This window comes from Macaca fascicularis, chromosome 10 (assembly GCF_037993035.2).
Source record: "Macaca fascicularis isolate 582-1 chromosome 10, T2T-MFA8v1.1".
Lineage (NCBI taxonomy): Eukaryota > Metazoa > Chordata > Mammalia > Primates > Cercopithecidae > Macaca > Macaca fascicularis.
In genome coordinates, this window is record NC_088384.1 from 99,742,633 (window position 1) to 99,884,492 (window position 141,860).

Genomic DNA, 141,860 nt, shown 5'->3' on the forward strand with positions numbered 1-141,860 from the left:
TAATCCTATAACTACCTACAAAGTAGGTACCAGCATAGTGATTAAGAGCATAGACTCTAGAACCAGACAGGCCAGGTTTGAATCCCTGCTCTGCCATTTACTAGCAGTGTGACCTTGGGGAAGTCTGTGCCTCAGTTTCCCCATCTGCTAAAAGAGGATAATCCCAGTATCTACCTCATAGAGTTGTTACGAGGATTAAATGAGTTACAATTTATAAACAGAATAGTGGCTGGTAAAAACTATCTAAAACTTTGATAAATCTAATTTTTCCAGGTGAGAAAACTGAGGCACAGAAGAGTTAGGTAATTGGCTGAGCATGATGGCTTATGCCTGTAATCTCAGCACTTTGGGTGGCTGAGTCGGGTGGATCACCTGAGATCACGAGTTCAAGACCAGCCTGGCCAACATGATGAAAACCTGTCTCTACAAAAATACAAAATTTAGCTAGGCATGGTGGCATGCTCCTGTAGTCCTAGCTACTCGAGAGGCTGAGGTGGGAGAATCATTTGAACCCAGGAAGGGGGTTGCAGTGAGCCGAGATCATGCCTCTGCACTCCAGCCTGGGCAATAAAGCGAGACTGGGTCTAAAAAAAAAAAGTTAGGTCATTTGCCTAAGATACTGCAACGAATGGTGGAGCTGGGACTCAAACCCCAGGAAGTTTGGCTGTAGAGGCTGTGCTTTCAATGAAGTGGGCATGTCCATACTGATTACTTTATAAGGGGAGTGGGCAGGGGAAACCCTGAATTAAGTGATGTGGAAGTTTCTAGCACTTAAGATGTGAGTTAGTCTTCCTTCTTCTGTGGTAAGTGATGTTTACAGCAGCTGGTGGCTGGACTGTCCCCAGGTGGCCAGCAGCTTCTGGAAGGGGGCTCTGAAGCCTGAACAGGGGCTAAAAGGCTGGGGTTTGGTGTGGTCTCTTCAGCGTCCTATCTCAGAGCTCATTTATCTTCCTCTCAGCACTGCTCCCAGGAAGTCCAGTGTGGCTTGATCCTTGGTACTTGGTAAATGTCAATCTAAAATAGAAAACCTTTGCTAAATCTCAAGGAGAGACAGTCTCACTGTCTGTGGCCCAGGCTGGAGTGCAGTGGATCACGAGGGCTTGAGCCCTCGAACTCCTTGGCTCAAGCAATCTTCCTCCCTCTGCCTCCCAAGTAGCTGGGATTACAGGCACTCACCACCATGCCCAGGTAATTTCTTAATTTTTTTAGAGACAGGGTCTCGCTGTGATCCCCAGACTGGTCTCGAACTTTTGGACTGAATCAATTCTCCCCCCTCGGCTTCCCAAAGTGCTAGGATTACTGGCGTGAGCCACTATGTCTGGCCTAATCTCTGGGAGTTTAAACCCGAGGTAAACTGAATTCAGTTAAAAAAAACCTTTGCCTGGGGCTTCTTATGTCAGGTCTTCTACTGGGTCCTGGAGATAATGGGGTGCATTGAGAGGTCATCTGGACCTCAGGATGCTCCCAGTTCAAAGGGGGAAATGCAGAAGTCTACAGGCAGATTGTGGGCAGTGGACCCGAAATTAAATAAGAATCAGCCACCTGGGAGGGGCAGGAAGTGTTCCTGCCCTTGGTAATGGCTCAGGCAAAGGCAAAGACACCATTTCTTTTGGCCAGGGCTGGGTGGTGGTCTGGCAGATCAGATAAATCTGATTGTGGAGTAAGGAATTTACCTTGAGGGAGAGGAGGACGGTTTTTAATTCTGGAAAAGTAAAAGTCAGGTTTGCATTTAGGGAGAGTCATTCTTGTCCGGGGCTAATGCCTGTAATCCCAGCACTCTGGGAGGACAAAGCGGCAGGATCCCTTGAACCTAGGAGTTTCCAGATCAGCCTAGGCAACATAGCAAGACCCCCTTCTCTTAAAAAAAAAAAAAAAGAAAAAGAAAAAGAAAAAGCGCGGTGGCTCACTCCTGTAATCCCAGCACTTTGGGAGGCCGAGGCGGGAGGATCACGAGGTCAGGAGATCCAGACCATCCTGGCCAACATGGTGAAACCCCGTCTCTACTAAAATACCAAAAAAACAAAACGAACAAACAAAGAAACCGGGCGTAGTGGCGCGCGCCTGTAGTTCCAGCTACTTGGGAGGCTGAGGCAGGGGAATCACTTTAACCTGGGAGGTGGAGGTTGCAGCGAGCCAAGATCGCGCCACTGCACTCGAGCCTGGCAACAGAGCGAGACTCCGTCTCAAAAAAAAAAAAAAAAAAAAAAAAAAAAATTCAGCCTGGTGTGGTGGCGAGTGCTGGTTTTAGCTACTCGAGAGGCTGAGGTGGGAGGATCGGTTGAGCCTAGGAGGTAGAGGTTGCAGTGAGCTATGATCGCGAAACTGCACTCCAGCCTGGGCGATAGAGCAAGACCCTGCCTCTAAGAAAATAAACAACAAAAACTAAAGTCTATTAAGGAGGGTCTCTCGGAGGCAGGAGAGGAAGCAGGGAGAGGCACAGGTAGGGTGAGGGGCCGCTTTAGCGTGGGGCGGTAGGGACGCAGGAGTGGCTTGGATTAGCGTGGGGGATTCCGCCCTGGCGCTTTCCCTGGCTGGCTCTCCTATGCTCGCGCCTCATTCCCCTTGCTTGGTCTTCGCTATGTGGGCTACTCCTGGGCCGCCACGGACTGACACCTGAGCCAGGCCTCAGTCACATCACGGCCCGCTCCGTAACTCCGAAGTGGCGGCCGCTAGCCCGGTCCTGCAGCCGGCCCTGGAGGGTTTGGGCAGGTGCCGCCCCGCAGGCCCCGCCCCGCCGGCTCCGCCCCTCCCAAAGGCCCCTCCCCCGTCGCCCGCGCGCCAGGCCCGGGCGGCGCCTACGCGCTTGGCGGGAGATAGAAAAGTGCTTCAACCCGCGCCGGCAGCGGCTGCAGTTCCTGCGAGCTGGGAGCGCGGGACCTGCTGACACGCTGACGCCTCCTAGCGCGGCCCGGGGCCCGGAGCGACCGGAGCAGCCTGGGTCCTGACCCCGGCCCGGCTCCCGCTCCGGGCTCAGCCGGCGGGCGGGCGAGCGCGGCGCGGTCCGGGCCGGGGGGATGTCTCGGCGGACGCGCTGGTGAGACAAGTCGGGCGGGCAGAGGTCCCCTCCCCCTCCCTTTAATTCACCCCTCCCCCACCCAGCTCCCCCAGACCCTCCCCAGGCTCCCTCCAAGCTAGGGGTGTGTGTGTGTGTGTTGGGGGCGGGGTGTTTCCGCGGAAATGCTGCGTCCTGGGCCCTCTGAGGCAGGGGCGCGCGTAAAGCTGGGGGGCTCTTGGGAGTCCCTGCGGCTACCCGGGCCTGCTGGGCCTCGGAGCTGGGACGGGCGGGTCTCCTGGGACCCGGGCCAAGCCCTGCATGATGTCATTTTGTCTCCCGCCTAATTGCGGGATGGGGGTGGGCCGGCCGGTGTCAGCTGGCAGGGCCTTCGCCGGGGAGGAAGGCGACCCCTGGGAGCGAGAGGGAGTCACCAGAGTCCCAGCCAGCGGGAGGCCGAGCCTGGGAGGCACTTGTTCCAGCCTAGTTTTGGGTCAACTTGGTGGGTGGGCTTTGCTCCTCAACATTCCGGGGAGCACAGAGACCCCCAAGCCCTCTCCCCCGGACTGAGAAGGGTGCTGAGTTGGGGGCTCTTTTGTCTCTCCCACCTGGGTTCCGCGCCCCAGCTTGGTTCGGTTTGAGACCTCTCTTCCTGTTCCCACGAGGAGTTTTGGGCAGCTGGGGTTGAAGGTGCGGGGGAGAGAGTCCCTGGGGCAAAGGCAGGAACTGCGGTCTCCATTTTACTTATTTCCCCAAAGACTTAAGTGGCAGAGCCGAGCCCGGATCCCGGAGCCAGGTCTGTGGCTCCAGATTCCTCTCTTACACCTGTGCGCCTGGGGCCTCAGCTCCAGGCTTTTCAGCCTGCCTGGGAGACAGGACAGTGGGGTCCTGACCTCTACCCTGCCTGGATCCCTGCAGCTCAGATAACCTTCGGTCCCTCTTTTTTTTTTTTTGAGACGCGGTCTCCTTCTGTCGCCCAGGCTGGAGTGCAGTGGCGCGAGATCTTGGCTCTCACTGCAACCTCCTCCTAGGTTCAAGCGATTCTCCTGCCTCAGCCTCCCAGGTAGCTGGGACTACAGGCGTGTGCCACCACACCGGGCTAATTTCTTGTATTTTTGGTAGAAACAGGGTTTCACCATGTTAGCCAGGGTGGTCTCGATCTCCTGACCTTGTGTTCCGCCCGTTTCGGCCTCCCAAAGTGCTGGGATTACAGGCGTGAGCCACCGCGCCCAGCCAACCTTCGGTCCCTCTTTAGACGATAGCCTCATCTAAAGATGAAGCCTTCCATCCCTCTAGATTTTTGCCCTTTCAGGCTGAGGATAGGGATATGAGCACAGGGACTATGTTCCTCAGGCCCCATTTTCCCAGGGGCAGCACCACTGTCCAGGAAGTTTTTTGTTCGGGCACCTATCAGACCCTGCCCTGGTTTTTTTTTTTTTTTTCTTTGAGAGACAGGGTCTCGCTCTGCGGTCCAGGCTGGAGTGCTGTGGTGCAATCGTAGGTCACTGCAGCCTCGATCTCCCACCTCAGCCATCTGGGACTGCAGGCTGAGTAGCTGGGACTGCGGGCACGCGCTGCCACAACTGGCTAATTGTTTTGTTTATTTATTTAGGAGACAGACTCTCGCTCTGTCGCCCAGGCTGGAGGTCAGTGGCACAATCTTGGCTCACTGCAACCTCTGCCTCCTGGGTTCGAGGAATTCTGTCTCAGCCTCCCGAGTAGCTGGGACTATGGGTGAACGCGGCCATGCCTGGCTAATTTTTTGGATTTTTAGTAGAGACAGGTTTCACTATGTTGCTCAGGCAATCCGCCCACCTTGGCCTCAAAAGTGCTAGGATTAGTGCGGGTGGTGGGGGGGCGGTGGCCTGGCGTCGTGTCTCACCTCACTGTGTTACCCAGGCTGGTCTCGAACTCCTGGCTTCCAGGGATTCTCCTCCCTTGGTGTGAGCCACCTTGCCTGGCCCTATCCTGACTGTTCATTCCAGAAGTGACTGCCCCTAGACCACCCTCAGGTCCTCAGCTACTTCTCCCCTGAGGGGCTCAGTGGAGGAACCCCTCCCATGTGAAGGGTGGCAGCTCCACAGCCCTCAGCCCTTTTCCTGGCCATTTGCTGTAACTCTCCTCTGCCCTAGTGCCCCACTTCCCACTTTGTCTCTGACTCACCCCAGTCCTGGAGCAGAGCCCAGCACCTTGAAGGGTAAAAGGTAGGGTATGTTGGACCAAAATGTGGTTTCCACCACTAACTGGCCTCTGCTTTTTCAGCCGGGATTAGGATATGAGGACTTGCAGGTGTCTGGAGTTAGGAAGGTCCAGAACTTGGCAAGTGGCCTGACCCCTCTGAGCCTCAATTTCCGCATCTTTTAAGTGGGGATAATGAGAATGTGGGTGAAGTTGATGGCCAGCACATGTGGTAAAGTATATCAGCTCACAAATCTCCCAGCTGTCTGAGATGCTGACCCTATCTAACAGCATTGGAGGCTGGGTGTGGTGGCTTACGCCTGTAGTCCCAGCACTTTGGGAGGCCAAGAGTTCCAAGACCAGCTTGACCAACATGGTGAAACGCCTCATCTCTACCAAAAATACAAAAATTAGCCGGGTGTGGTGGTAGGTGCCTGTAATCACAGCTACTCAGGGGGCTGAGGCAGGAGAATTCGCTTGAATCCAGGAGGTGGAGGTTGCAGTGAGTCGAGATCATGCCACTGCACTCCAACCTGGGAACAAAGCGAGACTCTGTCTCAAAAAAAAAAAAATAAAAAATAAAAATAAACAGCATTGGAACATGAGGGAGTGTCCATGCAGATATCCTTTCATCCTTGAAAGAATATTTGCTGACCTTCTGTTAGAAGCCAGGCCTTCTTTGTGCTGGACGCTGGAGAAGCAAAGATGGTTTCTGTCACAAGCTGTCTGGGGTCAGTTGATTTTGAAGCCAGCTTCATTCTGTTATTAGTATCTTCTGGATTTTTGCCTTCTGTATTGCAATGGTGGAGGACCCATGAGCTGGGTCAGGAATGAATTCCAGATCCTTCTGTATTGCTGGCTGTAGACACTGTCCCTTTCCTGTTTCTGAAAATTTTTTTCTTTTGAAACTGGGTCTTGCCTGGCCTAAAACATTTAATTAGTATTTCTTATTGACTAATAGGCAGCAACTTTGCACATTTTTTCATTCATTTGTGTATTCAGTCAGTCCCTGGGCAAACATTTAAGACCTTTTGGTGATAAACCCTGGGATACCGAGGTGGAGCTGACCTTTGTAGATGATGTAGAGGAGAGAGGCAGTTGCAGTGTAAGGGCCTGAGACATGTGCTGTGGAAGTATAGGAGTGACTCTAGGAAGCAATGGTGAGCTCTGGAAAACAAGGAGAAGATAATGTGAAGAGCATAGTAAGCTGCCTTTTATTTGGTCACAAGACCGAGACTTGCCTTGTTTGGAAACCTGTAAGCTTTTTCCAGTTTGCAAATGTCTGACCTAGCAACTTACCTGACCAACGTGACTTGATGCAGGTCCTGTCGGGTGGAGTTGGGGAAAGATTACTAACTTTCCTCAAGCACCTGACATCTCTGGAGGTGGATCCTATATGATTTCCTTTTTTTTTTTTTTTTTTTTTTGAGACGGAGTCTTGCTCTGTCACCCAGGCTGGAGTGCAGTGGCCGGATCTCAGCTCACTGCAAGCTCCGCCTCCCGGGTTTACGCCATTCTCCTGCCTCAGCCTCCCGAGTAGCTGGGACTACAGGCGCCCGCCACCGCGCCCGGCTAGTTTTTTGTATTTTTAGTAGAGACGGGGTTTCACCGTGTTAGCCAGAATGGTCTCAATCTCCTGACCTCGTGATCCGCCCGCCTTGGCCTCCCAAAGTGCTGGGATTACAGGCTTGAGCCACCGCGCCCGGCCTTTTTTTTTTTTTTTTTTTTTTTTTTTTTTGAGACGGAGTCTCCCTCTGTTGCCCAGGCTGTAGTGCAGTGGCAGGGTCTCGACTCACTGCAACCTCTGCCTGCTGGGTTCAAGCAGTTCTCCTGCCTCAGCTTCCCGAGTAGCTGGGACTGCAGGTACACGCCACCATGCCCAGCTAATTTTTGTGTTTTTGTATTTTTTTTTTTTTTTTTTTTTTTTGAGGTGGAGTCTCGCTCTGTTGCCCAGGCTGGAGTATGGTAGCACGATCTCTGATCTCCACTCACTGTGACCTCTGCCTCCTGGGTTCAAGCAATTCTGCCTCAGCCTCTGAGTAGCTGGGATTACAGGCGCATGCCACCACACCCAGCCAATTTGTTTTGTATTTTTACAAAAAATTACAAAATTGTAATTTTGCCATGTTGGCCAGACTGGTCTCGAACCCCTGACCTTGTGATCCGCCTACCTTGGCCTCCCAAAGTACTGGGATTACAGACGTGAGCCACCGTGCCCGTTTTTTTGGGCTGATTTCCAGTTTTTTTTTTTTTTTTTGAGACGGAGTTTTGCTCTTGTTGCCCAGGCTAGAGTGCAATGACTCGATCTTGGCTCACCGCAACCTCCGCCACCCAGGTTCAAGTGATTCTCCTGCCTCAGCCTCCTGAGTAGCTGGGATTACAGGCATGCGCCACCACACCAATCTAATTTTGTGTTTTTAGTAGAGATGGGATTTCTCCATGTTGGTCAGGCTAGTCTTGAACTCCCAACCTCAGGTGATCTGCCTGCCTTGGCCTCCCAAAGTGCTGAGATTACAGGTGTGAGCCACTGTACGTGGCCCGATTTCCATTTTTGTAACTACTAAACTGGATAAATATGAGAATTTTTTGGAGCAACTGGGAAGATTGCCTGGTAGAGTAAAAACACTCAGAACTCAAAGCAGCTCGTACTGTTTTTTTTTTCCCCCCGCTACAGCCATGTTAGAAGATATTGTACACTGGGCCGGGCGTGGTGGCTTACGCCTGTAATCCCAGCACTTTGGGAGGCTGAGGCGGGTAGATCATGAGGTCAGGAGTTCAAGAGCAGCCTGACCAAGATGGTGAAACCCTGTCTTTGTTAAAATGCAAAAAAAAAATTAGCCTGGCGTGGTGGCAGGTGCCTGTAATCCCAAGCTACTCGGGAAGCTGAGGCAGAATTGCCTGAACCTGGGGGGAGGAGGTTGCAGTGAGCTGAGATGCCATTTCACTCTAGCCTGGGCGACAGAGTGAAACTCCCTCTCAAAAAAACAAAAAACAGGATACTGTACGCTGATATTTCTCTCCATTAAGCCTGTGTGTAGGCAAGGATTGAAAAGGGATTTGCAAAAATGGACGTAAGCTGGACACGGTGGTGCACACCTGTAATCCCAGTTACTTTGGAGGCTGAGGCAGGAGGATCGCTTGAGCCCAGGAATTCAAGACCAGTATGGGCAACATACTGAGACCCTGTCATTACAAAAAAAAAAAAAAAAAAAAATCCACACATGAAAAAACAACTTGGCCAGTCATGGTGGCTGAGGCCAGTAGTCTCAGCACTTTGGGAGGCCAAGATGGGAAGATTGCTTAAGTCCAGGAGTTCCAGATGAGCCCGGGCAACATAGTGAGATGTTTCTACAAAAAAATACAAAATAGCCAGGCATGGTGTCATGTGCTAGTAGTCCCAGGTACTTGGGAGGCTGAGGAGGGAGGATTGCTTGAGCCTAGGAGTTGGAGGCTGCATTAAGCTATGATTATGCCACTATATTCCAGTCTGAAAGACAGAGCCAGACTCTCCCTAAAAGAAGAAAAACAACAAATGGACATAATAAATTTAGAATTTTTTTCCCAAATAACTAATATCTCTTAAAATCCTGGTGCCTGATAACTTACTTCATCAACTTTATTCCTTAAAATATCCATGTGGGTTTGTTACTGAAAGGGAAAAGTGATAGTCTGATTTTAAACATAATATTCTTTTTTTTTTTTTTGAGACAGAGTCTTGCTCTGTCGCCCAGGCTGGAGTGCAGTGGCGCGATCTCGGCTCACTGCAAGCTCCGCCTCCCGGGTTCACGCCATTCTCCTGCCTCAGCCTCCCGAGTAGCTGGGACTACAGGCGCCCACAACCGCGCCCGGCTAATTTTTTTTGTATTTTTAGTAGAGACGGGGTTTCACCGTGGTCTCGATCTCCTGACCTTGTGATCCGCCCGCCTCGGCCTCCCAAAGTGCTGGGATTACAGGCGTGAGCCACCGCGCCCGGCTTAAACATAATATTCTTGGTGAAATCTTAACTTTCTTTTTCCTTTTTGCCTTTCTTTTTTTTTTTTTTTTTTTGAGACAGAGTCTTGCTTCGTTGCCCAGGCTGGGTGCAGTGGCGTGATCTTGGCTCACTGCAACCTTCACCTTCTGGATTGAAGCAATTCTCCTGCCTCAGCCTCCTGAGTAGCTGGGATTACAGGCATGCACCACTGTGCCCAGCTAACATTTGTATTTTTAGTAGAGATGGGGTTTCACCGTGTTTCATCAGGCTGGTCTTGAACTCCTGACCTCAAGCAGTCCACCCCACCTTAGCCTCCCAAAGTGCTGGGATTACAGGTTTGAGCCACTGTGCCTGACCTGTTTTTCTTACAGCTTTTGAAATCACTAGGGCATTCCTGAAGATTAAAAAGAAGAAAGTAGCTCTTAACCTATTTCATTAAAGAATTTAAAAAGCGGTGAGGTCAGATGTGGTGGCTCATGCCTCTAGTCCTAGCACTTTGGGAGGCTGAGGTGGGAGGATCGCTTGAGCCCAGGAGTCCAAAACCACCCTGGGCAATATGGTGAGACCCTGTCTCTACAAAAAGTACAAAAGTTAGCCGGACATGGTGGCATGCCCCTGTAGTCCCAGCTACTTAGGAGGCTGGGGCGGGGGGATCATTTGAGTCCAGGAGTTCAAGGCTGCAGTGAGCTGTGATCATGCCACACTGAATTCTAGCCCAGTGGCAGAGTGAGACCCTGTCTCAAAATAAAAATAAGTGAAGCAGAAGTGCCTATGTCTTAAAAAGAAGAAAAAGTAAAAGCTCTCTCCCCCAGACCTTTCCCTAGGGTGGGCTGGTTGCTGCCTACACGCTCTCCATTATGTAAAACATACGGACACACCATCCTTGACCTTTGGCCTGCTTTCCCCATAGCGAGGATCTGGATGAGCTGCACTACCAGGACACAGATTCAGATGTGCCGGAGCAGAGGGATAGCAAGTGCAAGGTCAAATGGACCCATGAGGAGGTGAGTCCATGGGGAGCAGAGGATTGATGGCAGCTGGGGGCTGTCCAGAGGAGCTGAGCCTGGAGTCCTGATGTCCCATCAGATGGGATGAAGAGGAGGAGTGGGTGAAGGAAGGGATGGGTCCTCTGATTGACCTCATGCTTCTACTCAGAGCATTCTGGGGGACTCTCAATTCTGAGGACTCAGCGGGTGGGAAGGGGATGTGTGTCCCAGACCTCAGGGCCCATTGTGTCTCCTGAGCAGCTGGCATGTTCTATGTCATGGACGTTGATTGTGCTTTTTGCCTTTTGAGTGCTAGGAGGTTCGGCCAAGTCTGTAACTCCCCCTTTCTTTCTTGTTTTCTTTTTTTGAGACGGAGTTTCGCTCTTGTCACCCAGGCTAGAGGGCAGTGGCGTAATCTTAGCTCACTGCAACCTCTGCCTCCCGGGTTCAAGCGATTGTCCTGCCTCAGCCTCCTGAGAAGGTATGATTACAGGTGTGAGCCACCACATCCAGCTATTTTTTTTTGAGACAGAGTCTTGCTCTGTCACCCAGGCTGGAGTGCAGTGGCATGATCTTGGCTCACTGCAACCTCTGCATCCTGGGTTCAAGCAATTCTCCTGCCTCAGCCTCCCGAGTAGCTGGGATTACGGGCATGTGCCACCACACCTCGCTAACTTTTTTTTGTATTTTTAGTAGATACGGGGTTTCACCATCCTGGCCAGGCTCGTGACCTCGTGATCTGCACCTCAACCTCCCAAAGTGCTGGGATTACAGGCGTGAGCCACTGTGCCCAGCCTTAATTTTTGTATTTTTAGTAGAGACGGAGTTTCACCTTGTTGGCCAGGCTAACGTTGAACTCCTGACCTCAGGTGATCCACCCGCCTCGGCCTCCCAAAGTGCTGGGATTACAGGTGTGAGCCACCGCACTGTGCCAACTCCCACTTTCTTTTTCTAAAAAAATGAACTGTATTGAACCTTCTGACATCAAGCCCTGAACTGGTTTCCTTCTAGCTCCGTCTTTTTATTTTCTAGTAAACGTGATGGAAATATAATTTATATGTAATCATATGCAATCAAATGCCCTGTTTTTTTTTCATTTTTGAGACAGGGTTTTTGCTCTGTTGCTCAGACTGGAGTGCCGTACTAGCATGGCTCACTGTAGCCTCAACTTTCTGGGCTCAAGCAATCCTCCCTCCTCAGCCTCCTGAGTAGCTGGGACCACAGACATGCGCCACCACGCCTGGCTAATTTTTGTATTTTTTGTAGAGATAGGGTCTTGCCATGTTGCCCAGGCTAGTCTCAAACTTTTAGGCTCAAGCAGTTCTCCCACCTCAGCCTTCCAAAGTGCTAGGATTATAGGTATGAGCTACTGTGCCTGGCCAAATGCCCCTCGTTATGGTGAACAGTTTGATCAGTTTTTTTTTTTTTTTTTTTTTTTTTTTTGAGATGGAGCCTCTGTCTCCCAGGCTGGAGTGCAATGGCGTGATCTCTGCTCGCTGCAACCTCCGCTTCCTGGGTTCAAGCAATTCTCTGGCCTGAGCCTCCCGAGTCGCTAGGATTACAGGCACCCGCCATCATGCCCAGCTAATTCTTGTATTTTTGTAGCAATGGGGTTTTACCATGTTAACCAGGCTAGTCTTGAATTCCTGACCTCAAGCAATGCACCCACCTTGGCCTCCCAAAGTGCTGGGATTACAGGTGTGAGCCACTGCGGCCAGCCAGTTTGATCACTTTTGACAAATGCACATACCAATGTAAGCTCCACCCTGATTATCCCAAGAAGTCCTTGTGGCCCTTTATGGTCAGGCTTCCCCAGCTCCAGGCAATTGCTGATTGATTTGTTTTGCCTGTTTTTTTGGGGGGGGTGTGTGTGTGTGTTAACTTTAGGTTCAGGGGTATATGTGCAGGTCTATTATATAGGTAAATTGCATGTCATGGGAGTTTGATGTACAGGTTATTTTGTTACCTGTAGGTAATAAGCATGGTACCCAATAGGTAGTTTTTTGTTTTTTTTTTTTTTTTTTAAGACAGTCTCTGTTGCCCAGGCTGGAGTGCAGTAGCGTGATCTCAGATCACTGCCACCTCCGCCTCCTGGGTTCAAGCGATTCTCCTACCTCAGCCTCTCAGGTAGCTGGGATTACAGGCACATGCCACCACACCTGGCAAATTTTTATATTTTTAGTAGGGACAGAGTTTCACCATGTTCACCAGGCTTGTCTTGAACTCCTGACCTCAGATGATCTTCCCACTTCAGACTCTTAAAGTGCTGGGATTACAGGCGTGAGCCACTGCACCCAGCCCCAATAGGTAGTTTTTTGATCCTCATCCTCCTCCCACCCTCCACCCTCAAGTAGGCCCTGGTGTCCTTGTTCCTTTCTTCGTGTCCATGTGTATTCAGTGTTTGGCTCTTACTTATAGGTGAGAATATGTGGTATTTGGTTTTCTCTTCCTGTGTTTGCTTAGGATAATGTGTTTTGCCTGTTCTTGAATCTTCTGTACATGAAATCGTACGGTTGCATTCTTTGCATCTGGCTTTTGTTCAGCATAGTGTTGGGTGATTCAGTAACTTGTCCTTTTCTATCACTGGATAGTATTCCGCTGTATGGGGGTATATATAGCACACAGCGTTTCACCTGTTGATGGATGTTTGGATCGTTTCCGGTTTTTGGCTATTGTGTATAGTGCTACCATGAAGATTCTTGCATAAGTCTTTTTGCAAATACATGTTTTCCTTTCTTTTGGGAAGATAGTTAGGTATGGTCATGAGGTAGGTGTTTGTTTAGTTTTACAGAAACTGCCTTTTTCTTAATTGATTGTACCGTTTTAGACTCCTACTGGCCTTTTTATTTTACCTTATTTGTTCTTAGTGTCTTCAGTTCTTCAGTGTTTTTTGTTTTGTTTTCAACCCATAGGTAACATCATAGATGTCCTTAATTTTAGGTTTGGGTTTTTTTTTTTTTTTTTTTGAGACAGGGTCTTGCTCTGTCGCCCAGGCTGGAGCTGGGACTACAGGCGCCTGCCACCACGCCCAGCTAATTTTTTGTATTTTTCGAAGAGACGGGGTTTCACCATGTTAGCCAGGATGGTCTCGATCTCCTGACCTCGTGGTCCGCCCGCCTCGCCCTCCCAAAGTGCTGGGATTACAGGTGTGAGCCACCATGCCCGGCCTGATTTTTTGTTTTTAAATAGAGAAGAGGGTCTTGCTATGTTGCCCAGGCTGGTCTCCTGGGCTCAAGCAATCTTCCTGCCTTGGCCTCCCAAAGTGTTGGGATTATAGGCAGGAGCCACCATCACTAGCTTGTTTTGTTTTTTCTAAAACTTGCTGTGTGAGTGGTAAAACCCTTTTTAATCATGAAAGATGTTTTTCCAGATGTGTGCTTAGCAAACCTTTTCTGCTCATCCTGTTGTGGACCAGGGACTATATTTGGCTCTTGTGGGTTTAGAAGAATAAACAAGGCCAAGTTTCTACCCCAGAGCAGCTTTCTCCCTGGGATGGAGAGATAAGACCGTGCGCAAGTCCCTGGAATGTGCTGTGGTCATCCGCGGCACCAGTAGGATCAGTGTCTGTTGGTGCTCATTGTTACAGCTCTGGGCACCTGATAATTGTAGGATGAGTGGATGGTGAGTACCTTTAGAAGGAGATATTACTGCTGCCTGACGAGGTTAAGGAAACTTATATGGAAAAAGTGACCTTCGAGCTAAGGATGAGGATTTGGAAATTTAATAGTGAGGGAAGACCTACAGTGTGCAAATGTTGGGTAAGTCAGATCAGAAAAGGGGCTGTAGGTGGAGAAAAGCCAGTACAGGAGGCCAGTTTGGTTGGAGGGAAGGGTCCTTGAAGGTGTGGAGAAGTGGTTGACGGAGACGAAAGAATACATTGGGGCTGATTCCTCGAGGGCCTTGAGTGTTAGGCTTAGAAGCTGTAGGATTGTTCAGCTCTCAATGCAAAGCCAGGTTAGCTTCGTTTTTGGTTTGTTTTTTCTAAGTCTGAACTGGACAAAGATGGAAGGTTTCTAATGCAGGAGTGATGTGAATGTAGCCGGGCTTCAGGGGAGCTCATCTGCTGTGTGGGGAATCGATAAGACAGATGGGTGGCCTGGCGCAGTGGCTCACGCCTATAATCCCAGCACTTTGGGAGGCTGAGGCAGGTGGATCACCTGAGGCTAGGAGTTCAAGACCAGCCTGGCCAACACGTCAGAGCCCTGTCTCTACTAAAAATACAGAAACTTAGCCGGATATGGTGGTGGGTGCCTGTAATCCCAGCAACTTGGGAGGCTGAGGCAGGAGAATCTGTTGAACCCAGGAGGCGGAAGTTGCAGTGAGCTGAGATCGCGCCATTGCACTCCAGCCTGGGCAACAAGAACAAAACTCTGTCTCAAAAAAAAAAAAAAAAAAAGAGATATAGAGCACAGGCTGGGGCTGAGAGACCAGTGCTGAGGGAGTGGGAGAGGGCGCTGTGCCAGGCAGGCAAGAGGTGGCTGTGGAGAGGGCAGTGTGGGGATGGAGCTGACCATGTCAGAGAGTCCCAGGGCAGGTGGAAAGAGTGTAAGTTTGGAAACGATAGTATCCAGGTCAGTTGTCAGGGAGGGTGGTGGTGCCAGAGATGGACTGGGGAACACGGGAGGAAGCAGGTGTGAGCCTGGCCAGGGCAGGGAGGGGGCATGGTTTGGGTAGGGAAGGGTGTCCTGGACTGGCCACAGGTGGACATGTGAGTGTAGGCCTGGGCTGGCTCACCCAGAGAATTTACGGTGACTTTGCCCAGCCTGTGCTGGTTCTGGCCGAGCTGTAGTTGAGGGCTTTGATTCCTGTGGTGAGCTGCATTGTGACCAATTTTTCTGTCTAGGAGCATGTATGCATATATACACATATAAATTTGTATGTGTGACAAAACCATCTCTCTTTAAATTTATCCCCTTTTTCCTCCCCCTTAAATCTACCCCTTAACCATCTTTAACTTTGTAGTTCAGTGGTGTTAAGTATTTTCAGATTGTTTTGCAAAAGATCTCTAAAACTTTTTCATCTTTGAAATTGGAAATGAGGCTGAGTTTGGTGGTTTATGCCTTTAAACCAAGCACTGTGGGAGGCCGAAGCAGGAGGATTGCCTGAGTCCGGGAGTCCTAGACCAGCTGGGGAAACATAGCAAGGCCCTGTCATTAAAAACAAAACAAAAAAAAATACCCACCAACTTGGTGGGTCATGGTGGCTCAGGCCTGTAATCCCAGCACTTTGGGAGCCCGAGGGAGGAGATTGCTTGAGGCAGTCTAGACCAGCCTGAGGAATATGCAAGATCCTGTCTCTCCAAAAAAAAACCCAGAAATTAGCCAGGCATGGTGGTGTGTGTCTGTGGTCCCACCTACTTGGGAGGCTGAGGTGGAAGGATCACTTAAGCCCATGAGGTTGAGGATGCGGTGGGCTCTGTTTGCACCACTGCACTCTAGCTTGGGTGACCAAGCGAGACCCTGTCTTTAAAAAAAAAGACGGAAAACTGAAACTAATTAAACATGAATTCACTCTCCTCCCACCCTCCAGCCCTTGGCAGCTATTTTTCTACTCTGTTTCTGTGATTTTGACTATTTAATTTATTTATTTTATTTTTTCAAGACAGAGTCTTGCTCTGTCGCCCAGGCTGCAGTGCAATGGCGTGATCTCTGCTCACTGCAACCTCCACTTCCCGGGTTCAAGCGATTCTCCTGCTACAGCCTCCCGAGTAGCTGGGATTACAGGCGCCTGCCACCAGGCCAGGCTAATTTTTGTGTTTTTAGTAGAAACGAGCTTTCACCATGTTGGCCAGGCTGGTCTCAAACTCCTGACCTCAGGTGATCCACCTGCCTCGGCCTTCCAAAGTGTTGGGATTAAAGGCCTGAGCCACGGCACCCGGCCTGATTTTGACTATTTTAGATGCTTCGTGTGAGTGGAATCCTGAGTATTTGCCGTGTCTGGCTATTTGACTTAGCAGTGTCCTCAGCTTTCATCCATGCTGTAGCATGCGTCAGAATTCCCTTGACTGAGTAATACCCATTGTTTATATGCATGACATTTTCTTTCTTTTGTCTTTTGTCTGAGACGGAGTCTCACTCTTGATTTGTTGCCCAGGCTGGAGTGCAGTGGCATGATCTTGGCTCACTGCAACCTCCGCCTCCTGGGTTGAAGCAATTCTTCTGCCTCAGCCTCCCGAGTAGCTGGGATTACAGGCTCCTGCCACCACACCCGGCTAATTTTTGTATTTTTAATAGAGATGGGGTTTCGCCATATTGGCTAGGCTGGTCTCGAACTTCTGACCTCATGATCTACCTGCCTTGGCTTCCCAAAGTGCTGGGATTACAGGTGTGTGCCACCATGCCTGGCTTGACATTTTCTTTATATATTAATCGATTTAACTGAGGAAAATTTTATATACAATTAACTACAACCATTTGTAGTACAACTGAATGGAACCACCAGCACAGCTGGGCTATAGAACATTTCCATTGTCCCCAAGACATTTCTTGCCCCCCTTTGCTATTCATCCCTCTCCACCACTGGCCTCAGACAACCACTTTTTGTCCCTGTAGCTTAGTTTACATTTTCTCGAATTTCATATGCATGGAATCATACGGTGTGTACCCTTTTGTGTCTGGCTTCTTTCACGCATCATAGTGACACTGAGATTCATATTATCGCATGAATTGGTAGTTCATTTTGGGAGGCTATTTTGATAGATACTAGCCTGTCTTCTAACTACTCTTGTTTTTGCCCAGGCCTCCTGCTTCTAGTGCTAAATCACTGTCACCTCTGGCCTGAGTGCCGTAATGACTTCCTTACATCCGCTCTGCTCCCTTCCAGTCCCTTTCCCACCCTGTAGCAGGCAAAGAGAACTTTATAAAAAGCAGGTTTGACTGTGACCACCCACTGTTCAAACACATCAGTGGTTTTGCATGATAGATGGTTGAACTGATGCTGCAAATGATCTGGCTCCTATGGTTCCCTCCAAAATCATCTTGCATCTGTCTTGCTTCCTCCATCCTAGCTGTTCTGCATTTCCTTGGAACCTGTCCCTTAGCATCCCGGAGTAGGCAGTCACCACATACCTCTCCATATCTCCCAGCAGGGAGTGGCTTTACTTTTGTTCCTGTGAGCCTTTGATTGGCAGCTGGCTCCCTCCTGTAAGATCGGGGCAGCTCTGTTGCTGCCTGCTGCTGCAGCTGTAGTGCCTGGCACTTAGTAGGTATTCACCTCATGACGGAATGAATGAACGAGACTGTTCCTTTTAGATTGGGCTTCGTCACAGGCAGCCCTGAGGTTTTCTGCACGTATGTGTGCTGAGCCCCTGTCTTTCTGGTGTTGGCAGGACGAGCAGCTGAGGGCCCTGGTGAGGCAGTTTGGACAGCAGGACTGGAAGTTCCTGGCCAGCCACTTCCCTGTGAGTACAGTCCCTCTGTGGCCCTCCCTTGGGACAAGGACTCTGAGAGAACAGTGTGCCTGGGTCTGACTTTGCCAAGGAGAGGAAAAGGGGAGTTCCTTACTAAGCCCCTCAAAACAAAACCAAATAAAACAGGGCAAATGAACGTTTGTAGGATCTTTCTTCCTAAACTGGCATTCAGGGCACACTGATGTAAACATCTCCCAGCTCCTCAGCATGCCTGCTGGTCTTCAGGCTCTGAGACATTTGCAGCATGTGGTGCATATTTGCATATCTTCCTGTAAGTCAGGAGTGAACAGGTGTTCTGTTTCTCAACAGTGAAACTGAAACTGAGGGGAAGTGATGCTTTCAGCAGGTTTTATGGTGAGGCCCCCACAGGGCTGGTGGGTGCTACCACATTCGATTAGAGCCTCCCGATGATGAGGGGATTCCCCTTAGGACCTCCTTCTCAGGCGCTCCCACCCCTGACCCACAGGTGTCTGGGAGGGAGGGGGTGTGGCAGGAGCTGCCATATGTCTTACTGCCTGGGCTGCTCAGAAAGCAAGTCACCAGATCCCTTCCTGCCGCATTTCCTCATCTCCCCCTCTTCTTTTTTTTTGTTTGAGACGGAGTCTCGCTCTGTCGCCCAGGCTGGAGTGCAGTGGCCGGATCTCAGCTCACTGCAAGCTCCGCCTCGTGGGTTCACGCCATTCTCCTGCCTCAGCCTCCTGAGTAGCTGGGACTATAAGCGCCCGCCACCTCGCCCAGCTAGTTTTTTGTATTTTTTAGTAGAGACGGGGTTTCACTGTGTTAGCCAGGATGGTCTCGATCTCCTGACCTCGTGATCCGCCCGTCTCGGCCTCCCAAAGTACTGGGATTACAGGTGTGAGCCACCGCGCCCGGCCTCATCTCCCCCTCTTCTGTGTAATCTGAACTCTTCAGGGAATAAAAATGCTCTCCTAGAAAAAAGCAGGGGTCCCTGACATACAAAGAGTTAAAGACTTGTAATGGTGGCCTCTTGCGTTTGGTTGGTAGGGGGTGGCTTCCCACGGGGGACCGAGTTTGCCCTCTCGTGTAGCAAAGGGAAACTGTCCATGTTCCGGCATGTGGGCGTGCAGTGTGTGGTGGCTGCATGGAACAGGATACACCTACCCAAGGTGTGCCTAGTCCCAGGCCATAGGCCCCTGAACCTAGTACTTAACCAGGCTCCCAGCCCGAGGTCCCAGAAGTTCTCACAGATTGGTTTGTTCTTCTGTTCTTTTCCCAGAACCGCACTGACCAGCAATGCCAGTACAGGTGGCTGAGAGTTTTGAACCCAGACCTTGTTAAGGGGCCATGGACCAAAGAGGAAGACCAGAAGGTAACTGCTTGGACAGTGCCTTGTACACAGTGGGCCTTCACCCACCAGTGAACCTGAGGACTGTGAGATTGCCTTGTGTTGGGGTTAGGGTGTCAAGCTGAGCATTGGGTATGAGTTGTCTACCAGCCAGTCTGATACTCTTATGCTGCCCTGGCTGCAGCCCTGAGATTCCAAGTTTCGGAGTGTCTCCAGACTTCCCCACTCATGGTCCGAGGGCTGTTGGGCTGATTACTCAGCTTCTCTTGTTCTGCCCATGGAGGGGAACAGCAGCAGTGCGGCATTGTCATGAGAGTTAAGCAGGTGATGTTTGTAGGGGGCTTGCAGGTCCTGTACATGGTGAGCTCTCAGCAAATGGCAGCTGCTGCTATCCCTGATTTAATGATGATTGCACCCTGTGACCTTCACAGGGCAAGCATAGATGCCTTCTTTTGATCGCCATAGCAGTCCTGCGAAGTGGGCAGAAGTTGTTAGTCCCATTTTATAGATGGTGAGAGCAGGGCTCAGAGAGGCTGGGGATGTCCCCAACCTAGAAGAGGCAGTAAGTGCCATGACTGCCCTGGTATACCTTGGGAGTTCCCTCATCTCTTCTCCTTGATACCACCCCAGAGGATGCCATTCTACCGAGGCAGGCGTGGCTCATGGGAAAGAGGGAGATGAAGGGAACTAGGCTTTTTTTTTTTTTTTTTTTTTTTTTTATGGAGTCTCGCTTTGTTGCCCAGGCTGGAGTGCAGTGGCACAATCTTAGCTCACTGCATCCTCCGCCTCCTGGGTTCAAGCGATTCTTCCGCCTCAGCCTCCTGATTAGCTGGGATTACAGGCACGTGCAAGTACGCCTGCCTAATTTTTTTGTTATTTTTAGTAGAGATGGGGTTTCACCATGTTGGTCAGGCTGCTCTCGAAATCCTGACCTCGTGATCCACCCACCTCGGCTTCCCAAAGTGTTAGAATTACAGGCGTGAGCCACCGCGCCCAGCCTGGAACTAGATATTTTTAAATTGATTTTTTTTGAGACAGGTTTTACTCTGTTGCACTGGCTGGAGAGCATTGGCTAATTTTTTTGATTGATTGATTGAGGCAGAGGTTTGCTCTGTCACCCAGGCTGGAGTACAGTGGCACAGTCACGGCTCATTGCATGCAGTCTCAACCTCCCAGGCCCAAGCAATCCTCCCATCTCAGCTTCCAAAGTAGCTGGTACTACATGTGCCACCATGCCTGGCTAATCTTGAAAAATTTTTGTAGAGACAGTGTCTTGCTATGCTGCCCAGGCTGGTTGAACTTCTGGGCTCAAATGATCCTCCCATGTCAGCCTCCCAAAGTGCTGGGATTATAGGTATGAGCCACTATCCCTGTTCTTTCTTTTTTTCTATTTTTTGAGACTGAGTCTTGCTTTGTTGCCCAGGCTGGAGTGCAATGGCGCGATCTTGGCTTACTGCAACCTCTGCCTCCCGGATCCAAGCAATTCTCTGCCTCAGTCTCCTGAGGAGCTGGGATTACAGGCTCCCACCACCACTCCTGGCTAATTTTTGTATTTTTAGTAGAGATGGGGTTTCACCACGTTGGCCTGACTGGTCTTGAACTCCTGACCTTGTGATCCACCCACCTTGGCCTCCCAAAGTTCTGGGATTGCAAGCGCAAGCCGCTGTGCCCAGCCTTTTTTTTTTTTTTTTTTAATTTATAGAGACAGGGTCTTCCTATGATTCCCAGGCTGGTCTTGAACTACAGGGCTCAAGCTATCTTCTCACCTTGGCCTCCCAAAGTTCTGGGATTATAGTCATGAGCCATGGCTGGCACTTCACCTGAAAATTAATTTTAATTAACTCAGTGTGGTGGTAGGGTGCCTGTAGATGGAAGGCGAGTTGGGAGGATCATTTGAGCCCAGGAATTCAAGGCCGCAGTGAGCTATGATCACACTACTGCATTCTAGCTTGGGTGACACAGTGAGACCCTGCCTCAAAAAAAAAAAAAAATAAAGCCTGGGTGTGGTGGCTCACGCCTGCAATCCCAGCATTTTGGGAGGCTGGGGTGGGTGGATCACCTGACATCAGGAGTTCGAGGCAGCCTGACCAACATGGCGAAACTGTGTCTCTACTAAAAATGCAAAAATGAGCCTGGTATGGTAACGCATGTCTGTAATCCCAGCTGCTTGGGAGGCTGAGGCAGGAGAATCACCCGAACTGGGGAGGCGGAGGTTGCAGTGAGCCGAGATTGCGCCATTGTACTCCAGCCTTGGCTGTAAGAGTGAAACTCTGTCTTGAAAAAGAAAAAGAATGAAATTTATTTATTTATTTATTTATTTTTGAGGTTGAGTTTCGCTCTTGTTGCCTAGGCTGGAGTGCAATGGCATGATCTCAGCTCACTGCAACCTCTGCCTCCCAGGTACAAGCGATTCTCCTGCCTCAGCCTCCTAAGCAGATGAGATTACAGGTGCACGCCACCATGTCTGGGTGATTTTTGCGTTTTTAGTAGAGAGGGGGTTTTGCCATGTTGGTCAGGCTGTTGTCGAACTCCTGACCTCAGGTGATCCACCCGCCTCGACCTCCCAAAGTGCTAGGATTACAGGCATGAGCCACTGGGCCCGGCCTGAGACCTTGTCTCTTAAGAATAAAATAAAATTTAGTTTGAAAATACTTTTTTGCCTGAGTGTGGTAACTCACACCTGTAATCTCAGCACTTTGGGAGGCTGAGGTGGGTGGATAACTTGAGGTCAGGAGTCTGAGAACAGCCTGGCCAATATGATGAAACCCCATCTACCAAAAAATACAAAAATTAGCAAGGTGTGGTGGTGTACCTGAATCCCAGCTACTTGGGAGGCTGAGGCTGGAGAATCGCTTGAACCTGGGATGCAGAGGTTGCAGTGAGCTGAGATCGCCCCCCTGCACACCAGTGAGACCCTGTCTCTAAAAAAGTAAAAACATAAAATTGGGCTGGGCGCGGTGGCTCATGCCTATAATCCCAGCACGTTGGGAGGCCGAGTCAGGCGGATCACCTCAGGTCGGGAGTTCAAGACCAGCCTGACCGACATGGAGAGACCCCGTCTCTACTAAAAGTACAAAATTAGCCGGGTGTGGTGGCGCATGCCTGTAATCCCAGCTACTTGGAAGGCTGAGGCAGGAGAATCGCTTGAACCTGGGAGGCGGAGGTTGTGGTGAGCCAAGATTGTGCCATTGCATTCCAGCCTGGGCAACAAGAGCAAAACTTCATCTCAAAAAATGAAAATAAAGTAAAAACATAAAATCTTTAAAAAAACAAAAACAAAAAACAAAGTGATATGTGGTTGCTATAAAAATTTAAACCATACAGAAATGAAGTCAAATATTTATTCACCAAAATCTTTGCCAAAAGAAGCATCCACTCTTCCCAGTTTCTTGTGGCCTGTGTGCACACGAGAATGTGTGTGTCTGTTGTATAGGCGGGGCGTGGCCTGGCTCTTGTGGCTGAGTATGTTGTGGTTTGTGTCCTGAGCTAGGAAGCCTGACTGAGGGCAGGTGGGGACTCAGGTCCAGCTAGGTCAGCCCGCCATGCCTGCTACCATGGCTCAGCCTGTGCCCTCCCAATTTCCACAGAAGTGCTGGGAGGTCTTGTGGCAGCCTGGGGCATGGCCGGGGTGGGAAAGTCTATTTCCCACCTTTAGTTTGGACCCTTGTGGTTGTTCCTCCTCATCCCTCTGCTCTTTTATACTTAGCTTATTGGGTTGAGCCCTGAAGAGGGAAGCAGGACTCTGGTGCCTTTGTTTACCCCGGCTTGATCTCTGCTCTAGAAAGAGTCGCTGGCATTCTTGACCTAGATTTATTCCAGGCAGTAAATGAGAGGGGTGTGGTCAGATCCTCAGGTAGGACTTATGGGCTACACAGAGTCATACTGCGGGGCATCCCCTGCCACCCGCTCCGTGTTGCCTGAGGGGATGTGGTAGGTGGCACCTCCCAGGGCCGTGGCAAGGCTCAGGTGGATGTGAAGGGCGAGGGAGGGGCTGGTGCAACTGGCTACCCAGAGGCTTTTCTCCAAGGTCATCGAGCTGGTTAAGAAGTACGGCACAAAGCAGTGGACACTGATTGCCAAGCACCTGAAGGGCCGGCTGGGGAAGCAGTGCCGTGAACGCTGGCACAACCACCTCAACCCTGAGGTGAAGAAGTCTTGCTGGACCGAGGAGGAGGACCGCATTATCTGCGAGGCCCACAAGGTGCTGGGCAACCGCTGGGCTGAGATTGCCAAGATGTTGCCAGGGAGGTAAGCTGTCTTCTTGGGGGTTGGGGCAGGTTCTCAGGAGGCCAGGCCCATGTTTCTGATGGAGGAGGGTTCCTTGGTGGGTACTGTGGTCCTATGCTCTTGTTCTCTAACACCCAGCCTCGGCTTCAGGACTCCCAGAGGCATGCATAGTCGGGAGGAAGGGTGGTTCCCCAGGAAGGCCCTGTCTTCTGTCAGCTTAAAAGAACAGATGGTGATAAGGGAGGCCTCAGCAAGAAAGTGAGAACCCTGGAGTCTAGTTCTCATCCAGTTCCCAGCTCACTGTGTCTTCTTGGTTAGCCTCTTCTCTTCGACTTCAGTTTCTTCTAACACAGAATAGACTTGAGATGTGGAGTAGATGGGCTTTCTTTAAGAAGAAAATATGTAATCCCAGCACTTTGGGAGGCCGAGACGGGCGGATCACGAGGTCAGGAGATCGAGACCATCCTGGCTAACACGATGAAACCCCGTCTCTACTAAAAATACAAAAAACTAGCCGGGCGAGGTGGCCGGCGCCTATAGTCCCAGCTACTCGGGAGGCTGAGGCAGGAGAATGGCGTAAACCCGGGAGGCGGAGCTTGCAGTGAGCTGAGATCCGGCCACTGCACTCCAGCCTGGGCTACAGAGCGAGACTCCATCTCAAAAAAAAAAAAAAGAAGAAGAAAATGGTCAGGCTGAGCGCAGTGGCTCACGCCTGTAATCCCAGCACTTTGGGGAGGCTGAGGCAGGTGGATCATGAGGTCAGGAGATCGAGACCATCCTGGCTAACACGGTGAAACCCCGTCTCTACTAAAAAACACAAAAAATTAGCCGGGTATGGTGGCGGGCGCCTGTAGTCCCAGCTACTCGGGAGGCTGAGGCAGGAGAATGGTGTGAACCCGGGAGGTGGAGCTTGCAGTGAGCTGAGATCGCGCCACTGTACTGCAGCCTGGGCGACAGAGCCAGACTCTGTCTCAAAAAAAAAAAAAAAAAAAAGAAAATAGTCAAAAATCAGATAGTACTATAATCTGCTAAAAGGTTTTTTTTTTCTTAAAAGGTTTGTAATGAAAAACATCAGTCTTTGTCACCACTCTGTTAACTCACTCTACTAAAACAGACTCATCTTTTTGAGTTCTTTATCACTATCTCTGTAAATGATGTGCCAGTTTACATATTGATCCTCTGCTATGGGAGATTAGCTTTCTTAGGCTTTCCCATTCCCCATATGTCCCTATTGCTCCAATAATGTATTATAGTTATTAAAATAATAATGTTTATGGTCGGGCATGGTGGCTTATTCCTGTAATCCCAGCACTTTGGGTGGCTGAGGCGGGTGGATCACTTGAGGTCAGGAGTTCGAGACCAGCCTGGCCAACATGGTGAAGCCTCATCTCTACTAAAAATACAAAAAATTAGCTGGGTGTGGTGGTGGGCCTGTAATCCCAGCTACTTGGGAGGCTGAGGCAGGAGAATTGCTTGAACCTGGGAGGCGGAGGTTGCAGTGAGCCGAGATCACATCACTGCATTCCAGCCTGGGCGACAGAGCGAGACTGTCTCAAAAAAAAAAAAAATTTCTTTTTTCCTAAATGCTGAAAGCATTCCATGATCTTTTCTCTGGTTTTTCATCTCTTTTGCTTCATTTTCTGGAAGATTTCTTATCTTCTAACCCTTAATTTGAAGTTACTTTCACTAAAAATTTTACTTTCCAAGGGCTCCTCCCTTTTCTGGCACTCTAACACCCAGCCTCAGAGTTTCAGGTGCATGGGATCTCTTGGAAAGGTTTTCACCTGTGAGGGAAGGAGTGGAGAAAAGTAGGGAAAGGGCCAAGCAAGGGATGGGGTCTTGGAAAATCCAGCTTTGGCCTGCTATAAGGCCAAGGGATGTGTGTATTCATGTGTATACATGCAAGGCATGTACGTGTGAGGCGGGCGCGTGTGTACATGGGTCAGGGAACTCCTGGGGCATCTTTGGTTGTGCCTTGCAAGGGCTGGTTTGTTTTTTTTTCATCTCACTCTGTCACCCAAGCTGGAGTGCAGTGGCGTGATCCAGCCTCACTGCAAACTCTGCCTCCCAGGTTGAAATGATTCTCCTGGTTCAGCCTCCCAAGTAGCTGGGACTACAGGTGCGCACCACCATGCCTGCCTAATTTTTGTATTTTTAGTAGAGACGAAGTTTCACCATGTTGGCCAGGCTGGTCTCGAACTCCTGACCTCCTGCCCACCTCAGCCTCCCAAATTGTTGGGATTACAGGCATGAGCCACTATGCCCAGTCTCTTTTTGAAACAGGGTTCTCACTCTGTCACCCAAGCTGGAGTACAGGTGTGTGGCTCATTGCAGCCTCAACCTCCTGAGCTCAAGCAATCCTTCTGCCTCAGCCTCCCAAGGACCTGGGACTACAAGTGCCTGCCAGCATACCCAACTAGTTTTAAAATTTTTTGTAGGGGCAGGATCTCCCTGTGTTGCCCAGGCTGGTCCCAAAGTGCTGGGATTATAGGCATGAGCCACCACACCTGGCCTGGCACCCTATTCTTATTTTGTGGTTTCAATAGCTAGCTTCTCTGTCAGTATATATATATATTTTTTTGGTGTTTTTTTTTTTGAGACGGAGTCTCGCTCTGTCGCCCAGGCTGGAGTGCAGTGGCGCAATCTCGGCTCACTGCAAGCTCCGCCTCCCGGGTTCACGCCATTCTCCTGCCTCAGCCTCCCGAGTAGCTGGGACTACAGGCGCCCGCCCCTGCGCCCGGCTAATTTTTTCTATTTTTAGTAGAGACGGGGTTTCACCATGGTCTCGATCTCCTGACCTTGTGATCCGCCCACCTCGGCCTCCCAAAGTGCTGGGATTACAGGCGTGAGCCACCACGCCCGGCCTTTTTTTTTTTTTTTTTTGTCCGAGTTTCGCTCTTACCGCCCAGGCTGGAGTGCAGTGGCATGATCTCAGCTCACTACAACCTCTGCCTCCCGGGTTCCAGTGATTCTCCTGCCTCAGCCTCCTGAGTAGCTGGGATTACAGGCGCCTGCCACCACACCTGACTAATTTTTGTATTTTTAGTAGAGATGAGGTTTCGCCATCTTGGCCAGGCTAATCACAAGCTCCTGACCTCAGGTGATCTGCCTGCCTTGGGCCTCCCAAAGTGCTGGGATTACAGGTGTGAGCCACCGCACCTGGCCCTAAGCTGGATATTGTTCCCCTGTTTTCCATCTTCTGAAAACTTGTAAAAAATCTCTTACTAGTGGCTGTCTTCTACCTGTTTCTCTTTGTCCTTGTGAATTTTTGCCTTGCTTTATTTTGAATTCTTTTTCTTGTCATGGCAGTGTGGTCCTGGCAGGGAGAGAAAATGCCAGATCGTGTGTTTTCCCCAAAGTCTGAAATGATCCCTTTTCAAAGCCCAAACCTGAATGTGTCATCTTTCTGGGGCTTCCCCTTACACTTGGGTTGGAAACTTTGGCTTCTTTCCCCACATGGCATGTTTGGCTCACAGCTGCCCCCAGCCTCACTTTGATCCACTGTCACTTGAGCTCACTTGGTTTTAGCTGCTTTGCCTCCTTTCAGTCCCTCGAACCCTGAGGTCTTCTGACAGCTCCTAGTGCTACTCTGTCGGCCTGCAGTGCACTCCCGCTTGTGCCTATTGTGTAGCTAATGTGTTCTTATCCTTCAATTCTCAGTGGGGGCGCTATTTCTTCAGAGAAGTTTTATCTGTTCTCCCAGACTGTAGTTGGTCCCCAGTGACTTCTGTGTTGTGCCCACACCTGTCTGTGGAGTAGTGTGTACCCCAGTTTTAGCTGGAGATAACATTCATCTCCCCTGCTAGATTCAACTGTCAGTGGCAGCCACCTGTCTTTATTTACCGATGGATCCTCAGTGCCTACAATAATGCCTGGCACACAGTGGGTGCTTTTTATATGTGAGCAAAAGAATGAGTCTCACTATAGCTTGGGGCACCCCAGACTCTGGTCTTGGGGAGTGGGAGGGCTGGGGAGGTGTTTTGGGTCAGGTTCCCTGGAAGCAGAACCTGTGACTCAGAGTTTCAGGTACATGGGATCTCTTGGAAAGGTTTTCACCTGTGAGGGAAGGAGTGGAGAAAAGTAGGGAAAGGGCCAAGCAAGAGATGGGGTCTGGAAAATCCAGCTTTGGCCTGCTATAAGGCTAAGTGGTGTGTGTATTCATGTGTATATATGCAAGGCATGTACGTGTGAGGAGGGCACACGTATACATGGGCTGGGGGACTCCTGGGGCACCTTTGGTTGTGCCTTCCAAGGGCTGTTTTTTTTTCTTTCTTTTATTTTGAGAGGGAGTCTTGCTCTGTTGCTAGGCTGGAGTGCAGTGGCATGATCTCAGCTCACTGCAAACTCTGCCTCCCAGGTTCAAGCGATTCTCCTGCTTCAGCCTCCTGAGTAGCTGGGATTACAGGCATGCACCACCACGCCTGGCTAATTTTTGTATTTTTAGTAGAGACGGGGTTTCACCATGTTGGCCAGGCTGGTCTTGAACTCATGACCTCAGGTGATCTGCTTCCAAGGGCTGTTATGCAGATAAAGTCATAGTAGAAGCCGTTGGCAGCATGTCCGTCAGCTGGGGGATTGGATGCGCTATAGGGACAGAGGATCTGGGTAAAGCACTAGGAGCACCCCTTACCCCACACCTTTGCCTGGTGAGCATTGTGTCCCTGAAGGCTTAGAGTGCAAATGATCCGAGGATATCCTCTTAGACTGGGTGCTCAGTCAAGCTGTTACTTTCTGTTCACTTTTCTTCTTTTTTTTTTTTTTTTTTTTGAGACGGAGTCTTGCTCTGTCACCCAGGCTGGAATGCAGTGGCGTGATCTTGGCTCACTGCAAGCTCCACCTCCTGGGTTCACGCCATTCTCCTGCCTCAGCCTCCCGAGTAGCTGGGACTACAGGCGCCCGCTACCACGCCTGGCTAATTTTTTGTATTTTTAGTGGAGACGGGGTTTCACCGTGTTAGCCAGGATGGTCTCGATCTCCTGACCTTGTGATCCGCCCGTCTCGGCCTTCCAAAGTGCTGGGATTACAGGCGTGAGCCACCGCGCCCGGCCTCTGTTCACTTTTCTTTTTTTTTTTTTTTTTTTTGAGACGGAGTCTCGCTCTGTTGCCCAGGCTGGAGTGCAGTGGCCGAATATCAGCTCACTGCAAGCTCCACCTCCTGGGTTTACGCCATTCTCCTGCCTCAGCCTCCCGAGTAGCTGGGACTATAGGCGCCTGCCACCTCGCCCGGCTATTTTTTTGTATTTTTTAGTGGAGACGGGGTTTCACCGTGTTAGCCAGGATGGTCTCGATCTCCTGACCTTGTGATCCGCCCGTCTCGGCCTTCCAAAGTGCTGGGATTACAGGCGTGAGCCACCGCGCCCGGCCTCTGTTCACTTTTCAAGGGAAGAGCATTCTGCTTGGCACTCCAAAGAAGGTAGTGCCTACTGTGTGTAAGCATAGTACCTTTGCATTTTTAGTAGAGATGGGATTTCACCATGTTGGCCAGGCTGGTTTCGAGCTCCTGACCTTAGGTGATCCACCTGCCTCAGCCTCCCAAAGTGCTGGGATTATAGGCGTGAGCCACTGCGCCTGACTTGCCGCTTGCTTCTCACTACTATACCTCTATACACTTTTGTGGTACTACCCCATCCTTCTGTATTCCTCTATGCCTTTATTACTACACGTTGTTTCTTTACTAACCTACTCTGTGCTTTATGCTACTGTTCTACTGTAGATGTGTCTACTGAATCTTCAGTGAATGACAGAGTATGACGTAGTCTTCTGACTTTCCAGATAAAGAAAACAAGGCTCAGGGAGGTGAACAGTAGTGGGCCTTCTGCCCTCTTTGGCCACTTACCAGTCTGTGGGAAGTGAACAGGGCTTGCATCTGAGGTCAGCGTGAGACTCAATGGAAATGAGCAGACAGTGTTTGCTTATGGTTTCTACACATTCGAAGTGGGCAGGGAAGGGGGTGAGAGCTCCAAGCACATATTTTTAGTTTTATAATTTAAAAAAAATTTTAAATTTTTTTTTTACATTTTTATTTTTTTTTAATTTATTTTTGAGATGGAGTCTCACTCTGTTGCCCAGGCTGGAGTGCAGTGGTGCAATCTCGGCTCATCGCGATGTCCGCCTCCCGGATTTAAGCGATTCTCATGCCTCAGCCTCCCAAGTAGCTAGGATTACAGGTGCCCAGCACCTCCCAAAGTGCTGGGATTATAGACGTGAGCCACTGTTCCTGGTATTTTTATATATATATATATTTTATTTTTATTATTATTTTTATTTTTTTTTTTGAGATGGAGTTTGACTTTTGTTCCCAGGCTGGAGTGCAATGGCACGGTCTTGGCTCACCACAACCTTCGCTTCCTGGGTTCAAGCGATTCTCCTGCCTCAGCCTCCCAAATAGCTGGGATTACAGGTATGTGCTACCATGCCTAGCTAATTTTGTATTTTTACAAAAATCACAGGCCTGGTGAGCCACCGCGCTCGGCCATTATTTTTTATTTTAATTAAAAAATTTTTTTTGTCCGGGCGCGGTGGCTCACACTTGTAATCCCAGCACTTTGGGAGGCCAAGGTGGGTGGATCACGAGGTCAGGAGATCGAGACCATCCTGGCTAGCACAGTGAAACCCCATCTCTACTAAAAATACAAAAAATTAGCCAGGCATGGTGGTGGGCTTCTGTAGTCCCAGCTACTCGGGAGGCTGAGGCAGGAGAATGACGTGAACCCGGGAGGCAGAGCTTGCAGTGAACTGAGATTGTGCCACTGCACTCCAGCCTGGGGGAAAGAGCGAGACTCCGTCTCAAAAAAAAATAAATAAAATAATTTTTTTTTTTTTTTTTTTTAGCCTGAACCTGACAGTAGCTGATGTCGTTTTATAGTTTTTACCATAGCCTGAATGATTCAGTTGCTTATTTCACAGAGCTCTGTGGAAATGCTCTGTAAATTATTAGGGCTAGAGACTCGTGAGACTTAATCTTGGAGCTGAAAGAGACCTTAGAGTTCATCCAGTGGAAGATTCATTTACAGGAGCAGGAACTTGGCTTAGGGAGGTTAGTGAACATGTGCCTGGTGGCACCCCACCCCCAGAGCTGGGGTTCAGAGGCCCCCTGCTGCCCCCTGCAGGACAGACAATGCTGTGAAGAATCACTGGAACTCCACCATCAAAAGGAAGGTGGACACAGGAGGCTTCCTAAGTGGGTCCAAAGACTGCAAGCCCCCCGTGTACTTGCTGCTGGAGCTCGAGGACAAGGACGGCCTCCAGAGTGCCCAGCCCACGGAAGGCCAGGTGAGACAGCTGCTCAGCCTTTGGCTTGGTTTGATTTCACATTCATCTGACACCATCTCATTGAACACCTTGTCCACAGCTATTGGTCAGTTTCTGCCACAGAGTCTAAAAGTGGGCCATGTGCTTCTGGGGTCTTGTGACACTTCTGCACATAACTGGCACTTGTCTGCTTGCTGGTGGCCGCCTTCTTACCTGTTGCTCATTTTAATTTTTTAAAACTGAAAGCATGTCTGCAATTAGAAAAAGAAATCAGATGTGACTGGGTGTGTTGGCTCACACCTGTAATCCCAGCAAGTTGAGAGGCCGAGGAGGGCGGATTACTTGAGCCCAGGAGTTGGAGGCCGGTTCAGGCAACATGGTGAAACTCTGTGTCTATCTTTTTAATTAAAAAAAATTTAAAAATTTATTGAGTTGTAATTTATATACTCTAATGTACAGTTTTGAGTTATGACAAAGCGTACAGCCATGTAACCACTGCCCCAATCAAGGTATAGAACAGTCCCATCACCCCAGAATTCCCCTGTGCTTCTTTTCTCAGCCTTTTTTTTGGTCCTTAGCTCCTTACACTGTGATCTGTTTTCTGTCTCTATAATTTTGACTTTTCTAGAAATTAACAATTAAAATCATATCGTATTACATTTGCAGGCTGTTTTTTTTGTTTTGTTTTGTTTTGTTTTTGAGACAGAGTCTTGCTCTGATGCCCAGGCTGGAGTGCAGAGTGTGATCTTGGCTCACTGCAACCTCCGTCTCCTGGGATCAAGTGATCTCATGCCTCAGCAACCTGAGTAGCTGAGATTACAGGCGTGCACCACCATGCCTGGCTAATTTTTGTATTTTTAGTAGAGATGGGGTTTCACCATGTTGGCCAGGCTGGTTTTGAATTCCTAGCCTGAAGAGATCCACCTCTCTTAGCCTCCCAAGGTGTTGGGATTACAGATGTGAGCCACCATGCCTGGCACTACATTTGCAGTTTTTATTTATTTTTTTGAGATGGAGTCTCACTCTGTCACTCAGGCTGGAGTTCAGTGATGTGATAGCTCACTGCAACCTCCGCCTCCCAGGTTCAAGCGATTCTGCTAACTCAGCATCCTCAGTAACTGGGATTACAGGTGCGCACCACCATGCCTGGCTAATTTTTGTATTCTTAGAGACAGGGTCTCACCATGTTGGTCAATCTGGTCTCAAACTTCTGACCTCAAATGATCCATCCACCTCAGCCTCCCAAAGTGCTGGCATTACAGATGTGAGCCACTGTGCCCCAGCTACATTTGCAGTTTTAAAAATGAAATCAGTGTATACTTACGTTAACATCCACTGTCCTATACACCAGAGCAAAGTTTTTATTTATATTTTTAAACTATAAAGGTTATTTTTCAAAATAGAAATTTGGGCAGGGCGTGGTGGCTAACATCTGTAATCCCAGCACTTTGGGAGGCCAAGGCCTATGGATCTCTTGAGTCCTGGAGTTTAAGACCAGCCTTGGCAACATGGCGAAACCCCATTTCTATAAAAAGTAAGAAAAAGTTAGCTGTGCATGATTGTGTGAACCTGTAGTTCCAGCTACTTGGGAGGCTGAAGTGGGAGGATTACCTGAGCCTGGGAGGCGGAGGTTACAGTGAGTCGAGATCCTGCCACTTCATTCCAGCTTTTATCTATAAATAATTTTTTTTTTTTTTTTTTTTTTGAGACGAAGTCTTGCTCTGTCACCCAGGCTAGAGTGCAGTGGTGCGATCTCGGCTCACTGCAAGCTGTGCCTCCCGGGTTCACACCATTCTCCATTCTCCTGCCTCAGCCTCCTGAGTAGCTGGGGCTTTTTTCTGTTTTTTTTTTTTTTTTTTTTTGAGACAGAGTCTCATTGTGTCGCCCAGGCTGGAGTGCAGTGTCGTGATCTTGGCTCACTGCAAGCTCTACCTTGTGGGTTCACGCCATTCTCCTGCCTCAACCTCCCGAGTAGCTGGGACTACAGGCCCCTGCCACCACGCCCAGCAAATTTTTTGTATTTTTAGTAGAGACGGGGTTTCACCATGTTGGCCAGGATGGTCTCAATCTCCTGACCTCGTGATCCACCCGCCTCAGCCTCCCAAAGTGCTGAGATTACAAGTGTGAGCCACTGCGCCTGGCCTAAATAAAATAAAAATTTGAATCAAGCATGACAGAACATTAAGATTTGATGATGCTGGATATGTGGTAGGTAACACAGTTGTCTTCTGTTATTTTCTAATCTTTTCTGTCATGGTATGAACTATTTAATAATTTTTAAAAATCTTTTTCCCTTTTCTTACTGGGTAGAGGTAACTTGTTGACAGCTACAATTCTTCCACAATGCCCTGCTAGAGTGATATATTATGTTTTTGTCTCTATTTCTTGATTTTTCAATTTTAGAGAATATCTCTCGATTTCCTAATACGAATTCACCTATGGGGTAACTTTCAAATGGTAGAGAAAGGTATAAAATGAAAAGTAAAATGACTTCTTTTTCTAGTTTCAACTCCCTGTGCATCTCTTAACCAGAGGAGTCTACTTCTGACAATTTCTTGTACATCTAAGTAGTATGCTTTTGATCTTTTACTTCTGATTGAAGAAAAGGTCTGTGTTCCACAAAGAGAAACAGTGGGCATCAGCTGACTCATAGAAGACTTTCAGCATAGAACAGAGTGAACAGATCTTTAATCTCTAAAAACTCTACTGTGCTGAAAGCCCGTTATTGACTTGACTTTTGTCCCCTGACACTTTGAGTGTCTGGAGTGCTGGCTGTGCTGGGCTGGGACCAAGCCCTAGACCATGACCCTGAGCACAAGAGGTCAGTTTTTGGGTTTTTTGTTTTGTTTGAGACAGAGTCTTGCTCTTGCCCAGGCTGGAATGCAGTGGTGCCATCTCCGCTTGCTGCAACCTCCACCTCCCGAGTTCAAGTGATTCTCCTGCTTCAGCCTCCTGAGTAGCTGGGAAGCTGGGATTATAGGCATTTGCCACCACGCCTGGCAAATTTTTGTATTTTTAGTAGAGATGGAGTTTTGCCATGTTGGCCAGGCTGCTCTCGAACTCCTGACCTCGGGTGATCCACCCTCCTCGGTCTCTCAAAGTGATGAAATTGCAGGCATGAGCCACCGTGCCCGGCCTGTTTTGCTTTCAGCCTTACCCGTTTCTCTCCAGCGTCTTCTCTCTGGTATGCTATTTATTTAACTAGTTTCTTACTGATGAAGATAAGAATATACTGGTTTTTTGTTATTAGAGATAAAATCACTGCTTCTTTTTGCAGTTAGTTCTTGAGAAATTTCTGGAGATGGACAGATATATTTGGTGGTTGGGGGAACCCTTTTGGCTGAGTATGGTGGCTCATTCCTGTAATCCCAGCACTTTGTGAGGCCAAGGTGGGAGGATTCCTTGAGGCCAGGAGTTGGTGAGCAGCCTGGGCAACATAGGGAGACTCTGTAGCTGGGTGCGGTGGCACACACCTGTAGTTCCAGCTACTCGGAGCCTGGGGTAGGCAGTTCACTTGAGCCCAGGATTTCAACAGAGTGAGACTCTGTCTTTGAAAAAGCAAACAGGCCAGGCATCGTGGCTTAATCCTGTAATCTCACACTTTGGGAGGCTGAGGGGGGTGTGGTGGCACAGGCTTGTAATCCCAGCTACTCGGGAGGCTGAGGCACAATAATTGAGAATAAGTTGAACTGGTGTGGCGGAGGTTGCAGTGAGCAGAGTTCACACCACTGCACTCCAGCCTGGGTGACAGCAAGACTCTGTCTTTAAAAAGAAAAAAAAAAAAAAAAGAACAAAAACCTCTTAATACATTTTGTTAGATTGCTGCCAGAAGAATTTTGCTTGTTAATTCATGTAGGGACCACCCCCAACTTCCCTCACGCATTGGTCAGTGCTTGTCATTGTAAAATTGGTTCCTCTGCTTCAGAAGTAATGCGTGATCATTGCAGAAACTTAACAACTTTATAGAATTAGGCAATGCAGAAGGCTGAGCCCGCTCATCTCAACTTTTTTTTTTTTTTTTTTGAGACGGAGTTTTGCTCTTGTTGCCCAGGCTGGAGTGCAATGGCGTGATCTTGGCTCACCCCAACCTCTGCCTCCCGGGTTCAAGCAATTCTCCTGCCTCAGCCTGTCGAGTAGCTGGGATTATAAGCATGTGCCACCACACCTGGCTACTTGGGGTGTCTCCATGTTGATCAGTCTGGTCTCAAACTCCTCAGGTGATCTGCCTGCCTTGACCTCCCAAAGTACTCGGATTACAGGCGTGAGCCACAGTGCTGGGCCTAAAATTAGATGATATCTTACTGTTTTACAACTTTATTTTTCTAGTTAATATATCTTTCCATGTTGTTATGTGTATTCAGATCTCTAACATTCCTGAATTTGCCCTATCTTATTTAACCGTTATATTGATGAACATCTGTAACTATTTCCATCAATGCTATAATGAACATCATCATTCAGTTTCTTTGTACATTTGCTGAACTATGTGTCTTTTTTTTTTTTTTTTTTTAAAGACAGAGTCTTGCTCTGTCGCCAGGCTAGAGTGCAGTGGCACGATCTCAGCTCACTGCAACCTCCGTCTCCTGGGTTCAAGTCATTCTGCTGCCTCAGCCTCCCAAGTAGCTGGGATTACAGGCATGCACCACATGCTCAGCTAATTTTTGTGTTTTTTAGTAGAGAGAGGGGTTTCACCATGTTGGCCACGATGGTCTCGGTCTCTTGACCTCGTGATCCTCCCGCCTCGGCCTCCCAAAGTGCTGGGATTACAGGTGTGAGCCACTGCGCCCGGCCGGTTGATTTTATAATGTGGAATGGTTGGGTAAAATAGTGTGGACATTTGAAGTTTTCATAAGCGTTGCTGAATTGCTGCCAAAGGGATTGTACTGTTTAATTCTGCTATCAGCAGTATATGGGACTGCTTGTTTCCAGCCTCATTGTCAATACCAGCTATGGTTATATAAAAAAAACTTTGCCAGTTTTAATGAGCAACAGATGCATTATCATGTTCTTATTTTGATTGAATTACTTTGGAGTTGATGAGTTTTTTTTTCCAGCTTTATTAAGATATAATTGACAAATAAATTGCATATATTGACCAGGCGCGGTGGCTCATGCCTGTATTCCCAGCACTTTGGGAGGCTGAAGTGGGCGGATCACTTGAGGCTAGGATGGTCAATATGGTGAAACCCCATCTCTACTAAAAATATAAAAAATTAACCGGGTGTGGTGGTGCACTTCTGTAGTCCCAGCTGCTCAGGAGGCTGAGGCATGAGAATGACTTGAACCTGGGAGGCAGAGGTTGCAGTGAGCTGAAAGTGTGCCTCTGCACACCAGCCTGGGTGACAACAAGACTCTGTCTCAAAAAACAACAAAAAAATTGCACATGTTTATGGTGTACAACATGATGTTTTGATTCATTGTTTTGGTTTTCATTTCGTTTACTATTAATGAGGTTGAGTAACAAATTACCCCTTAGTTTGTTATTTGGCTTGGTTGCCTTTTTTTTTTTTTTTTGGTCTTGTTATTGATTTGTACATTTTATTTGTATATTAAGGGTGTTACTCCTTTATCATGTAGTAACTATTTTTTCCCAGTTTGCTAGCTTTTTTATTTCTTTATTTTATAAAGGTATAATTTACATACAGCAAAATTCACTTTTTTTTTGTTTGTTGGTTTTATAGAGATGGGGTTTCCCTATGTTGCCCAGGTGGTCTTGAACTCCTGGGCTCAAGGATCTGTCTGCCATGGCCTCCCAAAGTGCTGGGATTACAGGCATGAGCTACCGCACCCAGCGTTTTTTTTTTTTTTTTTGGAGATGGACTCTCACTCTGTCGCACAGGCTGGAGTGCAGTGGTGCAATCGCAGCTCACTGCAACCTTCGCCTCCTGGGTTCAAGCGATTCTCCTGCCTCAGCCTCCCGAGTAGCTAGGACTACAGGCATGTGCCACCACGCCCAGCTAATTTTTTGTATTTTTAGAGACAGGGTTTCACCATGTTAGCCAGGATGGTCTTAATCTCTCGACCTCATGATCCGCCCGTCTTGATCTCCTGAAGTGTTGGGATTACAGGTGTGAGCCACCATGCTTGGCCTTTTTTTTTTTTTTAAATGAGACAGGGTCTTGCTCTGTACCCCAGGCTGTAGTGCAGTGGTGTGATCATAGCTCACTGCAACCTTCAACTCTTGAACTCAAGGGATCCTCTTGCCTGAGCCTTTCAGAGTTCTGGGATTATGGATGTGAGCCACTGCACCCAGCCCCATCCCCTACCCTTTTTTTTTTTATTAGACTCTTCTATGTTGCCCAGGCTGGAGGGCAGTGGTGTGATCATAGCCCATTGCAACCTTGAGCTCATGAGCTCAAGGGATCCACTTGCCTCAGCCTCCCAAAGTGCTAGGGTTACAGGCATAAGCCACTGTACCTGGTCCTTTAATTTTTAATGTTTATTTAAGCTTTAAAAATTAAATTTTTAATTTTTTTTGAGACCGAGTTTTGCTCTTGTTACCTAGGCCGGAGTGCAATGGCATGATCTCAGCTCACTGCAACCTCCGCCTCCCAGGTTCAAGTGATTCTCCTGCCTCAGCCTCCAAGTAGCTGGGATTACAGGTGCGTGCCACCACGCCTGGCTAATTTTTTTTGTATTTTTAGTAGAGACAGAGTTTCACCATGTTGGCCAGGCTGATCTCGAACTCTTGACCTCAGGTGATCCACCCACTTCGGCCTCCCAAAGTGCTGGGATTACAGGCGTGAGCCACTGCACCCAACCTCTGTGTACTACTACTTTCATCTGAGCCATTTGAGAGTTAGTTATGTAGCATAGTTTCCTAAGAATAAGGCCATTTGCTTACATAACCACAGTAAAGTTATATTCAATCCAGGGAATTTAAGCTTAATTCAGGATGTTTATCTACAGTTTATATTCCATTTTTCCCTGCCCATGATGCAGTCTAGGACCAGACATTGCATTTAGTTGTCCTATCCCTTTAGTCCGCCTTTCTTAGTCTCATGATATTGACATTTTTGAAGTATATGGTATGGGTAATTATTTTGTAGAATGTTTCTCTATTTGGGTTCATCAGAGTTTCCTTCTTAGATTCAGGTTGTGTAAGTTTTAGCTAGAAATTACTATAGAGTCTATATCTCAGCGAAATCCAAATGGTGTACTCTTGTGTCTTTCAGGGAAGTCTTCTGACCAACTGGCCCTCTGTCCCTCCTACCATAAAGGAGGAGGAAAGCAGTGAGGAGGAACCTGCAGCAGCCACCACTTCAAAGGAGCAGGAGCCCATCCCTAAAGATCTGGACGCAGTACGAACACCCGAGCCCTTGGAGGAATTTCCGAAGCGTGAGGACCAGGAAGGCTCCCCACCGGAAATGAGTCTGCCCTACAAGTGGGTGGTGGAGGCAGCCAACCTCCTCATCCCTGCTGTGGGGTCTAGCCTCTCTGAAGCCCTGGACTTGATTGAGTCGGTATGTTGGTCACAACATTTCACAGTAGGCACAGAACACCCCTAGCAGGAAGTGCTTCTCTCGTGGGCCCACATCCTTTTGCTCATTCCATCTCCCTGCTAACAGTTACTGACTTGATGCTGAGTGCCCAGCCCTAACCGAAGGGCTGGGGACACCAGGGTCATCACCATACAGTCCCTGTCTTTGGGGAACTCCTGGTGTGTGCAGCAGGAATTTGTGGTGGCATCTGACCTCTATGTATGGCACAGGGCAGGGTGGGAAGGCTGCCCAGAGGAGGTGGCACTGCACTGAGTCCTAAAGGTTGACTGCAGGTGACAGCACAGGACAGCGTGGTATTTGTGGCATCACACATGGTTGGGCCTCCCTGAAGAGGAGCCCAGGAAGTGCCAAGGCTTGGTGCTGGTCTTGGAGTGGAGTGGGTTCTGGTTACTCAGGGTGGGGCAGCCATTGAGCCCGTGTTGTGGTTACTGTGTTGGCTGTGGGGTTGTGTCCTTTGAGGAGGGCTTCTTAGTGTGACACCCCAGCTTCTGACTGCATCAGCCAGGCCTGCCGTGTAGAGCGGGTTTTGGGAGGTGAAAGACCAGAGGCCTGGTCACTGGGGTGCGGAGTCCAGTATGGGGGTCCATGTTCGCCTTCCCACTCAGGTGTCTTCCGTCCTAGAACATCCTACTGCCAGGGTCAGCTTAATATACAGTCTGCGTGTTATCCTGTGAGGCGTGTCATTTCTGTTTTGTAGGTGAGACTGAGACTCAGAGAGGTCAAGTAGTATACCCATGGTTGCACAGCAAGTACACTTGGTGGTCTTGACTGCCGTGCTGTGCTCCTGCTACTACTTGATGAAGGGTTGGAGGGCCATCTACTCAGGCCCTCTTTCACTCTAGGTCTCACCTCTTGACCCCAGTGACTGGGACTGGACCCAGCTACAGGCTCTGTGGTGCTCCCACCTCCAGGGATTGTCAGAGGAGTTTGAGAGGCACTAGCACATTCATGGATTCTCAGCACAGCTCTGAAGCAAGCACTGGGCACCATCCCTCGCCCGAGCTCTGAGGGGAGTGTTGAGAGGAGACTCCGCCCCTCTATGCCTGGCACACTGTTTATACCACAGCATCACCTCCCTTTACCCTAGACTGTTCTGTTTTCTTTTGCTTGCAGGCACAGCTCGCCTGTATTGAGCACCCACTGATTGCCAGAGCCAGTGCTTAGTGAGTAATTACAGTACCTAAGATTTGAGTGCTTGCCACTTGCCAGGCCCACCACTTGCTACCTAATGTGTGGGCTCTTCGTTGGTCTTTTCTTTTTGAGATGGAGCCTTGCTGTGTCGCCCAGGCTAGAGTGCAGTGGTGTGATCTCAGCTCACTGCAAGCTCCGCCTCCTGGGTTCACGTCATTCTCCTGCCTCATCGTCCCAAGTAGCTGGGACTACAGGCGCCTGCCACCACGCCCGGCTAATTTTTTGTATTTTTTAGTAGAGACGGGGTTTCAGCGTGTTAGCCAGGATGGTCTCGATCTCCTGACCTCGTGATCTGCCCGCCTCAGCCTCCCAAAGTGCTGGGATTACAGGCGTGAGCCACCGCGCCCGGCTTTAGTTGGTCTTTAACAACCTGTGAGGTGGGTAGTGGACTCATCAACAGTGAGAGCACCCCACACTCAGAGAGGTTAGGAGAGTTTTACATAGCTGGTGACCTCCAGGAACAGGAGTCAGGCCCTGCTGTCCGTCCGGCTCAGAGCTCAGGCTGTTTCCACGATGACCTTCAGCGCCTGTTGGGGGAGTTACTGCATATGTGGAAATCCTGTCTTCCTTCCTCTGCTTCGTCCACTTGAGTGGTCCTTGTAGGATGTACTGGGGCCTCCCTGAGGTTGGGGTGTGGGCCTGAGGTCGGTCCTGCCCCCAGCTGGCCTCCATCCTTAGGAGTGAATTGCCCCAGGCTCCTGCAAGTCCTGGGAACCAGAACTCGGCATTAGCATCTGGGTCCCCTCAGAGACCAGAACCCAAAGACCAGAAGCCTTTTGGTTTGTGCTGTGATTTACTGGGTAAAGGAGGGAAAACCTGTAGTGACTCACAGGCTTGTTCTAGCAGCTGAGTAACTTCGGGAAGACCAAATCCCCTTAGCTCAGCTTCCTTGGTGTGAAAGGGAAAGTAATGCTTCCGTGGCAGAATTGTGGGGATTGGAAACAACTTTTGTGAGCTGCCCCAAGGAGGCATCAATGATGAGTGACATCCCATTCACTGCTCTATATTTCGTTCTATAAAAAATATCTGCAGGCTGGGTACTGTGGTTCATGCCTATAATCCCAGCACTTTGGGAGGCTGAGGTGAGAGGATCACATGAGCCCAGGAATTTGAGACCAGCCTGGGTAACGTAGCGGAACACAGTCTCTGTAAAAAATCTTTTAAAAAATCAGCTGAAACTGGGTGCAGTGGCTCACACCTGTCATCCCAGCACTTGGGGAGGCCGGGACTGTCAGATCACCTGAGGTCAGGAGTTCGAGACCAGCCTAGCTAATATGGTGAAACCCTGTCTCTACTAAAAGTACAAAAATTAGGTGGGCGTGATGGCACATGCCAGTAGTCCCAGCTACTCAGGAGGCTGAGGCGAAGGTTGCAGTGAGCCGAGATTGCACCATTGCACCACAGCCTGGGCAACAGAGTGAGACTCTGTCTCAAAAAAAAAGAAAGATAAAAAATTAGCCAAGAATGGTGGTACATGCCTGTATAGTCCCAGCTACTTGGGAGGCTGAGGCGGGAGGATCGCTTGAACCCAGGAGTTTAAGCCTGCAGTGAGCTGTGATTGTGCTACTATCCTCCAGCGTAGGCAACAGAGTGAGACCCTGTCTCTTTAAAGGAAAAAAGAATCTATGAAAATATAGATGTATAGTCATAGAAAACTTTGAGGAAATGCATGAAATATTAATGATTGATCCTGAGCTGTGGGATCATACTTGACACTTACATATTTCCTTTAATGAACAAGTCCTCTTGTATTAAGAGCATAGTAATTGCAATTCCTAACTTCCCTCCCTGGGCAGGACCCCGACGCTTGGTGCGACCTGAGTAAATTTGACCTCCCTGAGGAGCCATCTGCAGAGGACAGTATCAACAACAGCCTAGTGCAGCTGCAAGCGTCACAGCAGCAGCAGGTCCTGCCACCCCGCCAGCCTGCTGCCCCAGTGCCCAGCGTGACCGAGTACCGCCTGGATGGCCACACCATCTCAGACCTGAGCCGGAGCAGCCGGGGGGAGCTGATCCCCATTTCCCCCAGCACTGAAGTCGGGGGCTCTGGCATTGGCACGCCGCCCTCGGTGCTCAAGCGGCAGAGGAAGAGGCGTGTGGCCCTGTCCCCTGTCACTGAGAATAGCACCAGTCTGTCCTTCCTGGATTCCTGTAACAGCCTCACGCCCAAGAGCACACCTGTTAAGACCTTGCCCTTCTCGCCCTCCCAGGTGCGTGGACCCCACTGTGGCAGCTTACTGGGTTGGTACAGACACCTAGTGTTCAGTGCTGGGGCAAGGGTGAGCAAAACCAGACCTGGCTCTGTCCTCATGCAGCTTACGCTCTGGTAGGAAGACCAGTTAACTGAAAAAGACCCAGAAAATGTGATAATCAGGATGAAGGAGAAGGCTTATGGTGCTGCATATGTGTATCTAGTCTGGGCGAGTCCAGGAAGACTGCCAGGAGGAGAAGGAGGATGCTGGTAGCTGGGTAATGAAGGAGAGGAAGAGAACTGTCATGTTTGTTCATTCCATTTGTGGAACCTATTTCGTAGCAGACTTGCCAGCCCTGGGGAGCAAAGATGAAGATGATGGGTTGTCCCCAGCACTGACTGGCCCTGCCTGGTGCTGGGAAGAGCTGGGATAGCCAGTGCTGGGAATGAGCTTGTAATGAACCAGAATAGAGTGTGGGAAGTGCCATGTGATAGCAATTGCGAAGTCACTGAGAACTCACTGTCCTGGGTGTTGCCCCTGGGTGCCCTTTTAGTAACACACAGAGCTTCGGGAGCCGGGATGGATGCCAAGAGTCTCTCCGAGACAGAGGTCATGGGGGGCACCTGGCCTTCTGCAGAGAGGTATCTGGGCTGGTTCTTGAGCACCTTGACCAAAGGCACAGAAAAGGAAGGGCAGAGAGGATGTGTGGAGTCGTGGGGGGTGGTGCAGGGCCTTGGTGGGCGTAGGTATAACCTCGGGCTTTGGCTGTCATTAGGTCTGTTCTTCCCGTGAGGCTGTGGGTGAGAGCGAGGCCCTGAGGTGGCCCGGTGCAGGAGGCAACCCTGTCATCATGGGTCAGGATGGCTAGTGGCATTTTGAGAGAGTCCCATGTTGGTTTGCTCCAGCTGCTTAACATAGTACCACAGACTCGGTGGATTTGACAACAGAAATTAAGCATCATTGGTTTCTTCTGAGGCCTCTCTCCTTGGCTTGTAGATGCTGGCTCCTCCTGTGTTTTCACGTGGTCGCCTGTGTCCTAATCTATTATTTTTTCTTTTAAAACCTCTTATTTTATAATCTTATAAGGATACCAGTTATTGGATTAAGGCCCACTCTAATGACTTTATTTTTTTATTTTTATTTTTTTATTTTTTTATTTTTTTGAGACGGAGTCTCGCTCTGTCGCCCAGGCTGGAGTGCAGTGGCCGGATCTCAGCTCACTGCAAGCTCCGCCTCCCGGGTTCACGCCATTCTCCTGCCTCAGCCTCCCGAGTAGCTGGGACTACAGGCGCCCACCACCTCGCCCGGCTAGTTTTTTGTATTTTTTTAGTAGAGACGGGGTTTCACCGTGTTAGCCAGGATGGTCTCGATCTCCCGACCTCGTGATCCGCCCGTCTCGGCCTCCCAAAGTGCTGGGATTACAGGCTTGAGCCACCGCGCCCGGCTATTTTTATTTTTTGAGATGGAGTCTTGTTCTATTGTCCAGGCCGGAGGCTGGAGTGCGGTGGCATGATCACAGCTTACTGCAACCTCCACCTCCCAGGTTCAAGTAATTTTCCTGCCTCAGGCTCCTGAGTAGCTGGGATTACAGGCATGGGCCACCATGCCCAGCTATTTGTTGTTGTTGTTGTTTTAGTAGAGATGGGATTTCACCATGTTGGCCAGACTGGTCTCGAACTCCTGACCTCAAGTGATCCACCCGCCTTGGCCTCCCAAAATGCAGGGATTACAGGCCTGAGCCACCGCGCCCAGCCTCTATTGACTTTATTTTAACTTACCACTTTATTTTTTATTTTTATTTTTTGAGATGTAGTCTTGCTCTGTTGCTCAGGCTGGAGTGCAGTGGCATGATCTCAGCTCATTGCAGCCTGCATCTCCCAGGTTCAAACAGTTCTCCCACCTCAGCCTCCCGAGTAGCTGGGATTACAGGTGCCTGCCACCATGGAGTTTTACCATGTTGACCAGACTATAACTTACCACTTTATTTATTTATTTATTTTTTTGAGAGGGAGTCTTGCTCTGTTGTCCAGGGTGCAGTAGTGCAGTCTCAGCTCACTGCAACTTGTGCCTCCTGGGTTCAAGCAATTCTCCTGCTTCAGCCTCTCGAGTAACTGGGATTACAGGGCCCACCACCATGCCTGGCTAATTTTTGTATTTTTAGTAGAGTCGGAGTTTCACCATGTTGGCCAGGCTGGTCTCGAATGCCTGACCTCAGGTGATCCACCTGCCTCTGCCTCCCACAGTCCTGGGATTACAGGCGTGAGCCACTGCGCCTGCCCTAACTAACCGCTTTAAAGGCCTTATCTCCAAGTATTAATATAGTCCCATTCTGAGGTGCTGAGAGTTGGGACTTGAGGATGTAAATTTGAGGGAGACACAGGTCAGTCTGTAACATGCTGCAAGTGAGGGCTGCTGGCTGGAGAAGGAAGGCAGGGTCCCTGAGCTACTATTTGGGCAGCTCAGGATGATGGAGCATGGTGGCCGCCCTACGCCAGAGACCCCATTTAGAGTGGTGACCCTGAGGGTTGCAGATGGCTCTCTATTACAGCATCTTCAGGGCAGGGAGGGAAGAGAGGGTGGTGCTTCAAAGAATGGATGCTGACTTATGTCTAGATTTGAGTCTCACCTCTAGCATTCAGTGCAAGACTCAAAACTTCTCTAAGCTTTGGTTTTCTTACCTGTAAAAGGGAGATAGTAATAGTGCCTATGTCTCAGGATTTGTGGGAACTAAATTATTTGTGTGAAGTGCTTAGCACTGGCAAGAGAAGGTGCCTTCTAAATGATAACCCCCCACCACCAGGATCACTACAACTGTCACATGCCTTGCACCTTCACAGGTCAGTTCAGAGCTAGTTTTATTTCTTCTGAGAAGGAGCCGCTCTCCCGCAGTTGGCTTCCTGTGCCTTAACTGCGTCATGGCACTTGAGTAGAGATGGCAAAAGCTAGGATTAGGGTGACGGAACCCCAGCGGCCTGTGTGAACCTGCTTGGTGGGCACCTGGTATCGATCTGTCCCAGTCTTTGTTCTCTGGTGTCTGATGGTCAGGAGGGGACCTCAGTATCAGAGAGCAGACGTTTTGGGGGAGGAGCTCAAGGATCTCTACCCATGACCCCCTGAGGTCTCAGGAATCCACATGCAGGTGATCATTTTGTCTTGTTCCCTCTCTCTTCTTCGGCAGTTTCTGAACTTCTGGAACAAACAGGACACATTGGAGCTGGAGAGCCCCTCGCTGACATCCACCCCAGTGTGTAGCCAGAAGGTGGTGGTCACCACACCACTGCACCGGGACAAGACACCCCTGCACCAGAAACATGCTGCGTGAGTGCTGTAATGCCCCCCACCTTCGCCGTCCTCTCCCTCAGCAACATGAGACCGTGGGCTTGAGGACCACTCAAGCTGGTAGAACAGTGGGAGGGGACACCCTTGGAATAACACTGGAGACTGTTTGAAGAAAGGCCTCTCCTTTCTGGCCACCACGATTTATCATTTTTGTCAGTATAGTCTGGGGCTCCACCTGTGCTTTTCCTCATTTGTTATTTTTTAATTTGATAGTTTCCTTTTTTGTGATCCTCCTGCCTCAGCCTCCTGAGTAGCTGGGACGCTAGGTGCATGCCACCATGCTCATCTAATAAAATTTTTTAAGAGGTGAGGTCTTGCTACTTTATCTGGGCTGGTTTTGAACTGGCCTTAAAGTGATCCTGCCACAGCCTCCCAAAACGCTGGGATTACAGGCGTGAGCTACTGCACTTGGCCCTCATTTGATAATTTTCTGTCTCAGGAACAGACAGAGTCCATATTAGCCTGAAAAACATAATCTCTTCCCCTTCCTAAGGTTTCAAGTGCAAATTCTCTGTGTTTGAGCAGCCTTATGTGCAAGGCGGAAGTGCCCCAGTCCCTCCATCTGGACTGGAGGCTGCATTCCTCTCCTCTGAGCTTACGGAGCACGGCGTTTTCTGTCTGGAAGCCTGTGCACGTTGCTCGACAGCCTGCTTTTATGGAAGTGCTTTTACAATAAATTGACTTCCTCGAGTCATCATGATTCTAAATTCCAGGTAGAGAGAGTTGCTTAACTATTCCCCTGCTTGATACATTAGCTGGAGGAGGAAATCATTATTTTGTGATTCAGAAGTCAGCTCAGGAATTTTAGCCCTGATAATGATATAATTTCAGGAAAAGATCTGTGACTCCCTTAGTCAGAAATCATTCTCCAAAGTCCGGCTCAGTGGCTCACACTTGTAATCCCAGCACTTGGGAGGCTGAGGTGGGAGGATCACTTGAGACTAGGGGTTTAAGAACAGTCTGGGCAATATAGGGAGACACTGTCTATCCAAAAAAAAGAAAAAGAAAATTTTTATTTATTTTTGAGATGGAGTCTTGCTTTGTCACCCAGGCTGGAGGGCAGTGACGCAATCTCAGCTCACTGCAACCTCTGCCTCCCAGGTTCAAGTGGTTCTCCTGCCTCAGCCTCCTGAGTAGCTGGGATTACAGGTGTGAGCCACCACACCTGGCTAATTTTTGTATTTTTAGTAGAAACAGGGTTTCACCATGTTGGTCAGGCTGGTCTCAAACTCCTGACTATGTGATCCACCCACCTCGGCTTCCCAAAGTGCTGGGATTACATGTGTGAGCCACCGCTCCCAACCAAAAAAAATTTTTTTAATTAGCTGGACATGGTGGTGTGTGCCTGTAGTCCCAGCTACTCGGGAGGCTGAAGTGGGAGGATTGCTTGAGCCCAGGAGTTTGAAGCTGCAGTGAGCTATGGTTGACTACTGCACTCCAGCCTAGGTGACAGAGCGTGACCCTCTTTCTAGTTTTTGTTGTTGTTGTTGTTGTTAAAGAAAGAGAAAAGAAATCCATCTCTAAAGAGTTGATCTGAAGTGTGACTTAGATAGGTTTCATGATAAATGATTGTCCATTCAAACCAGAATCCTGGACTTTGGATCTAAGCCCTTAAACAGAGATGCTGTCACTACAAAGGCATTGATACTTCTCTCTCTCCCTTTCTTTCTTATCCATGTGGCCTCATTTGCTGCCTCCCTCCAACTCCTTTTTTCTATAGGAAGAAGCATCTCCAGTGTTCATTCCTCTTTAGATCCATATGTCCATCTTATTCCTTCTGAAGGCCATCCTTTAACCATGTAGTGTGGGCCTGCTGGTGAATTCTAATTTTTATAGTTTTTGCTAATTTTTCTATTTTTTTTGTAGAGATGGGGTTTCACCATGTTGGCCAGGCTGGTCTCTAACTCAAGGCCTGCCTTGGCCTCCCAAAGTGCTGGTGTTATAGGAGTGAGCTGTAATCCAGCTGTTATTCTTTTGTAGAGAGTCTCTTTAGTTATCCCTCAAATTTGCCAGGCTGTATGGTGGTGTGGTTATTTCTCTATTTTTTTCCTCCCTGGCTTTCATATCAGACTAAAGATTCAAACCTTGAGCTGAGGAAGTGTTTATTTCTTTAGTTTTTCTTTTCCTGTCTGCCCCTTCTCCTACCTTACGAATTCCTTCCTATATAGGCTGGATTGATCTGTGTCTTTTTCGTCTTCATACTCCTCTTCGCCATCTTGAGCCATATCCTTAATCTGCCAAGAACATGATGGGATTGTTTTCTGATTCACCAGTTTGGTTGTCTGTGGTTTCTAACTTGCTGAGTTCTCTGACGTACAGAGCTGCGTGTTTTATCTCCAAGCAATCTTTCGAATTCCCTTTTCAAGTCAGCCTCCCTGCCTCCCTGAGGTTTCTTTTTGAGATAGTCTTGCTCTGTCCCCAAGGTTGAATGCAGTGGTCTGATCATGGCCCGCTGTAGCTTCTACCTCCCAGGCTCAAGCGATCCTCCCACCTCAGCCTCCTAACTAGCAGAGACCTCAGGTGTGCACCACCATGCCTGGCTAATTTTCTTGTTTTTTGGAGAGACAGGGTCTCACTGTGTTGCCCAGGCTAGTCTTGAACTCTGGGACTCAAGCAATCCTTCCGCCTCAGCCTCCTAAAATGCTGGCATTACAGGGGTGAGTCACCAGGCCCGGCCTCTCCCTGAGTTTTCTAATGTGTGTATATACACTTTTTTCTTTCTTTTTTTTCCGAGACAAGGTCTCTCTTAGTCACCTAGGCTGGAGTGCAGTGGTGTAATCATGGCTCACTGTAGCCTCGAATTCCGGGCTTGAGTGGCCCTCCTCCCATAGTCTCTGGAGTAGTTGGGACTACAAGCACCACCGTGGCTGGCTGATTTTTTTATTTTTAGTAGAGATGGAGTCTCTCTGTGTTACCCAGGCTGTTCTTGAACTCCTGGCCTCAAGTGATCCTCTCCTGTTAGCCTAACACTAATCCTAGAGTGTTAGGATTACAGGTGTGAACCACCGCCTTTGGCCATGTGTGGGCTTTTAGTCCTTGTTGATGCCACGAATTAGAGGGGTTCTGGAACTTTCTAATGTTCCTCAGAAACTCCATTGTCCCATGGAGATGCTTGAGTGGCTCAGATTCACCCCTGTGAGCTATGGTTTGAACTGTAAGATGTGTACATTTGACCTGTGCTTACCTGTCTTCGCTCTTCCTTACAGAGGGGGATCTCTGTGTGTCCCAGATGGGGGAATAACAAGGGTTTGGGAAGAAACTGTGGATCCCTGCCTGATCTCTAGGTCCTGAGGAAGGAAGAAAAGAATGGTCTGCACTTGTACTAGTTTTTTTATCCCCCCATGGAGTGGCTGGCCAGTTGCGGGAAGTGGAGGCGTCCAGGCCCCAGGCTGCTGTCTCTAGGAGTTGGCCTCATGACCTGAGTCCCTGGCTACCTGGGCTTTTCTCTCATCCTCTAAGTGCCTTGGTTATGCCATGAGAGTCAGCCATGGTGGCATCTCCAGGTGACTAGGGTCACATACTAGCACAAGGGCTCATGTTTGTGGAACCTGGTAGCTTCCTTCAGAGCTGACATTTGCCCACAGCCAGCCTGGCCCTGCCGCATATCGCCAGCCCTGGTGCTCTGGGGTGTGAGGTGCCTCTTCTGTCCCCCTGCTCCAGGGGCAGGCGGAAATCACCCATGGTGGGTCCACATCTCATAGAAGTATCTTACAGTTCTGCTTCTGGACCAGACCATCCTGAGTTTTTTCTGTGCTCTGCTGAAGGGTTTCCTCCGCATGTCCATCACCTTGGTGAACTCTCAGGAGACCTGGGAAGATGCTGGCCTCACCTCTCGCCCCTCCTTTCCCTCAGTGTGCTGCTGACATCCTTCTCACACAGGCTGTCCCGGGAGAGCTGGGCAGGATGGGATCTTCCTGGGTTCCCACCTTGCTCCGTGCCCCCTCACTGTTCCTGAAGTGTGGCCATGGGCTGCCTTGTTTTCTGGAAAGTCCCAAGTCTGGACCGTGACTGAACAGCATTCTCAGCTATCTGCCACCCGTCTGGAGCTCCTGGCCCCTCTTAGACTCCCCTTTTCCTTCTGTTTCCCCCGAGCCCCTGACTTTGACCTGCAGGGTGGAGAGAGGGATGGGAAGAGAACTTGTGCTGGGCCAAAGGTCACATTGGGGGAAGGTGGAGCCAGGGCAGCAGAGTGCCTGGCGTCGGCCCCTGTCCTGTCACTAATTCCCCTGCTCTGGCCCCTGGCAGGTTTGTAACCCCAGATCAGAAGTACTCCATGGACAACACTCCCCACACACCAACCCCATTCAAGAACGCCCTGGAGAAGTACGGACCCCTGAAGCCCCTGGTACGTGGTGTGGTCACTGCCGTGGATCTCTGCCCAGTGGGATCCCTTGGGTTCATCCAACCATGTTCAGTCCACAGGACGCTTCCCTCTGAGGTCTCCCTTGATTCTTCCTCCTGAGAAGATGCGGAGATCCTGGTAGTATAAATGGGGAAGCTGAGGCTGCTCCTTGTCACTTCCTCCGACTGCTCCTGAGCACCTGAGTGTGCAAGCAGGCTCTGGCTAGTGCTGGAGACATGGGGGTATCCTGTGACACTCAGCCTCAGGATGGGGGAGACTGATGTGGAATACAAATAACTCAAACACTTTCAGGCAAAGATAAGCACTGTGCCTAGTTCAGAGAAGTGGCAAATTGCTGCTCTGGCCTGTCTTCTGACCAACTCCCAGTTCTCTACAGAGCACTGGAAAGCCCCAGGGACGTCTTTCCCACAGTGTGCAGGCTGCACTTCTCCCCTGCTCTTCCCAGTGATGGGATGGTTGTGTTTTCTCTGTGAAAACAGGAGTTGGCACCTTGGGCTTTCTGAAACACATAGGTGTTTTAGAAATCGGTGGAGGGTTGTGGAGGCACTGGACTGTGAACAAGGTCTGCAGTTGGTCCCCCTGCCCTCTGTCTCCACTGCGTGGAGCCTCCTATGAAGCCCAAGGGTGGCTGGGAGCTGAGGCTCCCCTGGGCCTGCCATGGAACTGATTCTGAGTCAAGCAGACTTTCCACGGACCATGCTGCATGGGCCGAGGAGAGGCACAGTTAGTGCTCCTTTCCTGTTGCAGTGGAGGTTCAGCTCCTCTACTAAAGTATCTGCGTGCTCTCCAAACAGGTGTGAGGGCAAATCTCATGACCTTGGCAGCTGCAATTAAAGTTTGCAGGGGCTTTTCGGGTGACTTCTGAGGAGTTGCTGTGCTTCACACCTTTCACTCTTAGTAGCACTCTCCCTCCCCTGTTCTCTGTTGCCTGAAGCTGGAGAGGTCCTTGGTACCCCCAGGCCTGAGAGAAGGAAATGGATTTGAGAGCCCCCATTAGTGTGGAACAAAGGGTTGAGTGAGCCTGGGCTTTGAGCCGTCGGGGTCCTAATTCAGCAGCTGTGTGACTATGTGCCGGGCTCTTGATCTCTGAGCCTCTGTTTCTACCTGCGTAAGATGACAGTTATTGCACAGGGCTGTGTGAGGGTTACTGTGTGTCTCTGGGCTGCTCCCAGCCATGGCAGGCCCGCGGGAATCAAGGTCATCAGCTGCTTGTCCAAGGCAGCAGTTAGTGGTTGTGAGTGGTGTATGTGAGATCTGCATCCTGGCGTCAGGCCTTCTTCGTGCCTTACCCAGGACAGCCCAGTTGCAGCTGGGTTGGCCCCACTGTCCCACACACAGACAGCCCGAGTGTGGTGCCTCACATGGGCTGCCCCGCACCTACCCACAGCCGCAGACCCCACACCTGGAGGAGGACTTGAAGGAGGTGCTGCGCTCTGAGGCTGGCATCGAACTCATCATCGAGGATGACGTCAGGTCTGAGAAGCAGAAGAGGAAGCCTGGGGTGAGTGGGGTCGGGGTGGGAGAGCCTGGGCAGGGGGAGTTGGAGCCGTGGCATGGGGGAGGCATCTGGGGACAGGTTGTAGAAAGTGAGGCGCTGGGGAGAATGGGGGTGCAGCATGTCCCCTTTGCCCCCTTTCTCACGGTGGTTGTCAAGGAAACTGACAAGATAAGGACAGTGTCTCTGGGACCCTCCCCTGCTCCCCTTTGAAGGATTCACTTACTTATCCAACATTGTGTTCGGACCCTGCTCAAGTGGGGCTGGGCTGGATGTCGTGGATGGAGCAGCGATTAAGACCCATACTGGATCTCCCCTTAGTGTTCGGGGGCAGAGACAGATGCTAGACAGACACACCATGACTAAATTCACAGGGTACCAAGGGCTGCAGAAAGGGAGGTTCCAAGGGAATCCTTTGAATGGAGGCAGGGCGGTCGAGACGAACCAGCCAGGCCAGGCAGCGCTGGGCTGAGTGTCAGGCTGCATGAGCTGGGGGTGGGGGGAATAGGTTCAGGTGAGGTGGAGTCTGCAGGGATTCCTGGGCAGGGGGGCAGGGAAGGGACTGTCCCAAGCCTCCATTCTATGCCAGCCTTCCTGCCACTGTGTTGTTAGCTTTCGTGACAGTGCGTGATCCCTTTGAGTCTCCTTGTGCTCCTCTTTTTTCCCAGACTGCTCTCCTCAAGGGAGAGCTGGGAACAGTGGGATGTACAGGGTGTTAGGTAAGGAGGAGAGGTAGGCGGTCAGCCTGGGCGGGACTTGCCTGAGCTGGCACCCCATGTGCAGGTGGAGAGAACTTGGACCCTTGACTCCAGGGCCCTCCCTGGCCTCTCCTTGGTGGGGATGGTGGTTGTGAGACGTAGCAGCCCCTGCTGGGTGCACTGTTGGGTGGAGGGGTGGGGTGTGACTCTCAGAGCTGCTCCCTGGTATCGGAGCAGACCCTGGACCTGCTTCTGTGAGGTGCATGGTTAGGGATGGGACATTCCTTGCTTGTATTAGGCGTTTGAAGAGGGGCTTGTCTCAAGCGATTTGTGTTCCCATATTACTGGCCTGTGGGTGGTATTTTAGGTGTTACTGGGATGATTCTCTGCTGGGCCTGTTTGAGGGGCTGTGTCTGGTCCATTCGGGGTGAGAGCAAGTCACTTTGTGGTGGAGGTTCATGCTGTGTTCACTGCTCACTGTTGCAGCACCTGGCAGGACAGGGTCTACCTTAGGTACAGAGTCTGTAATGGGGCCATAGGGCCTAACTTTCCCAGCACCCCGCCCCCCCATTCTTCTAACAGCAGATTCCCGCTAGCTGGGCCTTGCTCCAAGTCTGCACTGCAGCAGGGCCTGGTTTTGTGACCATCCATGGCCATGACTATCCAGGCGCTGACCATGGGGAATCCTGACACCCACCCTAACCCCCTTCTATCTGCTGACCCCCAGCTGCGGCGGAGCCCCATCAAGAAAGTCCGGAAGTCTCTGGCTCTTGACATTGTGGATGAGGATGTGAAGCTGATGATGTCCACACTGCCTAAGTCTCTCTCCTTGGTAAGGGTTTGCCCACCCCTACCCCACTTCAGAGCTGCCCCCAGGAGAATGAGGTCTCCTTGGAAGGCTTCTGCCCCTTGGAACTGTTGAGTTTTGGAGAGGACCCTGAAGGTGGAGTTAGTCTAGTGGCTCTCCAGCTGGGCTTCTGGAACGCTGGGTTCTGCGGGGAGGGGCTGTCAGGGAGGGTGGGTCTGGGCACCCACTGCTGGCTTCAGTCAGCAGCTCTGCTTGTCTCTCACAGAAGGTTTTGTTTGGCAGAGGTGTGTGGCTAGGACATGTTTAAAACCATGCGTCTCAGTCTCCAGCTCCTTCCCAGAAAGGGTCAGTGATGTGTCTTTTTTTTTTTTTTTTTTTTGAGTCAGAGAGTTTCGCTCTTCTTGCCCAGGCTGGAGTGCAATGGCGCCATCTCAGCTTACTGCAACCTCCGCCTCCCAATTTCAAGTGGTTCTCCTGCCTCAGTCTCCCAAGTAGCTGGGATTACGGGCATGCACCACCACACCTGGCTAATTTTGTATTTTTAGTAGAGATGGGGTTTCTCCACGTTGATCAGGCTGGTCTCAAACTCCCAACCTCAGATGATCGGCCTGCCTTGGCCTCCCAAACTGCTGGGATTACAGGCGTGAGTCACCGTGCCTGGCCTAGTGATGTGTGTTAAGGTACAGCCAGGCACTTGGGTACAGCAGCCCTGGGATGGGTGCTATACGGCCCTCAGGCCAGTGCACTTGCTGTGCCCGGTGCTACAGTCAGGTCGACCTCGGAAAGGGGGTTGTTGCCTGTGCAGAGCCTGGGTCCCCAGAAGCCATGGTGTGCGGCTGATCCCTCTGCTAACAATGGGGTGAGTTGGCTTGCCCTGGCTCAGAGTGGGGAGGCAGTGAGAGGCACGGCGGCATCATGAACAAAGGTTAAGGGTTGCCTGATCTTTGAAGTAGACTGCTGCCCTCACGATCCTTGCAGAGAAACCTTGTCCTGGCTAGGGGTCCTTGACAGGACCTGCAGTCAGATTACTGCAAAGAAAAAACGTCACTGCAGGGAGTGAACAGCACAGATTGAGTCAGGCGGGCCTGGGTTTGAGCCTGGCACCATTGCTGCTCTCTGGGATTTTTAAGGTTCCCTGAGCCCCAGTTACAAGCCTATAAAAGGGGTGCCAAGCCTAAGTCAGGAGGGTACAGTGCCAGGCAGGCCACAGAGGCTGGAAAGGCATGGGAGGGACTTCGTGCAGCTCTGCTGTGCTTGGGGTTGAAGCGGCATCTTTATGATGCTTGTGGATGTTTCTGGTCCCAGGAAAACTAGGAACAGCTTTGGTTCCTGAGGCTTTGATGTGACGGAGGCAACATTATTGAGTATGTTATTACTCGACAATGCTCAATAATACTCCACATCTATCAATTATGTTATTATGGCCTGGGGACTGCACAGCACCCATCCCAGGGCTGATGCGCCCGCACGTGCCTGACTGTGCCTCAAGACACATCACTGAATCAGGCTCTGAAACGCACACAGATGTTTCTTTACTTGATTACTTGATTTTTTTTTTTTTTTTTGAGGCGGAGTCTCGCTCCGTCGCCCAGGCTGGAGTGCAGTGGCTGGATCTCAGCTCACTGCAAGCTCCGCTTCCCGGGTTTACGCCATTCTCCTGCCTCAGCCTCCGGAGTAGCTGGGACTACAGGCGCCCACCACCTCGCCCGGCTAGTTTTTTGTATTTCTTTTTTTTTTTTTTTTTTTTTTGAGATGGAGTCTTGCTCTGTGCCCCAGGCTGGAGTGCAGTGGCGCGATCTCGGCTCACTGCAAGCTCCGCCTCCCGGGTTCACGCCATTCTCCTGCCTCAGCCTCCCAAGTAGCTGGGACTACAGGCGCCCGCCACCTCGCCCGGCTAATTTTTTGTATTTTTTAGTAGAGACGGGGTTTCACCGTGTTAGCTAGGGTGGTCTCGATCTCCTGACCTCGTGATCCACCCGTCTCGGCCTCCCAAAGTGCTGGGATTACAGGCTTGAGCCACCGCGCCCGGCCCGATTTTTTTTTTTTTAAGTAAGAAAGTTCTTTAGAACAAGATTAAGTTATTTGCATAATCTTTGTGTTTTTTTTCTTTGTTTGTTTGTTTTTTGGGGGAGACAGAGTCTTGTTCTGTTGCCCAGGCTGGAGTGCAGTGGTGCAGTCTCAGCTCACTGCAAGCTCTATCTCATCCCAGGTTCACGCCTTTCTCCTGCCTCAGCATCCCAAGTAGCTGGGACTACAGGCGCATGCCATGACACCCAGCTAATTTTTGTATTTTTAGTAGAGATGGGGTTTCACCATGTTGGCCAGGATGGTCTCAATTCTTGACCTCGTGATCCACCCGCCTCAGCCTCCCAAAGTGCTGGGATTATAGGCGTGAGCCACCACACCTGGCTCCTTGCTTAATCTTCTAAGTATAAAGTAAGATTAAGCTCACGTAAACTCCCCATCTGAAAGTAGAAACTGAGGCTTGGAAAAGTGTGCATCCTCTTTCAGGTCTCAGCACCCAGGTGGTGGTGCTGGGGTGGGATTGTGGGTTTTTTTCTTGCCTCTCACACCTTCTGGCAAAATGGTGACTCCTTGGTTTTGGTTTCAGCCGACAACTGCCCCTTCAAACTCCTCCAGCCTTACCCTGTCAGGTATCAAAGAAGACAACAGCCTGCTCAACCAGGGCTTCTTGCAGGCCAAGCCAGAGAAGGCAGCAGTGGCCCAGAAGCCCCGAAGCCACTTCCTGACACCTGCCCCTGTGAGTGCTGGCCATCCCTGGGCGTCCTGCAGTGCCTGCCTTCTTAGCTCAGGGCCTTTGCATAGGCTGTTCCTCTGCCTGGGTGCTCTTCCTGTCATTTCCCATGGCTACGTTTGCTTAACTTACTCTCTGATCTCAGTCTCAATGCTGCTTCCTCAGGGGGAAGCCTTCCCTGACCCCACATACTGTAGAGACACCCCCATTCTGCCATTCTCTCTTTTGTGACCTGGGTTTTACTTGTAACTAAATCATTATTCTGCATTTGGTTTGCTTAGTACATGTCTGTCCTCAGGCAGGGGCTGGCCTCAGGCTGCTGACCCGTCTCAACTGCTCCTTCTCACCCGCCTTCTGGCTGTGGCTTCTCCTTGAGAGGCTGGTGCTGCACGGCAGCGGGGCAGTGCATGGCCATGTCTCCTTGTCCAGCTTCCTGCTTACAGTTGAGGAAGCCCACAGCCAGGAAGTGACCTGACCAGGGTCATAGGGAATGTGGAGAGAGAATAAGAAGGTTCTGGCTTCTGGGGAGGGAGGCTTATAACTCCACCTGTCTGGCCAGGATCACCAGGGTCTGTTGGGAACACATAGTCCCTACCTGGATGGTAACCCTCTCACCTTCTCCCAGATGTCCAGTGCCTGGAAGACGGTGGCCTGCGGGGGGACCAGGGACCAGCTCTTCATGCAGGAGAAAGCCCGGCAGCTCCTGGGCCGCCTGAAGCCCAGTCACACATCTCGGACCCTCATCTTGTCCTGAGGTGCTGGGGGTGTCACGAGCCCATTCTCATGTTTACAGGGGTTGAGGGGGGCGTAGGGGGTCTGTGAATCTGAGAGTCATTCAGGTGACCTCCTGCAGGGAGCCTTCTGCCACCAGCCCCTCCCCAGACTCTCAGGTGGAGGCAACAGGGCCATGCGCTGCCCTGTCGCCGAGCCCAGCTGCGGGCGGCTCCTGGTGCTAACAACAAAGTCCCACTCCCAGGTCTGCCTGGTTCCCTCCCCAAGGCCACAGGGAGCCCAGTCAGCTTCTCCGAAGCCCAGGTCAGGCCTGGCCTCATCTCAGACCCTGCTTAGGATGGGGGATGTGGCCAAGGGTGCTCCTGTGCTCACCCTCTCCTGGTGCATTTTTTTGGAAGAATAAAATTGCCTTTCTCTGTGCTGGTCTGGACTCTGCCTCTCTACTGGGCCCTGCTCATGGTTCCCTGGTGGCCCATGGGCCTTCCTTTCTGGGATATAGGGACCTGAATGCTCATTCTCAGAGGCCAGCCTTATCTGCACAGCCCAGGCCTGGGCCCTTGACCCTGTTTCCACAGAGAGGCCCAGTGAGCTGGAGCAGTTTCTCTCATCTCTGCACCCAGTGGGCATCTCTGCAAAGCTCTGAGTACTATTAGCCATGGGGTGGGGTAAGGGTGGGCAGAGACTGGGGGCAGAGGAGGACGATGGTTTGGTGCAGTAGGGTCTTGCCTGGCCCTTGCCTTGGGTAGCTCACCTGCCCACTAACAAGCCCCTGCCTCAAGCTGAGCCCGGCTCGCAGGTCAGACTGGTAAGCAAGGAAGAAGGGTGAAGGCAGCTGGGCAGAACCCTCTAGCCCTGTTGGCCAAGGCTGAGCAGGAGACCAGGATGGGCTGGAACCCTCTTGTGGCCCTAAATCCCTAGGGTTGTGGCTACAGAGCACAGTGCTTGGCCGGTGGTTGGGAAGAGTCACTGGGGTTTGAAGAGGGGAAGATGCCAAGTCTGAGAACGTCTAAATGAGGAAGTGATGTTTTCAGCAGTAGGCTTCATGGGACAGGCACATGGCCATCCCTGTGGGCAGAGGTTGAGCGAACTTGGGGCAGGTCCTCACCTGGGGCAAGAGATGTGGCCTACTCTAGAGAGGTGGGGACTGAGTTAATTAGGGTGCCAGAGTTCAGATGTGTCTGGTCTCAGACACACCCCTTTCTCCCTGCTGAGCTCCCACCTACGGTCCCTCTACTCCCATCCATCCACACGCAGGGATGCCATGCTTGATCCTGGCAGTGTCTCAGTTCTTGATCTAGAGCCAAGGAGGGGCGGGGGCTCTGCGCTTCCCACCCTGCACCACGCAGCCCATGTGGTGTGGGGCCACATGCTCCTGCAGGTTCCATGGATGAACCACACCTAACTCACGCCCTGAGCTTTTGTGATTTGTCAGCCTGAAGCCCGTCCCCTCCCCAACTTCTTTCCCAGGCTGTGTCACTGGCCACTCCGTACAGGCCTTGGTCGCCCCCCCCACCGCAGGGCTGTCAGCATTGGTGGATGACCCACGGTGAGGATGGAGACTGCGTTACTTTGTCTCCTATAGCTCACACCAAGACTCAGTGGAACAACTTTGTCAAACTCAAATGCAGTGCGCTGCAGGCTAAAGATGAAAATTCCTGGGCCCTCTGAGTCAGGCACCTGGTGCGGAGCCTGGAAAAAGGGATTTTTAACAAACCACCAGTGGGTGATTCACATGCGGGGCGTTGGCTGGCCACACTCTGAACTGACTGGCCTGTGAGGCTCCAGGGGCTTGTGCCCCATGCCCTCTCTTGCCTGAGGTCTTGCTCATTCCTAGGGACTGCCCTGAGGCCCTTTCCTGTCCTAGAGGGAGGAGTCTGTAAAGAACAGAGCAGCTGCAGGTAACTGCAAGCTTAACATACCATCCTCACTGAGCTCTGCACTGTAGGCTTGTTCTTTGGCTCATGCATTAAGTAAATACTTACTAGGCCAGGTATGGTGGCTCATACCTGTAATCCCAACACTTTGGGAGGCCGAGGCGGCCAATTGCTTGAGTCCAGGAGTTTGAGACCAGCTTGGGCAGCATCATGAAACCCTCTGTCTACTAAAAAAAAAAAAAAAATACAAAAAATTAGCTGGGCATGGTGGTATGTGCCTTTAGTCCTAGCTCCTTGATGTGGGAGAATCACCTGGGCCCAGGAGGTCGAGGCTGCAGTGAGCCGAGATCATGCCACTGCACTCCAGCCTGGGCAACCAGAGTGAGACCCTGTCTCAAAAACAAAACCACACTTATTGAGGGTCCCTCCAGCCCCGCCCCCACATGTCTGGCATAGTTGTAGTGCTGAAGATAATAGCAGTTAAAGGACAGAAACCAGGCTTGGTGGCTCATGCCTGTAATCTTAGCAGTTTAGGAGGCTGAGGTAGGAGGATCACTTGAGCCTAGGAGTTTGAGACCAGCCTGGGCAACATGGTGAAACCCCATCACTACAAAAAATTTTTAAAACTTAGATGAGTGTGATGGCTCAGGCCTGTAGTCCCAGCCAGTCAGGAAGCTGAGGTGGGAGGATCTCTTGAGCTGTGGTTGTGCCTCTACTCCAGCCTGAGTGACAGAGCAAGACCCTATCTCAAAAGACAAAAACCAAAAAACCACTTTACTCTCATGGAGCTTAAATTTTTATTTTTATTTTTATTTTGTTTGAGACGGAGTCTTGGTCTGTTGCCCAGGCTGGAGTGCAGTGGCACCATCTCCGCTCACTGCAAGCTGCGCCTCCCAGGTTCACGCCAGTCTCCTGCCTCAGCCTCCCGAGTAGCTGGGACTACAGGTGCCTACCACAGCAACAGGCTAATTATTATTATTATTATTTTTGTATTTTTAGTAGAGACGGGGTTTCATCGTGTTAGCCGGGATGGTCTCGATCTCCTGACCTCGTGATCTGCCTGCCTCAGCCTTCCAAGGTGCTGGGATTACAGGCATAAGCCACCACGCCCAGCCATGGAGCTTAAATTCTAAAGAGCAGATATAAACCAACCAGTCTGTATAAAATGTGCCAGAGAGAACATGAACTTTGAAGTGAAGTGGGGGGTACTGTGAGACCAGTCATCTGCTCAGAGAAAATGGGGAGGAGTCAGATTTGACACAGCTCCCGGCCATCGTGGGGACAGGGAGGGAGAGCCCACATGGGAAGGCAGATTAGTTGCCACTCAGGTGGTGCTGGGGGCCCAGCTGCTGTTCATGAGTTTGGGGAACTTGGTCATGAGGATTGATCCAATCCTGGTGTTTCCCAGGCTAGTGTGGCAAGCAAGAGGGAGTTAGCCAGATAGTGCTGCTGAGGGGCAGAGGGCCTGAGTTCAGGATGGGAGTACAGGAGTGGGGGCGCTGTGGGCAGCCTGGGAGATGGACAGGCAGGAGGGAAAGATGAGGCTTAGTTAAGATGGCAGAGAGGGAGGCTGGGCGCGGTGGCTCACGTCTTTAATCCCAGCACTTTGGGAGGCCAAGGCAGGCGGATCATCTGAGGCCAGGACTTTGAGACCAGCCTGACCAACATGGAGAAACCCCATCTCTTCTAAAAATACAAAATTAGCCAGGCATGGTGATGCATGACTGTAATCCCAGCTACTCGGGAGGCTGAGGCAGAAGAATCGCTTGAACCCAGGAGACGGAGGTTGCGGTGAGCCGAGATCGCGCCATTGCACTTACTCCAGCCTGGGCAACAAGAGCAAAACTGTCTCAAAAAAAAAAAGCAGAGGGTGAGTGTTCTGGCAAGATCCGGATGGTTGCCTGGCATCTGGTGGCCAGCATGGCCTGGAGGTGAGAGGCTCACAGATAGAGAGACTGCGGTAGATTATTCCAGCAATGGTTCCCAAGGAATCACTGCTCCCTGTAGCTATTCCCTTGAGTGGGTCATGTGGTTGGCTTTGCCCCTATGGGACTCTGGGAGAATCTGCTGAAGGAGGTGAGAATTCTAGCTGTTCTGGTTGAGACTCCAGACATGTGAGTAAGGCCACTCTAAACCACCCAGCCTCACCTGATCTGGCCCAGACTGGAGGAACTGCCCAGCTGATCACAGAGTCATGAGAATAATAAATCAGTATTGCTTTAAGCCCTAAGATTGAGGATGGTTTGTTACACAGCAGAAGCTGACTGATACAGATGCTGGCATGAGGAACTGGGACATGTGAGTACTTGTGTGGTCCAGGATAAATGATAACATGTCCTGCTTCTCACAGCAAGGCAGGGACTGGGGCAGGAGCAGGCCAAAAGCCTGTTTTGATAGGCCAGGAGTAGTTTGGGAGTCTTAATTAGCCACTTTCTGAGCAGACCCTGGTGTCTCACTGAGGAAAATGAACACTGAGCCATGGGCTCAACAGGGTTGGGGAGAAACAGGAGACCTAGGGTTCCAGGAACTTCGTGGGAAATGAGTGGAGGGAAGGATTCTGGAGTTCAAAGCCATTGTGACCATAGCTGTGTCTTGTTCCCCAGAGGTGAAGGCACTGGGGAAGAGATGTGGCTCATGGCATCTGGCACTCTCCCAGGTCCAAGAGCAGTCCTGGATAGAGCTCTTACTTTGGATTAGACAGACTTGGGTGTAAACCCAGCTTAGCTCTTGGGAGCTATGTGTCTCTTTACTGCTGTGAGCCTTGGCTCCTTGGCTGTAAAGTAGGGAGAATCCTTCAACTTCAGACTTGTTGAAGGGATTGGGAAGAACATGGCACATACTCAGTGCTCAGATAACATGGGCTTTTAGTATGTTATTTCTTAGTATGTTTTTACATGTTAGTTTCTCATTTCTGTGTTATACACAATATACCTTGCAAAGGAGAAATTAGTGCCCTTGTTTCAGGTGAGTGCTGGGAGGGAAGATGGTAGAAAGTGGTTAAGTCAGGACTTGAGCCCAGTCCTGGACAGCGAGTCTGGCATTTTAATATGCCCCATTCCATGCCATCCTCTGTGTCATACTGTTATAGAATCTTTGAGGTGTCACTTTTCTGGTCAGAAACATCTGTGGCTGATGGCACCTTTACCCGAGTTCTTGTCCTGTGTCCAGGAGGTACACAGACAAATGGAAGGTGAACATGATTAAAAGAAGCTTTATTGAGTGTTACAACAGTTCACAGGAGACCGGCAGTGAGTAGCTTCTCTCTGTAGGCAGATGGTCTGCAGTGTTCAACTCTCAGCAGAGAGGAGGCCCTGGAGAAGGTTGCTCCTCTCTGCTGCTGTTTGTCCCATTATCTTCAGTTATCAGCAGAGAGGGTAGCTCCTCTCTGCAGCTGGGCATCCCTTCCTCTGTCCTCTCTCCTGCTCTGGCTGGGCCCGGGGCTTTTGTGGACCTCAGAGGGGGTGAAGTGCATGCTGATTGCCGCATGGATGGCCATGGGCAGCAGGGAGGGGGTACCACAAGTCCCCACTCTGGTCCTCGGAACTGGCAGCTGGCTCCCAGCCTTCAGGCCCTCCCTGGCCTGAAGGAGGGGCCTTACTGGGGACCCACGCCCTTCTGCCCAGGAATCTGACTCCTGCTGCCATTCATGGCCCCCCACTAGGTGCGGTGCCAACTCAGCTCCCAAATTGGAGCAGATGCCGGCAGAGGAGAGAGACCAGGCAGCAGGAGCAGACACCCCTGAGCCTGCAGGGATGGGGAACATTCCCCGCCCGAGAATGCAGGCTGCAGAGATGCCCAGGTCCTGCACCTGGGAGGGCCGCTGCAGCTGCACCCAGGGAGCTCCCGCCCTGCCAACTTGGAAGGGGCGGGGCTCCCACTTGTCCCCAGCTCCTGCCTGCTTTGTGGAGCAGGAGGCCCAGTTCTGCAGCTACCAGTCGGGTGGCTGCAGCTGCACCCAGGCGGGCAGATCTTGCCTACTCCCAGCCCCTCCTAAGAGCACAGGAAGGCTTGGATCCACAGTTGCAGTTTGGGCAGCTGCAGCCCTGCCCAGGAGGGCAGGTTCCTGCCTGCTGTGTGGAGCCGGAGGCCTGGGTCTGCAGCTGAGATTTGGGCAGCTGCAGTGGCACCCGGGGAGCACCAGATCCACGCAGTGTGCAGCTCCCGCGGTGCCTCCCTGACACAGGTGCCTCCCTGCTGCAGCCCATGTGATGGCAGCGGCCACTGACAATACCTGTCAGCCAGGGAAGGAGTATGGTGCCATAGAAAAAACCATAAGCATTAGATAGAGGTTCAGTTAAAATCTTTCCATCGGAGTGCAATATTCATACAGAAGAGTGCATGAATCCAAGTGGTTGTGGATATGTTTTCACAAAGTGGACAGACTCGCATAACCAGCATCCAGATCAAACAACAGAATAAGAGCAGCACTGGAAACCCCCTCTCCCCCCGCGAAGGGTAACCGCCATCCTGACATCAAACACCAGATTTGCTTTGCCTTTTTATTTTCATTAAATATTATGTCAACAGAATTTCACATTGTGTGAGATTCATCCAAGTAGATCTGGGTAGTTATGATTTGTTCATTCTCATGACCATTTTGTTTTATTTTATATATTTTATTTTTTATATTTTATACGCGGTCTTATTCTAGCCTTGAAATCCTGGGCTCAAGTGATCTTCCTTAACCTCGGGTGTCCCTAATAACTGAGACTGCAGGTGCACCACCACGCTTGGCTAATTTTTTTAAATGTTTCTATACAGACATGGTCTCACTGTGTTGCCCAGGCTGGTCTTGAACTCATGGGCTCAAATGATCCTCCTGCCTCAGCCTCCTAGAGTGGGGCTGGGATGAATTAGAGGCATGAACCACCACACCTGGCCAATTTTAATTTTAATTGACAAATAATTGTGTATGTTTATGGGGTATGATGTGATGTTTTGATTATATATACATAGTAGAATGATTAAACCAAGCTAATTAACGTATCCATCACCTCCCAGACTTATTTTTTTGTGGTGAGACCATTTAAAGTTCACTCTTCTTAATTTTGAAGTATACAATATTGTTTAGTTTTTCATTGTGTGACTTCCACAATTTACCCATTATCTCAAAGGAAGTGTGGATTGCTTCCAGACTGGCTATTACACATAGCGCTGTTAGCACCTCTGCCCAGCCAGCCCACAGTCTGGGAAGTAAGAAACGCCTCTCCCTGGCCGCCGCACCGTCTGGGAAGTGAGGAGCACCTTTACCTGGCTGCTGTGCAACCCTCCAAGTGTGAAGTGGTGGCCTTGCGTGTGGTCTCTCTGCCCTCTCCAAGTTTGCATTTTTGACATTAAAGTTTACTTTTAAATTAAAAAAAAAAAATTAGCACTGTTATGCACATCTCATCCTCATGTTTTGGTGAACTCTCTTGCACATCGGGTTTGTACATATCTAGGAGTGGAATTGCTGCGAATGGATTCGATGAGGCCACTTGCCATGAGAACCAAGGCACATTATTTGTGAATCAAGGCACATTATTTAGGTTTTTTTTTTTTTTTTTTTGAGACAGAGTTCTGCTCTGTCGCCCAGGCTGGGGTGCAGTGGTGCGATCTCGGCTCACTGCAACCTCCGCCTCCCGAGTTCAAGTGATTCTCTTGCCTCAGCCTCCCGAGTAGCTGGGATTACAGGCGTGCACCACCATGCCCAGCTAATTTTTTTGTATTTTTAGTAGAGATGGGGTTTCGCCATGTTGGCCAGGCTGGCCTCAAACTCCTAACCTTAGGTGATCTGCCCGCTTTGGCCTCTTCAAGTGCTGGAATTACAGGTGTGAGCCACCACACCCGGCCGTTATTTACCTTTTCTGAAACTCACTTTTCATATCTGTATATTGGAAATAAAAATACTTGCCCCTCAGTGTTGTGGCCTGGACTTAATGAAATTATTTCAGCAAGGCACTTAACCTGAATACAGCTCCTCTTTCCTCTTCCTCAGCCAGCGAGAGCACCCTCTGCCCCAACACAATAGCTTTTCCACGGCACTCTCTTTGCCAGGAACCCTCAACATGAACCTGCAAATCTTGCCTGTTGCCCAGGGTCGGTGGGGCTGCCTTTCCCCACTGCCTGTTGGCCAGCTGTCCTTTGGGAGCTTGGAGGTTACCTTCAGAATACTCAACAGAATGCTCCAGGCTGCCACTACATAGTGACAGATGTCAGCTCTGTCTTGCTGTGTCTTGACAGAGCCCCTGTGGGTAGCGCTTCCGCCAGGCTCACTCCCTCATGGCCCAATTCAGGGAGTTTCAGGAAGAGTAAGTTTTCCCAGTCCTATTGGCCTTTGGTTTATAGACATATATTCTCCACATCACTTTTTCCTCCTATTTCAGTTCTCTAGTTCGTGCACTTCATTAATCACTGTCATCCGGAACTTTTTCCCCCCAAGAAGTCTTTAATAGTTACCTCGTGTAAGCATTTGAAGGGGCCAGCCAGGTGGCAAAGTTATGATTACTTAAAAACAAACAAAAAAAACATCAGTGAGCCTAGGCAACATAGTGAGACCCTATCTCTACAAAAAATAGAAAAATTAGCCAGTTACGGTGTTGCACACCTGTGGTCCCGGCTACTTGGTAGGCTTCGATGAGAGGATTGCTTGAGCCTAAGAGGTTGAGGCTACAGTGAGCTGTGATTGTGCCACTGCACACCAGCCTGGGCGAGGACTCTCCCAGCCAGAGCAAGGACTCTGTCTCAACAAACAAAAAACCAAAACTTAACAGTTAAGATTTCCTCCTGAAAAACTTTCAAAAGACTTAAGTCTTCTATCTGCGGTTTAAAAAAGTATATAATTTTTGACCAGTTAACATATTCACATGTATTCCCATGTAAAAGAGTCGATAGTAAAAAAGGGCTCTCTCTTCCCTGCCCCACATTCACCCCGTTGTCTTCCCTGCAGGCAGCCAATATTAGTGTCTAGTGAAGAGGCAAGCAAATATTTCCATTAGGCAACAGGTTTAAAAAACATTTCAGGCTTTGTGGGCAGATCCCCATTCTAGAGTATCCTTAAAGAGAAATATTATGCGAAAACAAGCACATACATATTCATGTCTTCTCCCACAACTCTCCCCAAATGGTGGCATACTGTATAGACTGTTCTGGACTTGTTTCTTTTCTTTCTTTTTTCTTTTTTTTTGAGATGAAGTCTCGCTCTGTCACCCAGGCTGGATTGCAATGGTGTGATCTCGGCTAACTGCAGCCTCCGTCTCCTGGGTCAAGCTATTCTCCTACCTCAGCCTCCCGAATAGCTGGGATTACAGGGCCCTGCTGCATGCCCAGCTAAGTTTTGTATTTTTAGTAGAAATGGGTTTTGCTGTATTGGCCAGGTTGGCCTCGAACTTCTCACCTCAGGTGTTTCCCCCGCGTTTGCCTCCCAAAGTGCTGGGATTACAGGCATGAGCCACCGGGCCCGGCCTGGACTTGGTTTCTATCAGTTAAACTAGAGGTTGGCAAACCATGGCCCACCAGTCAAGTCCAGCCTGGCACCTGTGGCTGTAAGTCATTTTAATGGAACCTCTGTTCATTTGTTTACATGTTATATGTGGCTGCTCTTGTGTTGCAGTGGCAGGGCTGAGTAGTTGCAACACACACCGCATGGCTGGCAAAGGCTAAACTATTTACTATCTGGCCTTTTACAGAAAAAGTTTGCTGACCTCTGAGCTCAACAGTGTGTCCCAACCTTTCCATATCAACACAGAAAGAGCTTCCTCACTTTTTTTCAAGGCGTCTTACTATTTTATTATATGGCTGCAGGATAACTTATTTTTAATCAGGACCTTTTAATGGATATTTAGGTCACTTGACTTTTTGTTAAGACAGGATCTCACTATGTTGCCCAGGCTGAACTCAAGCGATCCTCTCACCTCAGCCCCCAGAGTAACAGGCTACAGCTGTGATTCAACACACCTGGCTCATTTCTAACTTTTTTGCTGCTGCAAATAATGCTGCAGTGAATAGGCTGGTACTTAGCTCACTTTCCACATGTGTGATTATATTTACAGAATAAAGCCTGGAAGTGGAATTGCTCGATCAAAGGCTATGTGTATTGATAATATTTATGGCTATTGTCAAATAGCCCTCCGTGGAGGTTGTACCAACTGACGTTCTTACCAGTGTTATGAAAGTGCCCGTTTTGCCCTACCTTTGCCAGCGGAGTATTTTAAGCCTTTTGGTAGTTACCAATCTGCCAGGTAAAAAAAGAGGTAGCCCAGGGTAGTTTTGCTTTGTATGCCTTTTATTCTGATGCATTGCATGTTCTTCCATGCATTTACGAGACGTGTGCTCTTTCCTCAGCTGGCCATTTACTGTCCTGGTCTGAGGATCTTCTGGGGACTGATCTCTCTCGCTGACTCTTTTGTGTCATTTTCACAAACAAGCTTTTGGGGAACAAAAGTCTTAAGGACAAACATATGCTGGCAATTAGCGCCATCGACATTCCAGATATCAGGACTGGGAAGGCAGGGTGAGACCTGCTGGGGGTCATCGTTCTGCTCTGAACTTGGAAGACTAACTTTCAGAGGGTTCTCGGTGTCCTCTTCCTCCACAGAGCTCCTGTTGACACAAACAGCCTCATGTTCCTCCAGCTTTTTGATGGGGACCACGTGGCAGGCGTTGTATTTGCAGATGGCCATCTTTTTGGCTTTCTTGGGGTTCTTTCTCCTGCATGATGCTAGGTGGTACTGGAATCTGCTGAGTGGGATTCGGTGGTGAGGATCGTAAGGGCAAATTTCAAAGGCTTCTGGCTCCATGAGAAGTTCTTCTTGAAGCAGGGTATCTCACTGCTCAGAGTCTAACAGAAATGCTTTTTGTGGAGAAGCCCTTTTGAAAGAAGGATGGAGTTGTCCTCTGCCCACTGTTGGCCCTTGGGATTCTGTAGGTGAAGGTCTTAACTTGTGGTCTCTGTTCTCTAGGACCATGAGTGGTGGATTAGAAGAGAGATGAGGAGCTGCCAAAAGCAGCTACACAGAGAACAGAGTTAGCAAATGGCACCTGAGACAGATCTATACACAGCAGATGCAAGAGCTGAAAAACCACAGCTGCTTGACTCAGGGATACACTGTGATGTCAAGCCACAGTCACCTGTGGTCACAATGGGCAGCCTAAGTCATCAGGAAGAGGCTATTGTGCACTGCTTGGGAGGGGTGGATGGCTTTGGGGAATGCTGCCATCTAAAATTATTCATGGATATATGTTGTGACGTAAGTCTTTTAACTGTATGTATTTGTTTTTGTTTGTTTGTTTTTTTGAAACAGAGTCTCACTCTGTTGCCAGACTGGAGTGCTGTGGTGCGATCTCGGCTCACTGCAACCTCCGCCTCCTGGTTCAAGCAATTCTCCTGCCTCAGCCTCCTGAGTAGCTGGGATTACAGGCGTGTACCACCACACCTGGCTAATTTTTATATTTTTAGTAGAGACGGGGGTTTCACCATGTTGGCCAGGATGGTCTCGAACTCCTGACCTCATGATCTGCCCGCCTTAGCCTCCCAAAGTGCTGGGATTACATGCATGAGCCCCCGCACCCGGCCTCTCCTCTGTTTTTGGGACACCAATGCTGGACGTACTCACTGCATCCTTATAGCATCTGTCTCTCTTCTGTGTTTTTTCCTCTGTGTGCTATACTCTGGATAATTTCTTCTGTACTCTAGTTTACTATTTCTCTTTTCTGCAATGAGCTGGCTGTTACCAAATATGCCTATTGGTTGTGTTTTGTTGTTGTTGTTTGTTTTTGAGACAGGGTCTTACTTTGTCATCCAGGTTGGAGTGAGTGGCACAATCCCAACTCACTGCAGCCTCGACCTCCTGGGCTCAAGGGATCCTCCCACCTTAGCCTCCTGAGTAGCTGGGACTATAGGTGAGCACCACCACACCTGGCTAATTTTTTTTTTTTTGTAGAGATGGGGTCCCACTAGTCTTTAATTTTCTTTTCTTTCTTTCTTTTTTTTTTTTTTTTTTTTTTGAGACAGGGGCTCACTCTCATTACCCAGGCTGGAGTGCAGTGGCATGATCACAACTCACTGCAGCCTTGACTTTTGGGGTGCAGGTGATCCTCACACCTCAGCCTCCTGAGTAGCTGGGAGTACAGGCACATGCCACCATGCCCAGCTAACTTTTTGTATTTTTAGTAGAGAAGGGATTTGACCATGTTACCCAGGCTGGTCTTGAACTCTGGGGCTCAAGCAATCTGCCCACCTCAGCATCCCAAAGTGTTGGGATTATAGGTATGAGCCGCTGCACCTGGATTTCTCATTTTTATATTTTGCATTTCTAGATATTTTGGTTGTTTTTCCAAAGCTGCTACATTACTTTGTAGAGTGTCTTATTCCCTACAGGTGTTTTCAGCTCTGAGTTGTTTTAAAACCTGCGTCTGGTATCCCCGGTATCTGAAGCCTGTATGGGTCTATTTTTGCAGATTTTCACCGATGTGTGCTGTTCCTTTGTGTACTGGTTGTCTTTGACTGCTTGCGGTTTATTGTCCTTGAAAAATTATTTGTGAGGATTTTCCAAAGCCTAGGCTACACGTGCCTGACTGAGAGAGGCTTTGCCAGGCACCAGGAGACACCATGGTCAAGGACCTCCTCAATCCAAGTCATGGCCTCATTGTCTGAGCCAGGCTTCATGCACTCAGTATATATTGGTATAAGGGCTGGTTTTTGGTTTTTGTTGTTGCTGTTGTTGTTGTTTTTTGAGATGGAATTTCACACTTGTTGCCCAGGCTGGAGTGCAATGGCACGATCTCAGTTCACTGCAACCTCTGCCTCCTGGGTTCAAGCTATTCTCTTGCTTCAGCCTCCCAAGTAGCTGGGATTACAGGCGCCCGCTATCACGCCTGGCTATTTTTTTGTATTTTTAGTAGAGACGGGGTTTCACCATGTTGGCCAAGCTGGTCTTGAACTCCTGACCTTAGGTGATCCACCCGCCTTGGCCTCCCAAAGTGCTGGGATGATAGGTGTGAGCCCCTGCGCTTGGCCAGGGCTGGTTTTTGGATATGATTCTCAGGGCTGTCTTTCTTTACCCTTCTGCTCTGCTGAGGCCCACAGCAGCCTAGTCCCCTTGGGGGCGGGGGAAGGGTTTAAATCTATCCATATATCTCAGAAGGTGAAGCCTTTTGGTGTTCCAGCTTAACATGGGAAACGTCTCCTATAAAACACCCCATCTTAGGTGGACCCTGCCGTTGTCCCTCTTGTCCCTCACAGAACTGGACCAAAGTCTGGATGGATGCAATTGACACATATCTCAGGGTATAAGTGGTTTTGGTTCTGTGACATTCTGTTTACCTGTCTGGTGTTACGTAGAATTTCTTCTAAAAATTGGCCTGGAGCTCCTTCCCACCCACCCCCCACCCTGTTAAATTGTTTCTTAAGATCTGAGTAACAGTAGAGAAATACCATATTCCTGAATAAGAAGACTCAAAATCATACATTAATATTCTCTGTAAACTAAATTATATAAATTACATAGTCACCCTAAATTAATATATAAATATAATGCAATTCCAAATAATTTTTGTAGCTTTATTTTACATGCTGATATCTGATAGAGCAAGTCTCTGCTTGCTATTAGTTTTTCCCCCAAAAGCCTTGACTATCTTCAAGGATTTGTTATTCTAGATCATGTGTCAACAAACTATGGGCCCAGGGTCCAAATCCAGGTGACTATCTGCTTTTGTAAATAAAGTTTTGTTGAAGCACAGCCACAGCCATTTGTTTATATATTGTCCATTGGCTGCTTTTGAGCTAGATTTGAGTAGTTGCAACAGAATCCAGATGACCCAGAAACCTCAAATGTTTTCTGTCTGGTCCATTGTAGAAAAAGCTCACCCATCCTATTCTTGGTGGTGGTTAAGGAAGCTGACTGTATTCAAATCCTCCCTCCTACCACTTACCAGCCACGTGACCTTGGGGAAGGTGTGTGTGTGTGTGTGTGTGTGTGTGTGTGGTTCCTGGTATTTACTAAGCTCTATTGATGGTGTCTTTTCAGGTAGGCTTTGTAGTTTTCTTTCTATTTTTTGCACATTAAAAATAATTTAATCTATGATGCTTTATGGTTTTTTCTTTTTCTTTTTTTTTTTTTGGTCATTGTAAATGACACTTTTTCCATCTCTCCACGTCCTAACTATGGTGTTCAGCCCTTTTTGAGGCTTGAAGTGATTGGCTTTGTCAACATTGTTACATAATTGCAACTGATCATACATGTGGGATGTGTTGTTACTATCATATGACATGCAGACAATTTAGCAACATGACACTCACTTATGTCATAGTAAGACATTGTAATGGGAACTCATGTATAGAGAAAATATTAGACAAAGGATTCTAAAAAAAGGCATCTTTCATAACTATGCCATTTATTCTGGGTGTGCCAGTCAGGATAGGCAAGGTTAGGCTGCAATAACATACAGCACCAAAACTTCAGTAGCTTAAAACAACGAAGATTTATGAGTCACTTTCATGTCTAAAGCAGGTTTCTGGGTTGGGGAGGGGTATTGGGGATCTGCTCCTTGTGGTTGATGGAGCCAGGCTGATGGAGCCTCCATAGCAACACTTGCTTCCTTCTAGAAGAAGGAAGGGGATGTGGTGGGTCATGCACAAGCTTCCACCAGGAAATGATAAACATAACTTCCGCTACTGTTTCATGGTTCAGAGTAAGTCCTAGGCCCCACCTAACTTCAAAGAGCAAGGAGGTATTTCCACATGCCCAGGAGAAGAATAGGAACTCTGGGAAGTCCCGAGAGCTTCCTCAGTCTGCCCTTCTCGTCACCAGCATTCATTTCTTTTTCTCCACACACACAGAGCATACTCCCCGCCATGGGAGAAAACCCAAAGTCCTAGCTCAGAGTGGGGGATCAATGGCTTGCTCAGTGCTCACCGGGGGTTCTTGAGATCTTGAGATCCGGCTCTTACCCCAGACCGGTGGAATTCTAGTGCCTCAAACCAAGCTGGCTCCTATGAGGAATGTGAGGCCAAGAAGTTGTGTTCCCTGTACCCCAACCCAGTCACCCTAGGGATAGCTCCTGGTTTGCTCTGCTGAGTGTCCTTGGTAAACTGTACCTTCCATATCATGCGTGTAACACAGTGCCCATTTTCTCCAAGCCCACAGCCCACTATTAAAGGAAATATGGTCGTGTGCAGTGTGGCTCACTCCTGTATCCCAGCACTTTGGGAGGCTGAGGTGGGAGGATTGCTTGAGCCCAGGAGTTCGAGACCAGCCTGGGCAACATGACAAAACCCCATCTCTACAAAAAATACAAAAATTAGGCTGCTGTGGTGGTGCATGCCTGTAGCTGCAGCTACTCAGGAGGATGAAGTGGGAGGATCGCTTGGGTCTGGGAAGTTGAGGCTGCAGTGAGCCTAAATTGTGTTACTGCACTCCAGACTGGGCAGCAGAGTGAGACCCTGTCTCAAAAAATATATTTAAAAAAAATTTTTTTTTTTTTGAAACAGAGTCTCGCTCTGTCGCCCAGGTTGGAGTGCCATGGTGCAATCTCCACTCACTGCAAGATCCGCCTCCCGGGTTCATGCCATTCTCCTGCCTCAGCCTCCTGAGTAGCTGAGACTACAGGTGCCCGCCACCTCGCCCAGCTAATTTTTTGTATTTTAGTAGAGACGGGGTTTCACCGTGTCAGCCAGTATGGTCTCCATCTTCTGACCTTGTGATCTGCCCGCCTGGGCCTCCCAAAATGCTGGGATTACAGGCGTGAGCCACCGCACCCGGCTGAGGCTGTTGTTTTAAGCCACCCCACTTGTGATTCTTTGTGCCGGCCTAAAATAATATTTTTTAAAAGGAACTATAGTGTTGTCCTTACTGGGAGTTAACAGAGAGTTCAGCATTTGCTCTTCCACACCCCCAAGACTGGTGCAGTGTCTGCCAATGACGCTGATAGCAATCTTCTTTTTTTCTTTTTAGGATAGGGTCCCTCTCATCACCCAGGCTGGAGTGCAGTGGCAAGATTTGGGCTCACTCCAGCCTCAAACTCCTGGGCTCAAGTGATCCTCCCACCTCACCCTCCTAACTGCTGGGACTTACAGGTGCAAGCCATCACATTCGGCTAATTTTTTAATTTGTTGTAGAGATAGAGTCTGTGTTGCTCAGGCTAGTCTTGAACTCCTGTGCTCAAGTGATCCTCCCACTTTAGCCTCCCAAAGGTCTGGGAATTGCAGGCATGAGTCACCATGCCCAGCTGACAGTGACTTTTTAATCCCTAGTGCCATAGTCTTTTGCATGCTCCCGACCAGAGGCGGCCCAGCCTGGAGTCTTCAGGCTTCTGTAATTCTGGTTGTCTTTGATTGTGGTTTATTGTCCTTGAAAAATTATTTGTGAGGGTTTCCCAAAGCCTAGGCTACATGTGCCTGGCTGAGAGAGGCTTTGCAATTCTGCATATGGAGATCACAATGAAAGCACTGTATCCATCATTGAAATCCACATAATGAGTAAGGCATTGCTGTTGCAGGTTTCTTTGTGGCCAAGCACCTATTAGTGTGGCAGGCTGAGATTCAGTCCATTATGGAGAGAGGGAAGGCTGGGGTTGTTTGTGCTGCTTTTTTTTTTTTTTTTTTTTTTTTTTTTTTTTTTGAGACAGAGTCTCACTCTGTTGCCTGGGCTGGAGTGCAGTGGTGCGATCTTGGCTTACTGCAACCTCTGCCTCCCGGGTTTGAGTGATTATCCTGTCTCAGCCTCTTGAGTAGCTGGGATTACAGGCACCCGCCACTATGCCCAGCTACTTTTTTGTATTTTTAGTAGAGAGGGGTTTCATCATGTTGGCCAGGCTGGTTTCGAACTCCTGACCTCGTGATTTGCCCGCCTTGGCCTCCCAAAGTGCTGGGATTACAGGTGTGAGCCACCGCGCCCAGCTGTTTGTGCTTCTAATGGACATCTTGAATGGTACTCAAGCCTGCAGCCTCCTCCTGGCACCTGCTCTTAGCCTGGGACCTGAGAGGTTGCTCACCATGGCAACCCAAGAGGATATAGGGAGCTCTTTTCCTTTCACAAGCCTTAACCCTCAGTGTGACTGATTTTGAAGATAGGGCCTTGAAGGATGCAATTAAGGTTAAATCTGTCTGTGTGAAACTTTTCAACCCTGTCTGTGCATGTGACCAGCGCTGCAAGTAAGATGAGACCTGCTTTCCTCTCACTCCCCCCTGATGCTGCTCTTCATCCTGAGAGATGCTGCCAACGGATGGTAGCACAGGCATGGAGAGGAGGTCACAGAGCGGGCAGAAACAGTGTTCTCTGAAAGTGAGAAATGGCATGTCCTGGTTGGCTGAGTCTGCAATTATCATTATGGGGTGGGATGTAGCCATCAGAGGATTAGTCATCATTAGTCATCAGGTGAGGAGAGAGTCTGATGCCATCAAGGCCAGCTTCTCTCCCAGTGTTGGCATGTCCCCCAGAGCATCCTTGGAGGATGGTACAGCGATGGGGAGCTCACTACCTCTCCAGACAGTTCAACTGTTAGATTGTACACTGAGCTGACTGCCTCCTCATACCCTGTAGCAGTTAGTGTCAACACTGTGCCCTCTGCTCCAGGCACCCCCTCCAGGTTAAAGGAGATCCTAAGCTTGCTAAACTCCAGCTGTGTGTATGTGGCATTATCATGGGTGGCTGTTCCATTTCTAGCTCCTTGAGTCTCCCTGCCACGTCCAGGAGACAGGTGTGGACAGCATAGGTAGCCCCCATGGGCTTTTGGACTCTGGCCCAGGGCTTCTCCACGCTGACCGCCTCTGTGGGCCGCTCCTTGCCCAAGGGCTCCTCTGGTCTCAGCCGTCTGGGCACCTGCCGACTCCTTTGACTCAAGGACCTTATTTAGAAAACTCTCTTCGTGCAGTGACAATGAGTGTACTCCATGTAGCATTTCTCAAACTATAACGTGGCCAGGAATCGCTTGGGTTCTGGTTAAAATGCCCGACTGGGTGAAGTTTGGTTGTCTGTGTCGGGTTCCATGTCACAGCTATGCTAGATTTGTAAACTGAATCAGAGCACATTCTCTTGTTTTCTGGATGGTTTAAACAGCCTACAAACATTCTTTGAAAGTCTGCGAGAGCTTGTCTATAAACTCTGACCCACACCCTTTTGGGAAATAGTCATCTGTCAGTTTTAAAGTTGGTTACATTGTTTTTTACTTGTCTTGGCAATTCTCATTTTTCTATAAAAGTATGCTGTTATGGATTGAATTGCATCCCTCTCAAATTCGTATGTTGAAGCCTGTGACCTCCAAATATCTGAGACAGGTCTCAGTCGATTTAGAAAGTTTATTTTGCCAAAATTAAGGATGCGCCCGTGACACAGCCTCAGGAGGTCGTGACAACATGGGCCCAAGGTGGTCGGGGCACAGCTTGGTTTTATACATTTTAGGGAGACATGAGACATCAATCAATATATGTAAGATGAACATGAATTCCGTCCGGAAAGGTGGGACAACAACAAAAGTGGGGAGGGGCTTCCAGGTCGTAGGCAGATAAAAGAAACAGTTGCATTCTTCTGCCTTTCTGATTAGTCTTTCCAAAGGAAGCAATCAGATAGCATTATCTCAGTGAGCAGAGGGAAGATGGAATAGAATGGGAGGCAGATTTGCCCTGACCAGTCCCTAGCTTGACTTTTCCCTTTAGCTTAATGATTTTGGGGTCCCAAGATTTATTTTTCCTTTCATAAGCCTTAACCTTCAATGTGACTGATTTTGGAGATAGGGCCTTGAAGGATGCAGTTAAGGTTAAATGAGGTCATAAGGATGAGGCCCTGATCTGACAGGACTGGTGTCCCTAGGAGAAGAGGAGGAGACACTAGAGCTCTCTCTATTCCTGCACAGAGGAAAGGCCAGTTGTGCACAGAGCGAAAAAGGCTGACATCAGCAAGTCAAGAAGCAAGGCCTTACCTTTCCCTGCTGGCATCTTGGTCTTGGACTTGCAGCTTCCAGAACTGTGAGAAAGAAATTTCTGTTGGTTAAGCCACCCAGTCTGTAGTATTTCCATAGGGCAGCCCGAGCTGAGGAAGACACTTGTGTTCTCCACTGAACTCTCCCAGCTGACTAGTACACTGCATGCATTTAATACTCTTCTAATCTGAAACCTCTCCTCTGTGTCTTTGATTACATTTCCTTGACTTCTCTAATGTGTTTTTGCCTCTCTCGTTCACTTGCTTCCTGCCCCCTTCCCCTGCCACCCCCCAACTCACCTTTTTTTTTTTTTTTTTTTTTTTTTTTTTTTTTTTTTTTTGAGACGGAGTCTCGCTCTGTCACCCAGGCTGGCGTGCAGTGGTGCGATCTCAGCTCACTGCAACCTCCACCTCCTGGATTCAAGCGATTATCCTGCCTCAGCCTCCCAAGTAGCTGGGATTACAGGCGCCTGCCACCATACCCGGCTGATTTTTGTATTTTTAGTAGAGAGAGAGTTTCGTCATGTTGGCCAGGCTGGTTGCAAAGTCCTGACCTCAGGTGATCCACCTGCCTCGGCCTCCCAAAGTGCTGGGATTACAGGCGTGAGCCACGTGCCCGGCTGTGTGCCCCATCCCTTTATTGGGCTTCCACAAGGCTGGGTATCCCACATCTGTTTACAAGAAACCGAGTCTTAGATTTATCAGTTCTATGGATTTTTATGTTTTCTATTTCATTAGTTTTTATCTTCTGCTTCTCTCCCTGGGTTTATCGTGTTGCTTATTTTCTAGCTCCTTAAGTTGGATGCTTCATTTGCCTTCAGTCTTCTTTGTTGAGTAAGAGAAACATTTGGAGCTATGGGGAATACTTCGGTTTCATTCCCTAAGTATTGCTACATGGCGTTCCAATTGTTATTATGTTCTGAATGGCCCATAACTGCAGTTTTGTTCCTTTCTTTGATCCAAGTTATTTAGGCATAAATTTTCAACTGATTTCATTTTTTTTGTTGTTGTTGTCTATCCTTTTGTTTTTAATTTCTGTTTTTATTGCACGGTGGCTAGATAATGTGGCCTGAGAAAATGATGGTTTGTTAGTGCTTGTGAGGTGTTCTTGGTGGCCTAAAATGTCATCAGTTTTGGCGGGGCACGGTGGCTCACGCCTGTAATCCCAGCACTTTGGGAGGCCGAGGCGGGTGGATCACGAGGTCAGGAGATCAAGACCCTCCTGGCTAACAAGGTGAAACCCCGTCTCTACTAAAAATACAAAAAATTAGCCGGGTGTGGTGGCGGGCGCCTGTAGGCCCAGCTACCCGGGAGGCTGAGGCAGGAGAATGGCATGAACCTGGGAGGCGGAGCTTGCAGTGAGCTGAGATCGTGCCACTGCACTCCAGTCTGGGCGACAGAGCCCGACTCCGTAACAACAACAACAAAGTATCATCAGTTTTGGCCATTTCCTTACAGATGTTTGAATTAAATTGTCTTTCCTGTTTATACCTATTTGTTAAATGAAGCTTGTTTTTCCAAGCTGGCCTTGCATGGAATGCGAGTCCTACAAGTTGCTCTGGGAATTGTCACACCGTACCTTCTCCTGGGGAATCTCAGCGGACATTAGCACAGATCCAAAAGGCTCAGGAAAAGCCAACCATGAACCTTTGCTTCACTCAGTGTCTCCCAGGTGCAGCCTTTTCTCCTTAGTGCCTGTCGCCACCTCTAGCTAGTTTCCTGTGGAACATAGTTGAGAAAACTGTGTTTTAGGGTTTTCTCCTATTTCTTGGGAAGCAACTATTTGTTAAGGGTCATCAGTACTCATTCCTCAGGCATAACCTCACTCTGTCTCACCAAGGCCGGTGTGCAGTGGTGCAATCTTGGCTCACTGCAGCCTTTACCTCCTGGGTTCAAGTGATTCTCCTGCCTCAGCCTCCTGAGTAACTGGGTTTACAGGCACCCGCCACCATGCCCAGCTAATTTTTGTAATTTTAGTAGAGATGGGGTTTCACCATGTTGGTCAGGCTGGTCTCAAACTCCTGACCTCAGGTGATCCACCTGCCTTGGCCTCCCAAAGTGCTGGGATTACAGGCGTGAGCCACCGTGCCTGGCCAATCTGTTCCTTTTTTTTTTTTTTTTTTTTTTTGAGACAGAGTCTTGCCCTGTCACCTAGGCTGGAGTGCAATGGCTCGATCTCAGCTCACTGCAACCTTTGCCTCCCGGGTTCAAGTGATTCGCCTGCCTCAGCCTCCCGAGTAGCTGGGATTACAGGCACACACCACCATGTCCAGCTAATTTTTTTGTATTTTTAGTAGAGACGGGGTTTTACCATGTTGGCCAGGCCAGGCTCAAACTCCTGACCTTGTGATCTGCCTGCCTTGGCCTCCCAAAGTGCTGGGATTATAGGCATAAGCCACTGTGTCTGGCCAACTTCTTCCTTTTTAAAACAAATTAGAGATGGAGTCTTGCTTAGTCACCTAGGTTGGAGTGCAGTGGTGCAACCATATCTCACTATAGCCTGGAACTCCTGGGCTCAACCAATCTACCTGCCACACCTGGCTAAGCTTTTAAAATTTGTTTAAGAAACAAGGTCTCACTATTTTGCCCAGGCTAGTCTTGAACTCTTGGCTTCTGCCTTAGCCTCCCAAGTAGCTGAGATTGCAGGCATGAGCCACAGTGCCCAGTTGACCTCGTCCTTTTCATCTCTGAGCCCATCTGTGAGTGCCGAGCTGCTTTTCTGCTGGAGCGGAGCGTGTCCGTGTGACTTCTGTCTGATGCTGAGGCAGTCTCGGTTCAGGCTGGCTTTGCTGTCCTTTTGCTCTTGGAGGCTTAGTTATCTGAGGGACCCAACGGAGGAGTGAAACTGCGTAGTGACTTTACCGATGGCACCCAAGGGTTTTTCTCTTTGTTCTAGCAGCCCAAAGTTAGCTGGACCTCAGGAACAACCCACACCTCATTCCACCATCAGCGCAGGAGGGTGTGAGATGTGGCCAAAGCCTGCGGCACCATGGGATGGACCAGCCCTCCTGCCCCTTCGGCAGGGCCAACATCAATGCTGAGCTTTAGTCCTCGGTGATACCCGGTGGCATTTGCTTCCCTGCCACCTGCTGCTTTGAGCTTGCCAGTTTTGTGGAGTCCTAGTGGTATTATGCTAGAGTTCTTCCAGAAGTAGACCCTAAGACGAGATTTCAGATATAAGTAGTTCATTCAGGAAGTGCAGGTAAGGCTGTAGGAGAAAGAGTAAGGAAGATGCATTTATAGATGCACTCACATACCAGTATTTAAAACTAACAAGAGTCAAAAATTATAACCATTTTTGTATTTTCTTTTTTTTTTTTTTGAGATGGAGTTCCACTCTTGTTGCCCAGGCTGGAGTGCAATGGTGCGATCTCGGTTCACTGCAACCTCCGCCTCCCGGGTTTAAGCGATTCTCCTGCCTCAGCCTCCCAAGTAGCTGGGATTACAGGCATGTGCCACGATGCCTGGCTACTTTTTTGTATTTTTAGTAGAGATGGGGTTTCTCCATGTTGGTCAGGCTGGTCTCGAACTCCCGACCTCAGGTGATCCAACCCCCTTGGCCTCCCAAAGTGTTGGGATTACAGGTGTGAGCCTCTGCGCCCAGCCTTTTTTTGTATTTTCTAAAGTTTTAATGGGCATATCTTTCTGTAACAAGAAAAATCAAGCAAAAATTATATTTAGAAAAACATGGAAACTAGTAAAGACTTTCAAAGGTCAAAGTGTGAAAAATCTCCCACGTGATTCAGCTGTCTACTTCGGTGGGCGTCTGAGGCCTTTAGGGGAAACTATGGGAAGTGATACCAAACACACAACTCAGAACTACCCCACCCAAGGGGTCGGGGAGCTGGGGCATTTACACTCCAACCCTCAAGAGAGTCGTTTGTTAAAAGCTATTTCTGGGGTTGTGAGATAGGAGGTGAGACTTGACTCCAGAGGTGGGGCTCAAACACTGGACTAGATTGAGGACTAGCTAAAACAGGGCTGGGGTGAAAGCAGCTTTCAATCTGTCACAGCCACCAGTGTGTTAAGTCAGTTTACTGTTGCCATGGCAACACCTAGGGTTACCACCCTTTTTCAAGGCAATGACCACAAAGTTACCACCCTTTCCCTAGAAATTTATGCATCAACTGCCCTTTAATCTGCATGCAATTAAAAGTATGTGTAGGCCGGGTGCGGTGGCTCAAGCCTGTAATCCCAGCACTTTGGGAGGCCGAGGCGGGCGGATCACGAGGTCAGGAGATCGAGACCATCCTGGCTAACGCAGTGAAACCCCGTCTCTACTAAAAAAAATACAAAAAAACTAGCCGGGTGAGGTGGCGGGCGCCTGTAGTCCCAGCTACTCGGGAGGCTGAGGCAGGAGAATGGCGTAAACCCGGGAGGCGGAGCTTGCAGTGAGCTGAGATCCGGCCACTGCACTCCAGCCTGGGCGACAGAGCGAGACTCCGTCTCAAAAAAAAAAAAAAAAAGTATGTGTAAATATGATTGCAAAAGTGCCCTAAGCAGCTGCTCTCTGCCTACGGGTAGCCCTGCTGTGCGGGAACAGTCACAGAACTGTAACGCCGTCTCTCCAATAAAGCTGTTTTCTTTTTTTTTTTTTTTTTTTTGAGACGGAGTCTCGCTCTGTCGCCCAGGCTGGAGTGCAGTGGCCGGATCTCAGCTCACTGCAAGCTCCGCCTCCCGGGTTCACGCCATTCTCCTGCCTCAGCCTCCCGAGTAGCTGGGACCACAGGCGCCCGCCACTTCGCCTGGCTAGTTTTTTGTATTTTTTAGTAGAGACGGGGTTTCACCGGGTTAGCCAGGATGGTCTTGATCTCCTGACCTCGTGATCCGCCCGTCTCGGCCTCCCAAAGTGCTGGGATTACAGGCTTGAGCCACCGCGCCCGGCCAATAAAGCTGTTTTCTTTTACCTCTGGCTTGCCCTTGAATTCTTTCCTGGGCAAAGCCAAGAACATTCGTGGACTGAGCTCCACTTTGGGGCTTGCCTGCCCTGCATCATAAGGTCTTTGGCAGTTCCCAACCTGCCAGGCATGGGCAATTCTGGGAGCAACAGGCTTATTTTTAGTTGCAGAGGCTGGAAGTGGAAGCTGGCCAGAGCACACTGAAAAGTCACAGGGACACAGGTGGGGTGCAGGCTACTTGTGCCATGGGTCCCTCTAACCTCAGAGATTCATTTCTTCTTACTTGGTGACTTACGGGGTAGTCAGTCCCACAGATGCTTAAACAGCCAGCATTTAAAAAATCATCGATTTGTAGCATCTGCCAATTTCCATGGTGTAACTATTCCCACCATGGCCAATTTCAAGCTACGAGTGGTTTAACAGTGGTCAACAGGTAAGGAAAATAGTAAAGTGACACTCCTAGAGATAGACCTGTAGCAAGTGGCAGAGTTGGGGTTGCAGCCCAAGCCTGCCAAACTAAAATACTCTTGCGCTTTTTTTTTTTTTTTTTTTTTTGAGATGGAGTCTCGCTCTGTCACCCAGGCTGTAGTGCAGTGGCAAGATCTCAGCTCACTGCAACCTCTGCCTCCTGGGTTCAAGTGATTCAGCAGCATGAAAACAGACTAATATAGCCATGTTGGTCTGGCTGGTCTCCAACTGCCGACCTCAGGTGATCTCCTCATCTCAGTCTTCCAAAGTGCTGAGATTATAGGCATGAGCCACCGCACGCGGCGGCCTACTCTTGCGCTTTTCATGACATCAAGTTCAGGTGAGCTCAGGCATTTATGATACTGACCTTGTGGGTCAAAGATCTCTGGTGGGGAGACAGACAGACATCCTTCTGATCAGGATACAGTGAGTGCAAGGATGAGGGGACAGCCGGCTGCTACCTTTCAGATGAGAACGGAGCTGGCCTGGATAAACAGGAACCAACAGGCTGTAGGAAGGGTGTTCCAGGCAGGTGGACCAGCACGAGCGAAGCACCGAGGCAGTAAGAGTGGCCGGGCTGGGAACTATATATGAGATGTCCCCTACAAAGTGGGGTGGCAGGGGAGGGGTGGAAATGCACATGGAGTTCAGGCCTGAGGGCACCCTTGCTGGGTGCTGAAGTGATGGGGAGCTGAGGAAGGCTTCAAGTAAGGAAGTGATGTGGACAGGTTTCCATCTTATTTTCTGTCTCTGGGGCCTGTGGTGTTAACAGCAGCAAGACAAGGCAGGGGGCCTGGTTAGGGGGCTAAGGAGGCAGAGATTAGCCTGGCGTGGTGGCTCACACCTATAATCCCAGCACTTTGGGAGGGTAACGTGGGTGGATTACTTGAGCCCAGGAGTTCGAGACCAGCCTGGGCAATATAGTAAGCCTACATCTCTACAAAAAATGAAAAAATTAGCTAGGCATGGTGGTACACGCCTCTGGTCCCACCTACTATGGAGGCTGAGGTGGGAGAATTGCTTGGGCCCAGGGGGTTGAGGCTGCAGTGAGCTGTGATTGTGCTGCTATACTCCCGCCTGGGCAATAGAGCTAGCCCTTGTCTCAAAAAAAAAAAAAAAAAAAAAAGAAGAAAAAAAAAAAGGCAGAGAGTAGAGAAATCTGCCCAGAGAGGTGGTCTATAGAAGCCCACCCACAAAAAGCCACGGTCTAAGCACAGCTGGACTGTACAGTAACCCAAGCACACAGCAACCACCATTCTCAAGCACAACAGGAGGATCCCCTCTGAAAGGCCAGGGCAGGAGAACACATCCCAGACAGAAGGCAGGACCCCCTGCCAGCCCCTCCCAGCCCCTCTCCCCTGGTGAGGGCCACACTGTGGCAGAGGGTAAGGAGAATTGGATTCAAAACCTAATAGACTGGTGGCTTTGAACAAAGCAATGCCCCTCCAGTGCAGGCTTCTTATCTGTAAACTGAAGACTGATTAGAAGATTGTATTAAACACTGCCATGCTCAGGACAATCTTTTCCTAGACTAGGCATTTAGCAAAGGTGAAGCTGATTGAATTGGGAAGTAAATTCCAGCCGTGTGGTTTCAGCTATCCTGGTCTTTCAGCCTTGTGGAAATGTGAGTGTGTCGGTGTGGGCCAGTTCCACTGGACATAGCACTGGGCCGGTTCCTCACTCTGCCGGGTCCGCCTTATGTTCCAGTTCACCTCAAGGTGAAGCATGTGTCTGGCCTCCTCGCTGGTTTACATGTGAATATAGATTTTCCTGTGTTTTTCCTTTGACCATTTTAGGAAGCATTTGGCAGGGAGCTGTTAAATGGATCCCAGAGTCAGTCATCTGGAAATCCCTTTGCTTTTAACCTTTAGGTAGCATTTCACTGGCGGTGGGCTTTTTGTAAACGAGCTATTTGTATATGGGGAGGGAAAGCCCTGCCCTTTGCTCTCACTCTGTCTTCTCTCCAGGAGGAGCCGCTGACCTGGGATTCCAGATTGAGGAACCCACTTTTCCTGGTGGGAAGGTCGCTCCCTCTTTTACTTTACTCCTCCTAGGTCTGGGAAGGGGCTATCTGCCCCTTTCTTGGCTCTCATTTTCTAACACACCCATTGTGACATGCTGGGTTGCTACATGCGATCCAGGAGGCCAAGTTAAATTTCAGATAAACAATGAATACTTTTGTTTTAGCACAATGTCCCAAATATTGCTTGGGACATATTTATATTTTTAAAAAGTTTAGGCTGGGCGTGGTGGCTCACACCTGTAATCCTAGCACTTTGGGAGGCCGAGGTGGGTGGATCACCTGAGGTCAGGAGTTCATGACTAGCCGGACTAACATGTTGACACCCTGTCTCTACTAAAAATACAAAAATTAGCTAGGCGTGTTTTCCATTTTCTTTTGTTTCTTTTGAGAGTCTGTTCCTTGGAACTTCATGAGGAAGGTTAATGGGCCAGGTAGGACTTGGGTATTCCCTCCAGCGAGCTGCCATCTTATATCATTAAAACCTCCCTTTGGCTAGGCGCGGTGTCATGTGGCTGTAGTTCAAGCCACTCAGGAGGCTGAGGCGGGAGGATTGCTTGAACCTAAGAGTTCAAGTCCAGTCTGGGCAGCATAGCAAGGCCCTGTCACTGAAAAAAAGGCCCTGTCACTGAAAAAATCAAAACAAAACAAAACGACCAAGCCAAAAACAAAACACTAAACACCTCATTTCTTTGAGGTCTAACAATTTGTAGTTTAGATTTTGTTTTTTGATTCAACCTAAGCATTTCAGATGAATTTAACTCATGCACATTTATTATGACAGCTGTTATGTGTGGTCTTCTGTTACCTTGTTATGCTTTTTGTTTTTAGGGAGCCATGTTTTCTTGAATTAGTTTTCTTTGGTGTCTTAGAAGTTATACATCCTTTATTATATCAGAGGTTATTTTAAGTAGAAAAACATTGAGACCATTTTGTTTACTTATCAAATGGCAAGAATAAAAATAACCATAATACCATCTCATTGGTTGACAACATGACTCATCTACTTCCATTCACTCCTGCAAACCAGGAGTCTTGATTCCTTTCTTTTCCTCCTTCCCTATGTCAAATCCATTATCAAGTCCTGTAACTCTTAACTTCTGACCAGTTTTTGGATCTGTCCAATTCATCCTCATCAATAATACTCCAGTACTATTGACCATTATCTCATGATCTCATGCCCAATCTAAGATATGATTCCCCATGCCATTCTTCTTTTACTTCCTTTCATATATTTCTTTCTTTTTATTTATTTGTTTATTATTTATGTATTTATTTTTGAGACGGAGACTCCATTTGTCTCCCAGGCTGGAGGGCAGTGGCATGATCTTGGCTCACTGCAACCTCCACCTCCCGGGTTCAAGTGATTTTCCTACCTCAGCCACCCAAGTAGCTGGGATTACAGGTGTGCACCACCACACCCGGCTAATTTTTTTGATATTTTTAGTAGAGACAGGGTTTCACCATGTTGGCCAGGCTGGTCTTGAACTCCTAACCTCAAGTGATGCACCTGCCTCGGCCTCCCAAAGTGCTGGAATTATAGGCGTGAGACACCATACCTGGCCCTTTTCATATACTTCACATTTGGGGAAATTATTTGGGATTTTCAGAACCAGATGATTATGACCTTCCTGCCCTAACCTGGTCATTAATAAAAAATTATTTTAACATATTGTGTATCTTCAGCTTTAATATTTATTTTGGACATTTGCAATAGGTTTCATGCCTCATTATTTGTAGTCAGCCCTGTATTTTTGCATTTTCATGGTTGGTTTTTATTTTCTCTGTACTATTTCTTCCCTGTTTCTGAATTTGCTGTTTGGACTCTTCAATCTTATTCTCTGCTGCTAGGCCATCAAATGCTGGAGTCCTATGAGCTTAGTTTTCTCTTCTCTCTTATTGTCTAGATGTAGATAACTCACCAATATGCATCTGGAGGTCTAAACCATCTGCTTAGTGCAAGTCTGTGAATCCACCTTGGACATCTCATGGATACCTCACACTTAACCTTCTCCAAACCAATCTAAAACTGACCTTCCTGCCCTAACCTGGTCCTGTTTCAGAGTCTCCATCTGTACTAGTCAGGGTTCTCCAGAGAAACAGAATGAACAGCATTTGAAAAATGAGGAATTGGCTCCCATGATTACGGAAGCTGAGAAGTCCCATGATTTGCCATCTGCAAACTGGAGACCTAGGAAAGCTGATGGTAGAATTCAGTTCAAGTCTAAAGGCCTGAGAAGCAGGGGAGATGACGATATAAATCCTGGTTGGAGGACCGGAGAAGATGAGAAGAGAAATGTCTCAGCTCAAGCGATGAGTTAGGAAAAAAGGGACAAATTCCTCCTTCCCCTGCCTTTCGTTCTATTCAGGCCCTCAGTGGATTGGATGGTGCCCACCCACATTAGGGAGGGCCACCTCCTTCACCGAGTTCAGTGATTCAAATGCTCATCGCAGCCAGAAACACTGTCACAGGCACACCCAGGAACAGTGTTTGATCTGGGTACCCTGTGGCCCAGGCAAGTTGACGAATAAAATTAACCATCACCCATTTCCTCTGCTGACTTCACCCCTCCTCTTCCATTCAGTCCTGCAAACCAGGAGTTTTGATTCCTTTCTTTTCCACCTCCCCCATGTCTAATCCATCACCAAGTCCTCCTACTCTTAACTTCTGAATAGCTTTTGAGTCTATCCAGTTCTCTTCATCCTCATCACCACTGTTCTAGTCCTATTGGCTATTATGTCTTACCTCGTCTAAGGCAGTAGTCTACTAACTAGTCTCCCAACTCCCTTCTGGTCTCTCTCTTCTAGACCTGACCCGGAGAGGTCTAGAAATGCGGGCAGGCTGTCCCCATTCTGCTTCCTCTACACTAAGATCTAGCCAGGATCCTTCAGGTGCCCACAAGGCCCTGCACCCTCCAAGGGCTGCCACACCTGGCCATACCTGGCATGCGCTTCCTTCCTATCCTCTCTGCACACCAGCCACATTGGCCCGTCCTGGCCACTCCTGGGCTCCGTGCTCTCTGCCATCACAGGGCCTTAGCATCTCCGGCTTTCTCTTGTTTTCTTTCTTTTCGTGCAGAAGCTCCTGCCTGGCCTTTGGAGTTCAGCCTCCCCTGAACTCTCTGACTCAATTAAATTCCTCTGTTCTTTACCCTCGTAGCCTCACATGCCTTTCCTTCATAGCGTTATATGACAACTGTCATTTTACATTTATTTATTTCTATATTCTGATGAATATCTGCCTCCCCCAGTAGACTGTCAGTCCCCAAAACATGCACCTTGTCTTTTTCAATTCGTTGCTGTATCTCCAGTGCCCAGCATAGCACCTGGTGCATAGCAGGTGCACAAGAAGTATTTGTTCTGAGTAAGTGAATGATTCAGAGCTGATCACAGCTGGAAGAGCCACTGAAGGTCATCCCTATTATTAAAAGTAGACCTCAAGGCTTAGATCCCAGGGAAGGGAGGACCCCAGAGAAGCCTGTGAGATGAGAGTCAAATTTTAGAGTGTTGCCGGGCGTGGTGGCTCACGCCTGTAATCCCAGCACTTTGGGAGGCCGAGATGGGTGGATCACCTGAGGTCAGGGGTTCGAGACCAGCCTGGCCAATATGACAAACCCCCATCTCTTACTAAAAATACAAAAACTAGCCGGGCGTGGTGGCGCGCGTCTATAGTCACAGCTACTCAGGAGGCTGAGGCAGGAGAATTGCTTGAACCCGGAAGGCGGAGGCTGCAGCAGGTTTGTTGTGATTTTAGTTTCCTAAGCTTGGCTTGGCACAGCACACACAAAGCCACGGGGACCCAGAGCTCTGACTTACACCGTGAAGCACACGGTGGGGAAGAATGGGTGACAGTGAAGAATGTTCCCTTGCCCAGAAGGAGATGGTTCGGAAAAGACCAGATGGAGGAGGTGTGGTTAGGGATAGGAGTTACTGGGTCCCCAAGAATGAGTCCAGCACCCCATCCCTCAGCGGGTAGAAACCCATGTTAAGGTTGTAGGGATCCCAGAAGACTCACAGAGAAGCCCACTGTGGTGGAGCAGCAGTGGCACAGGGAGGTGTTGGAATGCAGTGGCCTCAGGACAGGGTCTGTGGGATCATGGACCCCTCACAGTGTGAGGGAGCAGATTAGAGTTCTCAAGCCCCTGGAGAGAGTGCGCATGTAGCTGGGGTGGATGGCTGTCCTGGATGGGCTCAGGCTCCCAGGACTGGGTGATCAGGGACCATGGCAGACCTATAGTCACCTCTGCAGAGGCAGTGGGGACTGGGGTAACTCAGACTCCAGGGAGGTCAGTGAGGAACCCTCCCAGCCAGACGACTCACCCCAGATGCTGGCGAGGTAGGTAAGCGCCTCCCCACACCAGCTGCGCCGCCTCTGGGTGGGGGGGGGTGTGTGTATGCATGTCGAATGCGTGTCTGAAATCTGAATGCAGTGAGTGTTTACCCAAAGAACAGTGGAGTGAAGTGGCTGCTCTGCTTTATGTTTGCAACTGTTTCCTACCTTCAGTGGAAATGGGAGCTTAAAAGCTCAGGTAAGCCGGGGCAATGGCTCACGCCTGTAATTCCAGCACTTTGGGAGGCCAAGGTGGGTGGGTCACTTGACGTCAGAATATAGAGACCAGCCTGACCAACATGGTGAAACCCTGTCTCTACTAAAAATACAAAAATTAGCTGGGAGTGGTGGCTTGCGCCTGTAGTCCCAGCTACTCGGGAGGCTGAGACAGGAGAATCACTTGGATCTGGGAGGCAGAGGTTGCAGTGAGCTGAGATCACACCACTGCACTTCAGCCTAGGCGACAGAGTGACAAAAAAAAAAAAAAAAAGGCAGTCAGTGCTGCATCCTCAGCCCGCCGCCATGGCTGCCTACAAGCTGGTGCTGATCCGGCACGGCGAGAGCGCGTGGAACCTGGAGAACCGCTTCAGCGGCTGGTACGACGCTGACCTGAGCCCAGCGGGCCACCAGGAGGCAAAGCGCCGCGGGCAGGCGCTGCGAGATGCTGGCTATGAGTTTGACATCTGCTTCACCTCAGTACAGAAGAGAGCGATCCGGACCCTCTGGACAGTGCTAGATGCCATTGATCAGATGTGGCTGCCAGTGGTGAGGACTTGGCGCCTCAATGAGCGGCACTATGGGGGTCTAACTGGTCTCAATAAAGCAGAAACTGCTGCAAAGCATGGTGAGGCCCAGGTGAAGATCTGGAGGCGCTCCTATGATGTCCCACCACCTCCGATGGAGCCCGACCACCCTTTCTACAGCAACATCAGTAAGGATCGCAGGTATGCAGACCTCACAGAAGATCACCTACCCTCCTGTGAGAGTCTGAAGGACACTATTGCCAGAGCTCTGCCCTTCTGGAATGAAGAAATAGTTCCCCAGATCAAGGAGGGGAAACGTGTACTGATTGCAGCCCATGGCAATAGCCTCCGGGGCATTGTCAAGCATCTGGAGGGTCTCTCTGAAGAGGCTATCATGGAGCTGAACCTGCCGACTGGTATTCCCATTGTCTATGAATTGGACAAGAACTTGAAGCCTATCAAGCCCATGCAGTTTCTGGGGGATGAAGAGACGGTGCGCAAAGCCATGGAAGCTGTGGCCGCCCAGGGCAAGGCCAAGAAGTGAAGGCCAGCGGGGAGGATACTGTCCCCAGGAGCACCCTCCCTGCCCATCTTGTCCCTCTGCCCCTCCCACCTGCACATGTCACGCTGACCACATCTGTAGACATCTTGAGTTGTAGCTGCAGATGGGGACTGGTGGCTCCCATTTTCATTTTAGCCATTTTGTCTTCTGCACCCACTCCCTTCGTACAATCTAGTCAGAATAGCACTTCTAGAGCATAGGTTCTCAGTCCAAGCTCTGGAAAATCTCCCCTTATCCAACAGAGTTTAAAGGTAGTGACTTGGGTTTTTGCGAGTTCTTTGTTTACTAAGGACTTGGGGAGGAATCATGCTAAGCCATGACCAATGAGGAGAAGCAACAGAGCCTCTCTGTCCCCAGGAGCCAGTCCTCTGCTCTTCCGCAGTCAGGCCACTGCCTGGGGGCTCTAGTCATTCCAGTGGAAGATGAATGTAACCTGCATGGTGATGTGACAACTGTTTCCTCCCTGACCCTAGAGGACCTGGCTCTAGAAGTTTGGGATCAATCCTGAATTTAGTTATGTGTTACATTTACTTTTATTAAAAAAGTATAGTATATATAAATAATACAAAACAGTAACCCTTCTGGGGTTTCTTGTGGTGGTTGAAATAGTCCCACATGTGGTCATCAGAAAATAAGCCATTCCTCATACCAGTATGGGATCAGTTCCTTGACCTCTGAGGGGCAGGAGTGCTTCCTGCCTTGTTTCATGGCAGTGAAATGCCCCTTGGTCCTGTCCAAGTGTGTCTTTCACTGATTTCTGAATCATGTTCTAGTTGCTTGGCTCTGCCACATGGGTCCAGTGTTCACCTGAGCATAACTGTACTAAATCCTTTTTCCAGATCAGTATAATAAAGGAGTGATGTGCAATAAACAAAAACAAAAACAAAAACAAAAACAAAAAAAACTCAGATAAGCTAAATATGCAGAAATAGAGAAAGTAGTAGGTTTTTATGCCTGAAGATATGGTCTGGGAAATTTATACTTGTTCCATAGTATTTATACGAGTATTTATACTGGTTCCTTGTATTGCTTAAAGTTCCAGCAAGGAACAGAATCCTACCCGGTTGGATTTCATGGACTATTATAGGGAGGTGGGCGGGGTAAACAGCCCCAGCCAAGGTTGCAGAGGCTCCCAGGCACCAGTAGCAATGGGGAGCCTGCAGGGGTGGGGTAGGGGATTGTGCTGTTGAAGTCCATTGACAGCTGGAGATAGAAAGTGGAACCACCCAGCAACAGCTGGGGTTGAGGGACTAAGCCACTGCCCGGAATGAGACCTGAAGAAGGAAGGAAGCAGGAAGAAATATCCCTACTTCTCTCTGTCCTCCTAGCATCCGAAATCTGAAAGCCAGCCAGCAACAATGTGCAGGTGATGCAGTCCACAGGGGCCAATCTTCCAGAGGGCCCACGGCAGGGCGGAAAGATGGGTGGAGTGGGGCTTGAGTTAAAGAACAGATGGGGAAACTGAAGCCCAGACAGGGGAAGGACTTGCCTAAGGTCATTTAGCAATTGAAGGGCACTGTGAGGACTCAGCCCCTGACTTCCTTACTCTCACAGGAGGGCTTCCAGCTCAACAGCGTGCTTTATTGCCTACACACACAGCTGCGTTGTCGCTTCTCATTTCCAAACTTTGTTGTAAAAAAGAAGTTGGAAAATGCAAACATTGTATGAAGAAGAAAAGAACATGTTGGCGTCTAGTCTTCCAGGCTGGCTTTCTGTGTGTGGACACACACTGGTTTATTTTTAATGTCCTTAATTTTAGATTCGGGGGTGTGTGTGGGCAGGATTGTTCCGTGGGTATATATTGTGTGTGTGTGATATCGGTTTGGGCTTCTGTTAATCCTGTTACCCGAATAGTGAACATAGGACCCGATGTGTAGTTTTTCAACCCCTGCCCCTCTCCTTCACTCCCTGCTTTTATTTATTTATTTTGGAGACAGGGTCTTGCTCTGTCGCCCAGGTTGGAGTGCAGTGACGCAGTCTCAGCCCACTGCAACCTCCGTCTCCAGGGTTCAAGCGATTCTTGTGCTTCAGCCTCCAGAGTAGCTGGGACTACAGGTGTGACCACCACTCCCGGCTAATTTTTGTATTTTCAGTAGAGAAGAGGTTTCATCATGTTGGCCAGGCTGGTCTTGAACTGACCTCAGGTGATCCACCTGCCTTGGCCTCCCAAAGTGCTGGGATTACAGGCGTGAGTCACCACCGCGCCCGGCTCCTCCTTGCTTTTAGAGTCCCCAGTGTCTATGTTCCCAAATTTGTGGACACACATTTAGTAAAAGTGGGAGTGGGTTTTGTAAACCTAAAAGTATTTGAGACAGGTCTCAATCAATTGAGAAGTTTATTTTGCCAAGGTTGAGGATGTGCGCAGAAGAACAGAACACACAACTACAGAAACAGTCCGCGCCTCTCTAGAAAGATGATTTGGAGGGTGTCAGTATTTAGAGGGGAAAAGCAGGCTGGAGGGGAACGAGGGAGGGTGTGGTCATATTACTGAACTCACATGTTGCAAGAGAAAAGGAGTAGGTGGGGGAATTGTCAATTACGTATTCATCTAGCACTCAGTAAATTGGCACTTTAAGTAAGATAAGGTGAACCAGAGTAATTGGAGATATCTGGCCTTCTATCTGTACCTATCTGCTTAGGCACAAAAGGGAAGGCGGTTTCTCGCATGACTCAGCTTTCAGTTTAATTTTTTTTCCTTTGGGTAGAGTGAATTGGAGTCCCAAGTTTTATTTTCCTTTCACAGTTTAGGAAGTCGGGAGAGGTGGGTTCACCTGTGAACTCATAGTGGGACCTGCACTCTGAATTTCTTGGAAGAAAGAGGAGAAAAATGAAGGGAAAAAAAAAAGCAAGGAGGTGGTGGAGGAAGAGAGGGACTAGTTGGTGCTTTGGGCAGCCTGAGTTTCCCCAGCTGCTCCTTGTTTAGGCAGGAGAGACAGGCAAACCACAGAGCACTTGTGAGCTCTCACGGGAGCCCCTGCGCCCTGTGGGTCTGACTTGGCGTTGTCCTCCGTGCTGGGGATATCCCAGCTCCCAGCTTCCTGGAAGGCTGTTGCGTTAACCAAGTGAACACTTTGTGTGGTGCTCAGCTCTTGTGAGTGCCCATGTAGTTCTTAGAGTTGCCCTGGGAGGGGCCAGGTAATGCCTACTGCGTCCTAAAATGCAGTGCCCCACTGGAGGTATGTGAGTGACATTTCATGGTGTTTTGGTGGACAGTTTTAATTTCAGTAATTACATATTGATATGGTTTGGGTTTGTGTCCCTGTCCAAATCTCATATCAGATTGGAGGAGAGCGTTAGTGGGAGGTGGTTGGATCATGGAGGTGGATTTCCCCCTTGCGTTCTCATGATAGTGAGTGAGTTCTCATGGTAGTGAGTGAGTTCCCATGAGAGCTGATGGTTTAAAAGTGTGTGGCACCTCCCCCTTTGTGCTCTCTCTCTGCGGCTGCCATTGTGAAGGTGTGCCTGCTTCCCCCGGTCTTCTGCCATGATTGTAAGTTTCCTGACACCTTTCAGCCATGCTTCCTGTACTGTCTGGGCAACTGTGAGTCAATTAAACCTCTTTTCTTTCTTTCTTTTTTTTTTTTTTGAGATGGAGTTTCACTCTTGTTGCCCAGGCTAGAGTGCAATGGTGCAATCTGGGGTCACTGCAACCTTCGCCTCCCAGGTTCAAGTGATTCTCCTGCGTCAGCCTCCCGAGTAGCTGGGATTACAGGCACGCACCACCATGCCTGGCTAATTTTTTTTTTTTTTTTTTTGTATTTTTAGTAGAGATGGGGTTTCTCCATGTTGGTCAGGCTGGTCTGGAACTCCCGACCCCAGGTGATCCGCCTGCGTCGGCCCCCTGAAGTGCTGGAATTATAGGCGTGAGCCACTACACCTGGCCTAAACCCCTTTTCTTTATAAATCACCCATTTCCAGGTAGTTCTTTTTAGCAGTGTGAGAATGGACTAATACACATGTGTTTTAATGCATCTTAGCAGGGCTGATCATAAACATATTTGACAACTGAATGGCACAGGCATCAACAAATCAGAACAGATGCTAGCAGTAAATAGCCATGAATGTCCCTGGGGCTCATAACTGAACTGAAAGGAGCTCAATTTCCCCCATCCGCCTGGTGATTGGGGTGCTAATAGTCCTGAGAGTGGGTTCCTGCTGTTTTCACCACACCACCCTGGCCTCCATAAATCCACTCTGAGCTTTGAGCTTCCATACTGGGGGCTCAGGGGAGGGAAGGGAAGAAGAAAGGAGGGTGGGGATAGGGGGAGGGCTGCTGCCTGGAGCTGCCTCTCACACAGGACGCCCTGGATGGTCACTCTGTTTCTGGGGTATTTAACCCCTGAAACTGTCCCCTAAGCAGCTGTGTCACCCCTGACCTGCTGCTCAGTGTCACCCCCTCTTTTATTTTAAGAGACAGAGTCTTACTATGTTGCCCAGGCAGGAGTGCAGTGGTGCAATCATAGCTAACTACAGCCTCAAACTCCTGAGCTTAAGCAATCCTCCTGCCTCAGTCAACCCTCTTGAGTAGCTGGGACTACAGGTGCACGCCACCATGCCTGACTAAGTTTTAAATGTTATTTTGTAGAGACAAGGTCTTGCTATGTTGCCCAGGCTGGTCTCAGATTTCTGGGCTCAACCAATCCTCTTGCCTTGACCTCCCAAAGTGTTGGGGTTATAGGCGTGAGCCACGGTGCCTAGCCTCATCTCTCCTATTTTCAGGTGTGCCTTTGTAAATTACTTGTATTTCACTGGTTACTTTTTGTTTTTATAACATGTTTTATTGTGACATATAAAATGCAGGAAAAAAATGCATAAAGTTCGTATGTGCAGGTTAACACAGGACTGTAAAAATGTCCTACGCAAAGAAGGAGAACTGGGTTCCCTGGGGCCCCCACCATTTCTTCCCATGATAGCCTCCTGATCCCCAGAGGAAAGCACTATCCTGATTCTTTTTGTTTGTTTGTTTTTTGAGATGGAGTCTCGCTCTGTCACCCAGGCTGGAGTGCAGTGGCACAATCTCAGCTCACTACAACCTCTGCCTCCTGGGTTCAAGCGATTCTTCTGCTTCAGCCTCCTGAGTAGCTGGGACTACAGGCATGCACCACTATGCTGGGCTAATTTTTGTATTTTTAGTAGAGACGGGGTTTCACCGTGTTGGTCAGGCTGGTCTCGATCTTCTGATTTCAAGTGATCCGCCCGCCTCAGCCTCCCAAAATGCTGAGCCACCGTGCCTGGATATCCTGATTTTTATAACGCTAATTTCTTTGCTGTTCTTTATAGTTTCATCACTTAGGAAAACCCTTGTTTGTTTTTGTTTGTAAAATGGCAGTCTTTTTATTTACGAAAATCTTGGTAATCCTGGTTTTATTTTCATCCCCTCCCCACCAAGTCCCCTCCTCTCCCCTAGCCCACCATTTATGGCAAGTAAAATCCACCCCTGTTTACTATGGGTATTCGTTTCTCTCTTAACATGAATTATAATACATACATGTTTAATAATTTCTTTTTTGAGACAGGGTCTTGCTCTGTTGCCCAAGTTGAAGTGCAGTGGGTGATCATAGCTCTCTGCAGCCTCAAACTCCAGGGCTCAAGCGATCCATCCTCCTGCCTCAGCCTTCTGAGTAGCTGGGACTACAGGCACCAGCTACCACCACACCCAGCAATTTAGAGAAAAATCAAGTACAGAATAGTATGTATACATGAGATGGGCAAGATGATGAAGGTGGTACCCAAAGAACTGAAATTTGGGAAACCTTGATTACGTTCCACTTATGAAGAAAAAAAAAAAGTCTTGGAGAGGTCTCTGGAAGGTCAGGGACTGGAACCCAGGTGCGCTGACCCAGACTGACGCGGGCCACCAGGACACCACGGCCCTTGGGGTGCCCAGAGGCTGCAGTGCCGCTATGCACCACCAGAGGGCAGCACGGCCCCAGCTTGCGGCGCCCGGCCACTTCCCGCGTGGGCGGCCTGGGGTGGTGCTGGGTGCCTCTCCCTGGGGATTGCGGTTTGCCTGGACTCACCTTAGTCCAGAGATTCTCAAACGAGCTCTGGGACACACTCCCTTCTAAATTACCTGGGCGCTTGTCAACAGTGTAGAGTTTGGGGCCTTCCTGGACCCACGGAACCAGCATCCCCGAAGCTCCAGGTGTGTGGCGGGAGCTGTGGGGTTTGGACAGTGGGGTGCTGGTCAGGGGAGTTTTGAGAACACCGCTCCAGGGAGGTGGGCACCGTCTGCCAGGGTCAGAGTTTGGGGGTGATGTGTGTGTGTGTGCGGAGGATTATCACACACACCGAGAGGGATTGCCGGTCGGAGGCCTGGGCTTGCATTTGGGCCCACCTCTTACTTGGATGGGTGACAAATTCTTCGTTAAGCATTTTGCATCTACCCACTCTCCATCTGACCACCCATCCATCCATCATCCATAAATATATGATGAACTAAACCCTTACTATGTGTCCTTTCTGTGTGTGGAGATATGGTGGTGGGCAACAGACACCATCCCTGCCCTCCTAGAATTCGTACTTGTGTGGAGGAGCCAGATAGCAGCAAATAATCCCTTACTGCTTGAGGCCAGGAGTTCAAGACCAGCCTGGGCAATATAGCAAGACCCCATCTTTACAAAAAATTTAAAATAACAATTTATAGGAGCTGCCTTGAAGGAGGAGGGATTCACAGGGTGCTCTGTGAATGAAAAGAGCTCTAGGAACCTGAGGATGTGAAGGATTCTTCCCTTAGGAAATTACGCTTGAATTGAGATCTGAGGGTGAGAAGATGTGAACCAGGCAGAGTCAGAGGGAAGAGTGTTTCAGACAGAGGAATCTCACGTGCAAAGGCCCTGTGGTGGAAATGAGCTCACTGCCTTGGCAGAACAGTGTGGTTGGAGCAGGGAGGAAGAGAGGGACTGGCTGGACCTCGGGTATGGGCAGTAGACAAGGACCAGTACCCTCAGGTTCTCAAATTTCCCATCTTCAAATGGGACAGCAAGAGAACCATCTATCTTGCAAAGAGGATAAAATGTAATGATGAGTCCAAAGCATCTAATGTAGTGCCCGGTACACAGTTGGTGTCAATATTGAGGGTGGGGGTGGATCTGGGCAGAGGGTACAGCCTGGTTAGAGAGCTGTGGGGAAGACTGGGCAACTGCAGGGACCAGAGCTGTCTTGGCCGCCTGCAGGGACCAGCTGAGAAGCATGTTTAACCACGGTGAACATTACCGTTGGCATGGCTCTCTTGTTGAAAACAGAGAGAAATTGGAGAACATACTGTTGTCTCGAACTAGGCCAAGATGACTAATTATTAGACTCACTTTTGAAAGGTTACCATATACAGACATGCGCCGAGGTGGAGAGAGGAGAGTTTGGAAATCTGATTCATTCTGAAACCCCAATAGATGGAACTCTTGCTCAGTTTCTGAGCATAATGACTGTGACTGTGGCATTCGGTTTAACTCAGCTGTCACCACAGCCATGGTGCAAAACAAAATGTTTTGCATCAGCTCCTTGGAGTGTCATGGAGCTCATGGCAGCCCTGGGGAGATCTCTGCTAGATGGTGAAGGGTGTGCAACGTGGGAGCTGGTGTTGGGGAATTGAGGGGACGCCAGACCTCAAATCTGGGATCTGAGTCTGAGGGATGGCTTTGCCACAAGCGAACCATGTGGCTTTGGTTAGCTTCCTCCTTTCTTTGGGCCTCAGTTTCCTCATCTGGAAAATGAAGGCTAGACCAGATGCTCTCCAAGAACTTCTCCATTTCTGTTGTTCCGTGGCCTTTGCTGGTGGTGTGACTTTAGATGTTACCTTCTGCTCCTTGGGTTTTAGTTTCCTTTTGAGCATTTTAGAGTTCCCCAAGGGTGTTGGTTTATTTCACTCCCCATTTGCTGCCCTCACCATTGAAGTCTACCGACTCTAAGTCCCCTTCTCCAGACTCCATTGAGAACAAACCACCCTTGTTCCTTGCCCTGTGGGTCAGTGGTTTAATCTGGGGATGCATGAGTCCCTTGGTCCTGTCTGGAGATGCATAAATCCACTGTGACCTGATGTGGGGATTCCGAGTCCCTGAGTTCTAATCTGGGGATGCATGTGGTCCAATACTCACAGACCCAAGGGGGCCTGAAGCCACCTGGACCCCTTCAGGAAGCACTTCCTGTCTCTGGAACTTGCAAGGGAACATTCGTGAAGCTGGTATCAGTGCTGAATGTGGATTGGGGCTTTCTAAGGGCCAAGTGCAGCACAGGCACTGTGTTCCTTCTCACATTATTCCCAGCTCTGAGGGGCAGAGGGGCTAAGTAATTTTCCCAAGGCCACACAGGGAGCAAGGGTCAGAGGTGGCATACGTTTTCAAGCCTATTTGATTCAAACTGTCATTGATTTTGGAAACTGACCCCAACACCATTAACAGGTATCAAGTGAAGGGGTTTTATTTCTGACAACAACACCATTAACAGGTATCAAGTGAAGGGGTGGCCTGCCCCTCCACACCTGTGGGCGTGTCTCGTTAGGTGGAACGAGAGACTTGAGAAAAGAAATGAGACACAGAGACAAAGTATAGAGAAAGAAAAAGTGGACCCAGGGGACCGGCGCTCAGCTTACAGAGGACCCACGCTGGCACCGGTCTCTGAGTTCCCTCAGTATTTATTGATCATTATCTTTACCATCTTAGAAAAAGGGAAGTGGCAGGATAATAGGATCATCGTAGGGAGAAGGTCAGCAGAAAGACATATGAGTAAAGATCTCTGTGACATAAGTTTAAGGAAAAGTGCTGTGCCTTGATATGCATATGTGAACATCTCCATAAACCTTTTTAGTGCATAAAGAGCAGCATTTCCGCTAGCACGTCCCACCTTCAGCCCTAAGGCAGTTTTCTCCCATCTTAGTAAATAGAACCTACAATCAGGTTTTACACTGAGATGTTCCATTGCCCAGGGACGGGCAGGAGACAGATGCTTTTCTCTATCTCAACTGCCAAGAGGCCTTCTTTCCTCTTATATTAATCCTCCTCAGCACAGACCCTTCACGGGTGTCAGGCTGGGGGACGATTAGGTCTTTCCCTTCCCACGAGGCCATATTTCAGACTATCACACGGGGAGAAACCTTGGACAATACCTAGCTTTCCTAGGCGGAGGTCCCTGCAACCTTTGGCAGTGTCCCTGGGTACTTGAGATTAAGAGAATGGTGATGACTTTTCACAAGCATACTGCCTTCAGGCACTTGTTTAACAAAGCACACCCTGCACAGCCCCAAATCCTTTAAACCTTGAGTCACCACAGCACATGTCTCTTGCAAGGACAAGGTTGGGGGTAGGGTCACAGATTAACAGCATCTCAAATACAGAACAAAATGGAGTCTCTTATGTCTACTTCTTTCTATGTAGACACAGTAACAGTCTGATCTCTCTTTCTTTTCCCCACATCAAGCCTTAGAGGCTTCATAGCAAAACAGAGTGGAGACCTCGTAGGTAAGCAGACAGCTTCCAGATTTCTCCACCCAGCCCCCACTTCCTGGCCGGGGACTGGAGGCAGGGAAGTTCCATTGCCCATATGGCTGCACGACTTTCCATTTGCCCTTTCCTGTGGTCAGACTCAATGGTGTGAGACTTCCTGTGGTGGAGCCGAGTGATGCAAGCATGTCGCTGTGTGGGGCTGCGGTCCTACACAGTCCACTTTATTGGTTGTCTAAGGCATTTTCAATGGTAAAATGAGAAAGGCGTAGTTTTTGTCCTGAACATTGGCCTTAGACCTAAGCCAGACTCGATCATATGCCATATGGGGCATATCCTCCTGAGCATCCCATGTCTACCGCCTGCCTTGGATGTCTGACATCAAGTATGTGAGCGCTTGTGTCTGGACCTGAATTTCACTCCAAACAGTGAGATTGGCTACAGGTCAGTTACCCATGTGAGATTATAGTGCCCTGACTGGTGATTATTATTATTATTATTATTTTTTTTTTTCTTGAGACAGCGTCTAGCTTGGTTGCCCAAGCTGGAGTGCAGTGGTGTGATGGCTCTGCCTCCTGGGCTCAGGTGATCCCCCCACCTCAGCCTCCTGAGTAGCTGGAACTACAGGCATGCACCACTGTGCTGGCTAATTTTTGCATTTTAGTAGAGATGGGGTTTTGCCATGTTGGCCAGGCTGGTCTTGAACTCCTGGCCTCAAGTGATCCACCCACCTCGGCCTCCCAAAGTGATGGAATTACAGGCATGAACCACTGCGCCTGGTCACCTGAGTGGTTATTCTTATGAAAATGAGAGCAGAACTGAAATTGAACATAAGCCACCATTAATTACTGTCAGTAATGTATTTAAGAATATAATGCATAATTTAAAGTCACACTAAAATAAATATAAATGGCTTGACACAAGTAAACATTCTTGCTCAACCCTTGACACCCTCTAGGGATGGATCTGAAGATCCCCCAGACATATGAATATGATTTTTGAAATTATTATTATTATTACAATTTTTTAGAGACAGGGTCTCACTCTGTTGCCCAGGCTGGAGTACAGTGGTGTGATCGTGGCTCACTCCTGGGCTCCAGAGAGCCTCTGTATTTGTCTGTCCTGGCACTGCTATAAAGAAACACCTGAGACTGGGAAATTTATAAAGAAAGAGGTTTGATTGCCCCGTGGTTCTGCAGGCTGGACAGATGCTGGCATCTGCTCGGCTTCTGAGGAGGCCTCAGGAAGCTTCTCATAATGGTGGAAGGTAAAGGAGAAGCACGTGCATTGCATGGCCAGAGTAGGAGTGAGCAGGAAATGGGGCACTGCTACACACTTTTTTTTTTTTTTGGAGACGGAATCTTGCTCTGTCGCCCAGACTGGAGTGCAGTGGCACGATCTCAGCTCACTGCAAACTCTGCCTCCTGGGTTCACGCCATTCTCCTGCCTCAGCCTCCCGAGTAGCTGGGACTACAGGCGCCCACCACCACACCTGGCTAATTATTTGTATTTTTTAGTAGAGAGGGGGTTTCACCATGTTAGCCAGAATGGTCTTGATCTCCTGACCTCGTGACTCGCCCGCCTTGGCCTCCCAAAGTGCTGGGATTACGAGTGTGAGCCACCACCACGCCCGGCCTGCTATACACTTTTAAACAGCCAGATCTTGCAATAACTCACTCACTCACTCAACAAGAACAGCACCAAGGGGATGTTGCTAAACCATTCGTGAAGGACCACCCTCATGATCCAGTCACCTCCCACCAGGCCCCATCTCCAATTCGACATGCTATTTAGGCAGGGACACAGATCCAAACAATATCGTCCTCTCACGTAGCTGGGACTACAGGTGTGCGCCACCTGCTTGGCCTCTGCTTCTCCAAATGATATCCCACATCGGAGCACCTCTCACCACTTCCACTTCGCCACTTTCATTCAAGCCACTAGCCAACGAGGTGGTTATTGCAGAAACAGAAGCCTCCTCTCTCCTTTCCTCCTCCAAACTTGCTCACCTTGTAGGTGATTCTCTGTGCTGCGGGATCTGTTAAAGCTTGAGTCACATGGCGGAGTCTCTGCTCAAGGCCCTCAGATGGTTTCCCTTCCACCAGGAGTCAAAGCCAAAGTTCTTACCGGGGCCTCCATGACCTTACTGGGTCTGCCCTGGTCCTTTCTGGGCTCACGTCCTGCCGCTCTGCTTTGGTCCCCTCGTTCCAGCTTCTCTGGCCTCCGCGCTTTTCCTCCAGGCACGTTTCTGCTGCATGGCCTTTGCACTTGCTTTTCCCTCTACCACGAAAGCTCTTGCCTCAAATATCCATGAGGTTCCCTCTCTCCCCTCCTTCCGGTTTCTGCTCCATCCCAGAGAGGCTCTTCTTGACCACTCTGTCTAAAATATCAGCTTCCTACAATAAAATATCAACTTCCTTCACTCTTTGTTCCTTTCCCTCTTAATTTTTTATTGTATCTCCACCTGACATATACTTGTTGATTCTTTCCCCACTAGAATATAAGCTCCACAAAAGCCGCGTCTGTGCTCCTCTTCCTGCTACATCCTTAGAGTCAAGCCTAGTGCCTGACCACGTCAGTGACATGGGTTGAATTGAATGAAGAATCAATAAAGGAGTAAACCGAGGCCGGGCACGGTAGCTCATGCCTGTGACCCCAGCACTTTGGGAGGCTGAGGCAGGTGGATCACCTGAGGTCGGGCGTTCTAGACCAGCCTGACCAGTACGGTGAAACCTCGTCTGTACTAAAAATACAAAAATTAGCCAGGCATAGTGAGGTGCACCCGTAATACCAGGTACTCAGGAGGCTGAGATGGGAGAATTGCTTGAACCCGCGTGGCGGAGGTTGCGGTGAACCGAGATCGTACCACTGCACTCCAGCCTGGGCAACAGAGTGAGACTCCCTCTCAAAAACAAAACACAAAAGGAATAAACGGAGCTTTCTGTGGTAAGTATCTTTGCTCATGGCAGGAGCACTCACTGGCAGTTTCCTGAGTCACACTTTCCGGTTTCTGTATTGCGTGTACATTGAAGTCATTCCCATGGTGGATCTGGAGCCTCAGGATAATTGGATATCGCTTTTCAGTATGTAGTTCTACATCATCATTTTTTTGGATGCTTTTAATTTTTCTTCACTTCTTCTTCCGTCCCATCACCAATATGAGCAGTTGGATTTATTTTAAGGGCCTTTCTCACAAAAAGCAAAGTTTCATCACTTTGTGGGAGTAGCTGGGGACACATCGGACCAGGAGAGACGAGCAGAGCCCTGCTGAGAGGCCCTGGCGGTGGCTGCCTCTCTCGCTGGCTAAGGAACTCAGCTTCAGCACCTGCCCCCAGTTCTGCAGGGCACGATTTGAACCCATTCCTCAGTGAAATAGCGAATGATCCCAATCATAGTCCTTGAGGACAGCTTACAAGTGACTCATGTGGAACTCAAGAATGCTGAGGAATCCTGTGGGTTTATCTGCTCCATCTCTGCTTTAACCTTGATGTCCTCCCGGCTCCAGTGACTCCATCCTATTCTGAATTTCTCTTGGTGTACTCATGGTTCTAGAATCCCAACCCCTGGATTCCTGTCGAAGCCTCAGTCTCTCGCTAGGAGGAAAGACATCTTATCAGACGTTAGGTGTGAGATGTGGAAGCTGTGTTTGGTCTCCCAGCATTCTTGTGAGCGAAGGGCTTTTAGCCACGTTCTCTTTGTCCCTTGATTTCTCTCTCTCCTTGTGGGAAAGTAGACAGTGGGACCATCACCCCAGTTCAGGACTGAAAACTCTTGAGATGTTTAACTTTGCAAACTCATCATGGGTTTCTCTCCTTGGCATGTGGTCTCCTTTATTTGAGTTGTATGTTGAGGACCTACTGTGTGCGCTAGGGCACTCCATGGGTATGGGGAGGAGCAAGACAGAGCTCTTGTCCCTCAAGACTGGAATCCAGAAAGGGGTGGGGATGGGTGTGGCAACAGCTCTGGAGTAGGAAGAGGGACATGGGGGAGAGAGGAGAGAGGAGAGAGCTGTGACTCTAGCTGCGGTGGGGTCAGGAAAGGACTTACTGTTTCCATAAAAATAGCACAGATGAAGGCTGGGCATAGTGGTAGCTCATGCTTATAATCCCAGTACTTTGGGAGGCCAAGGTGGGTGGGTGGATTGCTTGAGACCAGGAGTTCAAGACCAGCCTGGGCAACATGGCGAAACCCCATCTCTACAAAAGGAAACAAACAAACAAACAAACAAAAAAATTAGCTAGGCATGGTAGAATGCACCTGTTGTCCCAGCTACCCAGGAGGCTGAGGTGGGAGGATCACTTCAGCCCAAGCGGCGGAGGTTGCAGTGAGACGAGATTGCACCACTGCACTCCAGCCTGGGCAACAGAGCCAGACACTGTCTCAAAAAAAAAAAAAAAAAAAAAAAAAAAAAAAAAAAACTCAGATGTCTTGAAAGGCAAAAAATTTAGAAAACATATAATAGATAAAACAAAGAACCTCCCAAGTTTCCTCCCTGCAAAACCATCATTGAAGCTATGTTTCTATGTGGAATCTCTAGATGGAGAGACAAATAGGCCCACTTTTATGAAATAGGATGCTTTTGAAAGTAAAAGCTATTAGAGGTAATTTTACTTAACATAAACAGAAGACAAGGAAACAAGTAAAACCAAAGGAATCTGAATCTTAAACAAATATTACACTATCACCAATGAAATTGGTTCCTAAAAGATCCCTCTATTTTTTTTTTTTTGAGACAGAGCTTCACTGTTTTTGCCCAGGCTGGAGTGCCATGGTGCAATCTCGGCTCACTACAACCTCTGCCTCCCAGGTTCAAGCAATTCTCCTGCCTCAGCCTACCAAGTAGCTGGGATTACAGGTGCATACCACCATGCCCAGCTAATTTTGTATTTTTAGTAGAGACGGGGTTTCACCATGTTGGCGAGGCTGGTCTTGAGCTCCTGACCTCCAGTAATCCACCCGCCTTGGCCTCCCAAAGTGCTGGGATTACAGGTGTGAGCCACCATTCCTGATCAAGATCCCTCTAAATTTAACAAGAGATTAGGAAAAACATTACGATTGGAGTTACACAGTTTTTTCAAATCTTTGTATTTTATTATAAGTATAATTAACAATGCTATTCTTCTCAGATAAAATACTTACATTAATCCAATGGTAGGATTTTTGAGAGAGTAATGTGAATTTGTTCATCATTAAATCAGAAGACAGGCATATTCTATGAAAAGTCTGTAACCAAGTTTTCCATTTGTATTAGTCCATTTTCATGCTGCTGATAAAGACATACCTGAGACTGGGCAATTTACAAAAATAAAAAAAAAAAAGTTTAATGGACTCACAGTTCCACGTGGCTGGGGAGGCCTCACAATCACGGCAGAAGGTGAAAGGCACGTCTCACATGGCAGCAGACAAGAGAAGATAACTTGTGCAGGGAAACTCCCCTTTATAAAACCGTCAGATCTCATGAGAGTTATTCACTATCACGAGACTAGCACAGGAAAGACCCGCTCCCATGATTCAATTACCTCCTACCAGGTCCCTCCCACAACATGTGGGAATTGTGGGAGCTACAATTCAAGATGAGATTTGGGTAGGGACATAGCCAAACCATATCACCATTCTTGTCCTTTTCTCATGCAGCCTTCACAGATGTGCACACTTAGTGCTCTGAGTTCTGAATAAGCATAGCCATGTGTCCATCAAGATATAGAGTTGCTCCATCATCCCCAACAGTCTGCCCTGATGGGCTCCTCCTTCCTCACTTGGACCCTGGCAATCACTGATCTGCCTTCTGTACCTGTAGCTTTGCCTTTTCCAGAAAATCACATAATTAGAAGATAATCTGTATCAGTCTGTTCTCACACTGCTATAAAGATACTACCTGAAGGCTGGGTGCGGTGGCTCACGCCTGTAATCACAGCACTTTGGGAAGCCAAGGCGGGCAGATCACAAGATCAGGAGTTTGAGACCAGCCTGATCAACATAGTGAAACCCTGTCTCTACTAAAAATACAAAAATTAGCTGGGTGTGGTGGCACATGCCTGTAATCCCAGTTACACAGGAGGCTGAGGCAGAATTACTTGAATCTGTGGGGGCGGAGGTTGCAGTGAGCCGAGATCGCACCACTGCACTCCAGCCTGAGTGACAGAGGGAGACTCTGTCTCAAAAAAAAAAAAAGATACCACCTGAGACTGGGTAATTTATAAACAAAAGAGGTTTAATAGACTCACAGTTCCGCATGGCAGGGGAGGCCGTAGAAACTTATAATCATGGCAGAAGGTGAAGGGGAAGCAATGCAAATCTTAATTCTAATGTTTTCATCACAGTATCTCATACCTCTTATTAGCTGTGTGTGGTGTTTCTTTTCAAATCTCTGGCTTCAGCATCTCCAGGGAGTAAAATTCCCACCTGCTGGGGGTGGGGAGCACCATTACCCGACTGTGCAGGCTCATAAAAGGGGGTCTGGGTTCTAAATGCTCATCAAACAGATTCTTAGCCACCTCTGTTTTCAGCCTTTCTTGCACCCCAGCCTTCAGAGGGATTCTGTCAATGCAGAGTTTTGTGTCTCAAATAGATTTTCTGTTCTCAGGCTCTTCACCCTGCAGGCACACATAGGACTTAACTTTCTCTGATTTGCTGAGTCAGTTACCACTCATTCATTCACTTTTTAATCTTCCAAATTTTGATGACATCTTTTTTTTTTTTTTTGAGACAGAGTCTCGCTCTGTTGCCAGGCTGAAGTGCAGTGGCACAATCTCGGCTTACTGCAACCTCTGCCTCCCGGGTTCAAGCAATTCTCCTGTCTCAACCTCCCAAGTAGCTGGGACTACAGGTGTGCACTACCATGCTCAGCGAATATTTGTATTTTTAGTAGAGACGGGATTTCACCATGTTGGCCAGGCTGGTCTGGAACTCCTGACCTCAAGTGATCCACCCGCCTCGGCCTCCCAAAGTGCTGGGATTATAGGTGTGAGCCACCACACCTGGCTCTGATTGCTTTCATATCTTTTTTTTTCTTAACATCTATTATCTCTGTATTCATAATTCCATTTTCAGCAGGGTCTGTTCTGATTTTGACATTTATAATTAATTTGGGAGTTCTGTAATGTTATTTGATTTCAATTTGTTTCCTTAGGTCTCTCTTTTGTGTGTCATTCTATTGTTTAATCAACTCATCTTTGAAATTTTGTTTTACCAAATTCCTGTTCTTGTTCTATCATTTTACAGCAGAGAGCACCTATGTGAAGTTTTCTTCCAGTTTTGGGGTTATATCTTCTTCTAGGCTGGATTCTTTGTCTTTTGGGTGCTTTTTTTCTTGGGGTTTTGGTGGGAGTGTGTGTGCATAGTTTCCATCAGTTTCCTACTTGTACATGAGCATTTCTGTTCAAATATTATTTTTCCTGTTCTACAGTGTGAACTTGGACTCATTTCTCAGTGTGTCTGAGATAGGTTTTTGCCATAGTTTGAGGTTCAGATATTTTTTGTTCTTCACATTTTTCCTTTAGCCTGGGATCATGGTGGGATGAGGGGCAGGAAAGTGGAAAAGCATATTGGGGCAGTGCATATTTCTGAGAGAAATATGTTCTCACTTCTGAGGGTGTGAAAATATGCTAGGGTTGCACTTCCCAGGGGAGAAAGATAATTTCCCTTTAGAAAGTGGGATAGTCAGCTGGGCATGGTAGCACACACCTGTAATCCCAGCTACTCGGGAGGCTCAGGTGGGAAGATTGCTTGAGCCCAGGAATTTGAAGTTGCAGTGAGCTGTGACTGTGCCACTGCTCTCCATTCTGGATGACAGAGCAAGGGCTGGTCTCTTAAAAAACAAAAACTCAGGGCCGGGAGTGATGGCTCACACCTGTAATCCCAGCACAGTGGGAGGCCGAGGCGGGAGGATCACTTGAGTTGAGGAGTTTGAGACCAGCCTGGCCAACATGGTGAAACTGCGTCTCTACTAAAAACACAAAAATTAGCTGGGCATGGCAGCAGGTGCCTGTAATCCCAGATACTCAGGAGGCTGAGGCAGGAGAATCACTTGAATCCAGGAGACAGAGGTTGCAGTGATTCGAGATCGCACCACTGCACTCCAGCCTGGGTGACACAGTGAGACTCGGTCTCAAAAACAAAAACAAAAATCAAAACCAGAATGCAGGATATTTAATACTCATTGCCCCAGCCTTGTTGGGGAAGGGCACAATAAGAAAAATCCCATCCAGCATCCTGAAACAAATCAGTATTGGGGTGAGCCCAGTGGGGCAGCCGATGGCTGAGTCAGGCTGGTGGGGTGGAGGGAACTGTGAGGGCCTTGTAGCTTGGAGCATCCCTGGTCCCCTTAGCAGCCACCATGAGAGTGAGCAGGCAGGGCTGGAGTCAGACAGCCCAGTCTGGAAATGCCAGCCATGAATGAGTGCCCTGTGGCTGCCTTGGGAATGTGTGCCAGGATTGGAATCCTGCAGTTGAGGATCTGGAAGGTTCTGACCAGGTAGCTAAAGAGTATGACCCCAGACCGGGCATGGTGGCTCACACCTGTAATCCCAGCACTTTGGGAGGCTGAGGTGGGTGGATCACCTGAGGTCAGAAGTTCAAGACCAGCCTGGCCAACATGGTGAAACCCTGTCTCTACTGAAAATACAAAAATTAGCCAGGCTTGGTGGTGCATGCCTATAGTCCCAGCTACATGGGAGGCTAAGGCAGGAGAATGGCTTGAACCCGGGAGACGGAGGTTGCAGTGGGCCAAGATTGCACCATTGCACTCCAGCCTGGGTGACAAGAGCGAAACTCCGTCTCAAAAAAAAAAAAAAAAAAAAAAAGTATGACTTCATAATAAGGTCATGTTGCCAGGGACCACGTATTGATGTTTCTAGGGAGAAATGAGAAGGAATACAGCAACCGAATAAGACGATGTTCGTTTATGACATCCATGATGTCTTTCAAGGCTTGAGAAACACTCTCTTTTGTCTAATTAGTCATTGTGACCATATCTCCATGGAGACCATTATGTTTGTACTCACAATAGACACGTGTGCATCCATTAAAGGAACACAGTTGCCAAACGTACGCTCTGGGCCCAGGGTGGAGTGGCTTTTTACAGCACAGCCACTGGGACTGCTGCAGGAAGTGTCAGAAAACAAGCAAGGAGCTGTCCTTATTCACGAAGAGAGGCTGTCTCTGGCATCTGGTCCTGGTTCTAGGGGAGTGTGAAACCCAGGAAGGTGGGGTGCTCACGCTCATGGCAAAAGCTCCAAAGGCATAGATTCACTCTTTTTTTTTTTAAATGTGTGCCAAAGATTTTTAAGCTCATTAATTAATGAAGGGACCAGTAAGATGTTAAAAACTGGCTCAGGAGAGAATCCAGAGAACAGACATTAATACAGGTAATTAGGAATGTTTTGGTCAAGAGACAAAAAATTGGTTTCTTCCAAGAGCAGTAAGGAGAATGAGGAGAAGATTTAGTCTTTCATTAAAAAAAAAAAAATTGAGAGCCAACAAGTGCTCAGCAGAGCGAGTGCTGCTCGGACCGAGGGGTGGACAGGCTGGACGGGACTCAAGCGAGACTGTGCTACCCAGACCTGAGCGGTGCTCCAGGGATGCTCAGCAGAGGGGCAGGAGGCTGTGGGGGATGCCGCTGGCTGGGCCCTGTCCTTTTTGTGCTAAGCGTCTCCAGCTCCTGCACAGGCCCCAAATATAGTAAATACATGGCAGACCTTGGAGCATGGGGGAATGAGAGGGGACCTTCCAGAAGAGTGGAGTGGGAACAGACCACGAAAGCTTGGGATTGCAGACCCCAGCTCTGCCATGGGACAAGAAACCAGTCCCTCTCAGATCTCACTCAGCACTTGTTTCTGCCTCAGAACTGAGAGCAGCAAAGGGCTTTTGTGTTTGTCCTGCTCCTGGCTTTTTTCTTTTTCTAGAGACAGGGTGACGCTCTGTCACCCAGGCTGGATTGCAGTGGCACAATTGTAGCTCACTGTAATCTCAAACTCACTTCTGGGCTCAGGTAGTCTTCCCACTCCAGCCACCTGCTAATTTTTATTTTTATTTTTTGGTAGAGACAGAGTCTTGCTATGTTGCCCAGGCTGGTCTTAAACTCCTGTCCTCTAGTGATCCTTCTGAGTTGGCCCCCCGAAATGTTGGGATTACAGACGTGAGCCACTGCACCTGGCCTTCTCCTTGCTGTCCAGTGGGGTTTCGGGACTAATGTGACTTCCGCTACCTTGTTTGTACTGACCATTACCACTGACTACAGAAATACTCCAAGGCTGAAGCCCTCAAGTCCCTAACCTGCCAGTTACAAAGGGAAAAGTTTCCTAAGCTCACCAGAGTGGCACTTGACTTAACTACACACTTCTGCCTGGACTCAGGAAGCAAACCACCACGGACCTCGTCGCCTGTAATCACATGCACAGGCAGGCACTTGCTCCTAGCCATTCCTTCTTGTTTTGTACACAATTCTAATAACCCTAGTATTTTTAGTAAAGTGAGAGTTGATGGCATGGCTGTTGGGAGGCACATGGACACCAGCAGGAGGGAGTAGCTGGAAGCCTGTCAGTGAGGTCAGGAACTGGGGAAATATCAAAGCAATTACAGGAGACCAGGATGGCATGCTGGGGCCGCTCAATGTCAGAGCACAGAGCACTCTGCTCACTCCTGGCCTAGCACAGCCGCTGACCATTCTTAGCCATAGCCTAGAGTCACCCAGGAAAGAGCTTACCGACAACAACAGCAGGAGCTTTGGGACCGTAAAGTTCTGGGTTCAATTCTCTGCTCCCTGTTTGCAGGGCTCTTGGCAAAGAGTCTCCCTCTTTTGCCCAGGCTGGAGTGCAATGCTGCAATCTCTGCTCACTGCAACCTCCACTTCTCAGGTTCTAGAGATACTCCTGCCTCAGCCTTGGGAACAGCTGGAACTACCGGCATGAGCCACCATGCCCAGCTAATTATTTTGTATTTTTAGTAGAGATAGGGTTTCACCATGTTGGCCAGGATGGTCTCAATTTCTTGACCTTGTGATCCGCCTGCCTCGGCCTCCCAAAATGCTGGGATTACAGGCGAGAGCCGCCACGCTTGGCTTTTTTGTTTTTATTTTTATTTTTTTAAAGACAGAGTCTCACTCTGTCACCCAGGCTGGAGTGCAGTGTTGCGGTCTTGGCTCACTGCAGTCCTTGCCTCCTGGGTTCAAGTGATTCTTGTGCCTCATCCTCCTGAGTAGTTGGGACTACAGGCATGCACCATCACACCCAGTTACTTTTTGTATTTTTAGGAGAGATGGGTTTTCACCATGTTGGCCAGGCTGGTCTGGAACTCCTGACCTCAAGTGATCTGCCTGCCTTGGCCTCCCAAAGGGCTGGGATTACAGATGGCGCCTGGCCGGTTTAGGCAAATCACTTTTAATACTGCCTTCATATTAGAGTGTCGGGAGGATTAAATGAGTTTACAGAGCACATAGTAAATGCTTATGAAAAATTAGCTGCTATTGGCAGGGAAGTGAATGATGGTCAACGACGTGTAACGACATGGACGAGCCTCAGAATCATTCTAATGAGAGGAAGAAACAGGCACAAAAGGGCACTTACTGTCCAGTTTCATTTATAGAAGTCGCAAACAGACACAAGTCATCTGTGACATTAGAGGTCAGGACATTAGTTACGGGGGTTAGTTATTCAACGGTACCTTGCCATTTTTGTTGTAAAATAGAACAGATAGAAATAATGAGGCAGGGAGGTGAATTTTGAAATATTGTATATTTCGAAATAGCCAAAAGGATTTTAACTGTTCATACCACAAAGAAATGGTTAATGTATGAGGTGATGGATATGCCAGTTTGATAGCCGTATTTGATTATTCTACAATGTATACATATATCAGAACATCACATTTTACCCCATGAAGACACACAATTATTGTTTGTCAATTAAAAATTAAATAACAGCCAGCGTGGTGGCTCATGCGTGTAATCCCAGCACTTTGGGAGGCTGAGGCAGGAAGATTGCTTGAGCTCAGGAGCTCAAGACGAGCCTGAGCAACATAGCAAGACTTATCTCTACTAAAAATAAAAAAAAATTGGCTAGGCATGGTGGCACACACTTGTCGTCCCAGCTACTTAGGAGGCTGAGGTGGGAGGATTGCTTGAGCTCAGGAGGTTGAGGCTGCTCTGAGCTGTGATAGTGGCACCGCACCACAACCTAGGGCACAGAGCCAGACCCTGGTTCAAAAAATTTAAACAAAACATTTAAAAGATTACATGAGATAAACCTGCCGCAGTTTGGGGAACTACCGTGAGAGCACCCCCGAAGCTAGTCCTGATCACAGTCTTCTTCCTTCCTCTAAATATTTTGTTTCTTGATCTGGGTGTTAGTTATCCAGGGGTGTTTATGAAAAATCAGGGAGCAGTAAATTTATGTGCGCTTCTTTATATGCATATTATGCTTCAATAAAAAGTTTAAAAGTTAGGCTGGGGCCGGGCGCAGTGGCTCACGCCTGTAATCCCAGCACTTTGGGAGGCTGAGGCGGGCGGATCACGAGATCAGGAGATCGAGACCATCCTGGCTAACACGGTGAAACCCCGTCTCTACTAAAAATGTAAAAAATTAGCCGGGCGTGGCGGCGGGCGCCTGTATTCCCAGCTACTTGGGAGGCTGAGGCAGGAGAATGGTGTGAACCCGGGAGGCAGAGCTTGCAGTGAGCCGAGATCGCGCCACTGCACTCCAGCCTGGGTGACTGAGTGAGACTCCGTCTCAAAAAAAAAAGTTAGGCCGGGCGCAGTGGCTCATGCCTGTAATCCTAGCACTTTGGGAGGCCAAGGTGGGCAGATGGCCTGAGCTCAGGAGTTCGTGACCACCCTGGGCAACACAGTGAAACCCCATCTCTACTAAAATACAAAAAATTAGCTGGGCGTGGCAGCATGCTCCTGTAGTCCCAGCTACTCGGGAGGCTGAGGCAGGAGAATTGCTTGAACCCGGGAGGCAGCGGTTGCAGCGAGCCGAGGTCGCACCACAGTACTCCAGCCTGGGCGATAGAGCGAGACTTCGTTTCAAAAAAAAAAAAAAAAAAAAAGTTAGCACTTATTATTGTTCTTAATATTATTATCGAGTTAACTTACTGTAGTCTTAAACTCTTCATCTGTCTAACGGGGTTGATTATCCCATTTTTTGCAGAATTGTTAGAAGTTACAGTATTCACAGCATATTCGTTGGTTCATTCAGCAGATATTTACTGAGTGCCTGCAGGCTCGGCCACTGTTCTAGGTGCTGGTGAGAAAGACGTGATCCAAATAGACAAAAATCATGGGGTTTACATGCCGGCGAGGGGAGAGATGCTAGGCACTCACGGAGAACTATGAAATTTGGACAGCACCCTCTGGTTCAGAAAACAAGATCCTGGACCACATCTCTATCCCATATGGTGAAGTTTGTTTGGTTTGGTTTTGATTTGGCTCCTTAAATAATTAGCTTCACTTGTTACAAAATCCTGGTTAGCACAAAGTCAGATGAGTGAAAGCACGTGGATGCTACATAAACAATGCCTGCCTTTTCTAGAATTTCGAGGTGCAATCAAATTGCGAATTAGAGCAAACCACCCTTCGTGAGCCGCTGTGTTGAGGACCGAGAAATGAATAGCCCAGCAAAGAAATGCTTTCTCCCTCCTGTTCTGAGGAACTCGGGCCCTGGTTTGAGGCCCTGCACCCTGCAGGCAGGAAAGCGTTAAGGAAGAAATGTGCATTTCCACTGAACAAGAAAATCAACTTAGAAAAGAAATGTGTATTGGAAAATATCTATTTGCCTGCAAAATAATGTAAAAATAATGAGCTCCTATTCCCCTTTGATGTGCAGCGCACGCTTTTAAGGAAAGATTCTGCATTTCTGAGATACTGGGCCTGGCGTGTAATGAAGTGGTTGTTATGGCAACAACTTTCAAAAGCAAGTATTTTCTGAGAGATGTGCTCCACACAGCCAGCGTGAGAGAGGAAAACATGAAAACAGAGACAGGGAGATGAGCTAAACAGAAGGCATTAGATGCCGAGAGCATCCGCTCCAGGTCCAAGGGGGAAGAAAAGTGCCCCTTGCCCCCACCACCCCAGCCTGGATTTGCAAAGCTGCAGGGGAACCAGACCCCTGCCCTGGAAGGGGTCCCTTGAGGAATGGAACTGGGACAAGGCAAGGTTAGGGCTGAGACAGTGTGAGACTGTGGAGAATGACAGGCGGCCTGAGCCTGGGGGCTCCATCACCAGTCCCTCACCATGGCCCCCTCCTCCCAGCCCAACTCCAGCCTCAGCCTCTGCCCCTCCCAGCCTCCCTGCTGTTCATTAATTCCAGGGACCATTCTTCCTACTGACAGTCAGGGCCTTCTGCCTATTCCACCCCCTCACGTGCTGGGGGGTCCTGCAAGGCTGGGCATGGGACCGAGAGCCGGCATTTATCACCCTCTTTGCTCTGCACAGCAACCCCAAGTGCCTGGCAAATAGTAGCTGCCCAATCTCTATTTGTGAAGCGAATAGATGGTCCTTCTCTGACAGCTACTGCTATTGTCCCCATTTTGTAGATGAGGTAGTTGAGGCTTGGAGATGTTGAGTGACTTGCCACAGCCCTGCAGGCAGTGAGCAGTGGAGCTGGGCTGCCCACACCCTTGCATGGTGCTGCCTCTCAGTACCCCCGATCCCAGCCTCCCTGTCTTTGTTCATACTGTGTCTCTGCCTGGTGCACCCTCTCCTGTCTTGTAAGACCTGACCCAAAGGCCATCCCGTGGCCATGATGTCATGAAAATGCTGCCTGTAAATGAGACCTCTGAATGTGTCAGTGTCCCGGGACGGGGTCCTCACTACCTGCTAGGGAGTCTGGGCTGGGCACACACGTCCTGGCGGCCAGGAACTGCCAGGAACAGAGCCGCCTCCAGAGGGACCTTGTCTGTCCCATTTGCCATGTTCCTCCCCACATGGTGCTGGGCACAGCGGCGGCGCTTAGGAACCCTTGGGTGAATGAGAGACTTTGGAACCCAGACGGTTTGGGAAGGTCCTGGTCGGTCAGGTTTTGGAGATCCTTGGGGCTGTCCCAGCCGAAGCTTTCTTGCGATTGGGTAACCTGCTCAAATGCAGCCCAAGCTCATATTTGACAGTGACGGTGAGGAGGGGGGCATGTGAGTGTGTGTGGCACGTGAGTGTGTAAACGTGTGTGCACGGCCTCGCAGGAGGCAATTTGCCCTAAAAAGGAGTCTGGGCTACACACATGTGTGCCTCTGTGTCAGGGGTGAGGGAGATGAGTGTGTGCACAGATCTGAGATCTACTCTCTAAAGGGGCATGCATCTAAATATGTGTGTTTCAGGAGCATGTAGTGTGTATGTCTGTGTGCGCATGCATGGCCTTGATTGATGGGACTTGCTTTGTAAGGGGGCATATGTTTATATGCATGTGTGCCTGCATGAGGGCGTGTCTTGTGTGTGTGCACCTGGTCTTGGTCTGTTGTATGTGTGTGTGCACGTGTGTGTGTGAGAGAGAAAAAGATGAGCGTGTGAAGGAGTGTGCTGGAAGGAGAGGTTTGTATGAATGTATATGTATCGGAGGTGTACCTGGGAATGTGGGGATGGATGCCGGGGAAGAGCAGTGGATGTGTTTCTGGCTGCTACAGTTGTCAGGTACAGGGAGCATATTGAAGTAAATGGGCTGTATTTTTGGTTCTCTGCTGTGAGAGAGCTTCCGGCAGCTGTGCTGGCAAACCTATGAGTCACAGAGAGAGAACTATGCCGCGGCACTGTCCTCTGGATCATAAAATGTAAGTTAGAGCCAGAAGCAGCCTTGGAAGTCACCTACTTCTACCCGTTGTGTTACAACTGATGGAAAACAGAGAGGGGAAGCAAATTCTCCAGGTCACACAGCGAACGCAGGATGGAGCTGGAACTTGGACTTGTGTCTGGGTCTGGGACTTCCTGATCCTCTACTTCCTGCTGTCAGGTCCCTGAGGAGGAGGGAGAGGGTTAACCACAGAGTAATTAATACCAGGCACCAGAGTATTATAACATTTCATTTCCACTTTAATTAGGGGAACTTAAAAAAATAGAAGTCTTTGTTGTGTCAATTAGTTGATTGACTATCGTTGGTTTCTGGGTTAGTGAAACTTGATCTGCAGTGAATGAATTTGTTTATCAGGGAAAAGGAGCCAGGGGGTGGAAAGAGAAATTCAATTAAGTGTCAGGCTGCTGAGTGACAGGCTGCGTTTGATAGAACTTTTAGCTTAATTGCTTGTATTTCATTAAGAGTTTTATTTATCAAGAGGATTCTTCATGTTAAAAATCTCAGGTGGTGTCTGAGTGGCTTTGGGCTATTTTTCTGCATTGATTGATGACATTGAATTGTGGACCTGAAGAATTACCTGGGACCTCAGAGACATTCTTGTCTGGGCAAAGACTGTCCTTTATCCTAGCTCCCGGGGCTTGTGGCCCCCTCGTGCCTCCCCTCCCAAAGATATATCCAAAGTTTAGTAAGTGTTGCATTTCTCTGGGGAGAATAATCTGTATTTCTTCTTTAGATTTTCAAAGGGATAGGAGTCACATAGACAATAATACTCAGCCAGGCTGACCAACTTGTTTGGTTTTGCTCTTTGCTTTTGTTTTTATTCCCCATAAAAACAAACTTAATTGCATGCACAGTTGTAAAATTGTACATGAAGGCAGTGCCAGAAACTACATTACTATTATTCTGCATTAACAAAAATGACTGTAAAAATAACTATCCTTGAGAAGAAAATGATCCCTACAAGATTTAATTTAATTAGAGATATGATTACTATCAGGGTTTTCCAAGAATGTCATATAAGCTCGAAAGTAGATGCATTTTATTATAAATCAAATGGGTCCTGGTGCCCCAGAGGTATATAAAAAATATACAGTGTGGCTTACTTGAGTTCTTCTTTTCTGAAGGACTCCAGACCCTTCCTGTGAGGAGAATTGTCCAATGCATAATCTATAATGGCTACAGAGAGGGAGGGAGGGAGAAAGGAAGGGAGGGAAGGACAACCTGCTGAGCCTTGGGGCTCTATCACCAGTCCCACACCATGGCACCCTGTGTCTCTCTCTGTGCACCTGTGGTCCCAGCTACTCAGTGAGGCTGAGGTAGGAGGATCGCTTGAGCCCAGGAGGTTGAAGGGGCTCCCTTCAACCCCCTCTGGCCCTCTCTGACCCCCAGTTCTCTCATTTATAAAGATGATCACTTGTTTTATAAGTGAGAGAACCAAGGTTCAGAGAGGGCCAGAGGTTTTCCCAAGGACACACAGCCAGCTATGGGCAGAACCAGGACTAGCACTTGTTCTTCCTGCTTCCTTTTCAAGAACCTGGCTGTCTGTGGGGCCTCTGAGTTGCTGGGCTTAGGTCCTTCAGGGACAGTTCAGCAGGACAGCCATTTCTTTTTCTTTTGATCTATTAGGGCAGGAGAACAGAGTGGTTAGGACTGCTGTTACCACCTGGGCTTAAATTCTGGATTTCCTGCTTGTTATGTGAACTTGGACAAGTGCTTTGACTACACTGGTAAACGGGATAGTAAAAGCATCTGTCTCACTTGGCTGTCAGGAGGATCATGGGGTACTCCATGTAATGCACTTAGACTATACCTGGTACATAGTAAATGTTCAGTAAATACCAGCTATAATGATTATTGAGCTTCCAAGTAAGATTTCATTTGAAAAAAGGTTCCTAATTGTTGTTTTATTTTTGGAGACAGGATCTCACTTTGTCACTCAGACTGGAGTATAGTGACACAATCACAGCTCACTGCAGCCTCAACCTCCTGGGCTCAAGCGATCCTCCTACCTCAGCCTCCCAAGTAGCTGGGACCACGAGTGCACACCACCAAGCTCAGCTAATTAATTTTTTTTTTTTTTTGGTAGAGGCAGAGTCTTGCTATATTGCTCAGGCTAGTCTTGAACTCCTGAGCTCAGGCAATCCTTTCGCCTCAGCCTCACTAAATGCTGGTATTACAGGCATGAGCCACCACACCTGGCCTCTAATTCTTAAAAATAATTGAGGAGCATTGTCCTGGACTAAGTAGCTCCCTCTCCAACCGGTTCTTAAGAAGAAATAATTTATTCCAGGAGATGGGTGGACTCAGTTCTGGTCCATGATGAGGGATGGGAAAACGAGGTTTCCTCCTGCCTTGGGTTTTGTTCTTCCTGGCACTCCCTTGGTCCCTGAAGATTTTTCTTTTCTTTTCTATGATAAACATCTATTCTGGCTCTATTCTCTTCCTCTCTCCTTTTTCCCCCCTTTCCTGTCTTATCCCTCCCTTCCTCCCTTTCTCCCTTCCTGCTTCCCTCCCTCCCTCCCTCATTTCCTTCCTCCCTTCCTGCCTCCCTCCCTCCCTCCCTCATTTCCTTCCTCCCTCCCTCATTTATTTCCCTCCCTCCCTCCTTCCTTCCTTCCTTCCTTCCTTCCTTCCTTCCTTCCTTCCTTCCTCCCTCCCTCCCTCCCTCCCTCCCTCCCTCCCTCCCTCCCTCCCTACATCTGTTGGGTGTGGGACCTGGCTTCTATAGTCTCTTTTTTTTTTTTTTTTTTTTTTTTTTTTGAGACAGAGTCTTGCTCTGTCGCCCAGGCTGGAGCGCAGTGGCCGGATCTCGGCTCACTGCAAGCTCCGCCTCCCGGGTTTACGCCATTCTCCTGCCTCAGCCTCCCGAGTAGCTGGGACTACAGGCGCCCGCCACCTCGCCTGGCTAGTTTTTTGTATTTTTTTTAGTAGAGACGGGGTTTCACTGTGTTAGCCAGGATGGTCTCGATCTCCTGACCTCGTGATCCGCCCGTCTCGGCCTCCCAAAGTGCTGGGATTACAGGCTTGAGCCACCGCGCCCGGCCCTATAGTCTCTTAAGAGCTGATTGTGCCTGTCTGTTTCTGACTCTGCATTTTATGATGTCACTTGGTGGCTTGACATCAGCCATGATAGGAATATTTACACCATGGAAATTGGACAATACTACAAATAAGGGCTTTTTTTGGGATTATTTGTTTGCTATTTTGAAAACTATTTTTCAGCCTACTGTTTCATCCATCCATCCCTGCGTCATGCATCCCTATCTCTGGATGGCCAGACATCCAACCACCAAGCCATCACCCATTGAACCACTCATCCATCTGACATGTATTAAACACTTCTTGTGAGCCAGGCCCTATACAAACTCCACTGGGAGGGCAGAATTGGCCTGAGCCTGCTCCCTGCCCTTGAGGAATTGACACTTTAGTGGAACAGACACCTTACACACTCAAGAACTGTCCTGGACATCATCTCATTTGATGGTCATGGTCAGTATTGTTATCTCAGTGTAACAGTTGAGGAAATTAAGGCTCAGAGAGGTTAAATGAATTGCCTGAGGTCACACAGCTGGCTGTCCATTCATTTGTTTACTCGTATGACAAGGCATAATACTCAGCTTACAGAGTGCTTAAATCCAGCCAGATGCCAAGGTGAAAACTGATTTTCAAACCTGTCCTTCAGAAGTAAACCTTCTTAAAAAAATAAAAAGAAAGAAAATAAAAGAATAGGGAAAGTTATTTTTCCATCTCGCTTAGATGGGGACAGTTTTGAATTTATTTTTTTCAGATTGAACAATCGTTCCTCAAATGGATAGTGATAGGTGATCTAAAAAATAATCTTTTAAAACGTCGCCGAGTTGGGCATTTCCTCTGGGTGACATAACTCAGTGTGACAGAATGCATTTAAATTCACGGAAAAGAAATGGCAAGGAGTGCGGTGCAGAAGGTGTTTGTGTGGCTGCTGGCTCCTTAACCCTCTCCTTTCACCATTCTTCCCCCTTTCCTCCACCACCCCTGGGCCTGTGGGCATATTTACTTCCCTCACTGCCTCCAGCCCTATGTCTACACATACACATACACATACACATAGCAGGGATCAAAAGCACTTCTGAAGATCCTGGGTCCCGGAATGTGGGCAGCTGATAGGCTGGGGGGAGAGGGTGTGGGTTTCCTAATGGGCCAAAGAAAGAGGTGCCAGGAATGCGTGGAAGATGATGTCTTCCTTTTCTCTAGATTCCTGTCTGTTCCCATTGTATTTCTATTCCTGAACATGGCCACCGTGATAACAAGGGGAGGGCTTTGCTTTGGGAAGGCCAGGGCCAGGCCAGGTGAGGCTTACAGACAAAGGATCTGCTGGTAACTCAGATTCAGAGTGTGAGGAAACCATGCCACAATTCCTCCCTGGTTTGGTGGGTGGCCTCTCTCTAAGAGACAGAACCCCAGGGCCATGCTAGGGTTGCAGCTGAGAGTGTGGATGGCAGCATGGTGCTCAAGGTGCTAGAGTTTCTTTTGTGTGATATTTTAGTTGTACTTCCCAAGGTATGTTCCATTATCTGCACACTGGTTTCTAGTTTCTGGCATTCTGCATCTGCTTATGGCTGGGAAGAAAGAAGAGGGTAGATAATTCCTTAGGGAGGAGAAGGAGGATCTGATGGAGGGGATGTCTTAAGTCAGCTTTCCTAGATGCAGATTCCTGCAGATTTTTCACAGAGAGTAAATAATTGCAGATGGGGAGTGAAGGGAGCTGGACATGGGAGGGGAAGGACCTGAAGCTAGAGATCAGCTTCAGCCTGATCCATGGGAAGCTCTGGAGTGGGACTTGTACCACAGATTGGTCCCCACTTGAGGCCAGGGGACTGGCATTTGTACTCCCATGTCAATCACTAGCTACTGGTTGCCAGTGGTGGGCATGGGAGTGAGAAGAGAGTAGCTTCCAAGAGGAGGCAGATCTGCCAAAGGCAAGTCTCCAGGTAAGGGAACAGGGTGAACCTTCAGGACTCACAGGACCGAGGGGCTGGGGTACTAGTCTGATAAAAGGGGTGTTATGGTTTGAATGTGCCCCCTAAATTTCATGTTGTAGAAACCAAATTCCCAAATCCATATGTTGATTGGAGGTGGGGCCTTTGAGAGATAATTAAGATGAGATAAGGTAATCAGGCTGGGGCACCCATAATGGAACTAGTGACTTTATGGGAAGAGGAAGAGACCTGAGCTGGCACGCTCCCTGGCTCTCATCATGTGATGCCTTTTACCACATTATGACACAGCAAGAAGGGCCCCACCAGATGCAGCCCCTCAGCCTTGGACTTCCCAGCCTTCAGAACTGTAAGAAATACATGTTTTTTCTTAATGAATTACCCAGTCCCAGATATTAAGTTATAGCAACAGAAAACGGAACAAGACAGGGCATATGGATTGGGAAGAAACAGCTACTACAAGGAGAACCTCAGTAAGACAGGAAAAGGGAGAGGAGGGACTGTTTCCCTCCCTGCCCTGGGGGACTGTGGGAGGAATTCAGCAGCAAGCAGGAGACACTCTTCACCTACTGCTGCCCTCACCCGCCATGCCACTGTAGCAAAAGTTCACAGAAAACCCTCTCTTAATAACTGAGTACCATCAGCAGGTAGGAGAAGAAACTTGAAAGACACATTCATGAAAGAGAGACCGAAGTGAGAGATGGTTTAAATACTTGCTGCTTTAAGTATAGCTCCAGCACCAGCAGCACCAGCATCACCTGGAGCTTGTCCAAAATGCAGGCTCTCAGGTCCCACCTGAGGCTACTGAATCCAATCTGAAATCATTTAACAAGATTCCCAAGTGATTTGTGTATACACTTAAAGTATGAGATGTTCTCCTTAGAAAAAAGGTATTACAGCAGGAAATGTGCCTCTTAGCTGGACAGACACCTGAAGAGTAGCACAATGTCTTCATTTATTCTCTGTTCTTTATTTTGGTTGTCCTTGTATTGAACATCAGTTTTCCAGGCAGTGTCCCAGGGAAACAAAGCTCCCTGCCCTCCTGGAGCTTGCTGTCTGTGGGGGAAAGCAGACATTGGACATAAAATAATACACATAGTTTATTACAATTGTGATAAGTACTGCAAAGAAAAAGTACAGGTGACAGTAACAGCATAACACAGGGGAGCTGACCTGGTCTGGGGCTTATGGAAAGCTTTTCTGAGGAAGCAACATTGAGAAATGGGGGACTGCCGTGTTCTGGGCAGAGGGAAGAGCTCATGCAAAGGTCCTGAGGCAGGAAGAAACTCTGAGACTTTGAGGGTGTTTTTAAAAATTCTGGTCCTGACTGGGCCCATTTGTCTATGCCTATAATCCCAGCACTTTGGGAGGCTGAGGTGGGCGGATCACTTGAGGTCAGGAGTTTGAGACCAGCCTGGCCAACATGGTGAAACCCTGTCTCTACTAAAAAGTACAAAAATTACCTGGGTGTGGTGGTGCGTGCCTGTAGTCCCAGCTACTCGGAAGGCTGAGGCAGGAGGAGTACTTGAACCCAGGAGGCAGAGGTTGCAGTGAGCCAAGATCATGCCATTGCACTCCAGCCTGGCAACAGAGTGAGACTCGTTCTAAAAAAAAAAAAAAAAAAAAAAAAAAAAATCCCAGTTCTTGCTATGGACTTGAGAAGAATGAAAGAGAGAGAGGAGATGGGACAGAGAGATGGAGGCAGGGGTGCAACCCTGCAGGACCTTGTAGGCATGGTAAGGATTTTGGACTTTTCTATTCAGAGCAGATGGCATCCTTGAGAAGAATGTTTAGTGTAACTCATAAGTGCATGAACTCTGCCACTCGCTAGCTGTGAGACCCTGGACGGGTGGCTTAACCCTTCAGCATCTCGATCTTCTCATCAGAAACAGAAGAACAAGCTAGTGCCTATGTCATAGGGTGGTTTTTAGGAATAAATGAGTTGCTGTATGTAAAGGGCTTATAGCAGTGAATAGCACATGAGACTTCGCAATGACCGTCGAAGGGTTTTCCTCAGCAGAATAATGTGATAAGATTTGTGGTGCTTCAAGAAATCACTCTCACTACTGCACGAGGGAAACTCGACTGCAGAAAAGACACTAGGCTGTGGGACGGAACGTAGAGTGAAGGCAGAGAGACCAGCCAGAAGATTACAGCTCCCCAGGAGTAGGATGATGGTGGCTCAGACCAGGGCAGAAGCAGTGGAGGTGAAAAGAGGACGGATGAATAGGACTTGGTGAATAGTTGGGTTTGTGTGGTGGGCTGGGCGAAGGGAGTGGGCATGAGGCAGCAGAGGAGTCGAGGATGCTTCCAAGGTTTCTAGTTTGGGCATCTTGGTGGTTGGGTAGCCAGTTTTTTGGTGGAAGGTGATGAATTAAATTTTGGACATGTTGAATTTAGACATGTGAGATGTTAAAATGGAGATGTTGAACAGGGAGATGAGACATGGGGCTGCAGATAAAAATTTAGGAGCCACTAATATAAAGATGACAAAACCGTGGGAAGAGGCCAGGCACCGTGGCTCATGCTTGTAATCCAAGCACTTTGGGAGGCCAAGGCAGGTAGATCACTTGAGGCCAGGAGTTTGAGACCAGCCTGGGCAGCATGGCAAAACCCCGTCTCCACTAAAAATACAAAACTTAGCTGGTTGGTGGTGCACGCCTGTGGTTCCAGCTACTTGGGAAGCTGAAGTGGGAGAATGGCTTGAGCCCAGGACATAGAGGCTGCAGTGAGCTGTGACTGTGTCACTGCACTCCAGCCTGGGCGACAGAGCCAGACCCTGTCTCCAAGCAAGCAAGCAAGTAAACAAACAAACAAACAAAAAACACCACAGGAAGAGATGAAACTACTCAGAAACAGTTCATGGAGCTTGGAGTTTGGAGTCCCATAGACTTGGGTCTGAATCTCCCCACCAGTTAGCCATATGGTTTTAGGAGAGTTATTTAGCTTCTCTGATAATCAATTTTTAATCTGAAAAATGAGAATAATTATACTTACACCGAAGGGTTATTGTGGAGGTAAATGAGACAATGTGTATAAAACACTGGGCACGGAGCTCAATCAATATTAATCCCTTTTCTTCTTTTACCCCTCCTCTTCACTCATCACATACAGTTTTTCTACCTTGGTTTCTAAAGCCTTCTACATCCGAGTACACCAGGCCTGTGTGCATCTGTTGTCCAGGTGCTGAACCCAATGTAGTGCCTGTCCAGATGGGAACCTGGCTGCCCCAGGCAAGGTTGCCACACATAGGAGAGGGAGTCATGTTGTGAAATGAACACTGGTCTTCAAGTCAAGTGGACCTTGATTCGAGTCTCATCTCTGCTTCCCAGTTGCTTGGGATCTCAGGTAAATCAGTGCGCCTGCCAGGGCCTCAGGCATCAGGTGATTCTGCTCTGTATTAGTTTCCTAGGGCTGTGGTAACAAAGTGCCACAAGCAGGGTGGCTTAAAACAACAGCCTCAGCCGGGTGCTGTGGCTCATGCCTGTAATCCCAGCACTGTGGGAGGCTGAGGTAGGTGGATCACGAGGTCAGGAGATTGAGACCATCCTGGCTAACACGGTGAAACCCTGTCTCTACTAAACAAAATGTAAAAAATTAGCCAGGCATGGTGGCGGGCGCCTGTAGTCCCAGCTACGCGGGAGGCTGAGGCAGGAGAATGGCGTGAACCCGGGAGGCAGAGCTTGCAGTGAGTCAAGATCGTGCCACTGCACTCCAGCCTGGGTGACAGAGTGAGACTGTCTCAAAACCAAATGAAGCCAAACCAAAAAAAAAACAACAACAGCCTCATATTCTCTCATAGTTCTGAAGACTCAAAGTCTGAAGTCCACAGGATCACGCTCCTCTGAGACTCTAGGGAGGACCTTTTCTTGCCTCTTCCTGGCTTTTGGTGTTGGCCAGCAATCCTTGCCATTCTTTGGCTTGCAGCTGTGTCACTCTAGTCTCTGGCTCTGTGGTCACATGGCATCCTCCTCTTGGGTGTCTCTGTCTCTTCTCTTCTTATAAGGACACTGGTCATATTGGATTAAGAGCCTACCTTACTCTGGTATGACCTCATATTGACTAATTATATCTGCAATGGTCCTATTCCCAAATAAGGTTACATTCTCAGTTACTGGGGTTAGGACTTCAACCTATCTTTTTTGGGAACAACCCATAACATACTCCTAATATATTTTTTTCCTTTCAATCTGTAGAAAGTAAGAAAAAAAAATCTCTCCAGAGAAAAGAACTAGGGAACGTTAATTATATTTTCATTTGTTGTTAGAAAACAGATTTCTGACTCCTTAGAAATATGTGTTTTCTCTGTTAATTATGATCTCCTTGTGGCAAGTAATCATTGCAGGTAAAAGCTCTTTCTCATTTAGAGAACAAACACAAAGGCAAGAGTTGGACCCTGCTACATCTGGGGAGAAGAGATTTGTGCTAAATTGGAAAATACAACCCTTTTCTCCCTTCTGTGTTCCCTGGCACAATTTATTTCTAGGGTGGGGGCATTATCGGGGGTGGGGAATGTTTGCTTTCTCTGCTTCCATTAAACTGGACCTCTAGAAATCATTTGCCTTCTCCTGGTAGAGGTAGCAGTACACCTTTGCCTTCCTGCTTCAAGGACAATCCAGTGTCTGGATGTGAGAGACTCTGATGGTTTCTCCATTTCATAAAATATCTTACCAGTCAACTCCCTTGAAGAAGTCATAACTGTGGATGCTGGAAGTTAATAAAGGGCCCATGTCCAAGAGGTCCTAGGCACCAAAAACTCATGGCCAATCATGCTCCTTAATTTTTATTCAAATAAGTTGAAAACTGAGGTCCAGACAAAATCCTATGCATGGATGTTTACAGCAACTTTATTCATTATTGCCAAAACTGGAAAACAACCAAGATGTCCTTCAGTAGGTGAATGGATAAACAGCCTGTGGGTATATCCCCATGATGGACCATCACTCAGTGATTTTTTTTTTTTTTTAAAGCTATCAAGCCACAAAATGACATGGAAGAATTTTAAAGGCATATTGCTAAGTGAAAGAAACCATTCTGAAAAGGCTACATACTCTGTGATTCCAATGATATGACGTTCTGGAAAAGGCAAAACTATGGTGGCAGTAAAAAGATCAGTAGTTTGGAAGGAGGCAAGGAGGGATGAATAGGTGGAGCAGGGGCATTTTTAGGGCAGTGAAACTATTTTGTATGATGCTGTAATGGCAGGTACATGACATTTGCCAAAGCACATAGAATGTGCCACACAGAGAGGGAACTCTAAACTATGGGCTTTAGTTATTAAAAATATATTAGTGGCCGGGCGCGGTGGCTCACGCCTGTAATCCCAGCACTTTGGGAGGCCGAGGCGGGCGGATCACAAGGTCAGGAGATTGAGACCACGGTGAAACCCCGTCTCTACTAAAAATACAAAAAAAAATTAGCCGGGCGCGGTGGCGGGCGCCTGTAGTCCCAGCTACTCAGGAGGCTGAGGCAGGAGAATGGCGTAAACCCAGGAGGCGGAGCTTGCAGTGAGCCGAGATCGCGCCACTGCACTCCAGCCTGGGCGACAGAGCGAGACTCCGTCTCAAAAAAAAAAAAAAAAAAAAAAAAAAGAAAAAAAAAATTAGTATTCATTAATCAAGTACAACATATGTACTATACTAATGCAATATATTAATAATAGGTGAACTGCTTGCAGGGTTCAGGGGAGGAGAGGGAATATATGGAAGTTCTCTGTACTTTCTGTTCACTTGTTCTGTAAACTTAAAACTGTTCTAAAACAAAAAAATAAACTCTTAAAAAACAACCAACCAAACAACCAAAGAAACAAAAACCCCTCACAGGCCAGTCACTTTGGGGAAGCTCCTGGGATCTATGAGTGTGGGACCTTTTGGGATTTTCCTTGTGAGGCAGAAGGCACTAATGCCTAATGCATCTCTTAACATCTGGGTGGCCTTATTTCAACCAGTACTCACCCTGTCTAAAAGGTTATCAGCTTTGAGTGGAGCTGCAGGCAAAAAGGTCCCATAGCTGGTCCAACAACTGTACAAGTGACCCCAGCACTTGGCAGGCCTGGTGGCAGATCAGCATATTGTATGTAGTCTGGAACATCTTAAGAATCCTAGCAGATGGTGCTAGGCAGTGACTAGGATAAGGCAAGTGAGACACTTACCTGGGGCACGAAATTAAAGGGGTTAGCCAATAAGCCTTAGCCATCAAGATTTTACTATTTTACAAGATTTTACTAATATTACTATTTTAAAGCAATACTTTAAAAAACAATGCAAAAAATTCATTGTAAATAAAATATCCAAGCTTTAAGGTGAGATCCAACCCTGTGCTTGTGTAACTTGGCCACACTCATCTCACTCTTGTCTTGGCCGCATCACATCCTGCTTTGATTTACTATTTTGAGATTTTAGTCATCTTGGCATTAATTTTTATTTTAAAAATTATTTTGGCAAAACATTGTTTATCTTGATGACTGAGATTTTGAGCACCTTCCTTTAAATTTTCTGCTCAAGGCAAGTGCTTGACTCATTACACCCTAGCCCAGGTCTTGCCCCATGCAGGTTAATATATTCAATGATCAGGTTAATATATTCATTCAGTAAATGTTAATTAAGTGTCTACCGTGTAGGTACTTGGTAGACAACATAACTCGCCCCATGGGTGTCCATCCTCCTCATTCCCTGGTCAGCCCATTGTTCAAGGAACTCACCACTATGTGGCCACAGCAGTATGCATGCATCCAACACTAAGACTTCCTGGGCTGTCCCCTCTGCTCAGTGCTGAATGTTCCAGCAGCAGATGTCTTCACCAAGTCCTCAATGAGGTACCATAGCACACTGAGGGGATCTGGTGGCTGGTCGATTAATAGGTTCCCATTTGCTATGTAGGGGGAACAATTTGTTCTTACCAGAATAGACACATATCCTGGATTTCCATTGCCATCATGCCCTGGCAGCATCACCATCCATGAACTTGTGAAATGTGTCTTCATAGCCATAGTGTTCCCTTGGGCCACAGCAAGTGCAGTGAGGCAATGGGCTGGTGCTCACACAATTTGCTATTTTTACCATGCAGACATGAAGTGGCTAGCTTAGTAGAAGGTGAAGTGGTCCACTGAAGACTCAGCTTTGCCACCTTTAATCCTGGGCTGCTCTTGTGCAGGACATAGTAGTATATTCTCTGAAGCAGCAACTGGTATCTAATGTTATCTTCCATGACCAGAATACACAGCTCCTCTCCCTTAATTCTGAGTTGCATCTACTCAGAGATCCTGAATGACACCAGAGACCACCGCTTGCCCAAGTCCTGTTTCCCTACCCAGCAGTCCAGCTCCCCTAACTGCATTCCTGTATTGAGGGCACCTACCATTTCTAACTATCTCCTCCTTCTGGCGGTGAGGCATATCCCCCAGACTTTTGGGAGTAGCTTGGATTCTAGCTTTAAGCCGGAGGACACCAGAACCGGGATATGCTGCTGACCTCATGGTGCTCATGCTTTCCCACTAGAGACTCTGACATCCAGATCCTCTATGTAGCCCCATAGTTTGCTCTGAGTATGCTAGGTACAGGAATATAGGTTGTGCACTGCACAAGTCCATAAGACAACATTCAAATGGAATAGCCTTGCCCAAGCAGTTAGGCATAAGGAAATTGCACCAACATATTGAAGGAAAGGGACATGGCAAACCAACTCTGGTGCCTAAATTTATGTGGTGATAACAACATTTATTTAATGTTTTGAAGCATTGTGCTTAGCCTTTTACATTGATCATCTCAGTTAATCCTTACAACAGTTCTGTTAGGTGATATTAATATCATCCTCATATTACAGATGGGGAAACTGAGACTCAGTGAGGTTGGGTAGCTTGCCAAGGACACACAGCCAGAAAGTGGTAGAGCCAGGATTTGAACACAGGAAGGTTAACTCCCCAGCCTTTGCACATAACCCAACCCTGGTTGTATTCCTGACTTCATTGCAAGACTGGGAGCTGGATCCACTTCTCAGAAGAACCTAAGACCTTGCCAGTATCCTAAACATGTTATGGGGGAAAGAGATTTAGAACTAGGCAAATGTGGATCAAAGCCATGCTCCACCATTTACCAATGCATCTTTGGCCTCATCCCATCATCTCTCTGAGCCTCCATTACCTGTTCCAATTTGCCTTTAATTGCTAAAAGGTATTGCACACTTACTGGATGTCAGGCACAGCTAAGAACTTTAACCACATGACCTCCTTCAGTCCTCATAACACATCTATCTGCAACCCTTTATGATAGGACCCTGGCTTGGAGGAGGGACATCCATGTGAGAACATGTATTAAAAGGGCTTTCGAAGTATCACCACGTGATATGGTTTGGCTCTGTGTCAACACCCAAATCTCATCTCGAATTGTAATCCCCATAATCCCCACATGTTGAGGGAGAGACCTGTGGGAAGTGATTGGGTCACAGGGATGGCTTCCCTCATGCTCTTCTAGTGATAGTGAGGGAGTTCTCGCAAGAGCCGATGGTTTTAAAAGTGCTTGGAAGTTCCCCCTTTGCAGCATTCTCTCTCTTGCCGCCATGTGAAGAAGGTGCCTGCTTCCCCTTCCGCCATGATTGTAAGTTTCCTGAGGCCTCCCCAGCCATGGGAAACTGAGTTACTTAAACCTCTTTCCTTTATAAGTTACCCAGTTTGGGGTATTTCTTTATACAGTGTGAAAACAGACTAATACACCATTCCATGCACACATGCTCATTGGCAAGAGTGACAGTTGCTAAGTCTACTGAGCCCTGACTTACACAAGGTGTTCTGCTAAGCAGTTAGGTGCAGCATCTTGGTTACCCTTGCAGTTACTGCCAGTTTCACAGGCATCTGAACTGAGGCTCAAAGATGTGAAATAACATTCTGTGGGCCACAAAGCTAACAGGTGGTGGGGCTGGTTTTTTAACTGAGGCAGGCTTATTGTAAAGCCCATGCTCTTAAATGTTGGTACCCAAAGGCCTCTCTGGATGGTCTCTCCTCACAGGGCCCCTTCTCAAATGCTGGATATTAATTTAAAAAAACCCATGTCAATTTGATAGGTGAATGATGATATCTCAATATTTTAATTTGTGTAACATAGATTTCCAATGGTATTAACTTTGCTCTGTCACCCAAGCCAAAGTACTGTGGTCACTGCACCCCAGGCCACTGCATTCTGTCTCCTGAGTAGCTGGGACTACAAGCATGCACCACCACACCCAGCTATTTTTTTTTTTTTTTTTTTTTTGTAGAGATGGGTTTCTGCCATATTGGCAAGGCTGGTTTCAAACCCCGGACCTCAAGTGATCCTCTTGTTTCTGCCTCCCAAACTGCTAGGATTGCAGGTGTGAGCCACTGTGCCTGGTAGCAATTAACTTCTTTTTCTTCTTCTTCTTTTTTTTTTTTAAGCAAAATCAAGTTTATTAAGAAAGTAAAGGAATAAAGGAATGGCAGGATAGCCTCATGGGCTGCTGGTTGGTTATTTTTATGGTTATTTCTTGATCATATGCCAAATAAGAGGTGCATTATTCATGAGTTTTCCGGGAAAGGGACAGGCAATTCCTGGAACTGAGGGTTACTCCTCTTTTTAGACCATATAGGGTAACTTCTGGATGTTACCATGGCATTTGTAAACTGTCATGGTGTTGGTGGGAGTGTCTTTTAGCATGCTAATATGTTATAATTAGCATATAATGAGCAATGAGGATGACCAGGGGTCACTTTCATCCCCCTCTTGCTTTTGGTGGGTTTTGGCTGGTTCTTTACCACATTCTGTTTATCAGTCAGCTCTTTGTGGCCTGTATCTTGTGCCAACCTCCTACCTCATCCTGTGACTAAGAATGCCTAACTTCCTGGGAATGAGGCCCAGCCGGTCTCAGCCTCATTTTACCCAGCCCCTATTCAAGATGGAGTCGCTGTGGTTGGAACCCCCTCCATTTTACAAGAGAATTCTTCTTCTTTTGTTTTTTGAGATGGGGTTTCACTCCTGTTGCCCAGGCTGGAGTGCAATGGTGCGATCTTGCCTCACCACAACCTCTGCTTCCCAGGTTCAAGCGATTCTCCTACCTCAGCCTCCCGAGTAGCTGGGATTACAGGCATGTGCCACCATGCCCAGCTAATTTTCTATTTTTAGTAGAGATGGGGTTTCTCCATGTTGGTCAGGCTGGTCTCGAACTCCCCGCCTCAGGTGTCCCGCCTGCCTCGGCCTCCCAAAGTGCTGGGATTACAGGTATGAGCCGCTGCTCTGGGCTATTACAAGGGGATTCTTAGTCCTAAGGGTTGCAGAGGGATGATGGTCCATCTTCTACAGCTTCTTTGGGCTGAGTAGGGGCCGTGATATTCCTGCCTAACTATTAGGATCTCTCATATCCAGGGTAGAGAGGAGCTCAGTCAGGCAGCATTGGTAATGCTGAGGGCCATTCATAACTCCAAAATTTTGACACAAGATGATATCCAAAGTCAAACAATTGGTGCTGCAGTCTATTTCCTTTGGGTCAGGGTTCTCTCCAGTATTGTTCCTTCGTGGTTTGCTAGGAAGAGGTTGCTGGAAAGGGATCCTGATCTAGACTCCAAAGGAGGGTTCCTAGATCTGGTGCAAGAAAGAATTCAGGGTGAGTCCACAGAAGAAAATGAAAGCGAGTTTATTAAGAAAGAAAAGGAGGCCGGGTGCGGTGCTTCATGCCTGTAATCCCAGCACTTTGGGAAGCTGAGGTGGGCAGATCACGAGGTCACGAGATCAAGACCATCCTGGCCAACATGATGAAACCCCGTCTCCACTAAAAATACAAAAATTAGCTGGGCGTGGTGGTGCGTGCTTGTAATCCCAGCTACTCGGGAGGCTGAGGTAGGAGAATCTCTTGAGCCCGGGGGGCGGAGGTTGCAGTGAGTTGAGATCGTGCCATTGCACTCTAGCCTGGTGACAGAGCGAGAGTCCGTCAAAAAAAAAAAAAAAAAAAAAGAAGAGTAAAGGAATAAAAGATTGGCTACTCCGTAGGCAGAGCAGCCATGATGAACTTCATAATGTCTTTTGGTCATTCCTATTTTAACTCCTGTGGATCGCAAGATCATGTCTTTTGTCCATTTAAAAAATGGGGTTAGGGTGTGGTCCTCTTCATACTGATGGAGAAGAAATTTTAGATCTTATGTTCTTCATTATATGACAAATAGTATTTTTTGAATTTTAATTTTGTTTGTGGTGCTTCCTGATGTATAAAAGGTAGGCAGATGACTATAGTCAAGTATATCAGTTTTTCTTTTTTGAGTCTTTCCTTTTGTTTTTTTCTCCTCTTGCTTGAAAAGTCATACTTCCCTTGATATCAGAAAAAAATACTAATCTATATTTTATCCTAGTTTTTCATGGTTTTGTTAAAATAATAGCTCTTTGCTTTGAAATTTATTTTATTTTACATTATTATTGTTATTATTGTTATTATTATTGAGACAAAGTCTTGCTCTGTCACCCAGGCTGGAGTGCAGTGGCATGATCTTGGCTCACTGCAGCCTCTGCCTCCTGGGTTCAAGCGAATCTCCTGCCTCAGCCTCCCGTGTAGCTGGGACTACATGAGTGCGCCACTATGCTCAGCTAATTTTTTGTATTTTTAGTAGAGATGGGGTTTCGCCAGGTTGGCCAGGCTGGTCTCAGATTCCTGGCCTCAAGTGATCTGCCCGCCTCGGCCTCCCAAAGTGCTGGGACTACAGGCGTGAGCCACTGCGCCTGGTTGAAATTTATTTTGATATATGGTATGAAACTGAACTTTTTCCTGCCCCAAATTGTTAATGAATCGTTCCTGCATTATTTATTGAGCACCCCACAAAACTCCTCATTAATTAATTAATTAATTTTTTTAGACGGAATCTCCCTCTGTTGCCCAGGCTGGAGTGCAGTGGCATGATCTTGGCTCACTGCCACCTCCGCCTCCCGAGTTCAAGCGATTCTCCTGCCTCCGCCTCTGGAGTAACTGTACCACGGGCGCGCGCCACCACACTCGGCTAATTTTTGTATTTTTAGTAGAGACAGGGTTTCACCATTTTGGCCAGGCTGGTCTTGAACTCCTGACCTCAAGCAATCTGCCTTCCTCGGTCTCCCAAAGTGCTGGGATTACAGGCATAAGCCACAGTGCCTGACTGAAATTCTCCATTAATTTAAGTGCCACTTTAAACAATACTAAATTCCTATGTAGACTTGGGACTCTTTTCAGGCTTATTCTTTCGTAGCTATGTCTATTCTTTGATGCTGCTTTAATTATTATAATTTTACAACCCATTTTATATCTGGTAGATAAAACGCATTATTTATATTTTTTAAAATTTTCTTTATTATTTAACCTCTTTTATTTTCTGTTCGAACTTTAGACTAATATTTTTAACTTTTATAAGCTTTCCAGCCAGGGTGTTTTTTGCCTTTTTTTTTTAAGACGGAATTTCGCTCTTGTTGCCTAGGCTGGAGTGCAATGGTGCGATCTTGGCTCACTGCAACCTGCGCCTCCTGGGTTCAAGCAATTCTCCTGCTTCAGCCTCCTGAGTAGCTGGGATTACAGGCATGCGCCACCATGCCCAGCTAATTTTGTATTTTTAGTAGAGATAGGGTTCTCCATGTTGGTCAGGTTGGTCTCGAACTCCTGACCTCGGTGATCTGTCCACCTTGGCCTCCCAAAGTGCTGGGATTACAGATGTGAGCCACCACGCCTGGCCTTTTTTTTTTTTTTTTTTTTTTTTTTTTTAAGTTGGAGTCTTGCTCTTGTCACCCAGGCTGTAGTGCAATTACCAGATCTCAACTCACTGCAACCTCTGCCTTCCGGGTTCAAGTGATTCTCCAGCCTCATCCTCCTGAGTAGCTGGGATTACAGGCACCTGCCACTATGCCTGGCTAATTTTTGTATTTTTAGTAGAGATGGGGTTTCACTATGTTGGCCAGGCTGGTCTTGAACTCCTGACTTCAGGTGATCCACCCGCCTCGGCCTCCCAAAGTGCTGGGATTACAGGCATGAGCCACTGCATCTGGCCCTAGCCAGGTTTGAATTGCAATTCTATTAAACTTTCATATAACTTTAAGCAGAAATAATCCATTTGAAATATTGTTTTCTTATCCTTGAATATGGTATGTTCTCTAACTATGCAAATCTTTTTTTATATTCTCTACAAAGTTTTGTCACTGCTTTAAATAATTCTGCATGTATCTTTTTTTTTTGAGATGGAGTCTCACTTGTCTCCCAGGATGGAGTGCAGTGGTGCGATCTTGGCTCACTGCAACCTCCTCCTCCCAGGTTCAAGCGATTCTTCTGCCTCAGCCTCCTGAGTAGCTGCAACTACAGGTGCATGTCGCCACGACCTGCTAGTTTTTTATATTTTTAGTAGAGACAGGGTTTCACCATGTTGGCCAGGCTGGTCTCAAACTCCTGACCTTAGGTGATCCGCCTGCCTTGGCCTCCTAAAGTGCTGGGATTACAGGCATGAGCCATCACGCCTGGCCCTGCATGTATTTTAAACATTTTATTTGTAGGTTAAAAAAATCAATCAATCAATCAATCATTTAATGATCTATCATCTGTCAACTGGGATCATCTTCCAGGGGACTTTTGACAATCTCTGGACACATTTTTAGTTGTCACAACTGGAAACTAGCTATTGGAATCTGTTGGGTAGAGGCCAGGGATGCTGCTATACATTGTACAATGCCCAGGGCAGCCCCTACACACAAAAATTATTAGTGTCAGATGTCAGTAGTGCTTACGTTAAGAAACTATCATCTGGCCAGGCGTGGTGGCTCGTGCCTGTAAATCCCAGCACTTTGGGAGGCTGAGGTGGGCAGATCATGAGGTCAGGAATTTGAGGCCAGTCTGGCCAACATTGTGAAACCTTGTCTCTACTAAAAATACAAAAAATTAACTGGGTGTGCTGATGTGTGCCTGTAATCCAAGCTACTTGGGATTTGAGGTAGGATAATTGCGTGAACCTGGGAGGCGGAGGCTGCAGTGAGCCAAGATCACGCCATTGCACTCCAGCCAACTCTGTCTAAAAAAAAAAGAAAAGAAAAAAAAGTGTCATCTATCTATATTGTGAGTGAAGTCTTTTCCCCACGGATTGTCCTACTGGCAGAGCAGTAACTTGGTCAGTAACAGAGGAGATCTGTTAAGCGTGTGGGGGGTTCGTCCATGTTCTCTGGGTGTTTGCTTGAAGCCCTGGGAAGAGCAGCCTCCCTTGAGAGGCAGCATCCCTTGACTTTCACAGAGCCCAAGAACACGATGGTGTGTGGCCCTTGACCATGGCTCAGGCTCTTACAGTTCTCTTAGAGAGACTAGGTGTCCCAGAGGAGGTGCCTTCTGGGGAGAGACCAAGAAGGCCTGAAAGAAAATCCATGATTCCGCCAAACTCACATCTGGTGATGGAAATCAGAGGTGTGGTTGCTGGGGTTGGGGAGAGGATAGAGTGGAAGGGCCTCAAGGGAAGTTTTGGGGATTATTTCTGGCACAGTGAGCCTGGGCGACAGAGAGTGTTTTTTCCCCAGGACTTTTTATTCTTTAAACAAAGCACAACTATAGGTGCAGTATCCCCCCTCTTTTTTTTTGAGACAGGGTCTCAGCCTGTTGCCCAGGCTAGAGTGCAGTGGTGCAATCACAGCTCACTACAGCCTCAGTCTCCTGGGCTCAAGTGATCCTTCTGCCTTAGGCTCCTGAGTAGCTGGGACTAAGGGCATGTGCCACCAAGCTTGGCTAATTTTATTATTATTATTTATTTTTGGCAAAGACATCATCTCACTATGTTGCCCAGGCTGATCTCCAACTCCTGGGCTCAAGTGATCCTCCTGCCTTGGCCTCCCAAAGTGCTGGGATTAATTACAGTTGTGAGCCACTGTGCCTGGCCGTCCAGAAGGCCCTTGATATCCTGCTCCAGCCCCAGCTCATTCCCCTTTCTCTCTCCCCAGAGGCAGCCAATGTCCAGAAATTGGTAAGTATCTTTCACATCCATTTTTTTGTATTTTTTCAAGCAATGTAGTTTGGTGTGTTTTTTTTTTCCAATTTTTTTATTGCAGTAAAGTATACGTAATATAAGATTTACCATCTTAACCATTTTAGTCTATTAAGTACATTAATTCGTTACTCACCTAATTAAGTAATTAAATAATTTGGTATATTAAGTCCATTTAGCATATTAAGTACAGCGATATTAAGTACATTCATATTGCTGTGCAACCATCACCACCGTCCACCTCCGGAACTCCTTTCATCTTGCAAAACTGAAACTCAGTACTCATTAAGCAATAACACCTCCATTCCCCCAGCTCCTGACAAACCACCATTCTACTTTCTGTTTTTATGAATTTTGCTCTTCTAGAGACTTCATGTAAGTGGAATCATATAGTATTTGTCTTTTTGTGTTTGGTTTATTTCCCTTAGCTTAATGTCCTCAAGGTTTATCCGTATTGTAGCATGTGTCAGAATTTATTTCCTTTTTAAGGCTGAATAATATTCCATTTTTTGTGAGTGTATATAGATACACACACACCACACACACACACATATATATGCACACACACATACTGTACCACATTTTGTTTATCTGTTCTTTCATCAATGGACACTCGGGTTTCTTCTACCTTTTGGCTATTGTGAATAATGCTGCTGTGAACAGGTGTACAAATACCTTTCTGGGACACAGCTTTGAATTCTTCTGGGTATATATCCAGAAGTGTAATTGCTAGATCATATGGTAATTTTATGCTTAATTTTTTGAGGAACTGCCATGTTGTTTTTCACAGTGGCTGTATCATTTTACACTCCTACCAACGGTGTACAAAAGCTCTGATTTCTCTGTATCCTCAGCAACACTTGTTTTTTCTCTCTCTCTGCTTTTTTTTTTTTTTTTTTTTGAGATGGAGTCTTGCTCTGTCAGCCAGGCTGGAGTGCAATGGTGCGACCTTGGATCCCTGCAACCTCCGGGTTCAAGGTTTCAAGTGGTTCTCCTGCCTCAGCTTCCCGAGTAGCTGGGATTACAGGCATGCACCACCACGCCTGGCTAAATTTTGTATTTTTAGTAGAGATGGGGTTTCACCATATTGGCCAGGCTGGCCTTGAACCCCTGACCTCAGGTGAAGTGCTGGGATGACAAGTGTGAGCCCCCGTGCCTGGCCTCTCTCCCCTTTATTAATAGTAGCCATCCTAATGGGTGTGAAATGGTATCTCATGGCTTCAGTTTGCACTTACCTAATGATTAACGATGTTGAGCATCTTTTCATAGGCTTATTGGCCATTATCTTCTTTGGAGAAATGTCTACTCGACTCCTTTGTCTATTTTTGATTTGGGTTGTGTGTTTTTGTTGCTTGTTGAGTAGTGTGTTTTTAAACATTACCCTTAAAGTACCACACTGTGCGTATTTTTTCTGCATTTTCTTTTTCACTTAATATTCTTTTTAATTTTTAATTTTTATTTTTTTTGAGACAGTCTCGCTCTGTCATCCAGGCTGGAGTGCAGTGGTGCAATCTTAGCTCACTTAAACCTTCGTCTCCTGGGTTCAAGCAATTCTCCTGCCTCAGCCTCCTAAGTAGCTGGGATTATAGGCGCCCACCACGATGCCGGGCTAATTTTTGTATTTTTAGTAAATATGAGGTTTCACCATGCTGGCCTGGCTGGTCTTGAGCTCCTGATCTCAAGGGATCTGCCCGCCTCGGTCTCCCAAAGTGCTGAGATTACAGGTGTGAGCCACCGCACCCGGATCCATTTAATATTCTTTACTTAATTTGTTTTAACTGCTGTATAATACTCTATTGTGTTGCATACTTCTCTTCTCCGGTCTTCTATTATCGGACATTTAGGTGGTTTCCAATTGTTCCATATGACACTGCTTCAGTGAACATCACTATTCGTTTGTGTATATTTATTTTTTAACCAGTCATAATATTGTTTTTCAGTTGGTTCTCTTGTGTTCTCTAGAAAGACAATATTATCACAAACTGAAAATAATACTTTTGTTGCTTTCTTTCCTATAGTTATGATTCATATCTATTTCTGGTCTGGTACTGCTTAGAAATTTCAGAACAGTAGTAAACAGCATTGGGAACAGTGACTATCCTTGTTTTGTTCTTGACGTTAATGAAGTTGCCTCCTGAATTTTACTGTTAAGGATGATTTCGGCTTTTGGTTTGAAATGTTAATTTTTATTTATCATCTTGAGGTATTATTTTTCATTTGAATTTATAAAATGAATTTTATAGACTAAATATTATTATAGTATTTTTTCTTTTACAAATTATTACAGTAATAGCCTTCTAATATTGAAACAACCTTGGAGTTTTTTGATGTATTATTCTCCCAGTCTATTGCAGGATTATGTTTGCTTGTATCTTTTTAGTATTTTTGTATGTATAACATATTAAGTGTGATTGGCCGGTTTTTGTTGTTGTTGACTATCTTTTAAGTCACAGTTACAAGGTTTTTTCTTTCCTAATAGGACATTATTCAGATATAATTTACATACAGTAAACTACAAAAACCTTCAGTGTACAGCTTGATGAATTCTGACAAATATATACACCTCAGTCACCATCATCCAGATCAAGATATGGCACATTTTCGTGGTCCCAGAACATTCCCTTGTGGCCCCTCCAGTCAGTCTTCCATCCACACCCCAGCAACCACTTCCCTGGTTTCTATCAGCAGAGATTAGTTTGGTCTGTTCTGTCCTTGAACTTGTCCTATATATGATCATATAGTTTGTACTCTTCTGTATCTGGTGTCTTTCATTCAACATAAAGTTTTTATTAAAAAATTTTAAAAAGTTTTTAAAATTTGTTTTTTTTGGAGATGGAGTCTTGCTATGTTGCCCAACCTGGAGTGCAGTGGCTATTCACAGATGTGATCATAACTCACTGCAGCCTCAAACTTCTGGGCTTAAGTGATCCTCCAGCCTCAGCCTCTCGAGTAGTTGGGACTGCCTGGTGCCTGGCTGCGTAATGTTTTTGCGGTTCATCCAGAATATTTTATCAATAGTTTTGCTAGCTTTGTAAAATGAACTGATAAGATTTACATGTTTTGGTCAGGCATGGTGGCTCGTGCCTGTAAGCATTTTGGGAGTCTGAGGCAGGAGAATCGTTTGAGCCCAGGAGATCGAGGCTATAGTGAGCTATGATGGTGCACTGCACTCCAGCCTGGGTGACAGGGTGAGACCCTGTTTCAAAAAAAAAAAAAAAAAAAATTTACATCTTTTTCTTTTCATGCCCTGAAAGAGCTAATGTTACAAAATTTATTTGTTCTGTGAAAGGTGAGGTAACTCATCTGTGAAATCATCTGAGGCTATAACCATTTTAGGAGGCAATACTTTAAGAACTTTCTTTAAATATTTTTCCTTTATTATTGTTCTATTCAGATAGTCTACTTTTTGTGGAAGCAATTTTTTAATGTTATGTTTTCCCAGAAAGTAATCCATTTCATTGCGGTTTTGAAATTATAAGCATATAATTGTATGTAGAGTCCTCTTAGAGTTTTAAAACCTGTAGTTTCCCTTTTGGCATTTATAACATTTATTCGTGTTCCTTTTTTTTTTTTTTTTTTTTGAGACAAAGTCTCGCTCTGTCACCCAGGATGGAGTGCAGTGGTGCAATCTCAGCTCACTGCAACCTCTACCTCCTGGGTTCAAGAGATTCTCTGACTCAGCTTCCCAAGTAGTTGGGACTATAAGTGCAACACCATGCCTGGCTAATTTTTGTATTTTTTGTAGATATAGAGTTTCGCCATGTTGGCCAGGCTGGTCTTGAACTCCTGGCCTCAAGTGATCCACCCGCCTCGTCCTCCCGAAGTGCTGGGATTACAGATGTGAGCCACCACGCCTGGCCTGTTTGTGTTTCTTCTAATGGTAGAAGCAAAGCTGTTTTATGAACCAACTCTAAAATTTATTTATTAATCCTGCTGTCTTTCTGATTGTTAAGATTACTAATCAATAATATTTGCTTTTAACTGTTTTACAGCTTTTGTCCCCTGGTTACTTTGATCTTTTATTAAAACCAAATTACTTAAATGAAAGTTTAGTTTACCTGTTTTTATTCTTTTCTGATTAACCATAAAGGCTATTTAAGGCTACAAATTTGCCTATGAATCAGCTTTGTCTCATCTCCTAAGATTTCTTATATGTTTTCTCTTTTCCATTGTTTTTAACTAGTCTGTTTGCAGTTTTGATTTTTGCTCTTTAGCTCAAATATTATCCAGGAGAGCACTTAAAAATATCTAAGTGATTGGGTTGTTTAGTTTGTGCGATAGGAAAGAAGTGTTTAGAATTCCCCATGGCTTTCTAGGGAACGTGTTTCCGTCTCTTTAGCATCCTTTGCGTTATACACAGCAGTGACAGATGTAGGTGTAGGAGCTTTAGGGGAGCTCAGTCTGAGTCCAATTACTCTGCATAAAAAAGAGTGCAAGATAGATGCCTCTTTAGAGTTATCAGGGAGATGTGAGAAGGGAAGGGTGCAGATGCCTTGTGGCTGAGACACAGGAAACTCACAGAACTTATGAGTAAATGGGCCCAGTTGGAAGTTGGAATATGGGTAGGAAGGGAACTGGCTGAGAGTTAATTTTGGAACAGCATATTGGAATGAGCAAGATTTAACTGCTTTACTTGTATAGAGTCTAACCTGTAGACAACCAGGAATCATTTAGGATTTCTTGCACGCAAGTGACATGATTGAGATTTATTCTCAATGTTAAGATCCCACTCACCTCCCAGAATGCTGGTAGTCAGGCAGAAGATGGAAAGATTCTTTTTTGGAGCATATGACAAGCCCAAGAGTAGAGCCCTAACGACACTGACACCGGAGTCTTCTCAACAAAGTGTCCTGTTCAGATCTCCTTGTATGACTCTTAGTTGAAAAGCTCAAAAGTCCCAATCAATTTTCAGTGTCTCAGTCTTTAATATGAGCAGAAAATCAAAAGTCACTTGACATTTAAGAAAAGCTTCTACCACGAAGGATAAATAAACAAATAAGCAAATAAACAAATAAGCAAAGAAAAAAAAGCAAGCTAGAGGAGGTAGATGATGCAGGGAGAAGAAATCTTAAAAACATTAACATTCTCAGAGATACAACACAAGATAGAAAGATATGGCACTCATGAAACAAGTAAGGAATGCTGATGAAAAGAACACACAGAATTCAGAGAACAATAAAACACCAGAAACACAAAGAAATTAACAGCAAAAAAAAAAAAAAAAAAAAAATGCTTAAACATGAACAATTCACCAGAAGGATTGAATGGTAAAGTTGAGTTAATATTTCAAAAAGAAAGTGATGTCTACAAAGAAATGGGAAACAGGAAAGAAAAAGATAAGAAGAACTAGAGAAACAGACTAGGGGGTCCAACATCCAAAAAACAGGAGTTTAAGAATGAAAGGATATAGAAAATGAAAGGGCACGCATCATCAAAGAAATAAGGAAAATTTCTAGAACTGAAGGATGTGGAATTCTAGATTGATGAGACCCATCAAATGCTCAGTAAAACAGACATACACTTTTGAAAAGAGATTTTTTTCTTTCTTTCTTTTTTTTTTTAAGAATTATGCATCTGAATTTTCTGGTTTACTTAGAAGATAATTAATGCTAAAATTGGAGAATACAAGTTAACTTTATTTTTAATTTTTTAATTTTTTTTGAGACGGAGTCTTGTTCTTGTCACCCAGGCTGAAGTATAATGGCAAGACCTCGGCTCACTGCAACCGCTGCCTCCTGGACGCAAGTGATTCCCCTGCCTCAGCCTCCCGAGTAGCTGCGATTACAGGAGCGTGCCACCACTTTGCCCAGCTAATGTTTGTATTTTTAGTAGACATGGGGTTTCACCATGTTGGCCGGGCTAGTTTCGAATTCCTAACCTTGTGATCTGCCCGCCTCAGCTTCCCAAAGTGGTGGGATTACAGGTGTGAGCCACCGCACCCACCCAAGTTAACTTTAATGCCAGAGTTGGAGAATACAAGATAATTTGTGATTTGCATGTGGCCAGACTGCATATAAAAGGACCTGTGGCTGCATCTGATAACCAGTGTCATGTCAAAGAAATAGACATTCCTATAATGAAAGAATGTCATGTAGAAACATAGTATCCTAATTTTTAAAGTATTTTAGATTTGGTTGAGAGAACAATCTGTCACTTACAAAATAAGGAGGAGGAAAAAACAAACAATTTACCCCCCCTTTTTTTTAGAGCTATATAGTTTACAAAGTGCTGTAGCCTATGTGTGATAAACTAGCTACATTTATCTTTTTTTCTCAGAACAATATAAACATATCAATTAATCTTAACAATATCGCAAGTGAGGCATTATGGCTCCCATATTGCAGACAAGAATGAGGCTCAGAGAGGTTAAGCAAATTGTCCAAGTTCATAGAGTTGAGATGGCAGAGGTGGGGTTTAAATGGCAGTCTCTGATTCTCTTGGTCTGTCCCTTATCATCACCTTGAGGTCACAAGACGGTTGAAGAAGGAAGAAGGAGAAAGGGTGGAAAACAAAGGGCAAAAAAGAATGTGTACCAGCCCTGCCTTTTGTGACATCTCTCTGAAGTCCACCCAGCAGCCTCTTCTTAAGTATCATTTGCCAGACTATACTATGTGGCCACCTCTCTTGGCAGAGGAAGCTGGGAAATGCAGCATTTTAATTGGACTGCTTCCTTGGGTGAAACCAAATCTCTGTTAGGAAGAAAGATTTGAGTTGGCAGCCAGGAGTCTCTGTGAAAGCCAGGAATGAAAGCAGCTAAAGTGTCCCTTTCTTTGGCTAGCTAGAAGCTGTTTACATGGATAGTCTTTTTTTTTTTTTTCTCCCCTTGACTTTGGATAATGTGGATTATTTTCATGCAGTAGAACCAAAATTTCTATATAGTGCGTGCATTTAATATTTAAATATGGCGAGTTCACTGGCTTTTTCTGTCCTTGGACAAGATTTTGATGATGGTTCCAAATCCTGTTAAATTTGATCTGAGTTGTTTTGCTAAGTAGCACTCAGTGTTTTAAGCTCCCTGAAAGTTGTTACCCATAGTTTTCTAGGCTTTTCTTTCTGTGCCCTCTTCCCCAGGACCATTTCCTCTCTGTCCTCTTCCCCACTTCCCATTCTCCTTCTCCACCAGTTCAATTGCTGTCACCTCTTACTGAAATCTCAGCTCATGCAATGCCAGAGAGAATCTCTAGTTCAACCAGTTGGTGTTGCAGACAGGGAAACTGAGGCCCAGAAAGTCAGGGCGATCTCTGGCAAGGACTAATGCCCTCTGGCTCTCCTCAGTCTTCTTGAAGTAAGGTCAGTGATTCTTATTCCCAGGAGGAAAGACAGAGAGTGAAGGCCCTGAACTGGGAAAGAGACTAGGGGCATTCGAGGAAACAAAAGGAGGCTGGCGTGGCTGCAGTGCAGGGAGTGAGGAGGAGATTGGCTTGAACCAAAGCTAGAAGGGTTCTCAGGATCATGGGAAGCCAAGGCATGCAGGTGATGCTGAGGATATGGGGTGTATTGGCTTCTGAAGGGTATCAGCTGGGAAATGGTGTAATTTAGCTTAAAATCTTAAAGGGTCCTTATGCCTGCTTCATTGAGACATATTGGGAAGGGCAAGAACACAAAAGAGGAGAAGAGTGAGGGCTACTACAATTGTCCTGGGAAGAGATAATGGAGGCTTGAACTAACGTAAAGGCAGTCGGTTTGGAGGGGTGAGTGGATGGACGTAGAGTGTATTGTCAGGCTTTGATGACAGATTTGGGGATGGAAGTATGGGAGAGGGGAAAGGGAGAGAATCCTAGGGTTCTGTCTTGTGCAAATAAGTAGATGAAAGAGCCAAAGAGTCCTTCATGGAATTAGGGAGCACTGGAGGAGGAAAATATTGGAGTGGAACATCCAAAATTCACTTTCGTGCTGAAATTTCTGTGATACAATCTCGTGGAGATGTCAGTAAGGTAGCTAGATGTATATTATGAGCCAGATTTTTCTGTTTTATTTCTAATTGGCTATTGTTATATATAGGAAAACTATTGCTTCATACAAATATATATATATATATATATATATTTTTTTTTTTTTTGAGATGATCTCATTCTGCTGCTCAGGCTGGAGTGCAGTGGTGGGAACACGGCTCACTGTAGCCTCAACCTCCTGGGCTCAAGTGATCCTTAAACCTCAGTGTCTCTATTAGCTGTGACTATAGGCATGCACCACCATATCTGGATGATTTAATTTTTTTTTTTTTTTTTTTTGTAGAGATAGGGGTCTCAGTATGTTGCCCAAGCTGGTATCAAACTCCTGGGTTCAAGCAATCTTCCTACCTCAGTCTTCCAAAGTGTTGGGATTATAGGCATGAACCATTGAGTCCATCTGCAAATATACTTTGTATTAGACCATTTTACTGGCTTCTCTTATTAGTTCAAATAGCTTTTCTGTGATGTTTTTGGTGTTCTGATATGTAATTATATTGCCTGCTAATAATGATAAATGTGTTTCTTCCTTTCCAACCATTTTACCCCTTATTATTTTTCTTGTTCTATCACATTGGCTATAGTAGAGGTCTTTTTACAGTTAGCTTTTTAAATATATATAATTTTTAATTAAAAAATATGGAATGCTTCATGAATTTGGATGCCATCATTGTGTAGGGGCACACTAATCTTCTCTGTATTGTTCCAATTTTAGTATATGTGCTGCCAAAGCGGGCACTACAGTTAGTTTTAATGGTAAACATAATATTTGATGTTTGAGCAGCTAAGAGGAAGATGATTTTGAGACAGTTTCGAGGCAGTGTATACAGCTCAGAAATCATGACAGAAGCTTAGATGTGGTGTGATAATGCCTTTGAATAAGGTGATGTCTTAGTTCCTGCTGCTGTCACACAATGCCACAGACTGGGTAATTTATAGTGAGCAGAAGTTTATTGGCTCATGGTCTGGAGGCTGGGAAATCCAAGATCAAGGGGCCGGCATCGGACGAGGGCCTTCTTGCTATGTCATCTCATGGTGGGAGGGCAAAGAGACGGTGAGAGAGTGAGCAAATTATCCAACTCGCAGCCTCAAACCCTTAAATGCATTCATGGAGGTGAAGCCTTCATGACTAAACACATCCCTTGAGGCCCCACCTCCCAACAGGCCCCACCTCCTGACACTGTTGCATTGAGGATTCTGTTTCCAACACATGCTTTTTGGGAGACACAGTCAAACCAGAGCAGGTGATAACTGAAGACATAAAAAGGGATATAAATACCAATTCTCTTACCCTCATACTCATAGCCAGAAGAATGGTCTGTCCATAAAACATGATCACAGTGCTTCAAACCTGAAGCATGGTGGTCAGATTGACAGGAAACTAAGAATATCTAAACAGTAAATGTTAAAGTTGGGTACAGTGTGTTCATTTGGGAAAGAGAACAGAGAAGAAATTGATCATAATTCTCAGTTTATGAACAGCTGTAAAAAGGTAGGATCAGAAGAAATCGACACATAAGTATATTTTAAAATCAGTGTCCATGATTGAAGCTTAATCTTCCAAAGTATCCTGTAATGACTATAATTTATGT

At 47.9% G+C, this 141,860-nt stretch overlaps 2 protein-coding genes, 1 non-coding gene and 1 pseudogene across 5 annotated transcripts; 2 read left to right on the forward strand and 2 right to left on the reverse strand.

Moving 5' to 3' along the window:
• The first annotated feature begins 2,844 nt into the window (after positions 1-2,844).
• Positions 2,845-55,815, forward strand: MYBL2 (MYB proto-oncogene like 2). Of its 3 annotated transcripts, XM_005569048.5 has the most exons (14): positions 2,845-3,034; positions 10,054-10,147; positions 17,457-17,528; positions 18,775-18,867; positions 22,871-23,091; positions 30,180-30,342; positions 37,497-37,784; positions 40,811-41,224; positions 44,385-44,524; positions 48,791-48,890; positions 50,296-50,409; positions 51,829-51,933; positions 54,521-54,670; positions 55,290-55,815. In XM_005569048.5, exons 1-14 carry the CDS (start codon positions 3,015-3,017, stop codon positions 55,416-55,418), a joined length of 2,103 nt encoding a protein of 700 aa, XP_005569105.1. In that variant the 5' UTR covers positions 2,845-3,014; the 3' UTR covers positions 55,419-55,815. The 3 variants fall into 3 exon arrangements, with proteins under 3 accessions (XP_005569105.1, XP_073861488.1, XP_005569106.1); XM_074005387.1 differs by lacking the exon at positions 30,180-30,342; XM_005569049.5 differs by lacking the exon at positions 17,457-17,528.
• Positions 55,816-65,513: 9,698 nt separating this feature from the next.
• Positions 65,514-66,429, reverse strand: GTSF1L (gametocyte specific factor 1 like). The gene is made up of 2 exons (XM_045364472.2): positions 65,766-66,429; positions 65,514-65,690 (listed from the first exon to the last, which is right to left on the reverse strand). The coding sequence occupies exons 1-2, from the start codon at positions 66,042-66,044 to the stop codon at positions 65,598-65,600; spliced, it is 372 nt and encodes a 123-aa protein (XP_045220407.2). The 5' UTR covers positions 66,045-66,429; the 3' UTR covers positions 65,514-65,597.
• A 19,939-nt stretch (positions 66,430-86,368) lies between these two features.
• LOC102124145 (phosphoglycerate mutase 1 pseudogene) lies at positions 86,369-87,815 on the forward strand (annotated as a pseudogene).
• Positions 87,816-140,901: 53,086 nt separating this feature from the next.
• LOC123567422 (U6 spliceosomal RNA) lies at positions 140,902-141,007 on the reverse strand. The gene has a single exon (XR_006690330.2). It is a non-coding gene; the product is annotated as a U6 spliceosomal RNA (small nuclear RNA).
• Between the last annotated feature and the right edge of the window lie 853 nt (positions 141,008-141,860).

Bases quoted from the DNA above. Each gene is read 5' to 3' on its own strand.
- GTSF1L (XM_045364472.2), bottom strand. From the start codon at position 66,044: ATGGAGCCAGAAGCCTTTGAAATTTGCCCTTACGATCCTCACCACCGA. The intron at 65,691-65,765 runs GTCTCACCCTGC...TTTGTCCTTAAG, and splicing joins AGAACGATGACCCCCAGCAG to ACTTTTGTTCCCCAAAAGCT.
- MYBL2 (XM_005569048.5), top strand. From the start codon at position 3,015: ATGTCTCGGCGGACGCGCTG. The intron at 30,343-37,496 runs GTGAGACAGCTG...TGTGTCTTTCAG, and splicing joins CCCAGCCCACGGAAGGCCAG to GGAAGTCTTCTGACCAACTG. The intron at 50,410-51,828 runs GTGAGTGGGGTC...GCTGACCCCCAG, and splicing joins AGCAGAAGAGGAAGCCTGGG to CTGCGGCGGAGCCCCATCAA.